General features: G+C 35.9%; 12 protein-coding genes and 1 long non-coding RNA gene across 15 annotated transcripts in view; 7 read left to right on the forward strand and 6 right to left on the reverse strand.

Moving 5' to 3' along the window:
- LOC115968388 (cyclase-associated protein 1) overlaps positions 1-53 on the reverse strand; it is a 5,140-nt gene extending 5,087 nt beyond the window's left edge. The window contains exon 1 of the mRNA XM_031087777.1: positions 1-53. This exon is cut by the window's left edge and continues 302 nt beyond it. The gene's annotated coding sequence lies outside the window, so the exon portion shown is untranslated.
- Positions 54-10,611: 10,558 nt separating this feature from the next.
- Positions 10,612-12,395, reverse strand: LOC115968965 (UPF0481 protein At3g47200-like). The gene has a single exon (XM_031088511.1). The coding sequence runs from the start codon at positions 12,284-12,286 to the stop codon at positions 10,634-10,636; it is 1,653 nt and encodes a 550-aa protein (XP_030944371.1). The 5' UTR covers positions 12,287-12,395; the 3' UTR covers positions 10,612-10,633.
- Positions 12,396-21,596: 9,201 nt separating this feature from the next.
- LOC115968649 (probable receptor-like serine/threonine-protein kinase At4g34500) lies at positions 21,597-26,504 on the reverse strand. Of its 3 annotated transcripts, none has more exons than XM_031088094.1 (8): positions 25,629-26,504; positions 24,385-24,489; positions 24,154-24,276; positions 23,698-23,868; positions 23,457-23,586; positions 23,158-23,367; positions 22,527-22,676; positions 21,597-21,868 (listed from the first exon to the last, which is right to left on the reverse strand). In XM_031088094.1, exons 1-7 carry the CDS (start codon positions 26,231-26,233, stop codon positions 22,566-22,568), a joined length of 1,455 nt encoding a protein of 484 aa, XP_030943954.1. In that variant the 5' UTR covers positions 26,234-26,504; the 3' UTR covers positions 21,597-21,868; positions 22,527-22,565. The 3 variants fall into 3 exon arrangements, with proteins under 3 accessions (XP_030943954.1, XP_030943955.1, XP_030943952.1); XM_031088095.1 differs by having other exon boundaries at positions 21,599-21,813; XM_031088092.1 differs by lacking the exon at positions 21,597-21,868 and having other exon boundaries at positions 22,339-22,676.
- A 30,087-nt stretch (positions 26,505-56,591) lies between these two features.
- Positions 56,592-57,374, forward strand: LOC115969427 (17.5 kDa class I heat shock protein-like). The gene has a single exon (XM_031089078.1). It carries the CDS (start codon positions 56,756-56,758, stop codon positions 57,209-57,211), a length of 456 nt encoding a protein of 151 aa, XP_030944938.1. The 5' UTR covers positions 56,592-56,755; the 3' UTR covers positions 57,212-57,374.
- A 7,354-nt stretch (positions 57,375-64,728) lies between these two features.
- Positions 64,729-65,620, forward strand: LOC115969426 (17.5 kDa class I heat shock protein-like). Its single transcript, XM_031089077.1, has one exon. It carries the CDS (start codon positions 64,996-64,998, stop codon positions 65,449-65,451), a length of 456 nt encoding a protein of 151 aa, XP_030944937.1. The 5' UTR covers positions 64,729-64,995; the 3' UTR covers positions 65,452-65,620.
- Positions 65,621-73,319: 7,699 nt separating this feature from the next.
- On the forward strand, positions 73,320-74,182 carry LOC115967783 (17.5 kDa class I heat shock protein-like). Its single transcript, XM_031086927.1, has one exon. It carries the CDS (start codon positions 73,557-73,559, stop codon positions 74,010-74,012), a length of 456 nt encoding a protein of 151 aa, XP_030942787.1. The 5' UTR covers positions 73,320-73,556; the 3' UTR covers positions 74,013-74,182.
- A 6,761-nt stretch (positions 74,183-80,943) lies between these two features.
- On the forward strand, positions 80,944-81,601 carry LOC115968920 (17.5 kDa class I heat shock protein-like). Its single transcript, XM_031088463.1, has one exon. The coding sequence runs from the start codon at positions 81,094-81,096 to the stop codon at positions 81,547-81,549; it is 456 nt and encodes a 151-aa protein (XP_030944323.1). The 5' UTR covers positions 80,944-81,093; the 3' UTR covers positions 81,550-81,601.
- A 3,086-nt stretch (positions 81,602-84,687) lies between these two features.
- Positions 84,688-85,365, forward strand: LOC115968818 (17.5 kDa class I heat shock protein-like). The gene has a single exon (XM_031088326.1). The coding sequence runs from the start codon at positions 84,792-84,794 to the stop codon at positions 85,245-85,247; it is 456 nt and encodes a 151-aa protein (XP_030944186.1). The 5' UTR covers positions 84,688-84,791; the 3' UTR covers positions 85,248-85,365.
- A 3,342-nt stretch (positions 85,366-88,707) lies between these two features.
- LOC115969018 (18.2 kDa class I heat shock protein-like) lies at positions 88,708-89,500 on the forward strand. The gene has a single exon (XM_031088578.1). It carries the CDS (start codon positions 88,924-88,926, stop codon positions 89,329-89,331), a length of 408 nt encoding a protein of 135 aa, XP_030944438.1. The 5' UTR covers positions 88,708-88,923; the 3' UTR covers positions 89,332-89,500.
- A 22,995-nt stretch (positions 89,501-112,495) lies between these two features.
- LOC115966935 lies at positions 112,496-113,953 on the reverse strand. Its single transcript, XM_031086061.1, has 2 exons — positions 113,481-113,953; positions 112,496-113,399 (listed from the first exon to the last, which is right to left on the reverse strand). Exons 1-2 carry the CDS (start codon positions 113,951-113,953, stop codon positions 112,496-112,498), a joined length of 1,377 nt encoding a protein of 458 aa, XP_030941921.1.
- A 27-nt stretch (positions 113,954-113,980) lies between these two features.
- LOC115966936 (17.6 kDa class I heat shock protein 2-like) lies at positions 113,981-115,795 on the forward strand. Its single transcript, XM_031086062.1, has 2 exons — positions 113,981-114,002; positions 115,380-115,795. Exons 1-2 carry the CDS (start codon positions 113,981-113,983, stop codon positions 115,793-115,795), a joined length of 438 nt encoding a protein of 145 aa, XP_030941922.1.
- Positions 115,796-121,452: 5,657 nt separating this feature from the next.
- On the reverse strand, positions 121,453-133,392 carry LOC115968977 (serine carboxypeptidase-like 7). The gene is made up of 14 exons (XM_031088530.1): positions 133,232-133,392; positions 126,772-126,908; positions 125,527-125,603; positions 125,306-125,428; positions 123,738-123,840; positions 123,586-123,623; positions 123,348-123,449; positions 123,116-123,196; positions 122,870-123,019; positions 122,581-122,652; positions 122,129-122,253; positions 121,834-121,947; positions 121,646-121,700; positions 121,453-121,536 (listed from the first exon to the last, which is right to left on the reverse strand). The coding sequence occupies exons 1-14, from the start codon at positions 133,363-133,365 to the stop codon at positions 121,453-121,455; spliced, it is 1,395 nt and encodes a 464-aa protein (XP_030944390.1). The 5' UTR covers positions 133,366-133,392.
- Positions 132,296-133,056, reverse strand: LOC115968978. Its single transcript, XR_004086833.1, has 3 exons — positions 132,915-133,056; positions 132,699-132,753; positions 132,296-132,603 (listed from the first exon to the last, which is right to left on the reverse strand). It is a non-coding gene; the product is annotated as an uncharacterized LOC115968978 (long non-coding RNA).
- Positions 133,393-144,179: the final 10,787 nt, after the last annotated feature.

Genomic DNA, 144,179 nt, shown 5'->3' on the forward strand with positions numbered 1-144,179 from the left:
TCTCTCTCTGAGATTTTCTCTATCTAAAAAAAAACACACGCAGTGAGACTGTGAGGTGGCTCTTAATTATATGCTTTCTTTTTTTTTTCTTTTTCTTTTTCTCTCTCTGCTTTTTAAGAAATAGTAATTTTTAATTTTTGTGACACCGAAAGGTGAAAAGAGGATTTTGATTTGGCGGTTCTAATCTTTGGCGCGGGTTTGGGATTAGAGAGAGAGAGAGAGAAAGAATGTGAGGGGACACGTGGCGGTTTAAGAGGGAATCAAGGGGGTTCGTGAGTTGTGGAACACCACTAGTGAGAAATGAGAACTGGTTTTAAGAGAGTGGACGGTGGATGCAGAAAAATGGGAGCGTGGGAGAGATTGATTGAATGGGTTAGGGCCCATAGCTTTTGGCGTGGAACCTAAGCAACACCCTATCCATTTTAAGCTTCAGCCACCCTAACATTTTTTTTGCAAACCAATAAGACCCAATTAATTGACTTACCAAAATTTATTCATTTTACTGAAAATTAAGTATCATATCTTTGAATTTTTGATATTTAATATGAACTATAAGAGAATTTGGTTTAAATGTTTCGTCCTCATTCTCTTAATGATTCATTTTGTGGAGTTCAATGTGTAATCAAAGAAGACAGCTCTAACACCAACCATCTTGTAAATGGGAGTGTGGGACTCAGGAATCTTGCCTGGTTACTTTAGAAGCAGCATGATGACTCATATAGAATATGAGCTAATCACGGTGCTCATTTGTTGGTAATCAAGAGATTAGTGTGGATGATTTTGTAGCATGGATAGATAAGACCCCTGCATTGATTGGATGTCAAGTGCTAATGGGAGTTATCTTTCTCATTATGGTCAATGTAAGATTAATAATATTTCTATCAAAAGACATAATTTCTTCTCCTAAAAAAACCATTATTTTAGTCCTAGTCCACTATCTTATTTTGGTCCTATTAGATATGAGTGAATTCAGTGTGTGCTGTGTAATTATTGATATATAAGAAAATGTCTTCTTCTTCTTCTTCTTTTTTCTTTTTCTTTTTCTTTTTCTTTTTCCTCATATATAGTAGCATATTATAGGAGTAGATGTGCTATTTGTAGAGTAAAATAGTCTTTGTTTTTCATGTTTGATAATTTGACAATTGGAGAAGGAGGATTTGAATCCTGAATGTTTCAAACTTTCAATTAGAAACATGTGAGGGTCACTTTTTGACAGTGTCCAGGCCCAAACTTAAAGCAAGGACCCTGGGCCCTCTTGTTGTAGTTTGAAGGAATTGGGCTTGGTTCACCACAGCTAAATGAGCTGTTTACGAACCAAGTGGTGCACAAAGCAAAGATCCTACAACATGTATACACTAGCAAGCAAAAATATATGTATTGAACAGCACAGCAAAAGGAAAGCAATATAATAAGGAAAATCACACAATAATTGTTAGGGATCCTCAAATCAATATGAAATATTTGATTATTTTCTTAATTATGGATTACAATGTGCTCACTAAGACATGTTACAAGGTCCAAATGAACTCAAAAATCACAGACTTAAATGGCTATTCAAGCCTCTAAGACTTGTAAAGTTTGAATCCCTTTGAATCCGAGTATGCTTTGTAGTGGCTGTATTGGGATACCGGGAAGTATTTCTCTTTCTTTTACTACTTTTTCTAAACTTTTTACAGATTTTTCTCAATGATTCTGTTATGGTTCACTCCTACCGAAAATTTTTGTGCCTTCATGTTGGCTGTCTTCCCCTTTTTATAGTGTCATTTTAGGGTTCGAGGTACCACTAGTCTCCCCTTTGTTAGCTCCCTGGATACCAGAGCCCTTGTTATGCCAGCCACTCTGACGGCTGCTTCTTTCTCCGTTTCTCATAATTTTCCTCTTTTAGTCCTATTTTTCTGAAAGACACTTGCTGACTTTTCATTCTGGGTTGCTCTTTGGAGAGCGAACCTTCAATCTCTCTTCCTTCAATTTTTCCAAGCCTTTACCTTTTCGAACCTAGCTTTTGGCTGCCCTTCCATTTTGTCATTTTTCCCAAGTGAGACAAATCATTCCCTGTCAAGTTGAAGGTTTTCCCTAGCTACTTCCCCTTATTGTTCATCTTTCTGGGTTCCCCGAAGTACTAGCCTTTTGTTTACGAGTTGTTGCTTTCCAAGCTCTCTGGTTTTTTTACTGCATCGCTGAGTGTTCGAGAATGACATATCTGTCCTTCGTTTCTTGTGCTTTTTGGTTCCCCTTTCGAGCTGTCTCAATCCCACTTTGGTTGTGTTGTGCGTCCCAGGGATCCTAGGCCCTTGGCGGTCTCTAGGATCCCAGCCCAGTTCTTTCTACTGGACTCTTTTTGGTCCTCTGATCTTGGCAGGCTGGACCGTTTTTTCTTTCTTCCCTTTGTTTCATGGGCTCTAGAACCTGCCCCTTCATGTATCTTGGGTTTCAAATCTTTTAGGCCTATCATCCTTTGCTTTTATGAGCTCAACCCCTTTTCAATTTTTTTGCTTTCCATGGAGTTGGCCCAAGGTGCTATTTCTTTGGGCTTTGTGTTATGATTTTTTGAACGTCAACAAAACACTAAGAGGTGTCTTAAGATATAGCAATCCATTATAAAAGATAACAAAAGTAACTACTTTGAAACATTGCACACGTGCAAATCAAAAAAATAGATACATAAACACCACAAATTACTATGTTCTCTATGATCACTTGTCAATTGTCTATTTAGCTAATGCGAGCATGTCGGAGATAGATTGTACTTTTGGTTTTAGGGTTGGAAAAGGAAAACAAACAAAAAAGACATTGGAGAGGGAAATCACACAAACCTAAAACAAGCAGGCACATGGACTAGTCCAACGGTTTTAGTCCAAATAAGTCAAATCTTGTTGTCCTAGCCCTAAGAGAGAAGTTTCAAATTGCAATTGTCGATTGACCAGTGGCCACTATGTCGATCTTGTTAGTATTTAGCCAAACAACACCCTAAGCTTGGCTCCATGGTCTAAATGGTCAAGGTTAGCCAAACCACACCACAAAATGATCAAGCCATCGATCTAGGTTAATTTGTATTATGCCCATATAAAGATCAACTTCTAATATCGTTACACAAAAATGAACTAAGGAACATTTTCTGTAACATCTCACATTTATTATGGCTTCCATATCGTAATTGCATTTAATAGCCCGTTTGGTTCCACTTTTTGAGCCCAAAAAGGGCGTTTTCAAAAAAGCCACACCAACTTGCGCGTTTGGTAAAGCTCAAAACGCAGCTTTTTTATAAAAGTTGCGTTTTGAACTTTTATAAAAACTGAAGGCAAAACGCGGAAGATTTATGGACCCTCAGGGGTCCATAAATCAAAACGTGCTATGCGCGTTTACAATATTACCGTTGCAATAATCAAAAAGACCGAAGTACCCAGCTATTTCTCTCACGCCCCTCATCTCTCATCTGTCTCTTTTTTCTTCGTCTTCCTTTTCTTCTTCCTCTTCGTCTTCCTCTGCTTCTTCACCGGTCTACCCCCACAATCAACAAAACCCATTTCAACCTTTGATATTCCGAACACAGAATCAACAAACCCAAAATCCCAACACAGAATTAACAAACCCGAACACAGAATCAACAAACCCAAACTCCGAACACAGAATCAACAAACACAAAACCCACTTAAATCCGGAAAACCCATCCCAAACCCAACTCAAAATCAACCCAAAATCCATAGAAAAAAAAAACCCAAAATCCCAAAATCCTTATGTTTCAATCATCTTCATCATCATCATCATCATCATCATCTTCTTCTCTGGAGTGTGAAAAAAAAAAGAATAAAGAAGGAAAGACAAAATAAGGAAATAAAGAAAAAGGACGAAAAAAGAGATGCAGAGACTTCATCATCATCATCATCATCATCTTCATCTTCTTCATCATCATCATTAGCTTTTGAAGTGTCAAAAAAAAAAGAAAAAAAAAGAGATGCAGACCTTGAGACGGCTTGAGGGATGAGAGGGGTTTGAAGTTTGTGGAAGATTCTGGAGTGGAGTGGAGTGTGAAGTGGAAGGGAGAAATAAGGAAATAAAGAAAAAAAAAGTAGGGGCACGTGTGTGGAGGAAGTGGCAGGGAAAGAGAGGAAATAAGGAAATAAAGAAAAAAAAATGGAGGGTACGTGTGTGGTTGAGAAAAAAAGAGAAAGAAATATGGATAAAAAAATAAAATAAAATAAAGGAAACATAAAATAAAGAATAAGAAATTAAAATTGGGAAATACTGTTACAATATTTTCACAATATTTTCACAATAAATTTTAAGTGGTATGTTATTATTAGTTAATATTGGTGAGAAAAAAATAATTTGTTTAGAAATTGAAAAAAAATAATTATAATAGCACGTTCAAATTAAAATCAGTATAAATTATCACAATACTTTTACAATAAATCTTAAGTGGTAAGTTATTATTAGCTAATATTGGTGAGAAAAAAATAATTTCACAATATTGATTTAAGTATGAAATAAACTCTCTTATATACATTGTCCTTTTTGGTAATTTATCTTTCAAACTGCCACTTTTATAAGTGTTAGCCAAACACTCAGCTTTTTTAAAAAGCACTTTTTAACAGCTTTTACCAAACACTCAGCTTTTTGAAAAAGCACTTTTTTATTATGCACTTTTTGAAAACTCCACTTTTTCATTATGCACTTTTTCAAAAAGCTGAACCAAACTCACCCTAAATCAATGTGATACAACTTTTTCCCTCACAATTGTGGGAAGGTTCCCACCACCCAAGTCCCTCAAGCATTATGAATTGATGGTGTGGTGTCAAGTTTCCTCTTTAGCAAGCTAGGGAAGAACCCACCACCTATGAACTCTATAAATAATACCACTCCACCATAAAGAACTACATGTACTCTATCTTCTCAATACTTTGTCACTTTGTTGAGTTTACTCTATAATCCTATTCACTAACTTGCTTGTCAAGGTGCCTTCAAGCAATCTTACTAATTGATCAATGGTTACAAGCTCCCCATGAATTATTGGACGTCTAATACTTGTGCTCATCAAAATTTTCTATTCCATCTATTTAATTTTTTGGTTAAATAAATATGGATGTATTAAGAACAAACAAAAAATAACTTAAGAAGGTAGAAAGGAGATGAAAATAGGTCCATCCCAATTACACTGAGTAGCTCAAAAAGCTAAATTGTGATACTAAAAATTTACATTCCTGTATTAAAAAGAGTATTGTGTTACTAAAAATTTACATTCCTATAATAAAATGAGAAAATCCAGCAAGGGAGCGAATTTAAGGTAGCCTTCAAAATCTAGGAAAGAAAGGATAAAGAAATGAAACTAATGTAGAGCTTCAATAAACCTTTTAAGAGTCTCCTTCGCACTTGACAAAGGAGAGCTTATGAAAATCAGCCAGCTTAATGGAATAGCTTAAGCTACTCACATATAAAGATAGTAGCCCACATATCTTCCATTCTCCAATGGAAGAAAAAGTAAAACAAATTTGGAAAAAGGCCATCATATCTAGATACCGCAGAGGACAAATTATGAATAGAACAATCAATGGCATCTTCTTTTTCTTGCCATAAATCACCGAAATAAATAATGATTGTCATGCATGCACTAGCCCCTACAGCAAGAATTGCAAATGGTCCTTATGGCCTCCATAGTAAAATGGAATTAAGGACAACATGGCTGATCGTGCGGTCATGTTGGTGCACAGTGTCATACAAATTAAAGATCTCAGATCAGATCTACTTAAATTGGCTTAAAAGAATAGCTACCAATACCATTGATTAATAATTTCATCTATCATTCTGGTCAGTCCGTAACCAAAGCATAGATATATGGGTTTTAAAATAAGCTGATTCGACACAATTCCTTTTCGCCAGTAATCAGTATGCGACTTTAGTGAGGCTTCCAAATCCAACTTCCAAGCAATAGAATGAATGCTTGAGCCGAGGGTTAGGTTAATCATAATTGAAATTGAATAGGACAATCTCTGTTCCTCTTAGCAATTAATTACAGGTGGGTAAGCAATTTGACTTCTTTTGATGCTGTACGTAACGTAATGGTCCACAGGTATGTGACATTTTAATTGTTTGATAGGTAAAGTACCGTATATGTTATGTTATCTGAATTCTGAAGACAAACCCCAGAATGAGAACACTATTATAAGTTATAACCGCCACCTTTTGATTGTTCACCCTTCGCACCTAGAGCTTGATTGATTTTGGTATCACCTCAACTCAGTTTCAGGTGGGATTGTCATGGCCCATGGGCCAGGCATGCCAGCCTGAACGTCTTTGGGCTGAAGCAGATGTTCTTTAGCGGGACTAAATTTCAGAGGTGGGATTGGGCTTGAACTTGACATTATGGCCCAGACTGATCCAGTTCGGCCCAATGATCGATTTTATTCTTGTAAAAAATTACATATTTCACAGGCTTGAACAACATACTATTAGCATTTAACCACATACTTCTCACTGGTCTGGCTAGAGGAATCACCCCATGCCATTGCTTTTCAAGTTCTGAGAGATATTGAACATGTTCCTGTCCAAGCATAATTTCTTGACCTCTGTTCTGGATTTTGATTGTGATTTTACATAAAATAAGATAAAGTCACCACTTATTTGCTGGCCTTTAACTTAATAAAAAAAGAAAGAAAAAGAGAGGCACAAATTTAGAGCCTTTTCTAGTGCTGAGTTATAAAAAGTATGGGCAAATTCCACAATCCACCAGAGGTTTGTGATAATATCAATTAAGTTCCAAATATTTTAAATTTACCAATTTCAACCTAAAAGACAATTTTGTCCCTGAACTTAAAAAAAAATGCCATCACTTTTTTTATTTTCTCTTCTTCCTCTGTCTTCTGTCTCTTTCCTCTCCCCTCTCTTCTCTGAGTTTCTCCATCTCAGAACTCTCCGATCTCAGAGCCGCCACCAACAACCTCAGCTCCGATTACATCGTCTCCGAGAGCGACGAGAAAGCCCCCAATGTCGTCTACAAAGGCCGCCTCCAAAACCACAACTAACGCCGCTGGATCGCCGTCAAGAAATTCACCAAGCAAGCTTGGCCTGACCCCAAGCAGTTCGCCGTAACTCTCTTCTTCAATTTTCACTCTCTAGGGTTTCCGATTTTGTTGATTTTTCGTGTTTTTTTTTTGGTAGGAGGAAGCTTGGGGAGTTGGGAAGCTGAGGCACAATAGGCTAGCGAATTTGATAGGGTATTGTTGCGACGGCGATGAGAGACTACTTGTGGCAGAGTATATGCCCAATGATACCCTAGCTAAACATCTATTTCACTGTATGTTTTCTATTTCTGCTTTTTGTTTTTTCTCAAATTACATTCTTTCAGCTAATATATATATATATATATATTTTTTTTTTTTTTCTGCTTGAATAGATATTGGTTATGGTAGTTCTGCCCTTTGCTGTACTAGACTAGCTAAAGCCCAAATATCTTTGTTCATTTGGTTACTGTGTTGTATTTGCCTTGTTTCTTTCAATGGAAATCTCTGAATTATACCCCAAAAAAAATATTTTGTTGAATTCTTTGCATATATGGTGTGTTGTAACTTTTGTTTGTTTTAATGGGCTTTACCATGGCTAGGGATGGCATGGATGGGTTGAGTCATAAATGAATTGGTTGTGTAAATACTTATTTATTTATTTATAATTCGTTTATATATAAATTAATTATCAATTACTAACTTAACCTATTTAATTAGTAACTTATCCATTTAACCTAATATTAGCTTCAGAGCACGCACTCATGTGCGTACTCATAGACTCTTCTATTTTTTAATTTAAGATTACTACATTTTTCAATCACCAAAAACAAAAAAAAATCTATATGGTGAAAAATTATTTCACGGCACATCATACCTATCACAAACCTAACGTGGGCTCTTGAATATCCAGGCTTGTCACAGTCACACCAATTCTTTTAAATAACAAATAGGCCCGCTGGTATAGAGTATAGACAACACAAAAGGAAGTGAGTTTTCTTTCCCCGGTTTTTGGGGGGAAAGAAGGCAGTTATAGTTTTTTGTTTTATTGTTAAAAAAAAAAAAAAAAACAATTTACAAAGAGCCCACGTTGTTGAGGCTCAATTTTTTCATCGGTGTAGTCAAGTGTTTGTTGAGGCCCAATGTTTTGTCCGATGATTTTCATCCAAGTAGTGTTTGTTGAGGTCCAATACTTATGCTACGTGGCAACTATTTATCTTTTAAAAGCCCACAGAAAATACGGCACAAATAGGGCCCAACTCAGTTACTCATGGGTTTTAAGGGCTCACATGCCAAAATTAATAAAAAATGATTGAATGGGCTCCATACGAATTATTACGGCAAGAATGGGTTAAAGGTAAAAATGGATTAGGGCAGAAATTTTGGACCACAATCAGCTAGAGTATAAAAGCTCTTTTGAGGTAGAAATTTCCAATACAAGACCTCCTCTGTGAGCTTGAGGTGCTTCTAGTGTCCCTTACCTACTTGGTAGCACGCTTGGTCTGGGTTCATGCAAAAGGTTTGAAAGAAACCGACTCATATCCTCCAAACCACACTTTTTCAATTTTTCCCATAAGTCACATGGATCTAGGTCATGCTTAAAATAATAAAATAAAATATAATACATGAATTGAGCCTACAAGGAAGTCGGGCTTAGTTAAATCGGGCTTGTAAAAAATATGTCACGAAAATAGGTATCAACACTATTAAAGATTTTAATCCCATTACATTTTGTTGGAGCATTTTAATAATAATTAATTAAAATGAATAAATATTACAACATAAATGTAAATATGTGGGAGTGAATATGAAAGATGAGGAGTTAGTGAAAATATTTAATCCCACATTGAAAATGAGAGAGAGTATTTTGTTCTTTTTAATTGTGGTGATTAATGGACTAATATGAATTAACTCAAATATTAGGTTAGATATATGTGCAAGGGGGAGGTGAAGGGTGGAGGTTCTTCGCAAGGAATGGTGTTCTTTTTGGTAGAGATTTGGGCTTGAATACTTTGTGCAGATGTTGTTCTAGCCATACGATACTTGTTTTTAACAAATTTCTACCTTGAAACAAATGAGTTTCTACAAAGCTAGTTTGATTTTTATAATATCCTTAGAACCATATAATTTTGTTAATAAGTTTGACCGATCTTCATATATTTTTCCAACAATCTAACACATTTGTTTGCAAGGAAATGCTTGAATACATAATGGCAACATAAGCTCTTCTTCATCTAATTAAAAAGGATGTTAGGTGGAGAATTGAATATTGCAACAATGTGGAGAAATCAATGCGTTAGGTTCTAAAGATTTAAGAATTAAATATTTAGAATCATTATTGTTTTGTGTTGGCAAACCGAGAACAAAACATGTCTAGTATAGGTGTTTAGACAATGCTTAAATAAGGGTGTTTCAAGTTTTTGAAGTCCAACTATTTGCAAAAAAGAAAAGTGAAGTTTTGCCTTTCTCGACCGATCAAGAATTAAGCTCGACCGATCGAAAATCGCAAGCTCAGTTTTTTTTTGCAAATTTTTAAACAAGCCCAAGCTCACGAAAATGTTAGGATTTCACTTAAACTTCTCCACATATAAAAGGAAAACCCTAGCCACGTTTTGGGTATGCTGAAGAAGACTTGTGTGTTACTCTTTGTGAGATTTGAGAGGTTCTATACCTTTTAACTATACAAGATTCTACTGGAGCTTAAACTACAATCAAGGATTGGTAGAACTAGTTGCTGCATCAAGATCAACAAGTGAAGGTGATCTAAAACTTTTGAGTGAAGTCTCAAAGTCACGAGTAAGGGTGTGCTTGTGTTGCTTAAAATCCAAGAAGAGAAGGAGACCATGATTCGGAGCTTGCACGTGATCGTGTCGGTAAGTTACTATTGGAGATAGCATTAGATTTATGGTTAAATCTTTTATAAAAACTTTAATTCTCTTATAGTGGATTTGGCTTACCTTGAGGATAATTAAGTCAAATCCTCCCTAGGTCTTTACCTTGAAACAATTAGTTTCATTAGTTTTCCTGGGTAATTATATCGTGGTGTTATTTACTTTTCCGCATCTTTGCAAGATATGATTTATTTGTGTTTAACCTAGATCTGAAAATTTATCTAAGTAATCACTTAGTTAATAATTAGGTTAAATAATCTGGTTTAAGGGGTCTAAACGAACTCTCACAGTGCTAAATTAAGTTCTTTGAAGCAACTGGTGAGTGGATTTTTCTATTTTTAAGGAACACAGTGGTAGGATTTGAGTTATCTAGTGTAGGAGTCTTCCTGGGTTTCCTCTATGCTGCTTGTTCTTAGTGTTGAATATGCAACTTATTTACACTTTTTTTTGTCCTCTTATTGTTTATTTGTTTTATACTGGTGTTCTTGTTTTCAATAAAGTATACCCATCCTTAAAAAGAAAGAAAAGCTTGGTGTTTTCCAATCCAAAACCTCAAGTGAGCCCATACTGTGGTCCCTTTCCCTTCACTCTCTCTTCTCTATAGAGATAATAATGTTACCACGTTTTAGTATTAGACTATAAAACTTGGTCTAGTTAATGGTATACAGAATTCGAAAGTATATGAAAAGGTTTTTTAAGTAAACACATGATATTATTCAGCCAAAAAAAGAAAGTAAATACATGATATTATTAATCATTTTTCGTCTCATCAATCCCTTTCAACAAATTTTTCAAATAAGTACACAAACATCCGCAACACTTGTCGCTTTGGTTAATCTCCCCTACAGTTGGACCATTTGGGGTGCTAGGCTTACCAGAAAATGGAAGTAAAATGGAATCTCTTATATATGAACAGAAGTTGTTGTCATGCAAGGGACCCAGAGCACTAGCAACTCCAGATGCTGTCTGAATAAGGGTCAGGTAAAGAGCAAAGATTGCACCTAAAGTTGAGATACCCACAAGCCAGCTGCTGAAGTAGTGGTGCACTAATATTGCTCTTTTTCTGGCATACCCAGTATTGAAGTAAGAATTGGTATTGTTCACAACCTTATATAAATAGGACTCATCATTATCCGGAACCACTTCCTTGCAAAGATTGTTGACAAGATTTGCCACCTCCCTGTTGCTCCCCAATGAATGGTAGATAATCCCTTTATAATGGAGAAGCCTTACATCTTTAGCTGAACTAATGAGTCCATCAAAGAAAAACAAGTATGATGTGACATCTGGATGGCAAAACTGGTGGCATTTCTCAAATGCCAACATGTTTCGAAACAAAGTGCCTCTATGATCATCAATGTATAAAGGAGGAATTGTCAGCTTCTTTCCCATATTCAACTTCCACTTCCCGAAGCTTATATCCAATGGACTCTGATGATTTTTAGCTGTGGTAATCTTAACACCAACCTCTTTTAGCTCTGACATGGAGCGCATCATGTGAGTTTGCTTACCTCGTGCATCTTTCTCCGGGAGGTTTGGGAGGATGCTAGAGCGGAAAAGATCAAGAAAATGCTTTCCTTCAAACCCTTTCACTGTAGATTCATCTAAGTTTGGTTGGTTTCCTTGATTTTCTTGTGTATCCGAGTGATTTCTTTGCAAGAGAGGGTTAAAGAAGCGAAGAGCAAGCTCTTGCAATGATGGGGTTGCTTTTGTAGAACTACTGCTATTTGTAATTAACTGGAACAGTTCACACAAAACAAACAGGGGGAGCTGATTTTCAAGCATGATTAGATCACGACGCAGAGTTGGTAGCATCCACCTTTTGATTAAGGAACACTCCTTGTCGATATCCAATTTCTGCAGTGTGAAATTTTGCTTCTGATTGAGCTCTTTGAAGAGTTCAATGATGAAGCAGCCATCTATAAGCATCATCTTAGCAAATTGGCCTTTGCTAAGTTTAACTTCATCACTGTAACAGCTTTGAGCTTTCTCTTCCAACTTTTCCATTGCTTCCATCACGGGCTCTAATTCTACTCCATGCTGCTGTTTTGGATTAAAGAGACGATGAAAGTATCGCCATTTGAGCTCTTCCATGGCTTGTAGCCGTGGTTCTCCATGGTGGTAAGGACCTATTGAGACAATACTGGGTTCATATGCCTTCTTCTTCACTAGACGCATGTTTGGAGGCACCTTGTAAATGCAGACACAGTTGCTCTCTCCAGGAATTTCATCATTTTTCAACTTCTCTTTCACTGAGGCACACCAATTTAACGTGTGGATAGCATGGGGAGCACCTGGCCTTATATCATCTGCATGAGCTATTCTTATGGCCACAGAATGAAGTTTCCTTCTGCTGCATAAGATCTTCTGCAAGAGTAGCCTAGTGAGATTGCCACTACCCATTTGAAAAATTGAAATTGAAGAAACAAATTAAAGAACAAACAAGCCAGTCTTCTTTGTGTAGAGTAGGTTGTTAGAGTGTTAGATCATCATGATATAAAGCACAAGGTCAATGCCATCTGTGTTAAGTCTTTTTGTATATTAGAGAAATTGTAAGGGGAGAAATGACAAGGAAAAATCCTCATACAGCCCTATGGGTTAGTCAATGTCTATTCCACGCTGCAAGTCCCGATTTAAGTTTAAAAAACTACTCCTTGCCATTATACATGTACAACTTTGTGTGCAACAGCTTATGTGCACTAGTAATTTCCTTTATGGGTTATGGGAGGCTCAATCGAGCACTATATCAAATGCTATGCGAGTGGAATGTAAATAATTCAGTGAATTTTTTCTGTCCATAGCAACACTGTTTGGTATTTGTTTGGTTGAGCGGTATGGTAAAATTGAACGGTATATTCAGCTTATTAACTTATGTATAACTCTTTTCAAAGTTTACAATTTTTTATTATGTACAAGTGTTTTTTTTTTTTTTTTTTTTGCTTAATTTATTATTTAAACCCAATAGACTAATGAAAACCCGCACTCCCAAACTAACACAATTTTTCTTTCCTTTTTTATTTTATTTTATTTTTTTTGTGTTCATAAGTGAGAATGAAGTTCAGTGGCCACGACCTTATTAGAGATTTGGGCAATGTTCTAATTTGCATTTAAATATATATATATATACCCATATAATTTTTGGGAACATAATGTTGTTCCATTAAATAGGTTTAGATTAATTTGTTACTTTTGTAATTAAAAGATTTAGTTAGTTACTTTTTAAAATCTCAGAGTTTACTTTCTTACTTTTAAAACTATAAAGTTTAATTTGTCACACCCTTAAACTATAGGATTTAGAATATAATATTTACCCTAATTTTTTTAGAATTTTATTTTATAAACCTTTTTCTTGAGTACCCCATTTGTTACCATGCTTTTTGATAGTTGCAACTTGTAATTTTATGTAGTTTGTTTTATAAACCTTTGACTTGAGTGCTCGATTTTTTGCTACAACTTGAGAAACTTGTCGTCTATGGACTAAAGCATGGGAAAGTGAAAAGGGCATTCTTTTCCACATTCACCTAACATAAATGTTGACCTTTGGCTTCGGACTGAATTTTGCGACGTTCATGTATCAAATGTCTCGTTCTATGTTCACATTGCCCTACCTAGATACTTTCACATTAGTAATTAATTTATCCCAACTATGTAAATACATTTAAGAATGAGAGAAGGGACCACCGCACATCCTTGATGCAATGACCACTTTACAAATATAAGTACTTGTAAGGTGTTGGGGGCAAGGATCAGGGTTAAAGTCTCCAGGAGAGAGTTTCACAATTCACACACACATACACTTAGATTATGCTAGAGTAGAATTTCTATCTTATAAAAAAAAAAAAAAAATGAGAGACGGGGAAAATTGGGGTTTACTAATTACTACTATAGTTCAGCTTCCAATCCAACCTCATTGGCAACCTAGACACCACATCCATGCACCCTTTTTGGTAAGGTGTAGGATTCACCAATGAGGCCAAAAGGTTGTTTTTTTTTTTTTTTTTTTTTTTTTTTTTTAAGCTAAAGTTAATTCTGGGGTTCTAAATAAACAGTATTACTCAATCCACCTATATAATATATACACACACATAGGTATGGAACATGAATTAATGAACAATACCTACTCAACTCTAATATTTTGTTGAAATTCTCACCCTTTTAACCTAACCAAACCAGTAATATCTATATCTATCTATATACAAAAAGAGCAAATCCTTATTGCTACAATGTTTATGGTTTATTCAACTTGCACGGTTTATTGGCCCCCTTTTTTTTTCTTGTAACATTGTCAATTGATTTTTTTTTTTTAGACAGATGAACTATTAGTTACCCTGTTTATATATAATAAGTTAGTAACACAACAAATTGTTACAATATTTTCACAATCATTGAGGTGTTAATTCCATATAGGTCAAAATAAAATATCATATTGGAACCAGTTACAACTAAAAATAAAGGTATTGTGAAAAAAAAAAAGTGATACATCAAAAACATTTTTCACAACACTTTCTATATATAAAAAGAGTGAAGGGAAAAAGGTATAGTAGCTTTGCTACAGTAGTTTTGGTTTGTTCAATTTTCACTATTTCGCTAGCGGTTTTTTTTTTTTTGGTGTGTGAATGGGTAAAGCTATAGTAGATTTGCTATATTATTTTTGGTTTGTCAAATTTGCACTATTTCACATTGTAATAAAATATTAACACAAAAAATTAGCACAATATTTTCCCAATTATTGAGGTGTTAATTCTTTATAGATCAAAATAAAGTAATGAAATATCATACTGGAACCAACTACAACTAAAAATAAAGGTATTGTAAAAAAAAAAAAAAAAAATTTACATCCACTATATTTTTCATAACACTTTCATAACAAATCAGATGTGGTAAATTTTTATTGGTTCTAATTTAACCTTACCAATGAAACTACTTTTTTGCCCACTAATAACAATATGTAACAACCTACTACTTATGATTTGTTATGAAAATGTCGTGGAAATAGCATTTCTTTTGTGAAAATGTTAAGACATCTTGTTGTCGTCACAATATTTTCAAAAGTGTTAAGCTATCAATTTTTTATAAGTCAAAATAAGATATAAAAAATTATAAAGGTATTAAGAAAATCTTGTGCCATTCTGTTGTGTTTTTAGAAATTTTGTGTTGGCTTAGTCAATTTTGTTAAGCTAAAATTCACTATTTCACATACAATTTTCTTGGATTGATTTTTTGTATTTTTTTTCTTATGCACCATTTTAACTAAAAACACATAGTTTCACACACAGACAAAAAAAAAAAAAAAAAAAACTTAGGATAAAAACACTTTTCATCCTTTATGTTTGGGGTAGTTTACAATTCCTTCTTTTAAATTTTAAAATCAAGCAATTTTTCCCTTAATATTTTGAAAAATAGCAAATATGTCATATTGTTATTTCTTAGTTAAACCCTAATAAAAACTTATGATTCTTAAAATAGAGAGAGAGAGAGAGAGAGAGAGAGAGAGAGAGAGAGCTCTTTTCTTGTCACTTTAACTTCAACTCACGCTTACGCTTTGCTTCTTCTAAATTTCAGAGAGAGAGAGAGAGGAGGATTCATTATTTAATGCCGTACTGTTGTCGCACATATTAGTCTCTACTACTTCACTAACTCTCTCCCATAGTACCAAATCTGCTATGGCTCTCCCGATTGGGAAGGTGGTCATTCTTCTTGGTGCAAGTTAGTCTCTGTTTTCTCTCTTTTTCTCCGATTGGGAAGGTGGGTTCTAATTTAGTTATTGTAATTTGAAGGAGTTAGGGTTTTTGATAAACTATTACTTATTGGTTGGTTTTGAATTTTGAGTGTATGTTTTTTGTGACTAGATTGGGAAAAAAAAAAGTGTGTTACTATGGTGGTGTTGCTTCGGTTCGGTTGATCCCTGATCATGGAGTTACTGTTCACTACAATTACTTTTTTTTTTTTCTTCTATATACCAAAAGTGGGAGATGGTGAAGTCTGTTGTGTGTTGCCAATTCAATAATGATTGAATTGGAATTTTATTATTGCCTGACAAAATTCAAGGCACCTATTGTGTTTGGCTTCTAGGTAGCTCAACTTCTTGTTGTTGAATAAGTGATTTGGGTGTTTGAACAAAAACCGATTGGGGTTTTAACCTGATAATAAAGAGCAATTCTCATGGAGGGGATGCCATAGGTTGCAAATCTATCTTATTTATCCAAAAAAAAAAAAGAAAAAAAAAAAGAGAGAGAGAGGCGGAGACACCCACATTCAAATTCACCCTCCCTCAACTATTGAGTGTCTGTTTGGCTTTAGCTTATAAGTTCAACTTTTAGCTTTTATGTGCAAATGGTCAAGGTTAGCCAAACCACACCATAAAACGATCAAGCCATCAATCTAGGTTAATTTGTATCATGCCCAATTGTGAGTGGGCTGTCCCTTATCCTACACATACTGGGTAATTATAGGGAGGAATTCCTTAGAGGTGGCCCTGATATATTGACAAGAGGTTTTGAATCTAAAATTTTATAATTATCATGAGGCCTTATAAACTACTAAACCAACACCTAGGGGTTGTTAGAGGGGACCTTATTCTTATCAACTTTCCTTGCAAAAACTCAAAGGTCTTATTCTTATCTTTTATCCTTACAGATTAACGGTCTTTCTAAAAAATTGTTTCAGTCTAGAAACTCTCTTTTGGAAAGCGTCAAAGGTTTTGAAAGTCTTTGTTCCCACACGCATTGTTAACCTCTCCAATTGATGCATAAATGCATTGCATTTTAAAACTTCTGTACCAACTACCAAGTACAGGACTTCTGTTAATTTTGTGGTACCTATTAAAAACTAGAATCATTTCTTTATGTAACACCCAACTATGACCAAGAACCTTAGTCTTAAATCCTTGTAGTTTAATGATTACGCAAAATTTCCACCTATTTAATTTTTTGGCTGAATAAATATTAATATATTAAGAAAAAGCAAAAAATGTTCTCAATCCATCTCTATGCCAGCCCTAGGCTTAGGCCAATTAGGCCACTGCCTAGGCCCCCTTACTAGGGATGGTCCCAAATTTGGGGGCAAATTATTTATTTATTTATTTATATATAAATATTTTTGGAAGATATTAAAACATTTTAGTTTACATTTTTTTCACTATTAAGAAGACTCAAAGAATTAAGTAATGCTAGAGATACAGATAAGACCAATTTAAATAAATAGGTCTTACAAATAGACGTGTTACTAAACACAAGTAATTCAAATAGGAAAATGTTAAAAATACTATAAATTTTACTACATAACTTTTATTTATTTAATTATTTTTATACAACTCTAACATAATCTAAGTGTATATGTATGCGAAACTCTCTTCTAAAAACTTAAATCTTGGCCATTGCCCCCACATTCCACAAAAACTTATACTTGTGGAGTGATCACTGCACCAAGGGTGCATGGTGGTCTCCATAACTTTTATAATTTGATGTGTCAATGAATATGATAGGTAGATTTCAACAAACTATTGAATGCATTTTTGAATGCATATTTGTGATTGGTAATATATCTTTGTAATTCTCATGTTGTAAAATTTATAATATTTCTAGTAAATTTGTAAGCCTCATATCATTGATCACATTCATTACAATACCAGTTTATAGTAAAATTTGTTATAACTTTAGCATTTTCTAAAAAAAAAAAAATCATATTAAAGAGTCAAAAGAATGGATTTTAAAAAATTATTATATAAAATGCTAATTAAATATTATTCAAGTGATAATATAAATGCCCTATTTCAAAATTTCGTCTTAAGCCTCAGAATCGCTTGGGCCGATCCTGTCTCTATTATATGGGGGAAATAACCTAAGAAGGTAGAGAGAAGATGGAAATAGGTCCATCCCAGTTACACTGAGTAGCCCAACGGGCCAAATTGTGGCACTAAAAATTTACATTCCTATAATAAAAATAGAAATTCCAAATTCCAGCAAGGGAGTGAATTTAAGGTAGCCTTCAAAATCTAGGGAAGAAAGGATAAAGGAATGAAACTAATGTAGAGCTTCAATAAACTTTTTAAGAGTCTCCTACGAACGTGACAAAGGAGAGCTTATGAAAAAAAATCAGCCGGATTAATAGAATAGCTTAAGCTACTCACATATATAAAGATAGTAACCCACATATCTTCTATTCTCCAATGGAAGAAAAAGTAAAACAAATTTGGAAAAGGCCATCATAATTCATATCTAGATACCTCAGAGGACTCAATGGCATCTTCTTTTTCTTGCCATAAATCACTGAAATAAATAATGACTGTCATGCATGCACAGGCACTAGCCCCTACAGCAAGAATTGCAAATGGTCCTTATCCTCCATAGTAAAATGGAATTAAGGACAACATGGTTGATCGTGCAGTCATGTTGGTGCACCGTGTCATACAAATTAAAGATCTCGGATCAGATCTACTTAAATTAGCTTAAAAGAATAGTTACCAATACCATTGATTAATAATTTCATCTATCATTCTGGTCAGTCCGTAACCAAAGCATAGATATATGGGTTTTAAAATAAGCTGATTCGACACAATTCCTTTTCGCCAGTAATCAGTATGCGACTTTATTGAGGCTTCCAAATCCAACTTACAAGCAATAGAATGAATGTTTGAGCCGAGGGTTAGGTTAATCATAATTGAAATTGAATAGAAGTTGGTGCAATCTCTGTTCCTCTTAGCAATTAATTACAGGTGGGTAAGCAATTTGACTTCTTTTGATGCCATATATGTAATGGTCCACAGGTATGTGACATTTTAATTGTTTGATCCAAATAAAGTACTGTATATATTTTATCTGAATTCTGAAGACAAACCCCAGAATGAAAACACTACACTATTATAATTTATAACCACCACCTTTTTGTTCTCACCCTTCGCACCTAGAGGCTAGAGCTTGATTGATTTTGGCATCACCTCAACTCAGTCTCAGGTGGGATGGTCATGGCCCATGGGCCAGGCATGCCAACCTGAAAGTCTTTGGGCTAAAGCAGATGTCCATCAGCAGGACTAAATTTCCAACGTTGGATTGGGCTTGGACTTGACATTATGGCCCAGACTGATCCAGTTCAGCCCAATGATTGATTTTATTTTTGTGAAAAAAGTATATATTTCACAGGCTTGAACAACTTACTAAACTTTTGGCATTTAAGTTTCGGCACTAATATATAAGTTATAAGAGAACATTTTATACACAAAAAAAATAAAAAATAAAAAAAAATTGTAAAAAATAAAATTACGTCTTCTGTGACTTTAACTATATTGGGAAAAATAAATTTATTATCCATTATAACAGGGTTTTAGGGTTTAGGTATAACCCTTCAAGTATATTCCCACGTGCTGGCTCCTCACATGACTGTCCTGGTATCGTCCTATTAAAGAGAAAAATCTCACCGCTGCCAATCTTCAACAAGAATTGTTATTTTGTATGGTTTCGTGAGTCATGTCATGAGCATTAATAATTCAGTTGTACTTGTAAGAGAATTGCACTCACTGTCGGAGACAACCACACATGCTGTAATGTACCTAAAACTTTTTGTGCATTATATGCGTGTACTGTGATGGTAGTTGCTTCACAACAGTAAATCCTATTTCATTTTATTTTACTATCTTAAAATTTTACTCTATCAATTATATAATACAATTTTATAATATACTTAACATTTTTATTTTTATTTTCTTATACAACACATTAAAATAATATATCTTCATAATAAATTTTTTTTTTCTCTCTCTAATTTTACAATACATCCAAAACTTTCCCATCCCTACCCACTAATCCACCACCACGGCATCATCGCGATCCGCCATTAACAACACAACTACTAGTCTACCATCCTGATGCCACATCAAATCCATGAGCTCCACCAACCCAAGAGACTCACGGAGTCTTGATTCAAAGGGAGAGAAAAAGATAGAAAAAAAGGTGAGAGAGACAGAAAATGAGCTCCACCAACCCATGAGACGCAAGCCGTTGCACCCCTAGACCCCACCATTGCACCACCAAACCCATGCCACTACACCCACTAACCATGTCGTTGCCCACCAAAATCATACCTGTTGAAATCAACCCACACCACAACACGACCCATAACCTCCACCACACAACCCCCATAGCCCATAACCTCCACAACCCACCGCCACACGACCCACACAGCCCATAACCTCTACCACATGACCCACCACATAGCCACCACCTAACCCACGGAATCCAAACCCACCATCTGACCCACACACGTCCCACACAACCATAGCAAACCCCAAAACCCCCCATTAAAAAATCCCATAGAACGAGAGAGAGAAGAAAGAATTTTTGCCAAGATAGTTTCGGCCACCAATCCACCATTGTCTAGCAGAGAGAGAAGTGAAGAGTTTCTGTTGAGAGAGAGAGAGAGAGAGAGAGAGAGAGAGAAGAACCAAACTGATTAAAAAACAATATTTTGTTTATACCATTGTGCTACAATGACGTCCTACCTTTAGGACAGTACTGTAATACTATGGCAAAAAAAATTGCATTTTTACATGTGGAAATGTTCGGCTGTTGAGCTATTTGGGCCTCACATGCTAAATTTTCCTTACATTTGCCATATCCTAGGCCCATTGTGAATTCTCTAAGGTGGGGGGAAATGGGCCTCTGTCCCTAATTTTAAAGCTATGCAATTAAATATCCTATTTTGAAACTATTTAGCAAAATGTTCCTATTTTTGAAACTTGATTTTAACAAAATCGAGTTTTGTGTAAAACTAGATATCTTTAAAATCGAGTGTTGTGTATATTTTTAAGTGTAACTCAACATTAGCAATGTCGAGTTTCACTTAAATTTTCAAAAAAAATTAAGTGGCAAAATATGCATAAAACTCGACATTACTAATGTTGAATTTCACCTATATCTTAATTTTGTTAAAATCAAGTTTCAAAAACAGTGACATTTTGCTAAATAATTTCAAAACAGTGATATTTTGCTACATAGTTTGTAAATTATGGACAAATGCCCATTTTCCCCTATTAGATGTATACACCACATATGATTTCAACTAATGTAATTATTTAATATATAGTAAATTTATATCAAAATAATTTATTTATTTTGACTCAAGACAAATATTTTCTTTCATGAATTAGTTTTTATTTAATAAAGCTTTGCCATTTGGACTTCCACGAAGGAAGGTTGAAGTTATGTTCTACGTTCATTTTATATATAAAATTCATTAGGTAAACCTTACAAAAATGGGTACACCTTACCAGAATAAAAAAAGATATTTGAATTTTTAGATGTTTTCATTAAAAATACCAAGAGATGTTACTTAAGTTGTAATATTATTGGCATAATCATTTATAATTGATACATACTAAATTTTCAAATAATCACTGTGAATTGTTATTATTGTTCCAATTTTCATCTTATTCTTAAATTTTGTTTTGATACTTTTAGTGTCTCAATCCAGGATTACCATAATAGGAGACAATATCTATTTTCTTTGAGTGTTTGAACCTTTCTAGAAGATTTAGAATCTACAATTTCAATATCTAAGGTCAATGATTGAATATGATCTTAAACACTTTTGCAATTATTGCAATTAAAATATGCGTCAATGGGTAATATAAAAAATCTTGAAATTTAAATATCCGTAATCTGCTTTTAAATTAATATCCCATTAATGTATGAGTAATTTACATTAAAAAAAAAAAAGTGAGTATAGTTTTTGTTAAAATCCTAAAGGGAGCCATTAAGTAATTATCTTATGTTTTCACACAAAAGAAAATAATCATCTTATGCATCGGATTATGTGTCCTTCCTCACACAGTAACCCATAAGCTGTGAGAGCGGAATACGCCTATAACCGATGCATGAAGTATACCTCTCCCCTCCACCACTGATTGCAGTCCTGCAATGTTGGTGACAGCGTAAAAGCTGCAACGCGTTGTGATCATATGTTAAGTGCTGAGTAACCAAGTTTTGGAGCATTCTGTATATGTTTAAAAAACAAAAATAATCAAATGTATGTTCAAGGCACTATGAATTATATTGTTAATATCATTACAGTTTATTAATCTGATAAGAGTATGTCTTAATCAGGCCCAAACAAAAGTTCTGCTTCAGTTTCAAAAAGGAATCTTCACTTGTCAATGAATGCTGTTCAAACCATTTTTCAACATACATAAGAGCTCCAGGAGAAGAATAAGCTTCAAACCACTTTTCAAAAAGAAAAAGATGGGGGCACGTGGAGCAGAAAATTAAGTGATCTTGTGCTTTGTTGCTTTTAAAATTAACTTTTAATTGGGATCTGAATACGCCAAAGGGTGCAAGAAATTTCTTAAAGTACAGTTTTTCACTGAAATTCCAAATCGATTTTGGCTGATATAGTGATATATCATTATATCATGCATATTAGAGATGCCCCACTATACTAATATTTATAATTAGAAAAAATGAAGGAAAAAAAAAATCTTGAAATTTACTTCACGTATTTAAGTAAATATTTACAAGGCTCGCTTCAATGTCATCCAGAATATATCAAGGTATCAGATTAAGTAAAAAAGGAAAAGGTAAAATTATGCACATCCGAGGCTTCGTAATTTCTTCTCTGAAAACTAGAGGAAAAATATAGTACAAAATAATCTGACCTCAGGGACTACACCATGTCTTCTATAGGCAATCAATGATCATCTCCATCTATCACCATCCCCACCATTCTTGGATGGATATGTAATTTTAGCGGACACATTATCTGCACGGGAGGGGTGGGGATCTTTCTCCCGGGCTGATCGGAGTTCCTGCAGATGATGAAGCAAATAACTAATTAGAGAGCACCTGAAAGGAAAAGCATTGGGTTGATGCAAAAGAATATGACACATCAATTTAAATGCGGTTATTTCCTTTAAATGCCATCTCATGTATAATTAAACTTTGATTTGATTTCATTGTGATGTGTTTATAGTGCCCAACAACAGCATGTTAACCACAAAGGAAGAAGATAAACAATTTGCAACTTGAAAACCAATAACACACATTTCTAAGAACAGAACCAACCCGAATGGCTACAATGTATAAGATGGTAATTTTTCCTATACTTAAGGATATTAAATATGCTTGCCTTGTCGACTAATATGTGACAATAATAACACTTGAGTGTGTATCTCAGCTTTACTTATGAAAGTAATAAAACAGTAGCTTAACAGTATGAAATGAACTATATTGCTGGACATAACATTTTAAAGTTATTTAATGATTATAGAGGTCTAGAACAAGGCTTACTGAACGAAAAGGGAAGTCATCTGCCTCAAGCATATGAACAATTTGCCCCATCTTTGGACGCTTATTGGCATCCAAGTCAATACAGCGAAGACAAATCAGCAATGCACGCTTTAAAGCTCTGGGAGAGGGCTGAACCTCAATCAGGGGGTCCACAAGCTCTTCTCCACGACGACTTGCTACCATCCCTTTAAACCAGTCCACCAAGTTCATCTGAAATGCATTTAGTGGAAACGTGGTTAAGAATTTTGACAGTAATGAAGTTTTAAGACATGGATTCTTTAAGGATAAATGTGGTTCACCTCCCCAGCTGGCCTGGAATAATCAATTGGACTTCTTCCTGTAATTATCTCCATGAGTAATATCCCAAAACTATACACATCACTCCCCTCATTAAGCATACCCGTGCTTGCATACTCGGGAGAGACATATCTGCAGTCATTGATGATCACTAAGTCAATAAAGCAATACACAGAGCAATATCATATCATCCAGCTAAAATGCATGTTGAAAATTGATTTGGGTAAATGATGGAGAACAAACCCAAAGGTCCCCATAACACGAGTAGTCACATAGCTTGCTTCAGATCCTAAGAGCTTGGCCAGTCCAAAGTCTGACACTTTTGGGATCCACTTTCTATCTAGGAGAATATTACTGGATTTTACATCACGGTGCACAACTTTGGGTTCTAATCCTTCATGCAAATAGGCTAGCCTGATACAGAAATAAGCACCATAGATAAGTTGATCTCATCATGAAAGAAACAAAATAAGTAAATAATATTGAACTAATTGAGAGAGGTGAGATTATGATGCAAAATATGACAGGAAATTCCATAGTTTTTGATACTTTTTTTTTTTTGGGGGGGGGGGGGGGGGGTGTGGTGGGGGAGGCTGTCATGAAAATTATTACTCCATAAGATGATGGAAAACCATACAAGTTTATCCTTGCTTGTTCACTAATCGTAATGACATTAAATAAGTGAATGGAATATCATACCCTTTTGCAGTTCCAATGGCAATCTTCATTCGAATATCCCAGGTCAGAGGACTAACTGGGCCTACATCACCATGCAACCATTGCTCCAAATTGCCATTGTCAACATACTCGTACACGAGCATCCTGAATGGTCATTCAAAGTTCACATAAACATATTAGAGGGTAATTACTAGGAATTTCCATCTCATTTTCATTTCAAAAAAAGATATCTTGTGGGCAGGTGGAAAGTACCTTTGAGCACCTTCTGCACAATAGCCGACTAGACCTACCAAGTTCTTATGCCTTACTTTCCCTATGGCTTCAACTTCCACCTTGAACTCCTTTTCCGCCTGACCCCTACATACAAAATGATTACAGCATATGAATGTTAACCCAGGAATTTTAAAAAATAAATTAATTTGAGTTAACATACCTCATAGAAGTGAGAGTTTTGTGCAATGGGTACGACCTTTTAATTTGAGTTAACAGAATGATAGTGCATGAAATTGACAATCAATCGATCAAAATCAAAATCAAAATCGTTATATTTACAAACTGCATCCTTAGCAAACGATAAAATTCAATGTTGACAAGTCGAAAGCAATGTACAGCTACATTCATTACAGAGACCAACTTGCACTTAGTGAAAATTCATTAGATTATATCTCAAACCTTCAAAAACATGGACAAAAAGGTTCTCTCGTTTAGCTATCAATCCAAGGATTCACATTCTCAATTTTCTTCATTGCAGAGATCAATTTAAAAGTCACTCAGACTCGTCATCCGCAGATCAAATTCAATTTTATATAAGATCTTAAAAAATTTATAAATCTAGGCAAAGTTCATTAATTATTAGAAAATGAAATCGGATTCTTCAATATTTTTGATAAGATTAATTCTCAGCAGAATCTTGACTAATTTCTAATACGTGTAAACTAAAGTCCTTTTTAAAAGCACAAATAACTTTAAACAAAGTAGCAATTATGAATATGAATAAAATATGGTAGATGAAAAGGAACAAAAGTGAGTAAAGAAATAAAAAAAGATACTCATCCCAAATAAAAAAGAGGAACAAAGCAATTAGCAACCATTTGCTTTTTCCTAGTACTCCGCTGCAAAGACAACCTATTTACCGACACAGAACAACATCACGGTCCAGATCGAATCATTGAAGCTGCCCTGGTCAAATTTTACTTCCACTTGTTCTTGTTACAAATAAATAAATACTAACATTTTTTTAAAGTCAAAAAATTTAATTAGAACAAAACAAAATCTACGTTATACATTACAACCTTTGGATCTACAAGAAATTAAAATAAAAACGAAAAATGAAAGTCAAAACCATATTTGATTAAAACATAAAATCTAAAAACAGAAACTTGATCTTACAATTTGGATCTAACAAACTTAATATATACTACTAATTCTCTGTTTGTTTCGACAGAAAATATTTTTTTTTAAAAATCATGGAAAAGTATATACTACGTTTTACGTACTTGTTGTTAAGAAGGTTTTTGACGGCGACAACCGACCCGTCGTTGACGACGCCTCTGTAAACGACGCCGTAACCACCTTCTCCGATGATGTTGTCTTCGGCGAATCCACGTGTCGCAACCTCGAGCTCCTTCAAGGTGTACCATCGGCCCCACCCGATATTCTCGGCCTCCACCGACACGTCACTCCGGCTACCGCCGGACGCGTCACTCCCTCCGCTCTTTTCACCTCCTCCTCCTCCTTTGCCTCCTTTAACAATTTCGTCAATTTCAATTTTAATCTCCTCTGGCTCTTTGAAATCCTTGTTTCCGATTTTGTCCTCGGCTTTCACCGAATTTACGTTTCGATCCAGCGCCTTGATCTCCACGATCTCCTTGGAGACCAGCGGGATTAGCCCCGAGCTGTGCTTCACGCGCATTTTGACTATGCGGTTTCGGGAATTCTTCTTCAAGCGAATGAAGAGAAAGATCGCTACGAAGACTGAGACTGCGCAGAGCAATAGGATCCCTATCACGATGTAGAGTTTCAAGCTGAGGAATGAGGTTTTGGAGGTGAGCTTATCGGGGATAGAGTTGTCGGAGGGTGCGTATTCGCCGGAGTCCGACATTTTCGCCGGCGATTGAAGAGCCTGAGACCGTAACGTGTGAACTTTTTTTTCTCGGGAGAGAGAGAGAGAGAGAGAGAGAGAGAAGGTGTGAGAGAATTAAGAAGGTTTAGACTTCATTCAGAGGTTTGGGAGATGAGACTTGAGAGTTCTGTGTTTGGTTGGAGAGAAAAACTATTTAAAAAAATGTACATTGGTTGGAGATATTAGTAGGGATTTGAAAGTCATTTGGACAGTGAGGGAGAGAAAAAGAGAGTGGGGTTTCAACGGATACAAAGTGAAAAGGAGGCAAAATAGTGAGGGACAAAAGTGAGAGCTGGTATTTTCAGGGTTCGGTGTAACTGATTATTACGGAACTGCCACTGTTGTAGTGTGAGTAACTTTAACGGCAATAAATTATTCAATTTCCACTCTGCTTTTTGCTTCTGAATTTTGCAACCGTAGGCTTTAATAAATTATATTTGGACAAAAATACATTACTATTCCCTAGTCCTTATCTACCAAGCTTTTTTGTGAGAGTTATTGTTTACATAGAAATTATTATGTAGTGTCATAAATTATTATGTAGTGTCATAAATACATACTCTTTCCTCTCATATGAACAGTGGGTCTTACTAATTAAATTTATGATAGGACTTACCATTTATATAAGATGAGAGAGTACGCATTTATGATATTCCGGAAGTACCTAATAATTTTTCAAGTTTATATAAGGGGTGTTATTGGTTCTTAAAGTTAAAAAAATGAACGTTAATGCTTTGTTAGATACATCAGTAAAGAAACTAACAGAAATTAGCGAAATAATTAATAATACTCATTTTTAAAACTTAAAGGACAAAAGTGGTCATTTGTTAAACTTCAAATACCGAAAGTGCTCAGTAACTAAAGTTTAGAAATCAACCACTATTTCATTTTATGTTCAAGAGATACCTCAGAAACCCTACCGGCTGTTAGTCTAATGAGTTCACCACCTGGATACCCTCATGGTGTTACCCCATGTATTTATGGTTGTGTATAATCCAGATGATTTGAGATATATGTTCAATATTGCATTCAGCGTGAGATCAACATGACCGAAATACTATGACAAATATGTTGCACATGTCAAATGTGGCGCATATCTTCTCGTCTCATAGAGACTAATATGGTCACTTTGAGATCAAAATGACCAAAATAACCTGGATTGATTAGGAAAAGGCCAAAACTCAGATTTGTAAACTTAAATAGCAAGTCAAGTTTAATGTCAGGAATTGGATTTGGGAAGTCAAGTTGTGCATGTCAAGCAAGTGATTAATGCTAATATAAGTTACTAAGTTAGAAAGATGAGCCTGGTCCTTTCATTAAGTAGGACGATGTGTGTCAAACAATTTTAGCAATTAGCATGTCGCTGTGGCACTTTGCATTTTAAGTCAAAATTAGATATTAACAAACAAATGCTAACACACAAAAAGGACATCTTCCTTTTTTTTCTCTTTTGAAGTATGCATGGTAAAAACTTAAACTTACATTATATGTCAAAGTATTGACAGAGAAATGATAATACATGGAAACAACTTAAACCAGTCAACATGGCTATTGATTATTGAAACGAGTCTTACAATCCCATCGTCATAAATAATTGTGACTTAACAATGAGCAATATTATAAGTTACCAATTATATAACGGAATTACTGATGCAACTATGCAAGTTGATGTGAAGGAGTATAATGTTATATCATAATCACAACAACCCCTTTTTATCTTTGTATTTTATCAATAATACGCTTCGTGCATCAGGCGTACAGTACAAGAGTATGACAACATGACAAATATTAGACTACATCTCAATTACTATATCAATGGATAATCATAGCACGTTTTTCACAAAATAAAATTTGAAGGGGTTGATTATGGGTTAGCACCATTTTTTTTTTTAAAGTACTAGTAAATTTTCAAAATGATTGATGCAATTTAATATGAAATTATAATGCACTACTGACCATGAGCATTGCAAACCAACCATTATTTAGTGTTTTATTCAATAGAGATATTTAGAGTTTAAATCATCCCTCACTATTATAACTATTGAATTATTAAAAAAAAACAACAAAAACAAAAAAGCACTACCATAATAGTCATTTATTTTGCTTTCAGTATTTTTTTGAATAATATGTTGCATGTATTAGAAATGTTAGGATTATATTAATGTTGGCAAAATTATGTATCAAAAGATTCAATTGTAATTGCAAAATTTTCGTGTATTTAATTTATTTCAATTGTAAGTGAGTTAAGTGTAAAACAAGGAGATGCTCTAAGTTTTTGTTTAAAGTGCTATATTAGAGAGTTTTGGTTGAGCGGTATACAATTTGGTTGAGCAAGTTTCAAATAGAATGAAACTTGCTCAACCAAACTGAATCAGTGTGGACTAAGTTTCAAAATTGTATACCTAAATCAAACGAGATCATCAATGTGGACTTCCAAAGGAGCTCACCTAGCACTAGCTAGGCGTTGACCTAAACTTTTTAATGGGATTTTTGTAGCCATTTAAAGTCTCAAATCCCAAACCCTACACATACATAAACTTGGTTTTAAAGCCCTAATTTATGAGGAAGACAATCACGTAGCAAAGAGAGACTAGATTTGAAAATTCCTAACCTCTTCCTACCCTCTCCCATTGAATACATTTGAGAGGAAAATCCATTCAAACACCGTGTTACCTTAAGCACTTTGGAGTGCTAAGAACCTCAGAGACTTATTAAAATCTTCAAGAGGCCTTGAAGTGTTCAAGAGATTGGACTTGCATAATTGGAGGTTATTTAAGCCATTATGTTAGATAACCATCTTCATAATGAATTTCGTTTACTAGAATATCTGAAGATTTTTGGTCCTTGACGAGTTTCTCTCTGTAATCGCATACCATGTGTGCATATGTTGTGATTTATTGCTTGCAATTTGAATTAGATTAAGCAATCACTTGGTTAAGAATAATGGTTCAAATAAGTAGCAAGTTGTTCTAGGGGTATAAACGGAACTTCAGGATATATAAGAATGAGATAACCACACACACATATAATGCAGCAGGTCAATCAGTATATCAGAATGAAATCATAGTGTTTGTTATCAGCTTTGTGAGTACAAGAACATGATGTATCAATGCCAAATTTTGTGGTGTGCTCTTTAGGTAACAAGAACATAGTCCAATATTCATTACTTATAGATCATGCCTAGCTAATAACCAAAAAACTTAAATGTATTTGCTACATACACAAACTAAGCTATTGATGATTTTGAAAGTACATCATCCCATTTGCATCAAGACAAAGTGGGGTTCACCGCCAAACAAGAGTCGGCAACAACAACAAATATTTCATTGTCACAAGTTTCCTAATCCGAAAGAAATATTCTTACCAATTGCGTATATAGAATTGAAATTTATTTACAAAGTTTCAAGTTTCAACAACCATTTTTACCCAATTTTTTTTTTCTTTTTGGGTTACACGCAGCCGATGAAATCCTTAAGTAGAGCATAAGCTATCCCAAGAAATTGCGTTAGCTTCGAATGAATCCTCTTGTTCATTTGTCTTGACCGGTTTGCATGTGATTATCAATGTAACTTTCCACCAAATGTGTCGTTAAATATGCTTCTCTCAGACACAGACTCTTGCTTAATTAATTGAACACCATTAATTTGACACCCACATGCTTTGGTTACTATATTTGAGAACAGTTCTATGTCGCATGTTGCCCTATAAGAAAGGAGGAAGAAGAATTACTATAAGATTAGATTACATATGGTATGTTTCATTGTTTTTAGCGTGTAAGAAACTCCGAAATAGAAATACCATATAAAACACAAAACTCACTCTTTCCCTTTAAGTTTCACTAGAATTCATTTCAATTTTTTAATTTTATTTTAATCCTTTAAATTTCAAGTTTATTAAATTATTAAGGTCTTTCCATTAACTTTTGTTAATTTTTTTTTTAAAATCCTGGAAAGTATTTTTAATAATTAATTGGATTTTTTTATTTAAAATTTTTGACAATTAACCACAACATTTAACAGAAGTTAATGGAAAGATTAAAATACAAAACTCACCATTTTTCTTTAAGTTTCACTAGAATTCATTTTAGTTTTTAATTTTATTTTAATTCATTTTAATCCTTTAAATTTCAAGTTTATTAAATTATTAAGGTCTTTCTATCAACTTTTGTTAATTTTTTTTTAAAAAAAAATCCTTGAAACTATTTTTAATAATTAATTGGATTTTTTAATTAAAAATTTTGACAATTAACCACAACATTTAGCAAAAGTTGATGGGAAGACTTTAATTGAATAAACTTGAAACTTAAAGGACTAGAATGAATTTTAGTGAAACATAGACAGTGAGTTTTGCATTTTAACCTAAATATAAAGCCCCTTCTTTGAAAAACTAAACTAACGGTTGGATGGAATTAATTAAGGTTATTGAATAGTTTTGTTAAATGAAAATAGCATTCCACCTTCTTTTTGTTTTTCTTTTTTTTGATATAATTGTCCTTTAATTTATCGTTTCAAACTATTCATCAGCAAACTTTAAATGCTGCTAACTAACAAGTAACAATCTCGAGCTATTTATTTTGATTGGAAATCCGAAATTTCATTTTGCTCTATGGTTGCAGTTCTTCTATCTAGCTTGATCGCTTTGTTGTGTAATTGGGCTTATCTATGCCCAATTTTCTCTCACTTAAGTTGACTTAGAAACACTTAATGAGTATGTGCTTTTAGACCGATAATTACTCAAAGAACACTATGTCCAATGACGACTGCTATGTAGATAAATTATGATGATGAAACCATACGAGTGCAGTAATTTATGCAATTTGACTGACCTAATCATAATTCATTTTGCAAAGTAAAAAATGTCACTCACAGTTTTCCTCCTCTCTTTGACATTTAACCTTTGTTGATTTTGAAATATTCCGGCAACTCCAATAATTAATGATGAAAATAGAAAGGAAAAATTCCCACAATAAGAAGAGAAGATATACCATGCACCCTATTTTTCACGAGAGGGTGAACTCAGCAATCTCAAACATGACGAAAATTTTGAAGTAATAAATTCAATCCACTATTCTATAATTTATAGAGTTTTTAGTTGTCTTATGAACAAAGCATGTAATAGTTTGAATTTTGAACTTTGCACTAAAACATTAGTTGATTTTGGTATAAAGTGAAAACAATATTTAAAGCACAAATCTCTTATTTGATACAAAACACCTTTGCTAGTTGAACAAATTAGAATTCACAGTTATTTGAGAGACGCTCTGTAAGACAAACTTATGTATGGCTAGAAAATAGAAAAGGGGCAATATATGTAATTAATATAGAGCAATTTGGACAAAATTACAAGTTCCCGATTGGCATTCAATGGGACAGTGTCTCTGTTTGTGTGGGGACTGAGGACCCGGCATATTTATGATTATTTGAAAATTTTCGTGACACGTAAAATGAATCTTATTAATGAAGGAGCTCTTTCTTTTTCTTTTTCTTTTTCTTTTTCTTTTTGAGGAAATAATGAAGGAGCTCTTAAAGTTTTTTTTTTTTTAATTGTTGTTGGCTTCAGAAATACTACTAACCAGAAACTATGATCGTGACAGAAAGTAAAGTTTGTCACCCAATCGCTTTTAAATTTAATTACATGCGTGCAACGGTGCAAACAACACTATCCTCATGTATTTGTCAGGAGCAAGAACTTAATGGGATCATATTATCATATAGACGATGCCAACAAATACTTTATTATAAGTGTATACTATAGCCTCTCAGCACGTGTAAATATACTTACTAGTGAGAGTATAAGTGTATATATATTTACTAGTCTTTGAGTACGTGTATTTACTAACCTTTGGACACGCACAAACACTAATGAGAGTTAAGTGTAGGAATATATATAATATAATAGCTTTTGAGAGTGCTTCGAGATTCTTCTCATTTTTTTTTTTTCTCTCTAAAGATTAATAATTTTCATTTATCATAATTTAAAATTACTGCATTTTTCAATCACAAACCATCTCATAATCTTAAAATGAATATAATAATTACCCAATTATAATTCTTGTGTCGTTGTCATATATATACTCTTGATATTATTATAGGACTTGATTCTACTTTTGTGACAAGGAAGCTAATTGGAGTGGGGGCACAAGCAATGTAGTACCGTAAAATCTTGTGAAGAACGTTTCAAATGCGCTTGAAAGTTTGGACAACCTTTGAGAATAAAAATCATAAATAAAGTAGTACTTGCACCAAAAAATTGAATAAATGAAAGTAGGGCTTGGTTTAATATGAGAGTGTAGATAGAACCAAAAAAAGAGTAAATTTTTCTTTTTTCTGAGTGAATATAACATGCTCTAAAGCACTCCTAATGATTTTTAGCTTAAAAAGTAATCTTTTATTTTAATTAATCCACTTTTCACATACGCTCACCAACAATTTTTTTTTTTTTTCTCTACTTCCATTTAAATAGTTTTTATTATCTTTTCTCTATGAGAAAACTCTCTTTTTCATCTCTTTCCAATTGTCTTTCTTCTCTCACTCAACTATCTCCACTTTTCTCCAATTCTATTTTTGTTATTATTGGGTTTTTGTGAGTTTTAATGATTAGTAAAGGTGTTCACATGTCTTAGATTAGGTTTGGTGTTAAACAGGCACTCGACCCGACTTTGTATTGGCTGTTTATTTAACCAATGATTCAAACTTAAACCCAAATTTATTCTTTATTATCAAATGAGCAAAGTTTAAACATAATCATATATTCATGAATAAGTTTGTGAGTATGAAAATCAATTCAAGTATAGATTGTGTGAATTTTGTAAAAAAAATCATAAAAATCAAATTAATGTTTGTAATTTGTTGAAAATATAAATAGTTCATTTTATAGTAAAAATTATATATAAATCATAACAAGACATGGTTGATTAATCTATTTTTTTTTTTTTTAAATTCATAAACTAAAAGCATTCTATCTAATTAACTTAAATAATATAATTTAGTTATTAATTATTAGTATAAATTTGTGAAAAAAAAAGGTAAAAAGTTTTGTTGTGATATTTACTATAAATGAGAAATAAATAAGTCTATCAAATTGCTTGTGAACAAGTTTGAGTTTAATCAACAATAAAATAAATCAAGTTTGAATATATAAACTATCTTAGTGACAAACTCAAATAGTAAAATGGACTCGGGTCTAAAAGAAAATTATGTAATTAATGTTAACTTTTAATACTCATCCAAATGAGCTGTTTGTTGAACATATACTATGCAAAGATGTGGCAATATTTTGACAAAAAGTTGATGAGAATCAGCCGTACCGGAATGCTTACAAGAGGAAGAGAGGCAAAAGATAATAATAATTATAACGGTTATTTTTTATAGATTCACAACCCTTTTTTAACGGCTATATTGGACTTCGGAACAAGATTCGAGGATTTGTCTGCCAAATTGGAAGTATATGTTAACTTGTAGGCGGCCTTAGGAGGGCCAGAAGCTGTGCATTGAAATGAAATGGCCCTGATATATAGTGATATGTGTATGACATTTTAACCCTGTCCTTTGCGGTATGTTTGATTGGACCCTTTGGCGTTGGTACCCAAAATGGTTGGTTTTTTGTGATCATCATCCATGCTCCCTTAATCATCACTTGTGGCCTGGTGGGTAGGAATGTACGATGCCTGGTATTATTGCATGTGATACTTGGTAAGAGTTTAGCGATTCTAATAATAACACTTTAATAAATGTGTTTATTAACCACGAAAGTTACATCAAAACTCTGGTAATCAACGTAGAATTACCCTTACTGTCATGTGGATCGGAACTTCCCCCTTTTTTTTTATTCAGGGAAGAAAAAAAAAATCATCCATATTTGTTTGTTTGTTGATTCGCCTTCTACGTGGGAAACACATTGATTCGCACTAGAGCTATGCGCTTTTTGGATGTATCTTTCTAAATTCAAGGTGTCTAGGTCCACATTGTCTTGTTTCACCACTGGTTTTCATCATTTCACGTTGATTTTCTTGTTTCACCATAACTATATTTTCTTTTTGTCTCAATGACTCTTGATAATTTCCCATAAGCATGTTTCAAAAATATTCGCATCTGAATGACTCAAGGACTTCATGTTCCCTAAATCATGCCATTGTTCTTGGATTTTCACATAAACAAAGGTTGCTTTTTGCCATTAAAAGATGAGATTAGAAATTCCTTTCGTTTCCACTTTCAATAACAAGGATTAGATAGGCCTTTTGTTTCCACCAGATCATGGAAAGATAATTTTCACCTTTACTATGTTATCATAGCGACTCGCCTTTATAATATATTCTTATATTCTTTAAAATATTCATTCGGATCACTTCCGTGTATGTTTATATATTGGATAACCAGTTTTAACAAATAGAAATAACTCTTTCGCGAATAATGCTATAAAATAAATATAAAATTGTTGCAAGTTTGAGGCACGGACTAAGTTATTGTTACAAATGTTATTAGCAGTTTCTCAAAAAAAAAAAAAAAAATGTTATTAGCAGATCATTTATGAGCTTTGGCAAACTCATAAGTGAGCTATTTATAGACTAACAATTAAAAAACTATATATAACTTAACCACCATTAATTCAAGTATTCATCACCATCATTCTCTTATTAATTTTGTGAGACAAGTTGTACTAGAAGAAATTTAATTACAAATGATCAAAATAAAATGTTTCTTTTTTCAATTTTTAATAAAATATTTCCTTTTCAATTTTTCCTTTTGCCAATAGCAAAGTAGGGTGCCTGCTTCTTACACAGGTGTTTACACTAATAAAAATTATCACAAGAGAATATGTACGGATGCTAATACTTTCCCACTTTTCATGAGAAAATGTGAGAGTTATTTTGGGTTATATTAGCACTTCTCGTATGTTTTTTATTTGTATTTATTTAAATAAAAAATAGTATGCAGTTTTAGACTTATATATAATGACTTTTCTTTTCTTTTTTAATAATAGGACCCGACCCACAAGGCTGTCAATGCTGAATTGGATGAAGTATATCCAGGTGTCTGTGAGCTGCTCCTAGACTATATCAAGGTTGTTGAAGGGTTTGTTAGAACAGTGTTGCTACCTCATGGTTGGAATAGTAATTTTTCTAAACTTAAAAAACATGATTGCTCTCAATTGCCCGTTGATGAAGTGTATTTTCAAAAGACTATACACATTTAACATTATACGTTAAAGGTAAGTTTCATGATCTACCTTAAAAGTGTTGATATGGCATCAAGAAGAAATGGATATAGATAAAAATAAATAGAAAAAAGGGTGCAAGACAATGATTTTCAATGTGACACATTTTAATGTAAATAATTGTTAGTTTCATCCAATATCTCAATGGTGGTTCTCGTTGAACATTTATTTATAAAAACATCAATTTGATATCTGTGTTTTTAAAAACTTTAACCTCAATTGAATTGATTTCTTTGAATTAATATAATGGTGATCATGCCAAAATCATGAAATATTAGCCATGTTATGGGCATGTTAAATGTTTTTCATGCAAAATAGGGCCACTATGAGAATTTTTCACATGCGTGGAGTATTTTAAAAATAAATTAATTTATATATAAAAAAAAAACTTGTAAATTCTATATAGTGTTGTTTCTAACATTCTATCTGTGGGGCCCAAATGATTTACGGGCCAGGCCCATCTACCTGGGGAAAATCCGAAGGCCCAAACCGAGGAGGGCTATGGCCCAAGCTCGACAAAATAGCCTGTGGATATCGCCGAGGACGGCTCAGTCCTCGGTAGACCCAAAGTCCCCCCCCTGAAGGAAGGGTAAAAACGGTATAGGACCGAAATCAGGGCGAAAGATCTAAAATATCCAGGGAAAGCTGCTCTCACTACCATTCAATGCTCTGAACCTGACAGATCCGCAGTCTTAGGCTTTTACAACCACCCCCAACGACTTTGAATATGGGCTGATGGGACAAGTATCAATTTTGGAAAGGTTGACCCCATACGTGGGCGAAGGACAGTGGACGCAGGCAAGTATAAAAGGAAAAATAAGTAACCTAAAGAAGGGGTTGGGAAAAATGGCCAAAAACCAGAGCCTCCCAGCCCACCTCCAGGAGAAAGACTTCAGGGGTGTAGGAAAACTTAAACTGGTACGAACACCGCGAAAAACCCACCGCCTATCGATCAAGGCCTAGCCTTCCAAACCCACGCTCTACAAATGATGTTGTTAGGGGCCTTTTCACGTGCGAACCCGACACTGTTACGGTCCGCCACGAATCGCGTCCTTACAATTGGCGCCGTCTGTGGGAAGGCTTGTGTGTTGGTATAGGAAGTGGGTCGATAGAGTTTCTTCGTTATATCTAACCGTTGGTTATAGAGTTCTAGTACAAAGTTCTGTTACGGACTACGTTTCTTGGTTAGGGGCTTGGTTGAGGAGCTAACTCCCTTAAAGCCAAGGTCCCCCGTAAAGAGCAAACTAGGCACTTGGTAACGTTAACCGTATGGATAAACTCTAGGGGCTTGGCTGCGGAGCTAACTCCCCTAAAGCCAAGATCCCACACAAAGAGAAAACTAGGTTTTGGACAGAACCAAGGCATTGCATGTCTACGGACTCAAGCCTCTGGGGAAACCAACTACCTGGATGTGGAAAACTAGGTTTTGGACAGAACCAAGGCATTGCATAGTCCTCGGACTCAAGCCTCTGGGGAAACCAACTACCTGGATGTGGAAAACTAGGTTTGGACAGAACCAAGGCATTGCATGGTCTACGGACTCAAGCCTCTGGGGAAACCAACTACCTGGATGTGGAAAACTAGGTTTTGGACAGAACCAAGGCATTGCATGGTCTACGGACTCAAGCCTCTGGGGAAACCAACTACCTGGATGTGGAAAACTAGGTTCTGGACAGAACCAAGGCATTGCATGGTCTACGGACTCAAGCCTCTGGGGAAACCAACTACCTGGATGTGGAAAACTAGGTTTTGGACAGAACCAAGGCATTGCATAGTCTCGGACTCAAGCCTCTGGGGAAACCAACTACCTGGATGTGGAAAACTAGGTTTTGGACAGAACCAAGGCATTGCATAGTCCTCGGACTCAAGCCTCTGGGGAAACCAACTACCTGGATGTGGAAAACTAGGTTCTGGACAGAACCAAGGCATTGCATAGTCCTCGGACTCAAGCCTCTGGGGAAACCAACTACCTGGATGTGGAAAACTAGGTTCTGGACAGAACCAAGGCATTGCATAGTCCTCGGACTCAAGCCTCTGGGGAAACCAACTACCTGGATGTGGAAAACTAGGTTTTGGACAGAACCAAGGCATTGCATGGTCTACGGACTCAAGCCTCTGGGGAAACCAACTACCTGGATGTGGAAAACTAGGTTTTGGACAGAACCAAGGCATTGTATAGTCCTCGGACTCAAGCCTCTGGGGAAACCAACTACTGGATGAGGAAAACTAGGTTTTGGACAGAACCAAGGCATTGCATAGTCCTCGGACTCAAGCCTCTGGGGAAACCAACTACCTGGATGGGGAACCAACTATTTAAAAAAAAAAACTATGGCACATAAACCTCAAAATTCATCCGAAGAGAGCTCCGCGTTAACAGATGGGTTAATACCTTGATTGCGCGGATTCCTCGGTCCACCCTCTGATCCCCCAATATCAAAGGGGTTGATGCGATACGGCGTAACATATTATCCAGAAGCACAACCAAAGCCCCTCGCTACTCGGCTACCCTCTCGGACGAATTACTTAGAGTTTGTTGTACTCGGACATCGCTCTTGTATGCATCGCGTAGCACTCAGCCGTTATCCCGGTTAGTTCCAAGAGTTTAATTTATTTGATGACTAACCTTGTTATGTTTGATAATATTTGTAAGTCTAAACTAGTAGGAATCTGTGTTAAGGCCTTTCTCTGCCTAGAATATCATTAAGGGCAAACTCATATTTAATATTCATGCATAAAGTAGTGGTTACAATGGAACAGTACAGTGTTCCATTGTATAGAGAAATAAACACATATTTTATTAAGACAAAGGAACAGTACAGTGTACAATGGAAAGCTGAAACAAAGCCTACATCGAAGCTAACTACATAAGTAACGAAGAATACAAGAGAGTAAAGATAAAGCCGAGGAGGTAGTTCAGAGGAGAGGTTGGCTACTGCCTCGAGACCTTATTCCCCCTCCATGCTTTTGCACGCCCATAACTCAGGCAGCAAAAGAACCCAACTTGGGGCCTGCACCGGTACAGAAAAGGTGCAGGAAACCTGACCTCAGACTAACACCATCTACAGAAAAGGTGTAAGGAGCCGGAAGTTGGGAAGCCCCCGCAAAAATTTGCCTGCTACAAGGCAGACGGCGCTGATGGCGGAAATTCCTTTTTCTGACATACCAAAAATCTGGCATGACCAGAACCTGTTTCGGATTTTGACTAAAAGAAGGAGGAATACCATCTTCCTCCTGTCAAGGCGGAGGACTGGCTTGAATCTGTGCCATCCTTGTCCATACCATATCACCTTGAGGATTCGGTGCCTCTGAAGCACGCGGAGACCTTTCATCCCTATCCAAGCCTCAAACATCTTGCTTTGGGGCAGTGGCACTAGAAAGAGAGATCGCGGATATGGAAGAAATACAGTTCTGAAGGGAACGGGAGAGTTCATGTGCAAGTAAAGTGATCCCCTATCCCATTTATACCCAGAAGTAAACCGATGGCATTTAATTCGCGCAGCGTCCCAAGGAACGCTACAGACAAAATGTCTCTGGCTCGATTTCCAACGTCGTCTGCAACCCTGAGGATAAAGGAGTCTCGAGAGGGTGCACCTCGAACACTGGGACGCCAAAAGGTACCGCGTGATCAAAGGTTATGGAAACACCTCTTAATTTGTGGGCCCAGTAAATTCGCGGCCCAGGCCCGTTCAGCATATGGGCCCAGGGACAGAACCAAGGCCTTGTATGGTCCTCGGACCCAAGCCAATGGGGAAACCAAGTACAAAAAATTATAAAAATTACAAGTTTTGGACAGAACCAAGGCCTTGTATGGTCCTCGACCCAAGCCTATGGGGAAACCAAGTACAAAAAATTATAAAAATTACAAGTTTTGGACAGAACCAAGGCCTTGTATGGTCCTCGGACCCAAGCCTATGGGGAAACCAAGTACAAAAAATTATAAAAATTACAAGTTTTGGACAGAACCAAGGCCTTGTATGGTCCTCGGACCCAAGCCTATGGGGAAACCAAGTACAAAAAATTATAAAAATTACAAGTTTTGGACAGAACCAAGGCCTTGTATGGTCCTCGGACCCAAGCCTATGGGGAAACCAAGTACAAAAAATTATAAAAATTACAAGTTTTGGACAGAACCAAGGCCTTGTATGGTCCTCGGACCCAAGCCAATGGGGAAACCAAATACTTGGATAAGAAAAGGTTTGAATCCCGTAAGATGGGTTACTTGGTAAAAATGTCAGGTCACTTCATCCACGGCTTAAACACCATAAAAGGTTAAGGCCAATAAAGGTGTAAGGAAGGGGGTGGAAAGCCCCAGCACTTAGTCATATAAAAAGGCCGCTCATTTGGTGGGTGCTATATCTTCAAATGGTTATTCCTTACATGACATCAAGCCTTCGTTTCTCTCCTCGGCTAGCATGGGGTAAGTATTACTCTTCACTGATCGGCCCTATTATGTCAAGCATTTCTATTAAAGTTATGGCGACGTCTTTTTATTATCAAATCTTTTGGTCTTAGCCGTCATTGATTTAGATGCTATATTAATATGCCGAGCAGCGTTTGTAGATCCAAAAGAAAAAAAAGCATAGAGACAAAACATGCGAAATAAAATAACAACGATTTTTATTAATACGAAAAATTATTACAATGTACAAAGAAGGGCTCGAACGAGCCTATACAAAATGCGAACTGCCTAAGCGATAGTTACATCCGTAGTACAGATAACTAAACTCCCAGGCGTCTTCTAAACTCGTTTTCAAAGTCTCTCCAATCTTTGCCTCGATACTGCTCATATAATGATAAGAACCTTCTTTGGGAAGAAATGGCGGAGAGGGAAATAGTAAGGAAGAAATCAATGAAGAAGATGGAAGAGATGAATGAAGAAGATGGAGGACATGAGTAAAGAAGGAGGAGAAGAAGAGAGAAGAGATGAAAAGAAAGAAAAAGGAGCAAAAGAGGGAGAAGTGAAAGCACCAGGATGGAACTGGTGCTGGGAAGACTAAGAAAGGGAGATGGAGAATAGCCCCAGTCAAGGAAGAGAGGAAGAAGTAGAGACGCTTAGTCCCGGCCTCGATCCTGACTCCCAACACACTGGAGCCATACTAGGTATGCTCATAGGAGAGCGGTGGGTACTGATGATGGGTGTTCTCGACTCAGTCATGCCGAAAGTTCGACGTGACGAGTCCCTGCTTCGGATTTTGATTGAAAGAAGGGTGAGGTTGATTTTGAGTCTTCGCCATCCCTGTCCCGATCGAGTCATAAGGAGCTTTATTGGAACATGGCGTCTATGGGAGGGGTTTGGCTCCTGCATCACTCGTTGTTATGATAAAGTGTATCACGATTTAGTTTGTGGACCAGTGGGTAAAATGAACCCTCGGGGAGGCCAAATATTTCAAATCTCAGAACGATGAGAAGGAATTCTTTACAAAAACAATAACCTCCGCTTTTCCTTCTTATACTGAGGGTGGAGCGGGAGACATTTAATAGGTTCAGATATCCAAAGGAATCTGCCAACACGAACATGCCGGTTCCGTTTCTCCACCCCATCAAAACAAACCGCCGAATTAAAGCAGTCTCGTAAATAGTGGTCATTAAAAGCACGTTTTGGCATACCCAAACGATAAGAGCGCATCAAGCGCGAAATCAAAAGGCTGCCTCATAGACCGGCGCGTTTCTTGGACAGATGAGGAGCCGCCAGCATTATTAAAAGGCCAAATTGATTGGGCCATAGGAAGAGGTTTGGCATCACCAAAACCCCCCTTTCCAACCAAGAGGTTGGACAGCCGGGTTTTGAGGGGCTATTGTGGGGCCCAAATGATTTACGGGCCAGGCCCATCTACCTGGGGAAAATCCGAAGGCCCAAGCCGAGGAGGGCTATGGCCCAAGCTCGACAAAATAGCCTGTGGATATCGCCGAGGACGGCTCAGTCCTCGGCAGACCCAAAGTCCCCCCCCCTGAAGGAAGGGTAAAAACGGTATAGGACCGAAATCAGGGCGAAAGATCTAAAATATCCAGGGAAAGCTGCTCTCACTGCCATTCAATGCTCTGAACCTGACAGATCCGCAGTCTTAGGCTTTTACAACCACCCCCAACGACTTTGAATATGGGCTGATGGGACAAGTATCAATTTTGGAAAGGTTGACCCCATACGTGGGCGAAGGACAGTGGACGCAGGCGAGTATAAAAGGAAAAATAAGTAACCTAAAGAAGGGGTTGGGAAAAATGGCCAAAAACCAGAGCCTCCCAGCCCACCTCCAGGAGAAAGACTCTAGGGGTGTAGGAAAACTTAAACTGGTACGAACACCGCGAAAAACCCACCGCCTATCGATCAAGGCCTAACCTTCCAAACCCACGCTCTACAAATGATGTTGTTAGGGGCCTTTTCACGTGCGAACCCGACACTGTTACGGTCCGCCACGAATCGCGTCCTTACACTATCAAATACTTCAATTCAATTCAATTCAAAATAGATTCATTTCAAACCTCAATTAAATTTGCAGTCTGCAATAATAGGGCCAAATCTAAGACAAGCACAACACATTTTGGAGTTTACAATAATGTTTAGTGGGGACTTCTCTTATTTTAAATATTAATTGTATAATACATATGTTTTGATTTTTTTTTTTTTAATTAAGAATTTTTTTTTCTTGCCTTTTGAGATACAAAATTGCTACTAATTGTGGTTTAGCGTTTAACTTTTGCAAAGATTGGATTTTCAATTGGTAACATCACTAATTCACTTAATATTTATTGTGTCATATTCTATCTTCAATAGGATTTTATCATTTTTAATTTTGGATAACTATACGCAAATATTATATGTATTGTTAGTTAATATTTTATAAGTGACACGTGCATTAGAAAATTTGTCTAGTCTTCTCACATATCTTAATATGTTAATTGAATTATTTTCATCTATATATAAAATTGTAAGGATGATAGGCCTAGTATTATATATTGGGTCAGGAGCTCAGTCTGAGGACACCTAGTAATTCGAGGATGGGTAAACGTGTTATAGAGGTCGACACTAATAAATAAAGGAAGGGATCTAGGCATGATGGTCCAGGAAGGTGGTCCGAGGAGGGATGCTTTCTCGAATAAGTAAGGCAGAGGTCAGAAGGTATGACCCGTCATCCAAAACAACGTTCTAGGAATTTCTATTGACAAGGATGCACGTCATAGAGGCATGGGAGCTATGAAATATCTAAGAGAAAACTGTTACCACCGCATTGAATACTCTGTAGCTAACTCTCTAACCGCATTAATGAGGAAGTGATACTTGAACAGTAACTTTCAGCCTTACAGCTACTCCCCAAAGACTTCAAGAAAGTGCTGATGGGACAAGGATCAAGACCAGCAATCAAATCTACACGTGGAGGGTAGAGATGAAAGAGGAGGATAGTATAAATAGAAAGAAGACCCTAAGGGAAGACCCTTACAATTGGTGCCGTCTGTGGGAATTTCTTGTGTTCTAGTGAGCTTGACGTTCAGTTATGATAAGTTCAGGTCCAAACCAGGCGGAATCCATAGGGTCCCAGCGTCAAGATTATTTCCTCAATTTTGAGCAAAGAAGGGACTGAGAAGTTAGTGTGCACACCACCCATACTAGTAGGAGCCACTCTCGAGGTGGGAGTCATATCTCTCATGAGGAAAAAACTAGAGCCATGCAGCTGGAGATTGATCATTTGAAGAGGAAGTTGCGCCACAAACGACGAAGGCAAACTCCCTCAAACTCTTATTTTTCTTCTGGTGATGAGGAGGGATGGTAGCTATAGACCCAGATCAAGAACTCCCCCTAGTAAATCCTTTGTGTGTGATGAGGATTACCACTGTAAGTGTAGGAATAGAAGCCCGTCTCGCAAAGGCCTGGGAAATGACATGATGAGTAAGGTGTTAAACCAAATTTCCAGGTCGCCTTTCACACACAGAATTGGAGGAAATCTTCCTCAACAGTTTACTCTGCCAATGTTCACCATGTATAATGGTCAAATAGACTCTGTGGAGCATGTAAATCACTTTAACCGAAGAATGGTTGTCCACTCCAGGAACGAGGCCTTGTTGTGCAAGGTATTCCCATCCAGCTTAGGGCCTGTGGCTATGAGGTGGTTTGATGACTTAGGAGCAAGTTCTATTGATTCTTTTAAAAAACTCACCCAGGCATTTGAATCTTGCTTTATTACATGCGACTTACTCGGCCTTTAGACTCCCTATTGTCTATGACCGTGCGAGGAGGGAAGACCCTGAAAATGTACTCAAATAGATACTAGGAGATGTTCAATGACATAGATGGTGACTTTGATGATATGGACATAAGAAATTTCAAGGTCGGCCTACTGGCGAGCATGGTTTGAAGAAGTCTTTGACTGGAAAACCTGCTAACAGTGTCCGTCAACTCATAGACCGGATTGACAAGTATAAGTGGGTCGAGGAGGACTAACAACAGGGAAAAGGGAAGGCTAAGGTTATCTCTCAGGAAAGGAGGGATTTCAAGTCGAATTGATACAACAATAACCAGCCAAAGAGAGATTTTGTTAGGTAATCGGGGTCAATCGCTACTTAAGTGGTTAGTACGATGTTCCAAGAACCAGTACACCAGGTCTTGGAGAAAATCAAGAACAAGTCATTCTTTAAATGGCCAAATAAAATGGGAGGTGACCCCATGAAGCGCAATCAAAGCTTTCATTGCCAATGCCACTGGACTGAGGGCACACCATAGAAGACTATGGACCTTTGAGGAGTCATCTGGAGCAACTAGTCAGAGAGGGGAGGCTGAAACAATTTTTTCATTAGCCCAATGGACTAGGAGGTCAGACAGGATCAAGATTTCAGGGGAATGCTTTTTCCAGAGCCCCTTTGGGCACCATTAATGTCATCTTCGCGACCCCGATGAGAATTGGTTCTCACCCCTCCAAGGTGATGTCTGTAGCTTGGCCACCTACTGAGGACTCTAGACCTAAGCCAAAAAGGGCTAGAGTGGAGAACTGGCTAGCAATGAGTTTCTTTGAAGAGGACAGGGCTGGAACCATACAGTTACATGATGTTGCCCTAGTAGTCACCCTCAAGATAGGGGGATATAATGTTAAGAGGGTGATGTTGGATCAAGGCAGTGGGGCAGAGATTATGTACTCTGATTTGTACAACAATCTGGGCTTGAAACTTGAGGACTTGATAGCTTATGATTCGCCTCCGGTAAACTTCGACGGGAAAGTTGTTATTTTAAGGGGCTAGATTTGACTACTCGTGCAAGCAAGGTCAGAGGTGGTAGAGGTGGATTTCATTGTAGTGGATGCTTATTCTCCCTACACGGCCATTGTAGCAAGACCCTAGCTTCATGCCTTGGGAGTCATTTCCTCCACTTTGCATTTAAAGGTGAAATATCCATCTGGGGACCGGATTGAGGAGTAGATTGGGAGCCAGTTTGTGGCTAGGCAGTGCTTGATCGCTGCAATAATGCATCAACCAAGAGTGAAGTCTTTGGCCTCTACTGAGGGGAGCTTATAGCAATCAAGGATTTTGGTCTTGTTTGCGGGTACGGTGTCAGAAGGGGCAATGTGTGAGGAATTGGAGAAAATTACTATTGATGATGATATGGAAAAGTTCTTTCAAGTTGGAGCTCAACTGCCTCCTCTAGAGAAGGAAGAGCTGATAGTGTTTCTCAGGAGGAATATTGATGTGTTCTCATGGAATACTTACGAAGCACCTGGGGTGGATCCAAACTTCATCTGCCATCACTTGAATGTCAGTCCGTCCGCCATCCCCAAAAAGCAGCCACCTTGACACTTATCTAAGGACCATTTTAATGCTGTCAAAGATGAAGTGACCAAGCTTAAGTGTTTTACCTTGAATGGCTAGCCAATACTGTAATGGTAAAAAAGAAGAGTGGAAAGTGGTGAGTATGTTTGGACTTCACAAATTTGAGCAAGGCCTGTCCAAAAGACCCTTTCCCCATGCTTCGGATAGACCAGATAGTAAATGCCACTGTAGGCCATCCTCGGATGAGCTTTTTGGATACCTTCAAAGAATACTACCAAATACCATTGGCTCTGGGTGACCAGGAGAAGACAGCTTTTTTCACTCCTACTGGAAATTACCACTACAAGGTGACGCCTTTTTGGTTAAAGAATGTAGGATCTACCTATCAGAGGATGATAACTAGGATGTTTGAGGCACAATTGGGCAAGAATATTGAGATTTATATAGATGATATGGTGGTGAAGAGTAAGGTGATTTCCGAGCATGTGGGAGACCTCAGGGATATTTTTGAAATACTAAGGAAACACAAACTGCGCCTTAATACTTCCAAGTGCTCATTTAGCGTGGGATAAGGCAAATTTCTGGGCTATATGGACATCCATCGTAGAATTGAGGTCAACTCTGATCAGGCTAAGATAATTAACAGTCTACAACTACCTCGGAATCCTAAAGAAATCCAAAAGCTAACTGGAATGACTGCTGCCCTGAACCGATTTATCTCTCGGTCAATGAACAGGTGCAAACCCTTCTTCTAGTTGTTGAATAAATGGAAGAGATTTGAATGGACCCTAGAATGTGCTCGGCCTTCCAGCAACTCAAGGAATACCTTTCTCGGCCACCTATTATGTTCAAGCCTGAGGTAGATGAGGTCTTGTTTGCATATATTGCTGTGGCTTCTCACGCTGTGAGCTTGGTACTGATACGGGTTAACAATGGCATGCAAAGGCCAGTCTATTGTGCGAGCAAGTCTTTACATGAAACAGAAGTTCGTTACTTACCACTGAAGAAGGCCATTTTAGCAGTAGTACCAAGGTTTTAAAAACCGGTACAGAGAAAGAACCGAAAAAGTAGCTAATTACCGGTTTTTTGGTCCGACCAATGGTCGAACCGGTGATGTCATAAATAATTTAATTAAAATATTAAAATAATTTTTATTTAAAATTTTAATTTTAATAACTTATATTAAGAAAAAAAAAATTTTAAGGTGCTTTTTTCCCTATCACCTTTTCCTTCTTATCAGTAATAGTTGACAAAGAATAAACTATTTAACATTTAAGCTTTTATTTTTTAGTTTGTATAAACAATAGTATAACAATAACTATTTATTTATTCAAGAAAATTTAAATTAAAAAAAAAAGTTCCAAAGTCAGATGTCTAGACAAGTCACTGACTTATTAACTCTTTTACCAATACACTTTTCCACTCCACCACTCCTAGCCACACGTTTACTCTCTTTAATCTTTTTTTTTTTTTCCTAATACACAGTCACCTCATAAATTACTAGCACTCCACTGAGTACACTCCATAGAATCCATCTCTCTCTCTCTCAGGAAGTTAGATCTATTGTTTTATTTGTTTATCTCTACAATGCCATCATCGATCCCTCTCTTCCTCATTGAAGATCTGTAGTGTAGATACCACTCCAAGATGCTAATTTCAACGCCAAGCATGAACATTCAATCATTTTCTCTCTCTCAAGCATAGCCAATCTTAAGAAAAAAGACTTTATTGCAAAAATCTGTCCTCACCATCAGTAGATCTGAGAAAAAAGAAGATTTTTACTGCAAAAAAAGCTCCATTGCAGATCTGTTTCAGCAATTTTGAAAAACCGGTTCAACCATACCAGTTTCCGGTTTTCTGGTTAAATCGGGCGATTTTTTACTATTTCCAGTTTTTAGCTCTTTTTCGATTATTTGTCATAACCAGACCAGATTAACGACTGGTTCCCAGTTAAAACCATGAGTAGTACATGCTACACGCAAACACCCTCACTACTTCCAATCCTACACAGTTGCTGTTTTAACCCAACTTTCACTTCGGTCACTATTTTGGAGTGCTGATTACATTGGAAGGATTGCCAAATGTGGTACGATCCTAGGGGCTTTCAATATTAAGTATATGCCTCATACCTCTATCAAGGGCCAGGTCCTCGTAGATTTGGTGGTTGAATTTGCTGAATCCCCATTAGAAGAGGAGATAGAGAAGTAAGACATTGATGGAAAATCAGTTGGCATGGTCACCTTGCAAGAACCTTTATCCTGGAAGGTATACGTTGATAGTGCAGTGAATCAAAGAGGATTCAGAGTGGGGCTGGTTTTAATATCTTTTGAGAGGATCATTATTGAGAAATTCTTAAGATTAGGCTTCTCGGCCACAAACAATGAGGCTGAATATGAGGCTCTATTAGTAAGGATGACCATAGTTCAGAAAATGGGAGGAAAAGCAGTGGAGATATTGTTGGATTCAAGTTTGGTGGTAGGCCAAGTAAAAGGAGAGTTAGAGGCCAGGGATGTGAGAATGCAAGGATATTTAAGTCAGGTTAGGCACTTGTGATTAGGGTTTGAGTCTTTCAACTTGCTACAAATCCCGAGAAGTGGAAACACACATGCTGATTCCCTGGCCACTCTTGCAACTTCCTCGACACAGGGCTTGCCTCGGGTTATATTTGTTGAAGACTTGTGCAAGCCTACTGAGAAGAAGAAAAAGATGGCTCAAATTCATTAAATTAGGGTGGGAATGCAAGGATATTTAAGTCAGGTTAGGCACTTGTGATTAGGGTTTGAGTCTTTCAACTTGCTACAAATCCCGAGAAGTGGAAACACATATGCTGATTCCCTGGCCACTCTTGCAACTTCCTCGACACAGGGCTTGCCTCGGGTTATACTTGTTGAAGACTTGTGCAAGCCTACTGAGAAGAAGAAAAAGATGGCTCAAATTCATTAAATTAGGGTGGGACCTAGCTAGATAGACCCTATAGTGCTATTCCTTAAAGAGGATATCTTGCCCAAGGAGAAGTCAGAGGCTAACAAGGTGCGAAGAAAGGCTCCTCGGTTTTGGTTGTCCAAGGACCAAAAGTTGTATAAGCACTCTTTTTATGGGCCATACTTGCTATGCATACACCCTGAGGCATCAGAGCTACTCCTTGAGGAGTTACATGAAGGGATTTGTAAAAGCCATATAAAAGGAAAGTCTATGTCTCACAGATTTCTTACCTAGGGATATTGGTGGCCGAACATGCAAAAAGAAGCGCAAGAATATGTGAAGAAGTGTAACTAATGCCAAAAATTTGCACCAAACATTCACCAACCAGGGGGAGTCCTTAATCCTCTGTCTAGCCCTTTGTCATTTGCTTAATGGGTTTGGATATTATAGGACCTTTCCCTAAGGCAATAAGGAATAAGAGATGGTTGCTGGTCGACACGAATTACTTCACAAAATGGGTTGAAACTGAACCATTGGCAAATATCAAGGACGTGGATGCCAAGAGATTTGTTTGGAAAGATATTGTCACTCGATTTGGGATCCTTTATATCCTTATCTCTAACAATAGTCTTTAGTTTGATAGCAAAACCTTCAGGAGGTACTGTTGTGATTTGGGAATTGCAAATAGGTATTCCACCCCGGCTTATCCACAGGGGAATGGACAGGCTGAGGCTGTCAATAAGGTCATAGTGAATGGACTCAAGAAGAGATTAGATGATGCGAAGGGAAAGTGGGTCGAAGAGTTGTCACACGTCCTTTGGACATTTTGGATCACACCTCGTAGGTCAACAGGGAAGACACCCTTTTCAATGACTTATGGGGCCGAGGCTGTTATTCCTCTAGAGACTGGATTCTTAACACTGAGAATGAGTTCTTTCACTTCGAGCAATAATGACAGGCTATTAGGGAAGAGCTTGACTTAATTGAAAAGCGAAGAGAGAACGCCATGGTCCAACTAGTGTATTATCAACACAAGCTCAAGTAAGGGTATGATGCCAACGTGAAGTTAAGGCCATTGGTGCTTGGAAACTTGGTATTAAGAAAGGTTTTAGGTACTGCAAAGAACTGAGCATAGGGAAAGTTAAGGCCTAACTGTGAAGGGCTATATTGCATCACCTTAGTGGTTGGAATAGGTGCATATTATCTTGAAGATCTAGATGAAAATGTTGTACTACGCCCTTGGAATGTAAACAACCTAAGAATGTATTATTATTAATGAAAGTCTTTTCTGCCATATTTTTGTTTATTGAATTATGTGTCATACATCGTATTTGCTTAAGTATCAAAAAGAACATTGGTTATGTCTGACTTCTCGGACCACATACCTTGAGTAAATTGATATTGTCAAGCGTTTCTCTAAGTGTTAAAAAGAACCTTAGTTATGCATTGTTTCTCAGACCACATACTTTGAGTAAATTAATATTTCATGACTTTTTTTTAAGTGCCAAACAGAACCTTAGTTATGCCTGATTTCTCGAACCACATACTTTGGGTAAATTAATGTTCTCTGTTATTTTTCTAGGAGTTAAACAAAACCTTAGTTATGCCTGGCTCCTTGGACCACATACTTTGGGTAAATTGATACTTCATGACTTTTTTTTAAGTGTTAAACAGAACCTTAGTTATGTTTGGCTCCTCGGACCACATACTTTGGTTAAATTAATATTTCCTGTCATTTTTCTAAGTGTAAAACAGAACCTTAGTTATGCCTAGCTCCTCAGACTATGTACTTTGGGTAAATTAATACTTCATGACTTTTTTCTAAGTATTAAACAGAACCTTAATTATGCCTGACTCCTCGGACCACATACTTTGGGTAAATTAATGCTCTCTGTTATTTTTCTAAGTGTTAAACAGAACCTTAGTTATGTCTGGCTCCTTGGACCACATACTTTGGGTAAATTGATACTTCATGATTTTTTTTAAAGTGTTAAACAGAATCTTAGTTATGTCTGGCTCCTCAGACCACATACTTTGGGTAAATTAATGTTGTCATTTTTCTAAGTGTATAACAGAACCTTAGTTATACTTGACTTCTCAATCCACATATTTTGGGTAAATTAATACTTCATGACTTTTTTCTTAGTATTAAACAGAACCTTAGTTATGCCTGACTTTTCGGACCACATACTTTGGGTAAATTAATACTCCCTGTTATTTTTTTAAGTGTTAAACAGAATTTTAGTTATGCCTGACTCCTCAAACCACATACTTTGGGTAAATTAATGTTTCCTGTTATTTTTTTAAGTGTAAAACAGAATTTTAGTTATGTCTGACTCTTCAGATCACATACTTTGGGTAAATTAATACTTCATGACTTTTTTCTAAGTATTAAACAGAACCTTAGTTATGCCTAACTCCTCGGACCACATACTTTGGGTAAATTAATACTCCCTGTTATTTTTTTAAGTGTTAAATAGAACCTTAATTATGCCTGACTCCTCAGACCACATATTTTGAGTAAATTAATATTTCATGACTTTTTTTTAAGTGTTAAACAAAATCTTAGTTATGCTTAACTCCTCGGACCACATACTTTGGATAAATTAATATTTCTTGTCATTTCTCTGAGTGTTAAACAGAACCTTAATTATGTCTGACTTCTCGGACCATATACTTTGGGTAAATTAATATCTCATGACTTTTTTTTAAGTGTTAAACAGAACATTAGTTATGCCTGACTCCTCAAACTACATACTTAGGGTAAATTAATGCTTCCTGTTATTTTTTTAAGTATTAAACAAAACCTTAGTTATGCCTGACTCCTTGGACCACATATTTTGGGTAAATTAATACTTCATGACTTTTTTCTAAGTGTTAAACAGAACCTTAGTTATGTCTGGCTCCTCAGACCACATACTTTGGGTAAATTAATGCTCCTTTTTATTTTTCTAAGTGTTAAACAGAACCTTAGTTATGCTTGACTCCTCGGACCACATACTTTAGGTAAAGTAATGCTTCCTGTCATTTTTCTAAGTGTTAAACAGATCCTTAGTTATGCCTAGCTCCTCGGATTACATACTTTGGATAAATTAATACTTCATGACTTTTTTCTAAGTGTTAAACAGAACTTTCGTTATGCTTGGCTCCTCGGACCGCAAACTTTGGATAAATTAATGCTTCCTGTCATTTTCTTAAGTGTTAAACAAAGTCTCCTCAGCCACATGCTTTGGGCAGGTTAATACTCTCTATTGTTTGTTTAAGTATCAAATAGAACCAACCATGCATAATGACATAGGTTTTCATAGTAATAGCTTAAGCAAATGGACATTCATGAGCATCACTTAAAGCATTTGTAAGTATATCAAGTATATTTATCACCTATTTAAGAATTGATTGTTCCTTTAGTCCTTCAAACTTACAGATAAATGGGGGGGTTAAGTGGAGTCAAACATGCATGGATGCTTCACCATTGTATATTTCTAAGGTTAAAATTATACTTTGTTGAGATTGTGGACTTAATAGGTTTAAACTATCCTGTTGCTGATCATGTAAGGTGTGGTAATTATGCTACCGCTTATGCAAATAGCTAAGGGGAACAATCTCTCATTGTTGCTTTGGTTAAGTGTTAAAAGAAACAGACACTATGTGTGGATCCATACAAATATCACAAGTATAAAAGAAAAAAACTTGCAATTATCATTAAACTAGGCCTTGGAAAAAGGCAAATAAGTTACAAAAGATCAAACTAATTACAAATGTTGAACACAAAAGTGAAAAATAAATAAAAAATAAAAAAGCTACATTGGAAATTACTACTTTTTTATTACAATCTTTTCTTTGGTTGGGGCCTTGGTGGGCTGAGTGAGTGCTGCTTCAGGAGCCTCTAGACCCTTACTTGTGAGATCACCCTTAACAGGCACGAGATGAGTAGTTAGGACTATCTCCTTCCTTGTATGGGCTTCTTTCTCTATTGGGAGGTCCTAGGGAGCAGTTGGGGGCTTTGTGGCATCAGGGGGCCACTCCCTTGGTTGGGTTTGCTTCCTTTTCAACAACTTCAGGCTGCTCGACCACCTTGGAAGGGCTGTCAGGAGAAGGGAGGACCTTGGCTGGGCTGGCCTTACCCATATTTGCCATCTTGAAGGAGGTATCAATCCTAGAGCTAGCAAGGCCAAATGCTTGGATGACAGGAGGATAGTATACACTCTCTGCTCTCTTTAGTGCAAAAGAGGCCTTAACCCTAGCCTAGTTGCGGGCCTCATTCCACACCTGGAGGCAGTAGTTCCTACACACCTCTGAGACCTCAGCCCTGAGGGCTTCCTCGGTCTCCGCCACTCTTACATCGTATTCGTCCTGCTTGGCCTGATCCCTAGCCTTCTCTGCCTGGTCTTTGGTTCCTGGCCTTCTCGGCCTCCTCCAATTTCTTCTTTAAAGCTACAATTTGCTCCTTGACAGCAATCAGTTGGTCCTCGATCTGGCGAAGCTGCCTCCATTAACCCTCAACCTACCTTTCAACCCTTTCCAAGGTGGCTTCAGCGCTCTTCTTGTCCCGGTCCGCCTCAGCCAGCTTATTCTTCAAGTCTTGGACCCTCTTCTCGACCATATTGAAGGCATTAATGGCTGCAGTGTGCCTCCTCTCTTCCTCCTTCATCATCCAGTGGGAGGTATTCACTATCTCCTTGGCCCTGAACGTGGCTTGGATGGCTTAAGAGAGGAAGAAAATATAGTTTAAAAAAAAAAAAAAAAAACCAGAAAAGAGAGAAATTAAAGACTAAGACTAGGGTACTTACCATGGCGAGGTCTCTCTTCAAGCTGAGGAACACCTCATACTTCCTCATAAACCTGAAGTCAGACATGTCATTGGGCAGCAATAAGGACTGTTTCACGGCATTAGCCACGTAACCAGCTTTACCCTGTTGGAAGTCTTGAATGGAGGCATCATTGGGGAGGGGGGCTCCATCCATCACCAAAGGTGGGGCGTAGGCTAAGACTATAGCTTGCTGGCCACCCCTCCTCTCACCCTTACCAAATGACCTCGTCTGCATACCTCTGGCCTATTTGGCCCTCCTCTGGGGCTCAACCTCTTGAGAGGGGTGGGTTTTTCCTACTTCTATCTCCTCCTTACCCTTCTGCTCCCTCTTCCTCTTGTGGTTGGCAGGATCAGATCAGAGGGGCTGGATGGGTGGAGGGGTAGGAAGCCTAGTCTGGGTTGCCTTCCCAGGCATGTTTCCCTTAGGTTAGGACTTCAGTAGCTCTTGGAGAGTTGACATCGATTTGCGCTGTATCCCCATAGCGTCTAATATGTTAGTAACTTCTTGGTGGTGACTGACTTGGGCTGGGAGAGGCTGGTTGAGGTCAACAATTGGGATCTCTAGGGACAGAGGCTGATTAAAGACCTTGTGGTCGTCTTCTGAGTCCGAGACGTCTACTATCTCTTCTTCTTCTTTTTCTTCTTCTTCTTCTTCTTTGATGATAGGATGGAAAGGGGCGGCCTCTCCACTTGTATATTGAAGCGGCAGAGTTACTTGAAGTACGCCTTTTAAAATAGGGTCGGTGGTGAGGAAACTAGGAGCAATGACACTTATCTGGTGCAAGCACGGATCCATTGCCTTTATCTGGCACTTCGATGCCTAGAAATTGGACAACAAAGGCTTGTAGCCGAGGATTAGGTGGGCCGCTCTCAGTTGACCATCTTTATGGACAAACACCTCGGCTTGGAGTATTCTGTCTTAGCTTGGCTGGTTGACAAGGCTGAAATTCAGAATGGCGGCATGATGATCTGCAAAACCATTAAGAGAAACAATCAGCGAAGGGTACGGCGCAAATCAAAGGAAATTTCAAATATCGACACAAAAGGAAGAAAATAGGAACAGAATGTGTCAAAGTGAAGAAAGGGTAACTTAGAAGAAATAAACTTAGACCTAAAACCCCACCTAGTAGCCCCTCTCTCATCGGGTAGGGGAGGTCATCGTGCCACTCCCCTAAAACGATCAGGAAGTCCTTGTTCATGCCTTTGTTGGAATCAGGAAGGCATAAGATAAGTTTGACCTCGGGGTGCCTAGTTTTTAAGTAATACCCCTGCCCCTTTATGTGGTGAAGGTTGTAAACCCAGTTAACGTCGTGGTAGGTAAGGTTTAAGCTCATTTTCTCATTAAAGGCGTCTACACTACCTAAAATCCTAAACATGTTGGGGGCACACTGGGTGGGAACTAACCTATGAGCCCTTAGATAATCTTTGGTGACTATACCCATATGGATTCTCATCCCTCCCTCTATGAAGACAATCATTGGGTTTACCACTTCTCTCTCTTGCTTATTAGTGTGCCAATCCCCCTCCTTATAATACCTAATGGAGACTCTCGGCAGGATTCTGTATTAAGTTTTAAAGTTCTCAATACTTTCTGCGGAGTCTACCAAATAAGCGAATCTACCCATTTAGTTGGAGATAGGTGAAAGTGAGAAGAAGGGAAAGGGAAATTAAGAGGACCGAGGAGAAAAGAACTATGTGAAAAGAAAAATAGAGGGGAAAGTAAACAGAAAAGGTTAAAATGACTTACGTGAAGTAGGAAACTCTCCTCGGACTAGCTCTTGGTATTTATAAGTGCAAAGGTTCAATTTATGAGTGCAAAGATTCAGTGTATGAATGCTAAAGTGAGGTGAATGAGGTGTTGGGGCAATATTTGTATCAGTGAGAGAGCGACAAGCGGGAAAGTTCCCGCTCGAGTTCCAATAAAATCTCCAGCTGTTGGATCCGCATCGCATTGTAGAACGTGGAAAACATGGAGCCGCAAAAATTTAATGAAGGCATGTCACGGATAACGAAGCGTCAGGAGTGTGCGTTAGACAGTTAAAAAGGCACCTGTGCAAACAGAGGTGATATATGATAAATGCAGAGTGGTTGTGGCGATATTGAAATCCTCCTTTTTGCCCGATGAGCAAAAGAGGAGAATTTCTAGGGGCTATTGTAAGGATGAAAGGGGCAATAGTATATATTGGGTCGGGAGCCTGATCCGAGGACACCTAGTAGTTCGAGGACGGGTAAACGTGTTATAAAGGTCGGCACTAATAAATAAAGGAAGGGATCTAGGCATGATGGTCTAGGAAGGTGGTCCGAGGAGGGATGCTTCCTTGGATAAGCAAGGCAGAGGTCAGAAGGTGCAGCCCGTCATCCAATGTAATGTTCTAGGAGTTTCTATTGACAAGGATGCACGTCATGGAGGCATGGGAGCTATGAAATATTTATGAGAAAAATGCTACTACCGTATTGAATGCTTTGCAGCTAACTCTCTTGCCACATTAATGAGGAAGTGATACTTGAACAGTAACTTTTAGCCTTACAGCTACTCCCCAAAGATTTCAAGAAGGTGCTGATGGGACTAGGATCAAGACCAGCAATCTAATCTACACGTGGAGGGTAGAGATGAGAGAGGAGGATATAATAAAGTAGAAAGAAGACCCTACGGGAAGGGGATTGGAGAATTGAGAGAGAAATATTGTAGCAACAAGAACTGTACTTGTAACCAACTTTAAGGATTATATACAAGAACCGATCTCCTCGGACTGTGCTGATGACGATTTTCTAAGATAAAACCAGTCTATTTTTACTTTATTATCATTTGGATCCTCTATAATCATGACCCAACTCATAAGAGCCAAGTTTTCCAACCCACTCTCTACAAATTCATTGTATTAGATTCTTTGAGCAGAGATCCTTTTAACTTTTGGGCTTAGGACTCAAATTGCATCCTTACAAAAATGTATTTTAAAATTTTTAATTCTAAAAATAAATTTGAATAATTAGTATAAGAATAAACATCATGGATGAGATGGTCATTATCTCTCTTGGTAATATTAATTCTAATTTTAACTTTGATAGAGAGAGAATGAAAGAGTAAAATTTTTAAGAGATTTAAAATTGTTAACTTATTTTCACAGGCTCAATTCTAATATCTATTTTTTAATTTGAATTTTAAAGTAACAAAATAATGTTAAAACATATCGATTTAAACTAATTAGATCATTCTTTTTCAATAAAGCAACCCAAGTTCATAATACTAAACAAATTTTCATTAAATTAGATGTTATCTTTTCTGAATTAATTATAATAATTTAAATAATTCATTTTAAAAAAATTCTCTAATTAATTTTTAATTAATAAAATATATCGGATTTTTTGTTCGCATATTACAGGCTAGCTACTAGTTCTAAAATATAATCATATATTGCTGGGCCAAAAAGGCCAGATATTCAAAAGGGACTTGCTAAACCATGGGCCATGAGTCTCTTCAAGCTTCAATTTGGTCCTATAAACGTGCCCACAAAGTAGTTCCTACATAGTTCTCAATGGTTGCTAAACCATGGGCCATGATTCTTTTCAAGCTTCAATTTGGTCCTATAAACGTGCCCACAAAGTAGCTCCTACATAGTTCTCAATAGTCCTAGAAAGTTCCAAAGAACCAAAAATCTCAAAACAAAAAACAGGGCCTAGACTAAACTAGAATGCTCCTAGTCATCTTTATAAATTCCCAACCCATCAAATCCTTCAACCATCGAAAAATTTCCTGCAAAAATCTGAGTCTCTGTGTCTGAAGTTATTCACAACAACATCAAAGTTCAAAAATGTCGATAATTCCAAGCTTCTTCGGTGGCCAACGCAGCAATATCTTCGACCCATTTTCTCTAAACGTATGGGACCCATTCAAGGATTTCCCAACACAAATTTCCAGAGAGACTTCTGCTTTTGTCAATACTCGTATTGATTGGAAAGAGACCCCAGAAGCTCACGTGTTGAAGGCCGATCTTCCTGGGCTCAACAAGGAGGAAGTGAAAGTCGAGGTCGAAGATGACAGAGTGGTTCGGATCAGTGGAGAGAGAAAGATAGAGAAGGAAGACAAGAATGACACGTGGCATCGTGTCGAGCGGAGCAGTGGCAAGTTTGTGAGGAGTTTCAGGTTGCCGGAGAATGTGAAGATGGATCAGATCAAGGCTGCTATGGAGAATGGGGTTCTCACTGTTACTGTTCCTAAAGTGGAGGTGAAGAAACCTGATATCAAGGCCATTGAAATCTCTGGTTGATTTTGTTTTTTGTGTGTACGCGCGCGCGCTTTTGGGAAACATTATTAATCTCAGCTGTGAATGTTCCGTGTGCGAAGTGTTTGCTTAAAATATCGATGCAAATAATACTCTTTGGCTAATTTTTTATGACGCTCAAGTATTTATGATCGTTATTTACTTCTTTTGTGAAATATCAGTCTTCAGTGCATTCCTCTTGAGTAAATTGCCCCCTCTGTTTTTTTATTTTTCAAAAAATACTTTTATTCAATTGATGGGATTTTTAAGCAGTGAATAGACATTAACAGGAGGATTTAAAGATTGAATAAAATTTGAAACAATTTTATTATTGTTTGGTTATTGTTTCCAACTATCCCTCTTTTCTCTATTCCCCCCCCCCCCCCTAAAATGGGGGAGATAGAATTTTGGTGTGCTTAGGAAAAACCGCCCGAGCTCATTATTTTTTTTTTCAATCAAACACTAATAAAATTAGTGTTTTCTTAACTTTTTTATCCTCAATTTTCTATCCCTTTTGTTTCACCCAACCAATCAGACCCTTACACCCACCAAAAGCATATAAAGTAGATAGAAAGGTTTTAAAGTATATAAAGTAGATAGAAAGGTTTTATTGAATAGGGGATGTAAGAGTGGAAGTATGATATCTTAATTTAATTGATTATGTGATGTGAATAGGTGTGGTATAGGTGTATGATGCGTAGAGGAATGTAGGAGTGGAAGTATGATATCTTAATTTGATTAATTATGTGATGTGTGTATGATATCTCAATTTAATTGATTATGTGATGTGTGTAGGTGTGTGATGAATTTCACATCAAATATTTATTGGGTAGATCTAGGTTATATTAATAACTATAAAAAGTTACAATTGTGACTAATTTTTTTGAGTTATAGCGTAAAAGTGGCTAAAGGTTTTTTTTGGGTCGTTATAGGAAGTGAGCTTCAGAATAGCTTTTAAGTGATGGCTTAAGAGTACTCATAATAAGTGGGCTATTTTTAAAGCTAAAGTGGAATACTTGATTGGGGATACGACTTTGTGGTGGAAACTATCCAAAAAAAAATTAGGCTTGTTGGAAAGCAAATAGATAGGAAGGAAGGAAGAAGATCACTAGGCCCAAATAGAAAGAAAGGAGTTTTGGACCTTCACACGACTTAAGCTTATTTTAGGCTTCGGCAAGTTAAATTATGTTCGATTCAGGAGGACCAATTCTTTGTAGTTTCAATTGACTCTTCTTGCCTAACCCTTTTCTTTTTTTCTCATCTTACAACTTTAGAGTAACACATCCTTGGTAAATGAAGTACACCTATCAATCACTGTATTGGAATGTAGCCCTCTAAATCTAATCATGTGATGATTATCCTAGTAAGCACTAGCACATATCCAAGTTAATCTTATCCGTTTCATTATGTGAAAGTAATAATTAAGGGTTTGAAACTTTGAAGAGGCATACTAGGGTTGTACATGATGCGATGTGGCCGATTTTGGAGGGCTTTTTTGCACCGCACCTACAAGGGTGGTTTCCCTTATCCTTTACCGCACCTTATTTGTGAAGGGGTGAGAATCAGTTTGCACAAGGTGTGATGCACCATGTCGGTTTAGTGCAATATGTTTGGGGAAAAAAAATATATAACCTAAATATTAAATAAATAAAAAATTAAACCACATCAAACAACCCATACTGAATCATCAAACAATGTAAAAATTCATTAAAAAAAAAAACAAACATATTCACTGTATTTCTTTAAAACCCACACAAAATATCTCAATGGAATTCACAGTCTTTCTAAAAAATATAGCAAGACAAAGCATAATTTGTAACCTAAATACTAAGAATCAAATAAAATTAGATACCTAGTAAAAGAAGGAGAAGCATAGTAGTTCTAAGTATTGACCATCAAACATTCTGTACAAACTTCCAGAGAATAGCTAGGACAAAGAGAAGAGTGGAGAGGAAGACACTTGGAGAATGGTGGCAGTGAGCGGCACAGGATGGTGGCAGTGAATGACGAAGGCTAAGGAAGAAAGGGGCTGTGATGAGAGAGAGGGAGAGCAAGAGGCTATGGGCGGTGGGCTTGTGGAGAGAGAGAAGACGAGAGAGAGAGAGAGAGAGAGAGAGAGAGAGAGAGAGAGAGAGTGATATAAATGAGAAACTAGAAATTTAACCTAGGATAAAACGACATCATTCCTTAATTTGTTTGTTTGTTTGTTTTTTTTTTTTTTTAAGACCAAAACTATGTCGTTTTAGTATTAGAACTTAAAAAATATATATACAAAACGGCTTCATTTTATATTGTATTACCTAAACCTATTTAACATGTTCTTCTTCCTCCAGATTCAATAGTGCAGCTTTATCTCTCTCTCTCTCTCTCAGCCTCCTCTCATTCTATTGTCCTCTTAAGCTTTCTCTATCCTACCTAATGACACACACACACACACACACACACACACACACACACACACACACACACACACACACACACATGCAGTGTGTGATTCTCATCGGTGAGCAAAACTCACCATCATTCACCACACATGTTGGCTTTGGTTCTTAGATAACACTGCCGACCATTGCGTCAAACACCTGCAGTGGAGCTTTACGTTAGGCGGCTCAGTGTGGTAAGGGGAGGTTCCATCGGTGGTGGGCGATGGATGAACAAGCCAATCCCTATTCACTTATCATGTGAAGTTGTGAACGCACTTCAATTGGTCCGGCTATACCAAATTTGGGCACACATCAAAATAAGCATGGGCATTTTGCCCATTTTTAACCTCTTAACTCCCAAACTTCAATGTCATTACTATATTTATTTTTATCTGAGATAGAATTCTACTTTAACCTTATCTAAATTTTTATATATTTGAAGAAAGAAAATCATTTTTTTTTAATTAAGAAAAATTGATATTTTAATGAAATATGGTGTAAAATAAATAATCTAACGTGGGATGTTTTGAAAAGCGAGTATATAAAATAAAAAAAGGTAGGTTATTATGTTAAAATAGACACAAATTTTTGCATGAACAAATGTGAATGCTCTTAATCGTTAGTGTTGTGGATTTATTAGATTCATGTTCATTGTTTTTCATAGGAACCAAATACTTGAATTTATTTGTAAGTATCCTCTAGAATGCTAACAATAAAATTTTTTTAAAAAAAATCAATTGAACAAATTCAAAAATAAAAAAACACCACCTAGGCTTTTATGGCTTAAACACTTTTAATCTACAATTACAAATTAGTCCAATATAAGTGTTTAGCCAAATTTCATATTGCAAACATATTCAATAATGAACTAAAGCATGTAAAAAGCAATATGAAAATGCTGGAAAAAAAAAAAAATCCACCCTTTCGAAAAGGAAAACCTGATCACTCAGGCAAAAAAACCTCTCCGCCAACACCACCGTCGAAAAATTCACTATCATGAATAGTTGTAATACATGAATGACTATAACTTCTCCAAGCGTATATTTCCTGGTATATTTGAACCCTCCAAGTTCCAGCTAGCAACCCATTGCTCCAAGTATTTTTTGCACCCAGCTTACCAAAGTTACCACCGTTGAGCCGCCAACAAAAAAGCACCAAAGGATTTGGATTTGAGATAGCTATAATGGTTTCCAAGCCAATCAAAATTCTAACACTTATAAATTTTGTAAGAAGTGATGGTAGAAATCTCCTCTCAATGATATAAAAGATTGGAGAGGGAAGGGACAAATGGCTACTATGGGTTTCTCATTAAGGGATTGGGTAGCTCTCTTTCATACAAAAGGTTAGGATGTGTATGTGGTATCTCCAGTTTTATAAGCTCAACTTATTAATTTATCACATTTAGAAATGTATAGGGTTTGAGTCTTACTTATATATATAATGTGGGTAGAAAAGAATATTGAAATAAGAACATATCAAATTGCCAACTAGATAAAGATACATTAAAATGAGAAACTAATTACTTGTAAATCTGGCATGACATTAAGTTATCAAAAACATAGATTTTACAGCCGTCAAAATGAAAAAATTTTAGGAGATTTGTTGGGTAGAATTTTTAGGGACTCCGAAAGTTTTCCAGTTAGCTGATTGGAATGCAAGTTTAGATATTCTAATTTCTCTAAATTGAAAATGCTAGGTGGTATATTGCCTTTCAAAGAATTGTTCATCAAGTAAAGCCCTAAGAGGCTTGTACTGAGATTAGAGGACCAATTAGGTATCTCATGATTGAAATGATTTTCAGAAAGATCAAGGACTCGAAGAGACGTGAAATTGACAAATCCAAGAGATGGATTCAGGCTATCAAGCTGACAATTATACAAGTATAGCTCCAAAAGAGATGGGAACTTACTCGTTATTTGAAGCCAATCAACTTCTTTGTGAAGGTCAGCTGAGCTCAGGTCAAGAAATTGAATGGCAGAGAGACTAGACATCCAACGAAGGTTATGTACATAGAGGTCATAATTATATCTGAAAGACAAATAGCGAAGGCTTGAAAGGTTCCCAAGCTGATGAGGAATGAGTCCACTGAAGTTAGCATATGAGAGGTCAAGATGTGTTAAGACTGTACATTGAACCAAAGAAAGTTGGGATCGAAGTAAAATTAAAGTCATTGTGACTCAAATCCAAGTAATTCAAATGTTCTAATTGGAGCAACGAACCACCAACCTCATCGCCTAACCTCGAATAATTGAGGTGGAGCTCAGTGACTCGGCCAATTTTCTTGTCGCAGAAAACTCCGTCCCAAACACAGCAATCTTTATGGTTAGACTAGGATGAGAGGACGTGTCCATGATCAGTGAGACCACGCTTGAGGGTTAGAAGGGCTTGATTGTCTTTTTCATTGCAAGAGACATTTGAGATTGACTTTGCTTTGAAGAAGAAAAAGCTTAAACTGAAGGTAGTGGGAAGGAACCATACTAAGAAAAGCACGTGAAGAGTTGCAAAAGAGGTGGCCATAGTAGCGAAGGAAGGGAAGTTTGAATGAAAAGAAGCTGAAGTGTGAATGTGTTGTAATTAACTCGTCATCTATATATATATATAAAACCGAAACATTTGAAACTCTCACAATTTTTCACCTCAGTATTACTTAAATAAAAAAAAATAATAAAAAAATTCTAATATTACTATAAAACCAGGAAAAAAATTCTCTGCCACTTAAAGCAAAACCCGATAATAACACTATCGCAATAGCAATTTAAGCATCATGACTGCATGACTTTATTTTGTTTGACACACGCAGGCGCTTTGAACTCCTGGCTTTTCCACACTAGTGGTGTAGCCCCAATTGGCATCATCACACCATCAGCTAAAGATTCCATTGAAAATAAGGGCTTACTACTAGCAGTAGGGTCATCCACGTTCTTTTCAGTCAATGGGGAACTCACATTCATCTTGCCATTGGGGTTTGCCCGATCCCTAAAGTTAAATATGCTTAGAGCACCCACAGCAGATGTGGGATATGTGCCAAATGCTAAATATTTGGCACATATCCCACACTAAACACCATTTGACCCCATTTATTAGATGTGCTAAATGCCATATTTTTTGCAACATGCTACAGTACAATCACAAATTTCCCACGGTACGGTAAGCTGTGGCATATGGATTTATTAATTTTTTATTCCTCTTTCTCTCTCATATCTCTTTCATCTTCTCCTTCAGCAATTCAGTATTCACCGCCTCCATTTTCACTCTCCCATACTCTTTCTTCTTCCCTCTTCCCTTTTGCTCTATTCTCTTCCCATTCATGAATATGAGCCACCACCGATTTCCTCTCTACCATCACTTATCTCCTTCACCGGTTTTTTTTTTTCCCCTTTTGTTCGCTCTCTCCTCTCTGTTCTATCTCAGGGTCGCCTATTGGCGTGGGTCTGGTTGTGGATTTGTGATTTTTGATTGTGATCGGTGTGGGCATAGGTCTCTGGGTTGTGGGTTTGTGAATTCGGATTGTGATCGGCGTGGGTCTCTGGGTTGTGGGTCTCTGTTCTATCTTGATTTGCCGATTCGCTGTTCGTTGTTCTCAGAGTCGCCGATTCGCTGTTCTATCTCTGAAGGTTTCATTGATTCACCGTTTCTCTGAAGGTTTCATCAATTCGTTCTACATATACTGCGTACAGGTAAGTTCTCCGTCTTCTCTGTGATTCTCTGAGATTGTCATATAGTCATATAGTCATTGATTCTCCGTCTTCTCTGTGATTCTCTAAGTTCTCTATGATTCTCTGTTTTTTGGTTTTTTTTAAAAAAAAGGGTTTCAACCGTTTGATGTCTGTTTCTTCGTAAGAAACAAAAATGAGCTCTGGGTATTTCTGATTTTGAGAAATTGTCTTCTAGGTCAGTGTCTTTTGAAAGTGAGAGTGAGAAGGAGTTTTTGAATATACTTCTTTTGTTTGATTGCTGTACTTGGAAGCATTGCTTGGTTGTCAATTTATTAGAGAGAGAAGAGAGAGAGATTTGAAGATCAAGTTATAGTCGGTTGCTGATTCTTATATGCATTTCTAAGTTATAGCTTTGAAAGAAAGAGAGAGAGACAGAGAGAGAAAGAGGTTTGAAGAAGAAGCCATAGTGGGTTGTTTTCTAGGTATAAAGGGACAAGGTTCTGAGTTTCTGAGACTTAAAGGTTGGTTCTTCAGGTCATTTTTGCTTGCTTTCATTGATGCCTACTTCAGGAAGAAAAAAAAAAGTGATTTTGTTTTCTTTTTTCCCTTTTCCTTTGTTTAATTTGCTTTCTGATCACTATAGATTGCGAATCATTGTTCTTTTTTTTTCCTTACTTGTTCTTACAGTAGTGAGGCACTGTTTGGTGGCTGTTAGTTCATATGTGTTGTGTGCTCTGTTATTTTATTTTATTTTTTTAAGGTTACAGGTTCTGAGTTTTTTTTTTTTTTTTTTTTTTTTTAAATACTTAAGAAAATATTAATTTTTAAAAATATGACAGTTGAATTAAGAGGATTGTTTGAAAATGTTACCATTAGAATTGATGAGATTTGAAAATATGACTGTTGTAGGAACAAATATTACCGTTATGAAGAAAGAATTAAGAAATAATATTTAAATGAAGTGGTAAAAATATAGAACATCTAATAAATGAAATTTTGTAAAATAATGTGGTAAAATAATAAAGTATGCTTTTAGTATGACAAAATGACATAATTTTTGTAACGGCTGCTACGGATGCTCTGAAGGGCAACTTTTTTAGCTTCACTCTTCCCCTCTTTTTACCAGTGGCACACGCATCTTCTAAAGTTTTATCCCTTGGCTGACTTGATTCTGCTTCCCCGTTATTTTTTATTTTTTTTATTTTGTATGGATGAGAGAACAGGTACTAATTGAATTGATCAGGTACTTAATTATTAAAGATTTAAAAGCACATACGCACAAACAAACCCTATGGAAATGCTCTTAATCGTTTAGTGTTGTGGATTTATTTTTGACGTATTGCAGGCTAGCCTCTAGTTCTAAAATATAATAATATTTTTGGGCTATAAAGGCCTGATATTCAAGGGACTTGTTAAACTATGGGCCATGAGTCTCTTCAAGCTTCAATTAGGTCCTTAAACGTGCCCACAAAGTAGCTCCTACATAGTTCTCAATAGTCCTAGAAAGTTCCAAAAAACCCAAAAATCTCAAAACAAAAAACAGAGCCTAGACTACACTAGAAGCCTCTTCTTTTTTTTGTTTGCTGAATACACTAGAATCCTCTTAGTCATCTTTATAAATACCCAACCCATCAAATCCTTCAACCATCGAAAAAAATTCATTAAAAACCTGTGTCTCAGAAGTTATTACCAACAACATCAAAGTTCAAATATGTCGATGATTCCAAGCTTCTTCGGTGGCCAACGCAGCAATATTTTCGACCCATTTTCTCTAAACGTATGGGACCCATTCAAGGATTTCTCAACCCAAATTTCCAAAGAGAATTCTGCTTTCGTTAACACTCGTATTGATTGGAAAGAGACCCCAGAAGCACACGTGTTGAAAGCCGATCTTCCTGGGCTAAACAAGGAGGAAGTGAAAGTCGAGGTCGAAGATGACAGAGTGGTTCGGATAAGTGGAGAGAGGAAGATAGAGAAGGAAGACAAGAATGACACGTGGCATCGTGTCGAGCGGAGCAGTGGCAAGTTCGTGAGAAGTTTCAGGTTGCCGGAGAACGTGAAGATGGATCAGATTAAGGCCGCTATGGAGAATGGGGTTCTCACTGTTACTGTTCCCAAAGTGGAGGTGAAGAAACCTGATGTCAAGGCCATTGAAATCTCTGGTTGATTTTGTGTGTGTGTGTGTGTGTGTGTGAATTGTGTATGTGCTTTTGGGAAACATGATTAATCTCAGCTGTGAATGTTGTGTGTGCGAAGTGTTTGCTTAAAATATCTATGCAAATAATACTTTTTGTCTAATTTTTTTATGATGCTCAAGTATTTATGATCGTTCTTTACTTCTTCTTTTGTGAATTTTCAGTCTTCAGGGCATTCCTCTTGAGTAAATTGGCCCCTCTATTTTTTAATTTTTCAAAAAATACTTTTTATTCAATTGATGGGATTTTTAAGCACGGAATAGACATTAACAGGAGGATTAAAGATTGAATAAATTTGAAATTTGAAATTTAAGTACTGAATTGAGTTTTGGGTAAAGCTAAATGGAACAATTTGTAATTTGGGCCTAACATTTAAGAACGGTTGGTTGCATTCTAAGTTCATATATTTTTGTTGAGCTTCTCAACTATAAGTGTTATGGGCTTATGGCTGACAAATCCTATTACCAAATACTGGAATACACGTTGGAAGCCCACAAATATGCACTTAACAAAATATGACACTTAATGATGCAAAAAATTAGTAGTTGTGCTCCTTGTCATAGCGGATGGATGAATCGTCATAGCGGATGGATGAATCTCTGATGGGGTCGTCTCATTTAGAGGAAAACCTGCAAAATGAACTGCGTGGTAGTGTAACACGCTGGTAAGGTGTTAGCAAAATCACTTCTGATGTTTAAGTTAGTAAGGGAGAAATATTTTAGAGAGAAACAAATTGGAAAGTGATTTTCGTAGAGTACTAGTATGTGCTTTTAATTTTTGTTGCCCTCTCTTTTATAGTTGTGTGTGTAATTATTGGGCAATGAATTGTTGTATTTATGCATAATGGTTAGTACGTTATAAAATTTTTGTCTAAAGTTTACGGCTTATTTTGTGATCGTTGTTTCATCCGTTACGTTTTGTCATCAATAAGCGTAATAAATGTGTAACATCTTTTCTTGATTAATGACAATTTTTGCTTAATGATGATCATAAATTTTTGATTCATCAGTTGCCCTTTTGTTCAAATTTTTGTCTGTTGGATGAGATGAGAACATATTCATCTGACGCTTTGTATTCTGTGTATTGTGTATTTATGACGAGTTGAAGTTTGACCAATTGAGTGTTATGTGTACAATCAGGATGCGTTCAACGTAGACACTTCTTGGTTTTTTTGCGCATGTTTTGGTCACTTATTTCGCATTTTTCCCTCCTGTTTCCTTTTCTTTGTAATTTTTTCTTGTTTAGTTTTCATTTTAGGGTTTGTTTCTCCTTCAAGCTTCCTTTCTCAGTCTTGTGTTTCCTGGTAAGTTCTTCGTGCTCTTGGTTCTTTTTCTGTTCTTTCATGGTAGATTACTCTTCTGTTAGGGTTGATTTTTCTTTAATAGCTTTTCTTTTTGCTTGCTTAGGTTGTTTGCTTGAGGTTGTAGAGGGAGAGTGTCTCAAGTGGGTCAGTCTCTTCGTGGGGGAGGACTGTCCACATAATTTTGTCCTTTCTTCTTTATTCCCTTTAGTTTCCCATTTTGCTAGGGTAGTTAGGTCACTAAAGATGTCTGGGGAGGTTAGGTCTAGTGAGTTGAAGACGGGGTTGTCCTCGTCTGATGACAGTGTAATTCCCGAGGTTACCTCCCCTTCCACTCCTTATAAAGCTTGGAATATCTCTTGTGCCCTCTCTGGAAAAGATGAGAAGCTGATTAGGGATAGGTTTTAGTTCCTTGATTTTGTTAAGATTAGGATCCCAAGTGGCGAGGATAGGACCTGTCACTCTTACGTTGATAAAGTCTGTTTCTATGAGGCGGACTTTACTAGTGGTCTTCTTTTTCCCATCCATCCCTTTGTTAGGGAGCTTTTTGCATATTTACATCTTGCTCTAGCACAGTTAGTGCCCAATTCTTAGCTGATCGTCGTTTCTTGTATGGTAGTGTGGATGTCTACCAATAACGGGAACGTCATTAAAAAAGACGAATTCCTTCATTTTTATCGTCTGAGAAAGTCCAAAGACCCTAGCTATTATGAATTTAAGCCGTGGGGTAGGGCTTCTAGATTAATATTTGATTACCCATCATCTCTTCGCTATTGGAAACCAAACTTCTTTTTTGCTTCTAGCAATGGTTAGGAGTTCGTCCCTGGTGAGGACCTAGATGAAGCCCCCAAATTTTTTCGTAGTTAGGGAACCCTTATGTCTGGTGCATCTTTCTGTTCGTTTTTCATTCTTTGCTAGTGACGGTGGTATGTAACATACTTGTTTTTTTGCAGTTTCTCAACGTTCTCATTTGAAGAAGAGATATCATTGTCGCGCTGAAAAGATGAAGGAATATTTGGAGACTGTCAAGGATTTTAACGAGCTTGTCTCTACTCAAATCGCTATTCCTTCATTTCCTAGGTTCGAAACCATCAAGTAAGGTCCGGAGAAATCTTGAAGTTGTGAAAAAGAGTGAGTGTTCCATCTTTTTTTTTTTTTTTTCTCTCTCTCCTTCTTTTCAAGAATGACGACCAGATTTAGCAAGCAAAAGTTGGCCGAGGCTCAAGATAAGAAAGCCAAAGGTGGCCTCGTCCAGTGGTCTCTTTTCAAAGAAGCGTTCAAAGGTAAGGGACGTTTCCAAGGATGATCCCGTGGTGACTCCTCCTTCAGCCCATTCTCTTGCTAAGCGTTCAGCCTTTCCCACCTCGTTTCTGGAGGTAATTTCCTTTACTTGGGAGGAGACTAAGAAGAAGAAGAAGAAGAAGGTTGGTGGCAAGCCTTTTCTTCCTCCTTCTAGGACAATGCTAATGTTGTTGCTTTAAAGGCTCATGAGGCGCTTTCTGTGGACAACCTAAACCCTTTGATGGTGAAGTCGTTCGACGAAGTGATGTCGTCTCACATTCAGAAACTCGTGTAGGTATGTGTTGATAACGCAAATTACTTTTTCTTTTTTGTTTTGCTTTTTGTTAAGAGAGATTTTATGTGGAGGCTTTAGGGAAGTCCTTGTTCGTTTATAGGAAACTTCTGGACTTGGAGAAAAGGGTGGCCATGTCTGAGCTTATGATCAAATCTCTTTCTGCTGAGAATGAGACCCTCAAGAACAAGGTTGCCATTCTTACCGTCGAAACTGAAAATGAAAAAAAAACGTGTGGCAGCCTTGGAGAAGAGCCTACAAGTGAAATAGGACTTTTACAATCTAAAGGACAAGCAGGTTGGTGATCTGGAGTTAAAGTTGCAGAAAGCTTGGGCTACGGTGGTATAAGAATTCAAGGACTCTGATGAGAACTCAGACGAGTTGTGTGGGTACTACGTAGAAGGTTTTGATATTCTCAAGAAATGGATGGCGAAGCATCACCCTGACTTGGACCTTTCTGGTCTTGTTATTAGTGATGTTGAGAAGGAGCTCTTGTCTCCTCCTTCTGAAGTTACAACAATGAATGTAGTGACTATAGCCGAGGTAACGGAAGAGGCCGTGACCATAACCCTTGCAGATCCAGTCCCTGATGAACAGTAACTTATATGTTTTTTCTTTCCAGTTTTTCCTCTTTTTTTCTTTTTTTGTGTAAGACGAAAACAATGTCTTTATGGGCTCGCTATTTTGAGCAATTCTTCTAAACAATTTCCTTGGGCCTGTGTGTTTTAGGCATGCATTTTCTTTTTGACAATGACAACTTCTTTCATGAACTGCTGACATGAAAAAAAAAAATTATAAGTAAATCTTTGCTGTGTTCAGATGACGAAGGTTTTTTGGCTACCTTTATGCTTTAGTTGTTTTAAACAACTTTTCATACTTGATTGTGTTTGGATAATCTTTCAATGAGTCATGATGGTAATGATTTAGCTATGTTTGAACAGTTGAATTATGACGATATTAGTTGTGTTTAAACAACTTTTTATGTTTAGCTTGTGTTTAAACATCTTTTCTTATTGAGTCATGTTTGAATGACTGTGTTCGCTGTGTTTGAATAAATTATTATTTTGAGTTGTGTTTGAACAGTTTTTTGTTGAGTCATGTTTTAATGATGATTCTAGTTGTGTTTGAACAACTTATTATTTTTAGCTGTGTTTGAACAGTTTTTTTATTGAGTCATATTTTAATGACGATGTTAGTTGTATTTGAACAACTTATTATTTTTAGCTCTGTTTGAACAGTTTTTTATTGAGTCATGTTTTAATGACGATGTTAGTTGTGTTTGACCAACTTATTATTTTTAACTGTGTTTGAACAGCTTTTTTATTGAGTCATGTTTGAATGACGATGTTGCACTATATGCGTGACTTAGAGTCATGCTATTGGAGCGTCTTTAGGTTAACCATTTTTTTTTTTGCTCGTTCATGTTTAAATGACGATCATAATAGTTGTGTTTAATCAACTTTTGATTTAGTTGACTTTGGAAGTTTTGTATTCACAACTTTGATGGCTATGAAGATGTCGGTTATGTATGAACAGCTTTCAATTTGAAATTTAATGATGGAGATTCTTGGGACATCTCCCAAGAATAACTCCTGAGTGTTGCACATGCTTTTGTTGATAAATAACTCATGGATAATCATTGATAAATGCACATGAATAATGCTTTCATGTATTATTGATCTATGAATGACGAAAATAATAACTGTCGGACATATTGATATGAAGATTGGGCAACTTGAAATGTAAAAGATTCCTTACTGGTAGTACTTCTTCAGATGTTCTATGTTCCATGGTCAAGGCAGTTCCTGACCGTCTAAAGACTTTAGGTAGTAGGAGCCTTCTCTAGAGTGACGGATTACTTCATAGGGGCCTTCCCAGGCTGGTCCCAATTTTCCTTGGGATGGGTCTTTTGTTGCCTATGACATCTTTCTGAGGATGAGGTCTCCTGTGCTGAACCTTCTTACCTTGACCTTTTTGTTGTAGTATCTTGTCATTGCTTCATTGTGTTTGGTCATTCGCTTCATGGCTTCCTCTTTGACTTTATCAATTAGATCCAAGTTATTGTTAAGCTCCTACTGGTTCTTCTGGTCTTCGTAAGTTTTGACCCGGAGGCTCATCAGTCCCACTTCCACTAGTATGACGGCTTCAATGCCAAATGTCAATCTAAATAGTGTTTCTCCTGTTGGAACTCTTATGGTCGTCCTATATGCCCAAAGGACATTTGGTAGTTTTTCAGGTCATGCCCCCTTTGTCCCTTCAAGCCAAGTTTTAATAATTTTGAGAAAGCTTTTGTTTGTCAATTTTGTTTTATTTTTGGCCTGAGGGTGTCTTAGAGAAGAGTAGTGGTTTTTGACTCCTAAGTCTTGACAAAATTTTTGAAACTTGGGATTGTCGAACTGCTTTCCATTGCCTAATATTATGACATGTGGGACTCCAAATCTGCAGATGATATTTTTCCATACGAAGCTTATGACTTTTGCCTCTGTTATCGTTGTCGACGGTTCTGCTTCTACCCATTTTGTGAAGTAATCAATTGCAACGATAAAAAATCTATGTTGCTTCTTCCCTAAAGGGAATGGGCCCATAATGTCAATCCCTCATTAGGCGAAGCGCCATGGCGAGGATATTGGCGTCATCGTCTCTCTTGGTCTCGTCTGGACATTTGCGAAGTGTTGACACTTATCGCATGCTTTGACAAGATTGTGTGCATCCTTCTATAAAGTTGGCCAATAATATCCTATTCTGAGTGCCTTTCCTGCTTAAGACCTTGCTCCTACATGATTTCCACAAATTCCCTCGTGGAGCACGTAATCTACTTCTTCCAAGTTGGCACACCTTAAGTAGGGTAGTGAATAACCTCATCTGTATAGTATATCGTCAATAATGACGAAACGGGCTGCTCTGATCTGTATCTTTCTTACATTCATTTTATCTTCTAGGAGCCATCCTTCTTTCAAGTAACAGATGATGGGAGTCATCCACTTGTCTTGCTCTTTTATCTTCAGAACCTGCTCACCTTTTGTGCTTGGTTGCCCTCTTATCTCTATACATAGTTCGGAGGTTGCATTGTAGTCGTCTGACAAGGCTATTCTTGCTAGGAAGTTAACTTCTGCGTTTTTCACCCGAAGGATTTGTACAAAGTCTAGGCTGTTGAAATGTTGTGAGATTCATTGGATGATCTTTAGGTGCTTCTTCATCCTCTCTTCTTTGGCTTCATAATCCCCCTTCACTTGTCCAATTATTAGTTGAGAATTAGCTTGGATGATGAGATTCTTTGCTTCAAAAGCTTTTGCTAGACTTAGTCTTGTTAGCAATGTTTTGTACTCTGTCTCGTTATTTATTGCTGAGAATTGTAGTCTAACTGCATACTTCAGTATTTCTCCTTATGGGGATATGAGCACTACTCTTGGCCCTCTTACTTTCTTCGTGGCAGACCCATCTATTTGGACCGTCCATGTTTCCAAGGGGAGTTCTTCTTCCTTGTAGGGGTAAGTGAATTCTACAATGAAGTTTGATAGTACTTGGGCTTTGATTGCTACTCGAGGCCGATATTCGATGTCGAATTGGCCCAATTCAATTGTCTATTGAATTAGTCATCCTGTTGCATCTATCTTGTTCATCGTCCTTGTTATTGGCTGGTCTGTCATGACGACGATGGAGTGTGCTTGGAATAAGGATGGAGTTTCCTAGAAGCGACCAGCAATGCGAAAGTTATCTTTTCCATCCTTGGGTAATTTGCCTCTGCTCCTTGGAATGCCTGGCTGGTATAGTAGACTGGCTTCTGGATATTTTCTTCTTCTCTAATCAATGAAGAACTCACTGTGGTGTTAGACACTACTAAGTAGAGGTACAACTTCTTTCCCATCATCGAGAGACTTAGCAATGGTGGCTTCGTCAAGTACTCTTTTAATTTTGCAAGGGCTTCTTCATAGTCGTTAGTCCACTGAAAGGCCTTTTTTAATACCTTGAAGAATGGCATGCACTTGTCTGTTGCCCTAGAGATGAATCTGTTTAGAGCTACGATCTTTCCTGTAAAGCTCTGAACCTCCTTCACTGTTTTTGGTGATTTGACCTCAAGTATCACCCTAGAGACGAATCAAAACATTTTGGAGTTTGTGATAATTTTTAGTAGGGATTTCTCTTATTTTAAATATTAATTGTATAATATTTATGTTTTGATTTTTTTAAAATCTATTTTTATTGCCTTTTGAGATACAAAATTACTGCTAACATCTCTAATTTACCTTATATTTCTTGCGAGCTTGTGACATTTTCTATCTTAAATAGGATTTTATCATTTTTAATTTTGGATAATTATAAACAAATGTAATATTTATTGTTAGTTAATATTCTATAAGTGACACATGCATTAGAAAATTTGTCTTGCCTTTTTGAATAACTATTTTCATCTATATATAAAATGTATTTTAAAAATTTTTAATTCCAAAAATAAATTTGAATAATAAGAATAAATATCATGTATGAGATGGTCATTGTCGCTCTTGGTACTATTAGTTCTGATTTTAATTTTGATAGAGAGAAAAAGAAATTGTAAAATTTTTAAGAGATTTTTTGATAACCTTTAAAATTGTTAACTTATTGTCAAAGCTCAAATCTAATATCTATTTTTTAATTTGAATTTTAGAGTTACAAAATAATGTTAAAACGGATCAATTTAAACTAATCAGACTATTCTTTTTCAATAAAGCAACCCAAGTTCACAACACTAAATAAATTTTCATTAAATTAGATGTTATGTTTTCTTAATTAGTTATAATAAATTAAATAAGTCATTCATTTGCAAATAATCAATTAAATATATCATATAAAATTTTATTTTATTTTTTTACTTTTATTTTTGGCGTATTACAGGCTAGCCTCTAGTTCTAAAATATAATAATATTTTTGGGCTATAAAGGCCTGATATTCAAGGGACTTGTAAAACTATGGGCCATGAGTCTCTTCAAGCTTCAATTAGGTCCTATAAACGTGCCCACAAAGTAGCTCCTACATAGTTCTCAATAGTCCTAGGAAGTTCCAAAGAACCAAAAATTTCAAAACAAAAAACAGGGCCTAGACTACACTAGAATCCTCTTAGTCATCTTTATAAATACCCAACCCATCAAATCCTTCAACCATCGAAAAAAATTCAGCAAAAATCTGTGAGTCTCTGAAGTTATTCACAACAACATCAAAGTTCAAAAATGTCGATGATTCCAAGCTTCTTCGGGGGCCAGCGCAGCAATATCTTCGACCCATTCTCTCTAAGCGTATGGGACCCATTCAAGGATTTCCCAACCCAATTTTCCGAAGAGAATTCTGCTCTTGTTAATACTCGTATTGATTGGAAAGAGACCCCAGAAGCTCACGTGTTGAAGGCGGATCTTCCTGGGCTCAACAAGGAGGAAGTGAAAGTCGAGGTCGAAGATGACAGAGTGGTTCGGATTAGTGGAGAGAGGAAGATAGAGAAGGAAGACAAGAATGACACGTGGCATCGTGTCGAGCGGAGCAGTGGCAAGTTTGTGAGGAGTTTCAGGTTGCCGGAGAATGTGAAGATGGATCAGATCAAGGCTGCTATGGAGAATGGGGTTCTCACTGTTACTGTTCCTAAAGTGGAGGTGAAGAAACCTGATATCAAGGCCATTGAAATCTCTGGTTGATTTTTTTTTTTGTGTGTACGCGCGCGCGCTTTTGGGAAACATTATTAATCTCAGCTGTGAATGTTCCGTGTGCGAAGTGTTTGCTTAAAATATCGATGCAAATAATACTCTTTGGCTAATTTTTTATGACGCTCAAGTATTTATGATCGTTATTTACTTCTTTTGTGAAATTTCAGTCTTCAGTGCATTCCTTGAGTAAATTGCCCCCTTTATTTTTTAATTTTTCAAAAAATACTTTTATTCAATTGATAGGATTTTTAGATTTGTTTGTTACATGTATTTAAATAATAATTTTTAATTTTTTTAAAAATATGTGGTGGTAAAAAAATTATAAAAATATGTATAATATTATTTAAAATTTAAAAATATGTATTTAAAATTACACACAGACAGACCCTTAAAGATTGAATAAAATTTGAAATTTACGCACTGAATTGAGTTTTTGGTTAAGCTAAATGGTACAATTTGTTTGAGTTTTTGGTTAAGCTAAATGGTACAATTTGTAATTTGAGCCTAACATTTAAGAACGGTGAGTTGCATTCTGAGTTCATATATTTCTGTTGAGCTTCTCAACTATAGGTGTTATGGGCTTATTGCTTACAAATCCTATTACCAAATACTGGAATACAAGTTGAAAGCCCACAAATATGCACTTAACAAAATATGACACTGACCAAGATAGAAGAAACTTTATGCAGTACAATGTGGTTAAGGAAGAAACTTTATGTAGTACAGTATAAGTGAGAGGATAGAAAATGAAAAAAAGAAGATAAAAGAGGATAGAAAATGAAAAAAAGAAGATAAAGGTGGATGATAGAAAAGATTTTAATTTTTTTATTTGTATTTAGTTGAGAGTGAAAAAGTGAAAGAATAAAAAAAATGAATGGGTACAAATTTACTTATAAGCTCTTGATGTCCAATTAAAATAAAAAAATAGCAAAAAACTAACAAAAAAAATTACCCAAATTTATTGAAAAAGAAAAATCATGCCAAGGAAAAAAGTAAAAAGTAAAAAAAAAAAAAAAAATTCACATACAATTAAACCTGGAAAATAATCTCAAGAATATATTGCAAAAAAATCTAACAGGTGCTTAGCAGGTAAAGAAGAAAAGGGATAGTTTTGTCACTGATTGCAACTATTTATCTTTTCTTTATTTTCTTCCCAAATTGGGGAGGTAGGATTTTAGTGGTTAAGGAAAAAACATATGAGCCTATTAATTTTTTATCCTTTCTATTTTTCCAATCAAACACTTATAAAATTAGTTTTTTCTCAACTTTTTTATCCTCAATTTTTTATCATTCTTGTTTCACCCAACCAATCAGACCCTTACACCCACCAAAAACATAGAAAGGTTGTATTGAATAGAGGAATGTAAGAGTGGAAGAATGATATCTCAATTTGATTGATTATGTGATGTTTGTAGGTGTGCGATGTGTAGATGAATGTAAGAGTGGAAGCATGATATCTCAATTTGGTTGATTATGTGATGTGTGTAGGTATGCGATGAGTTTCACATCGGATATTTACTGTATAGTTCTAGATTTTATTAACAATTATAAGGAGTTTTAATTGTGACTAATCATTTTGACTTATAGCGGAGAAGTGGCTAAAGCTTTTCCTTAGGTCGTTATAGGAAGTGAGCTTCAGAATAGCTTTTGAGTGATGGTTTAAGAGTACTCATAATAAGTGGGCTATTTTTAAAGTTAAAGAAGAATACTTGAATGGAGATACGATTTTGTGGTGGAAACTATCCAAAACAAAATTGGGCTTTTTGGAAAGCAAATAGATAGGAAGGAAGGAAGGAAGAAGATAACCATGCCCAAATAGGAAGAAAGGAGTTTTGGACCTTCACACGACTTAAGCTTATTTTAGGCTTCGGCAAGTTAAATTATGTTCGATTCAAGAGGACCAATTCTTTGTAGTTCTAATTGACTCTTCTTGCCTAACCCTTTTCTTTTTTTCTCATCTTACAACTTTAGAGTAACACTTATCCTTGGTAGATGAAGCACACCTATCAGTCACTACATTGGAATTTAGTCCTCTAAATCTAATCATGTGAAGATTATCCTAGTAAGCACTAGCACTTATCCAAGTTAATCTTATCCATTTCATTATGTGGGTTTTAAACTTTGAAGAGGCATTCTAGGGCTGTACACGAAGTGATGTGGCTGATTTTGGAGGGCTTTTTTTCACCGCACCTACAGGGGTGATTTTCCCTTATCCTTGATCGCACCTTACTTAAGGAGGGGGTGGGAACCAGTTTGCACAAGGTGCGGTGCACCATGCCAGTTTGGTGCAATAAGTTCGATAAAAAAAAAAAAAAAAAAATCAAACCACATCAAACAACCCATACTGAATCTTCAAAAATGCAAACATTCATTTAAAACACACACACACACACACACACACACACACTCACTATATTTCTTTAAAACCCACACAAAATATCTCAAGGAAATTTACAATCTTCTAAAAAGTATAGCGAGACAAAGCATAGTTAACAACCATGATATTGAGAATCAAATAAATTCACATACCTAGTAAGGGAAGGAGAAGCATAGTAGTCCTAAGTATTGACCATCAAAACATTCTCTTCAAACTTCCAGAGAATAGTTAAGACAAAGAGAAGAGTGGAGAGGAAGACACTTGGAGAATGATGGCATCGAGCAGCAGAGGACGGTGGCAGTGAGTGGCAAAGGCTAAGGAAAGCGAGGAGCTGTAATGAGAGAGAGGGAGAGCGAGAGGCTGTGGGTGGTGGGCTTGTGGAGAGAGAGAAGATGAGAGAGAGGGAGAGTGATATAAATGAGAAACTTGAAATTTAACATAGGATAAAACGACATTATTCCCTAATTTGGATTTTTTTTTAGAGACCAAAACTACGTCGTTTTAGTACCAGAACTTAAAAAATATATATATATATATATATATATATTTATATATATATAATGGCTTTTTTTTTATATTGTATTACCTAAAATTGTCCTTTTCTTCTCTAAACTCTCTCTATCCCAATGACACACACACTCACATATATGCGATGTGCGATTCTCATCAATGAGCAAAACTCACCACTGTTCACCACTCCTGTTGACTTCAATTCTTAGAAAACACCGTCGACCACTGTGTCAAATACCTGCAGTGGAGCTCTGAGTCGGGCAGCTCTGTGCGGTAAGGGGCGGTTCCATCGGTGGTGGGCGATGGATGAGCAAGCCTATCCCTATTCACTTATCATGTGAAGTTGTGAGCGCACTTCAATTGGTTCAGCTTAACCAAATTTGGGCATGCATCAAAACAATCATGGGCATTTTGCCCATTTTTAACCTCTTAATGCTACTGTGGTTGGTTCCTAAACTTTGATATTTGTTGCATGCTAAACTTAGACTCTTTATTAAGTCTCTTTGAGTTATGCACAACAAAAAAAAAAAAAAAAAAAAAAAAAAGTGTTTGCACAACCTTGCAAAAAGTTGTAGGCAATCTTCTTGTATGTCAAGCTTGTATACGACTTATTGTTAGTTTTAAAAATATACAAAAGGTTGTGGTCAATCTTCTTTTATGTCAAGCTTGTATATGATTTATTGTTAGTTTTAAAAGTAAGCATAATCTCTTAACAAAGTTTAACTCTAAGTTGGTTTGAAGAAAAAAAAGGTTTCACCCACTGTGTGATTATTATAATGATTATTCATGTATATTTTTAGTCAAGTAGCGAGTTATTTTAAGTGATCTATGAATAAGTTATGTGATTTATCCTTTTAAAATCTTGTTTTTATACTTTAATGACCTACGTAAATGTTTAAGTGATAGCTCATTAATAATGACATCCTTTATATTGCCTTGCGTCTATGGTTTAAGACCCACCTCCTCTTCCCAAACTTCAATGTCGTTACTATATTTATTTTTATCTGAAATAGAATTCTACTCTAGCCTAATCTAAGTTTTTATGTGTTTGAAGAAAGAAAATCATTTTAAAAAAAAATTAAGAAAAATTGATATTTTAATGAAATGTGGTGTAAAATAAATAATCTGACGTGGGGTGTTTTGAAAAGTGAGTGTGTAAAATAAAAATGGTAGGTTATTATGTTAAAATAGACACAAATTTTTGTACGAACATTAATGTGAATACTCTTAATCGTTAGTGTTTTGGATTTATTAGATTCATGTTCATTGTTTTTCATAGGAACCAAATACTTGAATTTATTTTTAAGTATCCTCTAGAATGCTAACAATAAATTTAAAAAAAAATTCAATTGAACAAATTCAAAAATTAAACAAACACCACCTTGGTTTTTATGGCTTAAACACTTTTAATCTACAATTACAAATTAGTCCAATATAAGTGTTTAGCCAAATTTCATATTGCAAACATGTTCAATAATGATCTAAAGCATGTAAAAAGCAATATGAAAATGCAAGGAAAAAAATCCACCCTTTTGAAGAGGAAAACTTGATCACTCAGGCGAAAAAACCTCTCCGCCAACATTACCATCGAAAAATTCACTATTATGAATAGTTGTAGTGCATGAATGACAGTAAACTCTCCGAGCCTATATCTCCTTGTATACTTGAACTTCCAAGTTCCAACTAGCAACCAATTGCTCTAAGTATTTTCTCCACCTAGCTTACCAAAGTTACCATCGTTGTGTCATCAACGAAAAACCACCAAAGGATTTTGATTTGAGATAGCTATAATGGTTTCCAAACCAATCAACTTTCTAACACTCATAAATTGTGTAAGAAGTGATGGTAGAAATCTCCTCTCAATGATATAAAAGATTGGAGAGAGAAGGGACAAAAGGCTTCTATGGGTTTCTCATTAAGGGAGTGGGTAGCTCTCTCTCATACAAAAGGCTAGGATATGTATGTGGTATCTCTAGTTTTATAAGCTCAACTCATTAATTTCTCACGTTTAGAAATGCACAGGGTTTGAGTCTGTCTTATATATATAATTTGGGTAGAAAAGAATGTTGAAATAAGAACATATCAATGTGCCAACAGATAAAGATACCTTAAAATGAGAAACTAATTGTTTGTAAATCTAGCATGACATTAAGCTAACAAAAACATAGATTTTATAGCCTTCAAAATGAAAATTTTATAAGAGATTTGTTGGGTAGAATTTAAATTGGGAAGGATATCAAAGTTTCATTTACTTGTTCAAAAATGAAGGCTTACAACACCAGATGATCTTTTTTACTTCATGGTTTTCAAACTGATCTCCTACATTTCCTATTTATGATCGTCAAAGACGTCATGAAATCGCTCAAGTCTAATTATGTTCAAGAACTTTTTGAAACCTCCAAACTGTTATTTTCACAATTCTTTCTCCAACAACATGATTTTTATGCACTTCAGTATATCCATCCCATTTTTTTCAATCTAAATGAGTGTTTCAGTTTCACTGACATAATGTTAGATTATATTGATAAAAAAGTGAGTTTTATTTATTTATTAGGTCAGTTTATGAGTTCAAAATTTTCATTTTGCAAACGGTAAAGTTGGGTGACTGCTTCTTGCATGAGCGTTTCATGATCTACCTTAAAGCTAGTCAATGCAAGGTCGGCTAACTTTTCATGATCTTTATTTTAATGAACAATTATTAGTTTCTCCCAATATCTCAACCATAGTTCTCGTTGAACACATATTTGTAAAACAAACAATTTGATATTTGTGTGTTTTTAAAAAAATTGGTCTCAATTGAATTAATTTCTTTGTAATAATAAGATGGTGATCATGACAAAATCATGAAATATTAACTATGTTATTGGCATGTTAAATGTATTTCATGCAAAATGGGGCCATTGTGTGGATTTTTTCAATGCATAGAGCATTTTAAATATAAAATATAGATAAAAAACTTGCAAATTCTAAATAGTGTCATTTCTATCAAATACTTCAATTTAATTTGAAATAGATTCAATTAAAATGTAGCTTAAATTCACAGTGTGCAGTAATAAGGCCTAATCTCGGACAAGCACAACACATTTTGGAGTTTTCGATAATTTTTAGTAGGGATTTCTCTTATTTTAAGTATTAATTGTATAATATTTATGTTTTGATTTTTTTTAATCTATTTTTATTTCCTTTTGAGATACAAAATTACTACTAACATCTCTAATTCACTTAATATTTCTTGCGAGTTTGTGACATATTCTATCTTAAATAGGATTTTATCATTTTTAATATTGGATAATTATAAGCTAATGTAATATTTATTGTTAGTTAATATTTTATAAGTGACACACGCATTAGAAAATTTGTCCTGCCTTTTTGCATTACTATTTTCATCTATATATAAAATCTATTTTAAAAATTTTAATTCCAAAAATAAATTTGAATAATAAGTATAAGAATAAATATCATGTATGAGATGGTCATTGTCTCTCTTGGTACTATTGTTTCTAATTTTAATTTTGATAGAGAGCAAAAAGAATGTAAAATTTTTAAGGGATTTAAAACTGTTAGCTTTTTGATAACCTTTGAAAATGTTAATTTATTGTCAGAAGCTCAAATCTAATATCTATTTTTTAATTTGAATTTTAGAGATATAAAATAATGTTAAAACGTTTCAATTTAAACTAGTCCGATAATTCTTTTTCAATAAAGCTACCCAAGTTCTTGATGCTAAACAAATTTTCATTAAATTAGATGTTATGTTTTCTTAATTAGTTATAATAAATTAAATAAGTCATTCATTTAAAAATAATCAAATAAATATATCATATAAAATTTTATTTTATTTTTTTATATTTATTTTTGGCGTATTGCAGGCTAGCTACCATTTCTAAAATAAAATAATATAAAAGCCTGATATTCAAGGAACTTGTTAAACTATGGGCCATAAGTCTCTTCAAGCTTCAGTTAGGTCCTTAAACGTGCCCACAAAGTAGCTCCTACATAGTTCTCAACAGTACTAGAAAGTTCCGAAGAACCCAAAAATCTCAAAACAAAAAACAGGGCCTAGACTACACTAGAATCCTCTTAGTCATCTTTATAAATACCCAACCCATCAAATCCTTCAATCAGCCAAAAAATTCAGCAAAAATCTGTCTCTGAAGTTTTTCACAACAACATCAAAGTTCAAAAATGTCGATGATTCCAAGCTTCTTCGGTGGCCAACGCAGCAATATCTTCGACCCATTCTCTCTAAACGTGTGGGATCCGTTCAAGGATTTGCCAACCCAAATTTCCAAAGAGAATTCTGCTTTTGTCAACACTCGTATTGATTGGAAAGAGACCCCAGAAGCTCACGTGTTGAAGGCGGATCTTCCTGGGCTAAACAAGGAGGAAGTGAAAGTCGAGGTCGAAGATGACAGAGTGGTTCGGATTAGTGGAGAGAGGAAGATAGAGAAGGAAGATAAGAATGACACGTGGCATCGTGTCGAGCGGAGCAGTGGCAAGTTTGTGAGGAGTTTCAGGTTGCCGGAGAATGTTAAGATGGATCAGATTAAGGCTGTGATGGAGAATGGGGTTCTCACTGTTACTGTTCCCAAAGTGGAGGTGAAGAAACCTGATGTCAAGGCCATTGAAATCTCTGGTTGATTTTGTGTGTGTGTGTGTGTGTGTGTGTGTGTGTGTGTGTGTGTGTGTGTGCGCGCGCGCGCTTTTGGGGAACATGATTAATCTCAGCTGTGAATGTTGTGCGTGCGAAGTGGTTTTTTTTTTTTTTTTTTTTTTTGAAACAAACTCACACAAGGGAGACAAGGGAGAGAGAAAGGTCACAAAAAGTTTTTTTTTTTTTTTTTTTTTTTTTGCGTGCACAGTGCTTGCTTAAAATATCAATGCAAATCATACTTTATGATTAATTTTTTATGATGCTCAAGTATTTATGATCCTCAAGTATTTATGATCGTTATTTACTTTTTTTTTTTTGGGTGTTAAATTTCAGTCTTCAGTGTATTCCTTTAGAGTAAATTGCCCCCTCTATTTTTTAATTTTTCAAAAAACACTTTTTATTCAATTGATGGGATTTTTTTTTTTTTTTTTTTTTTTTTTTTTGAGAATCGAATTGATGTGATTTTTAAGACTACATTTTTGGGCACCTAATAGACATTAACTGGAGGATTAAATATTGAATAAAATTTGAAATTTAAGCACTGAATTGAGTTTTTGGTAAAGCTAAATGGAACAATTTGTAATTTGGGCCAAACACATAAGAACGGTCTGGTGCATTCTGAGTTCATATATTTTTGTTGAGCTCAACTATATTTGTTATGGGCTTAGAGCATTAGCAAGCCCCAAAATAGTATTTTACAATCCACAAACATTAAAAGCACGCATTATCCAAAGTTGTAATTGTAAAAAAATATACCATTGTTCTTCAATAGCCTCTTACAACTATTATAAGAGGTATGTTATTGTGTCTCTAATTTTTCATTAATAGAAAGAGGATAGATGGTATTGTGTTGTATATTTTATTGTGTATATATATATATATTTATATATATATATTATTTCAATGAGTTGTATAGAAAAATAAAAGTTGAAATGTTAGGTGTGTTGTAAAATGGTATGGTATAATAGATAAAGTAGTTTTTGAGATGATAAAATGGAATTTTTTGAAAAAATTGGATATGAATGTTCTAAAAATTGTATACATTAGAAGATTTTAGCATCAAAGTTATAAAAGTGTGCAAAAGTGTACATTATTCGGTATTGTAATGGTAAAAAAAATTACATTTGTATTACAGTAGCATCTTATTTATATGATACTATGGTATTAAAAAGTTTTTTTTTAATTGTCTTTCTCCTACTTATTAATGATTCCAACAAAATTTCTTTCTCCTATTTTTTGGGTTATATATTTTATTGTGTAGATATATTCTTTTAATGTGTTATATAGGAAAATAGAAGTTAAAATGTTATGTGTGTTATAATATAATATAATATAATTAATAAAGCAGGTTTTGAGATGGTAAAATAGAATTTTTTGAAGAAATCAAATGTGAATACTTTTATGGCTAACAAGTTCCATTACCAAATACTGGAATACAGGTCGGAAGCCCACGAATATGCACTTAACAAAATACGACACTTTAACTAAGAAAGAAGAAACTTTATGCAATACAATATGGTTAAAGAAGAATCTTTATGGACTACAATATTAAAGCGAGAAGATAGACAATGAATAAAAAATGAAAAAGTGAAATGATGAAAAAAAATCAATTTGTACAAATATACTTCTAAGCTTTTATTAAAAAATGATGCCCAATTAAAACAAAAAAGTGGCAAAAAATCAGCAAAAAAAATAATCACCCAAATTTATTGAAAAAGAAAAATCATGCCAAGGAAAAAAGTTAAAAGTTAAAAAAAAAAAAAATACAGTTAAACCCAAAAAAAAAAAAAACCTCAAGAAAATATTGTAAAAAAATCTAGCAGGTGCCTAGTATGTAAGAGGAAAAGGGATAGTTTTGTCATTGTTCTTTTCTCTTCTATTTTCTACTCGAATTGGGGAGATAGAATTTTGGTGGGCCAAGAGAAAAACACGTGAGTCCATTAATTTTTCATCCTCTCTTTTTCTCCAATCAAACATCATTTTTGGTGGGCTAAGGGAAAAACACCTTAGTCCACTAATTTTTCATCCTTCCTTTTTCACTAATCAAACACCCATAAAATTTGTTCTCTCTCCACTTTTCTATCCTCAATTTTTTATTCTTCTTATTTCACCTAACCAACACAAACCCATACACCCACCTAAAACATAGAAAGTAGATAGAAATGTTTTATTGAATAGTGGAATGTGAGAGTGGAAATATGATGCTCCAATTTGATTGATTATGTGATGTGTGTAGGTGTGTGATAAGTTCCATATTGGATAAGTTCCAAGTTAACCTTATTCATTTCATTACGTGAAAGTAATAATTAAGGGTTTGAAACTTTGATGAGGCATCCCTATTTACTTATCATGTGAAGTAGTGAACGCACTTCAATTGGTCATTTTGTATAAAAATAAATTTGAATAGTAAGTATAAAAATAAATATCATGTATGAGATGGTTATTGTCTTTATTTGTACTATTGAACTTCAGGTATTGAACAATGAATTTCAGTAATGATTTTGTTTGAAAAATTATTAATTCTAATTTAATTTTAACAGAGAGAGAAAGAGTAAATTTTTTTGAAAGATTTGAAATTGTTAATTTATTGTCACAAGCTCAACTCTAATATCTATTTTTTAATTTTAATTTTAGAGTTAAAAAATAATGTTAAAACATAACAATTTAAACTAATCATATCTTTTTTTTTTCAATAAAGCAACTCAAGTTCATAACACTAAACAAATTTTCATTATATTTGATGTTATCTTTTATTAGTTAATTAAATAAGTCATTTTTCACAAAATTATCTAATTAATTAAATATATATCTCCTATAAAAAAAAATTTAAGTATATTATTTTATTTATAATTTTTTCCTTGTATTTCAAGGTAGCTACTAGTTCTACAATAAAATCATATTGTTGGGCTATAAAGGCCAGATATTAAACCATGGGCCATGAGTCTCTTCAAGCTTGAATTAGGTCCATAAACGCGCCCGCACAAAGTAGCTCCTACATATAGTTCTCAATAGTTCTAGAAAGTTCCAAAGAACCAAAAATCACAAAACCAAAACCGGGTCTAGACTACACTAGAATCCTCTCATTTTTTTTTTTTTACTAAAAAAGGTAGACTAGAATCCTCTTATTCATCTTTATAAATACCCAAGCCATCAATTTCCTCAACCATCGAAAAAAATCAGCAGAAATCGGAGTCTCTGGAGTTATTCAGAACAACATCAAAGTTCAAAAATGTCGATGATTCCAAGCTTCTTCGGTGGCCAACGCAGCAATATCTTCGACCCATTTTCTCTAACCGTATGGGACCCATTCAAGGATTTCCCAACCCAATTTTCCAAAGAGAATTCTGCTTTCGTTAACACTCGTATTGATTGGAAAGAGACCCCAGAAGCACATGTGTTGAAAGCCGATCTTCCTGGGCTCAACAAGGAGGAAGTGAAAGTCGAGGTCGAAGATGACAGAGTGGTTCGGATTAGTGGAGAGAGGAAGATAGAGAAGGAAGACAAGAATGACACGTGGCATCGTGTCGAGCGGAGCAGTGGCAAGTTCGTGAGGAGTTTCAGGTTGCCAGAGAATGTGAAGATGGATCAGATTAAGGCTGCGATGGAGAATGGGGTTCTCACTGTTACTGTGCCCCAAGTGGAGGTGAAGAAACCTGATGTTAAGGCCATTGAGATCTCTGGTTGATTTTGTTTGTGCGTGTGTATGTGTATTGACAGTATTGTGTATGTGCTTTTGGGAAACATGATTAATCTCAGCTGTGAATGTTGTGTGTGCGAAGTGTTTGCTTAAAATATATATGCAAAAAAATACTTTTTGGCTAATTTTTTTTTTATGATCGTTATTTACTTCTTCTTTTGTGAAATTTCAGTCCTTAGTGCATTCCTCTTGAGTAAATTGCACCCTTTATTTTTTAATTTTTCAAAAAATACTTTTATTCAATTGATGGAATTTTTTTTTTTAAATTGATGGGATTTTTAGGACTACATTTTTGGGCACTTAATAGACATTAACAGGAGGAGTAAAGATTGAATAAAATTTGAAATTTAAGCACTGAATTGAGTTTTTGGTAAAGCTAAATGGAACAATTTGTAATTTGGGCCTAACATTTAAAAACGGTTGGTTGCATTCTGAGTTCATATATTTTTGTTGAGCTTTTCAACTATATAGTGTTATGGGCTTATGGCTGACAAATCCTATTACAAAACACATGAATAAAGTTGGAAGCTCACAAATATGAACTTAACAAAATATGACACTTTAACCAAGAAAGAAGAAACTTTATGTGTAGTGTGCGTTTAGTTTCATATTAAAAAGTTAGTTTATTTTATTATTTAATTTATTTTTGTTATTATTTATGGTCTTTAATATATTTTTTGGTATTATTTATGGATTTTAAACAGGTCTGCAGTACAATGTGGTTAAAGAAGAAATTTTATGTGGTACAATATTAAAGTGTGTGAGAGGATAGAAAATGAAAAAGAGATGAAAAAGTTGGATGATAGAAAAGATTTTAGTTTTCTTTGTTTGTGTTTAGTTGACAGTGAAAAATATTCATTTGTATTTGATTAGGAGTGAAAAAGTAGAAGGATGGAAAAAATAAATTTGTATAAATTTATTTATGAGTTTTTATTAAAAAATGATGCTTAATTAAAACAAAAAAGTGGCAAAAAACTAACAAAAAAATCACTCAAATTTATTGAAAAAGAAAAATCATGCCAAGGAAAAAAAGTAAAAAGTAAAAATAAATATTCACATATAGCTAAACCTGAGGAAAAAAAAAAAAAACTTCAGGAAAAATATTGCAAAAAAATCTAATAGGTGCTAGCATGTAAGAGGAAAAGAGATAGTTCAGTCATTTCTTGCAACTATTTCTCTTCCCTCTATTTTCTCCTCAAATTTGGGAGATAGAATTTTGGTGGGTCAAGGGAAAAATACTAAAGCCCACTAATTTTTCATCCTCCCTTTTTTCCAATCAAACATCTATAAAATTAGTTTTTTCTCCACTTTTCTATCTTCAATTTTCTATCCTTATTGTTTCACCCAACCAAATAGACCTTTACACCCACCAAAAACATAGAAAGTAGATAGAAATATGTAAGAGTGGAAGTATGATGTCCCAATTTAATTGATTGTGTGATGTATGTGAATATGTGATGAGTCTCATATCTGGTATTTACTAGGTAGATCTGGACTTTATTAACCACTACAAAGAGTCTCAATTGTAACTAGTCATTTTGAGGTATAGCGCATATGTGATTAGTGCTTTTCTTGAGTCGTTATAGGAAGTGAGCTTCAAAATAGTTTCTGAATGACAGTTTTAGAGTACTCAAAATAAGTTGACCATTTTTAAAGCTAAAGAGGAATACTTGAATGGGTATACAATTTTGTGGTGGAAATTATCCAAAAAAAATTGGGTTGGTTGGAAAGCAATGTTACTATCCCTTAGTGGCATGGAAGAAGATCAACAGGCCCAAATAGGAAGGAAGGAGTTTTGGACCTTCACACGACTTGAGCTTAGTTTAGGCTTCGGCAAGTTAAATTACGTTGATTTAGGAGGACAATTCTTTGTAGTTCCAATTGACTCTTCTTGCCTAACCCTTTTCTTTTTTTCTCATCTTACAACTTTAGAGTAATACTTATCCTTGGTAAATGGAGCGCACCTATCGGTCACTGCATTGGAATATAGCCCTCTAAATCTTAATCATGTGAAGATTATCCTAGTAAGCACTAGCACTTATCCAAGTTAACCTTATCCATTTCATTATGTGAAAGTAATAATTAAGGGTTTGAAACTTTGTCAAGGCATCCCTATTCACTTATCTTGTGAAGTTGTGAACGCTCTTCAATTGGTCATTTTGTATAAAAATAAATTTGAATAATAAGTATAAAAATAAATATCTTGTATGAGATGGTTCTTGTCTTTCTTTGTACTATTAAACTTCAGGTATTGAACAATGAATTTCTGCAATGATTTTGTTTGGAAAATTATTAATTCTAATTTGAATTTTAATAGAGAGAGAAAGTTAGAGTAAATTTTTTTGAGAGATTTAAAATTGTTAACTTATTATCACAAGTTCAACTCTAAAATCTATTTTTTAATTTGAGTTTTAGAGTTACAAAATAATGTTAAAACTGTTGTATATATAGGTATATACATGAATAGGTTGTAATAATGATATTTGAGTTTGGAGAGTATTCTTTCATAAAATTGATAAAGTGAAAATTCAAGTTCTGGAATTTTCTAAATGAAAATTCGAAATTTAGTATTTTCGATTGGTTGAAACTTTTGCTCAGTTGATTGAAATGGTAAGGAAATCTATCTTGGAGTCTCTGCCTGTTTCAATCAATGCTCGATTCCTGTTTGATCGATTGAAAAGAGCATTTGATCAATCGAAACGAACTCTCGACCGATCGAGAGTTGTAAAAACTAAGTTTTCTGCAAAATATTTTGGTAATTGTTCTGATTTTTTGAAGAGGTTTCAAGCACTATGAACAATTTTATGAAATATTTTAACTCTCCGTACGTGCTTTTTGATGAAATATAACCCTATGAGTATAAATAGAGGCGTACGTTCAATTGAAAAATAGTAAGTTCTCGAGAAACACAAGAAATCCTGTGTTTATTCTCTAAAATTGATATCTATAGAATCCAACAACTTTGTTGTATCTTAGGGACAAATTTGTAACAATCATTTAGCAATAAAAGTGTGGAGGCAAATATTGTCTAAGGATAATAATTTTGTGCTTCCAAGTTATCTATTTCTGTTTTTTTTTTGTGTTATCCTTGTTTTTTATTTATTACTTTGTGAATTATTCCCAATAATAACATATCAATTTAAACTAATCAGATCATTTTTTTTTTCAATAAAGCAACCCAAGTTCATAACACTAAACAAATTTTCATTATATTAGATGTTATCTTTTATTAATTAATTAAATAAATCATTTTTCACAAATTATATAATTAATTAAATATATATCATATTTTATTTTATTTATTTGTTTTACAATTTTTTTCCGCGTATTTCAAGGTAGCTACTAGTTCTACAATATAATCATATTGTCGGGCTATAAAGTATAAAGGCTAGATATTCAAGGGACTTGTTAAACCATGGGCCCTGAGTCTCTTCAAGCTTTAGGTCCATAAACGTGCCCACAAAGTAGCTCCCACATAGTACTCAATAGTCCTAGAAAGTTCCAAAGAACCAAAAATCTCAAAACAAAAAACAGGGCCTAGGCTATACTAGAATCCTCTTAGTCATCTTCATAAATACCCCAATCCATCAAATCCTTCAGCCTTCGAAAAAAATTCAGCAAAAATCTGAGTCTCTGAAGTTATTCACAACATCAAAGTTCAAAAATGTCGATGACTCCAAGCTTCTACGGTGGCCAACGCAGCAATATCTTCGACCCATTTTCTCTAAACGTATGGGACCCATTCAAGGATTTCCCAACACAAATTTCCAGAGAGACTTCTGCTTTTGTTAATACTCGTATTGATTGGAAAGAGACCCCAGAAGCTCACGTGTTGAAAGCCGATCTTCCTGGGCTAAACAAGGAGGAAGTGAAAGTCGAGGTCGAAGATGACAGAGTGGTTCAGATTAGTGGAGAGAGGAAGATAGAGAAGGAAGACAAGAATGACACGTGGCATCGTGTAGAGCGGAGCAGTGGCAAGTTTGTGAGGAGTTTCAGGTTGCCGGAGAATGTGAAGATGGATCAGATCAAGGCTGCTATGGAGAATGGGGGTTCTCACTGTAACTGTTCCTAAAGTGGAGGTGAAGAAACCTGATGTCAAGGCCATTGAAATCTCTGGTTGATTTTGTTTGTTTGTGTATATGTATTGACAGTATTGTGTATGTGCTTTTGGGAAACATGATTAATCTCAGCTGTGAATGTTGTGTGTGCAAAGGGTTTGCTTAAAATATCCACGCAAATAATACTTTTCGGCTAATTTTTATTTATGATCGTTATTTACTTCTTCTTTTGTGAAATTTCAGTCTTTAGTGCATTCCTCTTGAGTAAATTGCCCCCTTTATTTTTTAATTTTTCAAAAAAACTTTTTTTCACATTGATGGGATTTTTTTTAAAAATTTTAATTAATGGGATGATTAGGACTACATTTTTGGGCACTTAATAGACATTAACAGGAGAAGTAAAGAATGAATAAAATTTGAAATTTAAGCACTGAATTGGGTCTTTGGTAAAGCTAAATGGAACAATTTGTAATTTGGGCCTGACATTTAAGAACGGGTGGCTGCATTCTGAGTTCATATATTTTTGTTGAGCACCATCGTGTACCTTTTGTTCACTCTTTAAGTATAAGTGTTTGTGAGATGTGAGTATAAAAGTCGGGTTTAAGTCTTTAAGAGGGAGTTTTACATATTTATATACTTAGATTAAGTTAGAATAGAAATACTATCTTGTATTAAAAAAAAATATATTTTTGTTGAGCTTCTCAACTATAAGTGTTATGGGCTTATGGATGACTAATACCATTACAAAATACAGGAATACAAGTTGGAAGCCCACAAATATGAACTTAACAAAATAGGACCCTTTAACTAAGAAAGGAGAAACTTTAGAGCATTTTTATCAAGGGTTTCAAATGTTAAATATGTTATTTTTTAACATTTGAATCTAAAAAAGTACACTACATTACGAGTGCTATATTTAAAAGTTTTAACATCTTAGTTATAGTAGAATGTCATCTTTGACATCTTATTGTAGCTAAAATATTTTTTAAAAAATAATATTTTATTATCATTTCAATTAATAAAGAGAGAGAGATAGAGGGAAAGAGAGAGAGAGAGAGGGAGAGAGAGACAAGTAGAATAAAAATAATTTAAAAAGTATATTTAAATGAAGTAGTAAAAAAAATAGAAGTTTTGATATTGGATGTATTGTAAAGTGATGTGTTAAATGTTATAAAGTGACTTCTTTAATTGTTAAATGCTAAAATTTTTAAAATTCTTGATGGGAATGCTCTTAGAGCATTCTTATCAAGGGTGCTATAAGTGCTAAAATGCTACTATTTTTAGCGTTTATAACCACAAAAACCTATTCTATCAAAGATGCCAAATGCTAAAAAATTTGACATCTTGTTACAGTGAACTCTCATTTTTGAAAGCGCACTGTAGCAAGATATTATAATTTTTTAATATTTTTAATTCTCTCCCTCCTCAAACTCAAATTCACTCTGTCCTCTTTCTCACTCTCACTCTGTCTATCTTTTCTCTCTTTCTCTATGCTTCTCACTAAGCTAGGATCTAAGACTCCGGTCTCTCTTCGTCTCCCTCTTTCTCACTGAGCTACAGTTTGACTGTGGCAACCAGTGTGAATAGTGGTAGGGCAAAACCGGTGAAAAAGATGAGGTCGAGTTTGTGGTTCGTGGGTCTCTGTTGTTGATCGAGGTGGCTAGGTTGCGGTGGTTTGGCAAGCGTGGTTGTGTTTCAATAGGTGTGGTGGATTTGGGTGGGTTTTGTGATTTGATTTTGGGTGAGAAATTTCTTCAAATATGCTCTTTCTGATTTTAGGTATGTGATTTCTAACATGGGTTTGTGGTTTGTGGTTCATGATTCATGGGTCTCTGTTATGGGTTGAGTTCGTCGCTTTTCATCGAGGATGGGTTGTTTTGATTTTGTGATTTTGGTTGTTTTGTGGGTTTTGTGCTTTGATTTTGGTGGGTGTGATTTGATTTGTGATTTGGTGGGCTTCTGGGTCTTTGTTGTGATTTGATTTTGGCTGAGTTTTGACAATGGTGGTGGTTGTTGTGATTTGATGTTGGCTGGGTTTGGTCGTGGTGGTGGTTATGATTTGATTTTTGATGGGTTTCGGCCGTTGTGGTGGTTGTTTGGATTTGATTTTGGCTGGGTTTCGGCAGTGGTGCGTGGTTGGAGGTGATGAGCTTGAAAAGCTCCAACCATGGAGGTTGGTGGTTAGCCATGGAGCACAGGTTTGAGAGCAGAAGATCAGAGAGAGGGAGAAGGTTCTGGATCTGTTGGGTTGAGAAAGAAAGAGAGATAGAAGGAGAGAGAGGAAGAATAAAAAATGAATATAAAAATGAATAAATAAAGAATATTTAAATGAAGTGGTAAAAAAAAATAGAAGTTTTGATGTAGGTTGTATTGTAAAGTGATATGTTAAATGTTATAAAGTTGGTCTTTTAGATGCTAAATGCTAAAATTTTTACAACCTTTGATGAGAATGCTCTTATGTAGTACAATGTGGTTAAAGAAGAAACTTTATGCAGTACAATATTAAAGTATGTGAGAGAATAAAAAATGAAGAAGAGATGAAAAAATTGGATGACAGAAAAGATTTTAATTTTTCTTATTTGTGTTTGGTCAACAGTGAAAAAGACTCATTTGTATTTGGTTAGGAGTGAAAAAGTGGAAGGATGGAAAAAATGAATTTGTATAAATTTATTCATAAGCTCTTATTAAAAAATGATGCCCAATTAAAACAAAAAAGTGGCAAAAAACTAACAAAAAAAAATCACCCAAATTTATTGAAAAAGAAAAATCATGCCAAGGAAAAAGTAAAAAGTTAAAAACAAAATATTCACATACAATTGAACCCGAGAACAAAAAAAAAAAAAAAAACGCCTCAGGAAAATATTGCAAAAAAATCTAACAAGTGCTAGCATGTAAGAGGAAAATGGATAGTTCAGTCATTGTGGGCAACTATTCTTCTTCTCTCTATTTTCTCATTAAATTGGAGAGATAGAATTTTGATGGGCCAAGGGAAAAACACCTAAACCCACTAATTTTCCATCCTCCCTTTTTCTCCAATCAAACACCCATAAAATTAGTTTTTTCTCTGCTTTTCTATCCTCAATTTTCTATCCTTCTTGTTTCACCCAACCAAACAGACCCTTACACCCACCAAAAACATAGAAAGTAGATAGAAAGGTTTTATTGAATAGAGGAATGAAAGAGTGGAAGTATGATGCCTTAATTTAATTGATTGTGTGATGTGTGTGGGTGTGTGATGAGTCCACATCTGGTATTTACTGGATAGATCTAGGCTTTATTAACAACTACAAGGAACCTTAATTGTAACTAGTCCTTTTGAGGTATAACACCGATGTGGTTAGTGTTTTCCTTGGGTCTTTATAGGAAGTCAATTTGAATATAGCTTTTGAGTGATGGTTTAAGAGTACTCATAATAAGTGGGCTATTTTTAAAGCTAAAGAGGAATACTTGAATGGGAATACAATTTTGTGGTGGAAACTATCCAAACAAAATTGGGCTGGTTGGAAAGCAATGTTACTATCCCGTAGTGGCACGGAAGAAGATCACTAGGCCCAAATAGGAAGGAAGGAGTTTTGGACCTTCCCACGACTTGAGCTTAATTTAGGTTTCGGCAAGTTAAATTACGTTTGATTCAAGAGGATAATTCTTTGTAGTTCCAATTGACTCTTCTTGCCTGGTCCTTTTCTTTTTTTCTCATCTTACAATTTTAGAGTAACACTTATCCTTGGTAGATGGAGCGCACCTGTCAGTCATTGCATTGGAATGTAGCCCTCTAAATCTAATCATGTGAAGATTATCCTAGTAAGCACTAGCACTTATCCAAGTTAACCTTATCCATTTCATTATGTGAAAGTAATAATAACTTGTTTGAATGGAGGGAGAATAGAGGGGAGTAGAGTAGAAGGAGGGAGAGTAATTTAAATTATCATGTTTGGATTTTTTTTAAGGGAGGAGGGGTAGGGATTTGGAGTGGTTTGGAAGGGTTCTAACTACTTCTAACTCATCATTTTTAATTCCCCTAAATTGGTGAGATTTAGAGAGAGAGTAAAGCATGGAAATGCTTGACCAAATGAATTACCAAATGAATTATCTTGTTTGGATTTTTTCAATAAAGCAACCCAAGTTCATAACACTAAACAAATTTTCTTTATATTAGATTTTATCTTTTATTAATTAATTAAATAATTCATTTTTCACAACTTATTTTATTTTTTTACAATTTTTTTCCGTGTATTTTAGGGTAGCTACTAGTTCTACAATATAATCATATTGTTGTGCTATAAAGGCCAGATATTCAAGGACTTGTTAAACCATGGGCCATAAGTCTCTTCAAGCTTTAATTAGGTCCATAAACGTGCCCACAAAGTAGCTCCTACATAGGGCAAAAATGGCCCATTAGCATTAATTTTTGAAATATTTAGCAACAGAGCACTGTTTCGGAAATAATTAGGGAAATACCACTTTTTCCGAAAACGCCGCTATAGGGCCCGAAAACGTTACTATAGGGCTTAAAAAAACGCCACTATAGGGCCCCTTGAACCTGTTATGGGGACTTATAAAAAAATTTTTGCAGGAAAACGCCGCTATAGGGCCCAAAAACGTCACTATAGGGCTTAAAAACGCCACTATAGGGCCCCTTGAAACTGTATGGGACTTACAAAAAAATTTTGCAGGAAAACGCCGCTATAGGGCCCAAAAATGTCACTATAGGGCTTAAAAACGCCACTATAGGACCCCTTGAACCTGTTATGGGACTTATAAAAATTTTTTTCAGGAAAACGCCGCTATAGGCCCGAAAAAGTGGTAGATTGCTATATAGTTCGGAAACAGTGTTTCTGAGCAAATTTTTTCCAAAATTGATGGTAATGGGCCATTTTTGCCCCTACATAGTTCTCAATAGTCCTAGAAAGTTCCGAAGAACCAAAAATCTCAAAACAAAAAACTGGGCCTAGACTACACTAGAATCCTCTTAGTCATCTTTATAAATACCCAACCCACCAAATCCTTCAACCATCGAAAAAAATTCAGCAAAAATCTAAGTCTGTGAAGTTATTCACAACAACAACAGAGTTCAAAAATGTTGATGATTCCAAGCTTCTTCGGTGGCCAACGCAGCAATATCTTCGACCCATTCTCCCTAGACGTATGGGACCCGCTCAAGGATTTTCCAACCCAAATTTCCAAAGAGAATTCTGCTTTTGTCAACATTTGTATTGATTGCAAAGAGACCCCAGAAGCACACGTGTTGAAGGCTGATCTTCCTGGCTCAACAAGGAGGAAGTGAAAGTCGAGGTCGAAGATAACAGAGTGGTTCGGATCAGTGGAGAGAGGAAGATAGAGAAGGAAGACAAGAATGACATGTGGCATCGTGTCGAGCGAAGCAATGGCAAGTTTGTGAGGAGTTTCGAATGCCGTCTTCACATCTAACTGCTCAAGATGTAAATTTTTTGCAGCCACCATTCCCAGTACCGGTTTAATTGTTGACATCTTCACAACTGGAGAAAATATCTTTGTGTAGTCAATGCCCTCCTTCTGCTGGAACCCTTAAACAACTAATCTGGCCTTGTAACGTTTGCTACTGTCATGCTCATTCTTTATTCTGTATACCCACTTGTTGTGTAAAGTCTTCTTTCCTACTAGCAATTCAGTCAGTTCCCATGTCTGATTTCCCAACAAGGAATCCATATCATCCTTCATGGCAAACTCCCACTTGCTTGAATCCTTATCTTGTAAGGCTTCATCATAACATTCTGGCTCACCACCATCAGTCAACAGGAGATAATTTAGAGCGGGTGAATAATGCTATGGAGATCTAATGTTTCTGAAAGATCTGCGGACTTCAGCTATAGGTGTACTCTGATCTACCTATGAATTTACATTTTTCTTATATTCTTCACCCCTTTTCTGGACAGTACTTTCAATCAATTCATCTAAGTTGACAAACTCAGATTTATTTTGATCTATCTCTGTAACATCTGGCACTACAGTTGCCCTGTCCTTATACATATCCTGTTCATTAAATATCACATTTCTACTTTTGATGATTTTCCTATTTTGTTCATCCCAAAACCTATAGCCAAATTTCTCATCATCATAGCCAATGAAAAAACATATTTTAGACTTTGCATCAAGTTTACTATGAGCATCATAATCAATATGAACATAAAAAACACAACCAAAAACGTTTAAATGTGAAAACTTTACTTGTTTACCGCTCCAAACCCCCTCAGATCTAAACTCCATGGGAACTGATGATCATCAATTTATTAGGTAATCTGCAGTACTAACAATATCAGTCCGGAAAGTTTTTGATAGTTCAGCATGCAACCTTATATTCCTAGCACGCTCATTGAGAGTTCTGTTCATGCGTTCAGCCACACCATTCTGCTGTGGTGTCCCAGGAATGGTCTTCTCCATCTAATTCCCTGTGCAGCACAATACTCACTGAACCCTCCATTTATGTACTCTCATCCATTATCTGACCTCAAACATTTTACTTTCAAACCTATTTCTATCTTAACCATGGCCTTCCACTTCTTAAAAGTTTCAATTACATTAGATTTATTTTTCAGAAAATAAACTCATACCTTTCTGCTTGAGTCATCAATGAAAGTGATGTAGTACCTTGAACCTCCAAGGGATGCAACCGGTGTGTACTAACTCCAATTTTACAGCCTTCGGTGTCTTGCCAGTTTTCAAGAAGCTCACCTTTTTCTACTTTCCTAAGATGCAGCTTTCACACATCTCAAAATCAATGGACTTCAATTTTGGTAGTTTTCCTTTTGATAGTAGCATCTTCATCCCTTTCTCACTCATGTGACCAAGTCTACGGTGCCACAGGCTTGTATCAATACTTGCATCAGCAACTGCAATTGTGCCTCTTGGACTTGAGGTCATATATAGAGTACCAGTCTTCTTTCCACGAGCCAATAACCTAGCTCCCTTTGTAACTTTCCAAGTACCACCAACAAATAGTATTGCATGTCCTTTATCATCAAGTTGTCCAACAAAAATCAGATTCTTCCTCAGGTCAGGAATATGTCGAACCTTCTCCAGTAACCAAACAGACCCATTAGGTAACAATATCCGAACATCTCCCATACCCACAACATCCAAGGTTGAATTATCAGCCAAATACACCTTACCAAAATCACCTGCAACATAATTCTGTATGATTACTCGGTCTGGAGTGGTATGAAACAAAGCTCTTGAGTCCAAAACCCAATCATCAAGTGGACTGTCTACTGCAAGAAGTAATACATCATGTACCTCTTCTGTTACAGCATTAGCAGAGTCATTTTCATTCTTCTTCTTAGGACTTTTGCATTGCCTTCTAAAGTGACCTGTTCTCCCACAGTTCCAGTATTGTACTTGTTGGCCTGATCTAGATTTACTTCTGTTTCTATTAGAATTTCTGGATTTTGATCTGTCCTAATTTGAATTTCTATCATTACCTCTGCCTCTTGTCTCAAGGTTTAGGGCAAAACCAGATCCTGAGGTTTCGCCTGCATCTCTTTTGCGAATCTCCTCAGCCAGAATTAAATATCGTATTTCATTGGACTTTAGCCTTTCTTTTCCTGTAGAATTGCTTACTACCATTCTCATTGCCTCCAACTGTTTGGCAAAGAATCCAAGACGATCAAAGCATGAATCTCATCATCAAAATCAATTTCTACAGACGACAATTGATTTGTGACAGTGTTAAATTCGTTTAGATGTTGTGCTACTGATGCATTCTTTGCCATCTTTAAATTGAATAGTTTCTTCATCAGATGCACCTTGTTGTTTGCTGACGGCTTTTCATACATACCAGACAAAGCCTTAATCAGATCTGCTGTGGTCTTCTCCTTTACAACATTGTGCGCAACAGACCTAGATAAAGTTAACCTAATAACTCCCAGTACCTGTTTATCAAGTAGAGCCCATTCCTCAGCCTTCATAATCTCAGGTTTTGTCCTCAAAAGAGGCAGATGCAATTTCCTCCCATAGAGATAATTTTCAATCTGCATCCTCCAATACGTGAAGTCTATGCCATCAAACTTTTTTATTCTAGATGCCTTTCCTGCTTCCTCTGCCATTGCTCCCACTCAAACCTAACCAGGCTCTGATACCAGTTGTACAGAATTAACCTGAAATTCTCAACCCGTGAGAGACAAAAAAAAAAAAGAAAAAAAAAAGAAGAGAAAACACATGCCAAAGAAAAAACAATCACACGCACAAGGCAATATTTACGTGGTTCGGCAATTTGCCTACATGTATAGAATTGCAGAGATTTCATTATTATTAGGGAAAAAATACATAGTACGGTTACAGTATTTCACACTCTCTTAAGACGACAACAAAGACCAAAACACTAATCACCAAACTCGGTTTCTATATCCTGCGCATAGGATTTACAATGGGCTACAAAACGTGCTAAAAATGCACCAAAGATTGAAATTTCAGAAAAGAAGTAAATAACGCTCATATATAAAAATTAGCCATAAAGTATCATTTGCATAGATATTTTAAGCCAACACTTTGCACACACAACATTCATAGCTGAGATTAATCATGTTGCCCAAAAGCACACACAAACAAAATCATCCAGAGATTTCAATGGCCTTGACATTAGCTTTCTTCACCTCCACTTTAGTCTGCAAACTGAGAAAAAGCTTGTATGGCCTAAAACAAGCTCCTAGATAGTGGTACAAGAAATTTTACAGTTTTATGCACAGAATTGGGTTCAAGAGATGTGAAGCTGATCACTGTTGCTATGTTAAGTTCTTTGACAATTCTTATATCATTTTACTGTTGGATGTGGCTGATATGCTCATTGCAGGGTCTAGCATTGAAGAGATTAATGATCTAAAGAAGCAATTGTCAAAATAGTTTGCAATGAAAGATTTGGGAGCTGCAAAGCAAATCCTTAGTATGAGAATCATTAGAGACAAGGCTAATGGTACATTGAAGCTTTCACAGTTAGAGTATGTGAAGAAAGTTCTCAGCAGGTTCACCAATAAAGTTCTCACCCTGAACCCGCTGAACTCCCTGCCCTTATGAAGCCTTAACTTGCCATAGAGGAGATTACGTCCTCGGATGAAGGAGAGGATGTGGAATCAAAAGACATCACCTTGGAAGAAGATACTGAAAATCCTGTCCAAGATGAGGATTTTGAAGTCTTCTACCAAACCTCCACATCCAAGGAAGAAACATTTAGTCCCTAGCTAACTACAGCTCTTGTCAGTGAAGACCGAGGGCATAGTGAAGTTCCTGAAGGCATGGTGATAGAAAAGAAACTTCCAGACCTTATTTCCCTATTGGAATCCCACGCTAGAACCACGGTTCCAGTTATTCCAAGACCTCCAACTCCTATCATTCTAGCCCAGTCCAGAAAAAACTAGTCGATAAAAAGCAAAAAAGGGACAGGAAAGGGGGCAAAGGAGTTACCGAGGAGGGTGAAGTTCAGGAAAAAACTTCCCCAGAGATTACCAAGGTGGTCAAAGTGACTCGCACTCAACAAAGAAAGGGTGTAGAGAGCTCTAGCACTGCCTCCAAACGTAGATCTAAGGTTCCCGTTTGGAACCCTTCTTTTGTCTTGGATGATTCACCTCTCCGAGAGGATGCCTCCATCTGGAATTTTGATGGTGGACGAGCCGGCTACATAGAAAATACTGTTGAGCAAGCCCTTTTGCTCCTAAAGGACATGGACGAGCTGCAAAATTTAAAGAAGCATGAGCTCTTCCTGTCCGTGAAGAGGGACTTAGCCTTGGTAAGACCTTTAACCTACATTATTATTTAGTAACCTTTTTGCACTGGCTCCCCCACTAATTTTTATATAAATTGTTTGCACTCAGGCTACCCAAGCAACACATGTAGCGGAGGAATGGGTTAACCAGGCCTTCCATGACATGAAGGAGGACGAGTCTAAACACATCTTGGTGTAGAAGGCCCAAGCAGCAATCGACAAGAAGCTAAAGGAGACCTTCCTCAAATTAGCCGAGTGTGACAAGGCCTGAAAAAGCGCTAAAGCTTCCATAGAAAGCTAAAAAAGGCAAGCATGGGAGCAGTTGGTGCAGTTGAGGGAAGCTAAGAATCAACTTGCCCTTGCTCGGACAACCATACGAAGTTGAGGAAGGAGCTTGTCCTGAAGGATAAAGAGATGGAAAAGGTCAAGCAGGCGGCTTATGATTAGGGGTAGAAGGAAACAGAGACTCACCTGAAGTCCCAACTCCCTATGTTACGTCGCAGCTTCTGCCTACAGTCATGGATCGAGGCCTTGAACGCTATTGGGGAGGACTGCAACTTAGAATTGAGGAATCCTCATTGAGGGGAGTCCTTGACTGAGGTTTGTAACTTTCTTCGTTGTTTGACAAAACATTTGTGCTTGATGATGACCTTCTTCTTTGTTTTCAACGCAACTTCCTACATAAATGATCTATTTCTTTTTGCATGTTTTTGGTTTCGTGCCTATGAGACACATGACTCCCACTCCTAGAATGACTCCCCCTAGTTTGGGTTGTATGAACACTAACCTTACAATCTCTCCCACGCTCAAGATTCACAAAATGATCTTGACGTTGCGACCCCATCGACTCATCCGAATTCACCATAATTAAATTAACTCAAGTATGCTCAATATTCCCACAAACGGCGCCAATTGTAAGGGCACAAATGGACCTACGACCCAAGAGCGACCTACTAATGGCCCAATGAGCCCACTACAATAAATTTGTTAGAGAATGGGCAAGATATTGATTACTTGATGAGCTAAAGCTAATCACAATGAGAAGAAATGCTAAAGATGTGACTATGGTCAAACAACTATAAAGAAAAAGGGGACCTCGGTCAAGCTCAAGGAATACCTTATATATATATATATGGGATTTACTTTCTCTTTTTTACAAGTCTCTCTCTCCCTCTCCTTATTTTTTCCTTTTTTTTTTTGATCCTATTCTAAGGATCTTCATTTCCTTTTTATATTTACACATAAATTATCTTATTCCTACACTTGGAGGGCTGAGATTGCATCCCCAAGACTCCCATCTCATCCAGAATATACTAGTACGCTTCTAACCTGCAGTATGAGCTGTGTCACCACCGTTCACAGTCATTTCCTCATTAATGTGGCCAGAGGAGTGGTGGTTGTCTTGCATTTAATGCGAAGAGCTATTGCTTCCACACCCTTCTTCTTTCACCCTCCTCGTATTCTGTGCCAAGTCCACCTTCTTCCTTCTGCAATATTTTAACTTCATGCATTTGGGCTGGTTACTGCTTATCCCCAGGGTCAACTGGTCCTCGTCCCGTGGTTGTACAATGCTCGTCCTCGAGGTCTGAAGTGTGCCCTCTAAAATCCCTCTGGCAACCTGTTTAAATGGAATCTGGGGTCCTCAGCCACACACTGTGTTTTTAAAAAATTTGGTCTCAATTGAATTCATTTATTTTTAATAATATGATGGTGATCATGCCAAAATCATGAAATATTAACTATGTTATTGGCATGTTAAATGTGTTTCATGCAAAATAGGGCCACTGTGAGGATTTTTCAATGCGTGGAGTATTTTAAATATAAAATATAATTAAAAAACTTGCAAATTCTAAATAGTGTCATTTTTGTCAAATGCTTCAATTTAATTTGAAGTAGATTCAATTCAAACCTAGCTTAAATTCATAGTTTGCAATAATAAGACCTAATCTTGGACAAGCACAACACATTTTGGAGTTTGTGATAATTTTTAGTAGGGATTTCTCTTATTTTAAATATTAATTGTATAATATTTATGTTTTAATTTTTTAAATCTATTTTTATTGTCTTTTGAGATACAAAATTACTACTAATTATGTTTTTGTGTTCAACTTCCACTAAGATTTCCTTTTCAATTGGTAACATCTCTAATTCACTTAATATTTCTTGTGAGTTTGTGACATATTCTATATTAAATAGGATTTTATCATTTTTTTTTTGGATAATTATAAGCAAATGTAATATTTATTGTTAGTTAATATTTTATAAGTGACACACGCATTAGAAAATTTGTCTTGCCTTTTTGCATAACTATTTTCATCTATATATAAAATGTATTTTAAAAATTTTTAATTCCAAAAATAAATTTGAATAATAAGTATAAGAATAAATATCATGTATGAGATGGTCATTATCTCTCTTGGTACTATTAATTCTAATTTTAATTTTGATAGAGAGAAAAAGAAATTGTAAAATTTTTAAGAGATTTAAAATTGTTAACTTTTTGATAACCTTTAAAATTGGGTTGTGGACAAGAAAGAGTGAAAGAGATTTTTCTTGATGGTTTCAAGAAATTATACTCCTCGAAGCAGTTGCTTGTGATAGAACTTGGGACCTTTCCCTTCCTTTTGATAACACTCTCTCTGGATTAGAAGTACTTAATCTCTCTTTACCCTTTTCAGATGCTGAAATTCTCTTTGCCCTCAATTCCGTGAAAGCTTGCAAAGCCCCTGGACCTGATGGGATCCATGCTAGATTTTTTCAAAGATTCTGGATGGTGGTGGGTGACTTGGTGAAATTTGAGGTGAAAAGAATTTTTCAAAACAGGAAAATCCCCCCTTAGCTGAACAAAACTCTTAGTGCTTTGATTCCCAAGCAATTGGGGCCTGAAACAATTAGTCGTTTTAAACCCATTAGTTTGTGTAACACCATCTATAAGGTTGTGTCCAAAATTCTAGTCCTAAGGATGAAGCACCTTATACCTAACCTTGTCTCCCCCTCCCAAATAGCCTTTGTTGCCAGTAGAAGAGGATCAGATAATGTTATAGTGGCTCAAGAACTGCCCATACCTTACAAAAGAAGAAAGGGAAAACATGGTATATGATCTTAAAGATTGATTTAGAGAAAGCGTATGATCACATGAAATGGAGCTTTGTGAGAGATGTTTTGTTTAGTCTTGGCTTTCATAATGACACTGTGGAACTAATCCTAAGTTGTATTTCCTCCACTTCTGTCTCCCTTCTGTTTAATGGAGAACAACTTGAGGAATTCCAACCTTCAAGAAGGCTTAGGCAGGGTGACCCAATTTCCCCGTATATTTTTATTCTTTGTTTGGAACTCCTTAGCTCTCTTATCAACAAGAAGTGTGAGGATGGAGACTGGGATAAGGTGAAAGCCTCTAGGAATGGACCTAGTTTTTCCCACATGTTTTTTTACCGATGATCTCTTGTTGTTTGCAGAAGCAAATCAAGAAATCTGTGAGGCCATTTCGAATGTCTTGGAGGAATTCTGCTCTTTATCAAGTTAGAAAATTAGCAAAGAGAAGTCCAAAATCTTCTTCTCGCCCAATGTTTCAGAGGAAGCTAGTGTAGTCATGGTTCATCAATCGGGAATTAATAAAACCAACAATCTGGGCAAATACCTTGGCTTCCCCTTCAAGCATAAAGGGAGAAATTGAAATGAGTTCCAATCTGTGGTTGATAAAGTTTAAGCTAAGTTGGCTGGAAAGAAGATCAAATGCCTTTCACCTGCTGGTAGGCTTGTTCTCATCAAGGCCTCTGTAACTCCCATTATTGAATACACAATGCAGTGTTGTAAGCTGCCCTCCAGAATTTGTGACAGAATTGATAAACTCATTAGAGATTTTCTCTAGGGCTCCACTGAGGAAAAAAGGAAGCTCCACTTAGTAGGTTAGGATAAATTACTACCCCTACCAAACTAGGAGGTCTTGGCATTTTTCAAATGAAAGCTTGGAACTCTGCCATCCTTGCTAAGTTATGTTGGAGGATTGCTTTGAACCCTGAGGCAGATTGGGCAAAAATGCTTACTAATAAATACCTTACCCCTGCCAAACTAAGTGAAAGGGGAAGAAGATTGCTTGCTTCCCGTACCTGGACAACTTGTAAAGATGGTGGTGCTATCTTTAATAAAGGTTTAAAGTGGTCTGTCTCCAATGGGGAGGCGATAAGCGCCTGAGATGATTATTGGCTGGCCTCAGGCCCTCTTAGGAAGCAAATTCTAGGACCTCTATTAGAAGAGGAAGGGAAGAAATCAGTTAAAGATTTCCTTGCTAATGTTCTAGATTCATCCTTTGTCTTCCCAGAGACAATCATGAAGGAAATTAAAGGGGTGCCACTTGCTTCCAACCCTATCCAAAAAGATATTCTTATTTGGGCTTTCTCTAAGGATGGAAGTTTCACTCTTTTTTCGATTTATATCCTTGCAATGGGTTTAAAACCCTTGAACCTAACAACTCACAAACCTTGGGTTTGGAAGGCAAAAACCTCACCTAGAATTAAGTTCTTTCTTTGGCTATGCTTTCACTCTAGTATCCCTACAAAGGAAGTGTTGGGTTCAAGGGGTTTTAATCTTGACACTAACTGTGATCTCTGTGGAGTTGGTATGGAGTCTATTATTCATGTATTGCATGATTGTAGTGTGGCTAGGGGGTTTTGGAGGAATTTAGGAATTGCTGATGCTAGACAGGATTTCTTTGGCACCTCTTTGATGGAATGGCTAAAGAACAACTGTGAATCTCAAGATTCACTCTTGCAACCTCGTATACCTTGGAAATTTGTGTTTCCCTAAGTTGTTTGGCTGATTTGGCTCCATAGGAATAGATTCATCTTTCAGACAAGGCGAAAAGAGCCCAACATCCACACTCAAAGTATTAAGAAAGGAGCTGAGTTTTTGCTCTTGTGCCGAACTGTTCAAATAAGCCACCTAGAGTTCAAATCCAGGTTAATTGGAAGAAACCCATGCCAGGTTGGGTGAAGCTCAACACTGATGGTGTTGTTTTTGGAAATCCTAAGAAGGCTGGGGGAGGTGGTGTGTTAGGTGATAGCAATGAAGACTGGGTGGCTAGATTCATGAGAAAGCTTGGGAGTATGTCCAGCACTATGGTAGAACTTTGGGCCCTCAAAGATGGCCTCTCACTAGCTCGACAATTAGACATTCTCAATATTAATATAGAACTTGATGCTGACGTTCTTGTACATTTACTTACTAACCCCTCATCTCTCAATCTCATGTTAGAACCCCTTTTGAATGATTGGAGGAATCTGATCAAAGCCTTCCCTAACTACACAATGACCCACATATTTAGGGAAGCTAATAAATGTGCTGACAAGCTTGCTAACATGGGAGCAACCTTGTCTTCTGACTTCCTTTTGTTGTATGAACCACCGCCTGTGATGGCCAATATGCTAGCTTTTGATAAAGCTGAGCTTTTTTGTAATAGACTGGTTGTTGTTTAGTTTTATGCTACTAGCTTGGTTAACCAAAAAAAAAGAGAAGCTCAAATCTAATAACTATTTTTAATTTGAATTTTAGAGTTACAAAATAATGTTAAAACATATCAACTTAAACTAATCAAAAGATTCTTTTTTCAATAAAGCAACCCAAGTTGACGGCACTAAACAAGTTTTGATTAAATTAGATGTTATGATTTCTGAATTAGTTATAATAGATTAAATAAGTCATTCATTTGCAAATAATCAATCAAATATATCATATAAAAAATTTATTTTATTTTTTTACATTTATTTTTGGCGTATTGCAGGCTACCTACTAGTTCTAAAATAGAATAATATTTTTGGGCTATAAAGGCCTGGTGTTCAGGGTTTTTGTTAAACTACGGGCCATGAGTCTCTTCAAGCTTTAATTTGGTCCTATAAACGTGCCCACAAAGTAACTCCTACACGGTTCTTAATAGTCCTAGAAAGTTCCAAAGAACTAAAAATCTCATAACAAAAAACATGGCCTAGACTACACTAGAATTCTCTTTGTCATCTTTATAAATACTCAACCCGATGATGCCAAAAATACCACCAGTAAGTCACACGGTCCTTGCGCGCTCCAAATAGCACCTGCACAACAAAAAGAAAGGACTTAGCAGAGAGTATCGGTGTGGTACCGGCCAAATACCCTCCGAAGGTCAAGTCAAAACTATTCTCACTGCTCTAGAGTGCTAGAGAGGGTAAATTATGTGTACCTTGGTTCGTGAGGGTGCTTGGGTTTTATAGTAGTAGGGGTTGACCCCTTTTCCTTGGAGTAGAAGTCTTTTCCTTATAGGAGTCTCCTTGGGCATATTTTACGGGATCCTTTCCATATAGGAATTTCTCTTAGGTTTCACAAAACGTGGAGGGCAAGTCATTTACTTATACACGCAAACGTGGTTAGCAAGCATTCTTTGATTAGTGCTGTCAGCTTATATTATGCCTTCGGTCTTCATCCCGTCAGCTTCAGGATCACCCTTCAGCTTTATTATCCCGTCAGCCTATGGGTGTCTCTCCTTACAACTTTATCTCGCCGTCAGTCATTAAACAGGGGCTGATGGCCCAGTAGATACCGTCACAAATAAACCGTCGGCTTATCTTGATCAATCTCTTTTTATCCTTATCAGTTGCCCCCTACTCCATATCTCCGTCACTTTTCATACTGACGGTTATGGAGTTAACGTTTCTGTTGATTGTCATATTCTTTAAGGAGGCGGGAAAATTATTTACATGGGACTCCTCGAGCCGCCGTGCATTTAATGCTTTGGACACGTGGTGAGTTCCCATTGGTTTTGTTTCTGACGAGGGCGTCGTTTCTTCTTCTGCGCCCTTCCATTCTATATATAAGGGGGTCCTCCTCCTCATTTCCCCTATTTCACTTTTGCTGATCTTTGAGAGAGAGACCGTCGCCCTGAATTCCGTCACCTTGTTCATTAACTCCGTCACCTCGTGCATTACTGCCCTTGAAGCCGTTCCTCCAAGAAAGTTAGCTCACTAGTAAGTTCTATTTCCTCTCCTCTTTTCATTTTTACTTATGCCTGTATAATTCATTAGTAAGGACGTCAGTTTAGGTACTTAGATTGGATCCGTTACTTGTAGGTAGTCAGATGTCAAGTGACGCGTCGTGTGGGGAGTCGTCAGTCCGCGAAGGAGCGGGCTACAACGAGGCCTTTGGTTTTGGTGATGAGTCAGAGGACTTCTCACCTTCGTCAGAGAGAGCGACGTCGGCCTGATCTCTTGACGGTGATGAGAGTTATATTGAGGGGGGTGAGGATGAAGTAGAAGAGGGAAGAGGAGAGGATGAAGGTGACGGGGAAAATGTTGACGGAGATGATAGTGACGGAGATGAGGGACCCAATGAAGGAACTTCAGAGGGTCCAGGAGATAACCGTCCTTTCATTCTCCCTGAGGATTGGGCCGTCAACAAATTTTTACCTAGGATGAGTGATAAGGTTTTTAGGGAGTTACACACTCGTTACCAAATCCCAGACCATATCCCGATCCGTCTCCTTGAAGAGAATGAGAGTTGTTACTCAGGGAGAACCGCTGACGTGGGCATGTATGATGCCATGTTTGCTACGGGCCTGAGATTACTGTTGACGACCCTACACCATCAGCTGGCTGACTTCTTGGGCCTATCCGTCACTCAAATTGTCCCAAATGCCTGGAGGACTTTCATAGGAGCTGAAATCTTGTGGGGCCGTCTAAGTGGAGGAAACCGTCAGCTTACCTTAGACGAATTCTTTTACTACTACATGCCCCATCATATCGCATCGTCTAAGGGGATATACCATTTTAATGCCTGGGAGAAAAATTTGAGGCTAGTATCAGATATGCCAGATTCCAATAGGAACTGGAAAAGTAGATATTTTTTTTGTTGAAGAGACGGATTGGGTTTGCTGTCAGGAGGAATGGGCGACGATGCCTCATGGTTATTTTGACAACACTTGGGCTTTTGTCAGGGATTCAGGTTAATCCCGTCAACCATGTTCCTTTCGTTTTTGAAGTGACGCTACTAACATTCTTTCTCTTTTTTCTTTTCAGCTCATACCCGTCCCCACATAACCGACGAACAGGAGGAGTTTATCCGTCGGGTTCTGGAAATCCCTTTGGAGGAGCGTAAGTGTAGGGATTTGATCACCCTTGACACTATTCATTTGTACTGCGGGGGTCCAGAACCGTCAGCTGAAGCCTGAAAATTGGAAAATTTTTCCCGCCGACGTAAGTTCTCCTTATCACCTCCGTCAGTCTACTCCTCCGTCTCTTGTTCTAACTGTTAGTTTTTTTTTTTTTTTTTTTTTTTTTTTTTTTTTTTGTATTGTAGAGATGGAATCTACTAAACAGAGGGTAAGGGTTGCCGCAGCCCGTCAGAAGGAGGAGAAGAGGGCAAAGGAGGCAGGGGGGGAGACGTCGTCAACCCCTAAGACCGTCACTAAGCAGGCAAAGAGGAAGCCCGATGGGAGTGATGGTCATCCGGCTAAAAAGGTCGCCGTCACTCCTGGGGATGGTGCTGCAAAAGAAAAATCACCTCTCAAGCCAAGCCACGGTGCGGGCAAAGGGGTAATGACCTCCTTAGGTCCCGTCAACGAGGGCTCCTGCTACCTCTTGACCCACAAGGACTATGCCGTCGGGGAGGTTAAGTCCTTCATAAAGCAGACGGACATAGAGCCTTGCGATTTGTTGGGGACGGAGGATTTAGGGGCGTCAGCCCTTTTTGATCTTACCAGGGTATGCTTGCTACCTTTTGGTCGAACTAATTTTATTTTGCTTTGATGAATTTTGACTGATGGCTGTGTTCTTTTCTTAGGCCTTGGTGCGTGTTAAGGCCCTTCAAGACCGTTGCATCACGAAGAAGGGAGTCATCACTCGGGTCCGGAAGCATAATACAAATCTGATGAATGAACAAGGGCAGTATAAGGATGCCGTCCGTACGCTGAACCAAGAGTTGAAGGAAGTTAGGGAGAAGCTGGTAGAGGCTGACTGTCAGAATGATAAGCTTAAGGAGGAGGTGACGGATCTAGGCCAAAGAGTGTAGACGGCTGGGGCTGACGCGGTTAGAGACTTTAAAGCGACGCAATCGTTGATTGACTCTTGTGCCGAGTATTATGGCACCGGTTTTGACGATTGCCTTAAGCAGGTTGCGTCAGCATTCCCAGAGCTGGACCTGTCCGGAATCACAATGGATGGTGGAGATGATGGCTCCTCTCAGCCTAACCCTATTTCGGAGTTTGACGATGTTGTTGTCCTAGCCCAACCTGCTGCAAACCCTCTTACTCCTGCTTCCAATACTCCAGCTGCAATTGTAAACGTTGAAGATCAGCAAGCTGACGGGAATCCTGCTGACACTCCCGTTCCTTAGTTCTCTTTATTTGTATTTTATCCTTGCATTTCAATCATTTTGCAAACAATCGCTGTACTTTAATATTTTTTGCAAACAACTATTCAAGTGCCCGTTTGGTTTTCTCAGGGTTTTGTTTGTATACAGATGTATTTATTCATGGTATATTATTCCCGTCACTTTCGTTATTATTTTTTCTAATCAGTGATTACGAAGTCTTGGCAAACATTCTCGTCTGTTTGGGAACCCCGTCAGTTTTTTTGAACTGGTTGGGAGACTCTGTCGGTATAGCCTTTTTGTGACTTATGAGATATCCTTCTTATCTTGTCAGTTTCACGGGTTTCCCCCTTGGATTTTCGACCTTGTTCGTCATTTTTCTAGGACCGTCAGCTTGGTTACACTATCCAAGTAATTTTTCTGTTGCTTTTGGTCCGTCGGCTTTGAAGATTCTCCCGTCAATTGTCACCATTTTTGTTATTTTACTGACCTTATTGTGGTCGTCAATTTTCTAATTTTCAATCATTTTATGGGTTTAATGTAAGCCCGTTGGTTCTATAATGGCTCCATTCGTTTGGTGAGACCGTCAGCTTTTTAGCTTTAGTCTGACGGGCTTGATGAGCTTGTCATCTTTTATAGGCCCGTTGGTTTTAGGACTTTGTCCATATGATGATAGCCTCATCTATTAGGTGGGGCCGTCAGCTTTTTAGCTTTAGCCTTGATGACCTTGTCATCTTTTGTAGGCCTGTTGGTTTTTGGAACCTTGTCCATATGATGGTAGTCTCGTCTGTTTAGTGAGACCGTCAGTCGTTTAGTCCGTGTGTTATGGACTTAGTCGTTTTTGTTGTTCACTTTTGTGAACTTAGTTGTCCACTTCTGTAGACTTTAAACCGTAGATTTCTAAAATAGATACTTCAACAATTTTGAATAAACTCCTCTTATTGCCATGCATTTGTAAATAAAAGTAATTTTAAAACCAAATCCTGCCTTTTGGGCTTAAAACAAAAAAGAGGTATTGTTGCAAAAAACTAAAGTAAATGATAAAGCTGAGGAGTAAGACTAAAATTTGCTGAAATGTAAATAAAAAAGGTTGGTCTTCATGTTGCCGCTCCTACTGGTAATACTTTCGTAGGTGCTCGGTGTTCCATGGGTGTGGCAGTTTCTGTCCTTCTAACGTCTCCAGGTGGTAAATGCCTTTCCTCTGTCACGATGTAACTCGGTAAGGTCCTTCCCAATTGGGGCCGAGTTTCCCTTGGGTAGGGTCCCTAGCAGTGCCCATGACCTTTTTAAGAACAAGGTCTCTAACTTGGAAGTCTCTGTGTCGGACTCGAGAGTTGTAGTGTTTGGCCATGCGGTCCTGGTACCTAACGAGCCTTTGTTCTGCCGCCTTTGTTCTCATCATGGTTGTGCACCCTGTAGCTCGTGAGCCCAACTTCGTCCGGGATGACTGCTTTGCTTCTGTACGTCAGTCGGAATGGTGTCTCTCCTGTGGGTGCCCTTGTCGTCGTCCTGTATGCCCATAGTATGCTTGGTAATTCTTCAAGCCATATACCCTTTGCCCCCTCGAGCCGAGTCTTGATAATCTTGAGTAAGGATCGGTTCGTGACTTCGACCTGGCCATTAGCCTAAAGGTGGGCGGGGGAGGAGTAGTGGTTCTTTATTCCTAACTGTGAGCAAAAATCCCGGAAGGAGTCGTTGTCGACTTGCCTCCCGTTGTCTGAGACAAAGACTCTAGGAATGCCAAACCTGCATATGATGCATCTCCAGACAAAGCTTCGTACGTTCTTCTTCGTAATTATGGCCAAAGCTTCAGCTTCCACCCATTTTGTAAAGTAGTCAATGCCCACCACCAGGAACTTCAGCTGTCGTACTGCTGTAGAGAATGGTCCCATAATATCTAATCCCCATTGTGCAAACGGCCATGGGGCCGTTATCGGGGTCAGCTCTTCGGTTGGTTGTCTAATAATATTACTGAACCTTTGGCATTTGTCACAGGTCCTGACATAAGCTTCGGCGTCCTTCTGCATGGTAGGCCAATAGTACCCCGCTCGCACAAGCTTGTGTACTAATGATCTAGACCCTGAATGGTTTCCGCAGATTCCTTCGTGTACCTCTCTCATGACGTAGTCTGCTTCTTCCATACCCAAGCATCTCAGATATAGTCAGGAGAAGCCTCTTTTATACAGGACGTCTTTTATTAGGACGAACCTTGCCGCTTGGACCTTCAGTTTCCTTGCAGCCTCCTTTCCGTCTGGTAAGACCCCGTCTTTTAAGTATGAAACTAACGGCGCGGTCCAGCTACTGTTAGAGCCTATTTCCTGCACGTTGCTGGGGTCTATTAGTGGAGAAATCTAAACAAAAGAGAGTACATTACCAGGGATGACCATATGTTCTGCTGAAGCGGCCTTTGTGAGGCGATCGGCTTGCTCGTTTTCTCCTCTGGGAATTTGGAAGATTTTGGCTTCTAGGTCATCCACTCTCGCCCTTACTTGATCAAGGTACCTTTCCATCCTTTCGCCTTTGCACTCGTAGTCTCCATTTATTTGGTTAGTAATGACCTGAGAGTCGCAGTAGATGACTACCCTCGCGGCTCCTGCTGCTTTGGCGAGGTCGAGTCCTGCTATCAATGCTTCATACTCTGATTCATTGTTAGTAGCGGGGAAGTCAAGACGGACCATACATTCAATTGTATCTCCTTCGGGCGATAGTAGCATGATGCCAGCCCCTCCGGCTTGTCTGTTGGACGACCCGTCCGTATATATGCTCCAATGAGGGGACTCTTCTGCCCCTTTGTCTTCGTCATGAGTGAATTCTGCTATGAAATCTGCGTCGATCTATCCCTTGATGGCGGTCCGTGGGCGGTACTGGATATCAAATTCGCTCAACTCTATAGCCTATAATGCCAATCGACCCACAACCTCAGGATTGCTCATCGCCCGTCGCAAGGGCTTGTCAGTCAGGACGTTCACCATATGGGCTTGAAAGTACGGTTTGAGCTTGCGGGCCGCCGTAACTAATGCAAAGACAAGTTTTTCCATAGGCGAGTATCTTTCTTCAGCACCGCGAAGCGCTCGGCTCGCGTAGTATACGGGCTTTTGTACTTTTTCTTCTTCTCTGACTAAGGCAGCACTAAGGGTTACGGGGGAGACGGCTAAATAGAGAAAAAGCTCTTCTCCTGGCTGTGACGGGCTCAGCAGTGGTGGGGAGGAGAGATAAGCCTTCAACTCCTCGAATGCTTGCTGGCATTCGGCAGTCCACTCGAATGATCTCTTCAACGTGCGGAAGAAGGGCAAACATTTTTCCGTCACCCTTGACACGAACCTATTCAGTGCCGCTATTTTTCCGTTGAGGCTTTGCACCTCCTTCACATTTCTTGGTGGCGCCATCTCCATAATGGCCTGGATCTTGTCCGGGTTTGCCTCGATTCCCCTTTGGGACACCATAAATCCTAGGAATTTTCCCGCCGTCACTCCAAAGGCACATTTTCCTAGATTGAGCTTCATGTTGTAAGAGCGAAGGGTGTTGAATGTTTCTTTGAGATCTTCCAGATGATCTTCCTCCCTTCAGCTTTTTACTAGCATGTCGTCAACGTAGACCTGGACATTCCTCCCAATCTGTTGCGCAAACATTTTGTTCATAAGTCTTTGGTATGTTGCACCTGCATTCTTCAGGCTGAAGGGCATCACTTTGTAACAGAAGAGGCCTTGGTTGGTCACGAACGAAGTTTTTTCCTGATCAGCTTCGTGCATTCGGATTTGATTGTACCCCGAGAAAGCGTCCATGAAGCTCAGCAACTGGTGTCGGGTCGTTGAGTCTACTAGGACGTCGACCCTTGGGAGGGGATAGCTATCTTTGGGGCAAGCTTTGTTAAGGTCGGTAAAGTCCACACACATCCGCCATTTCCTACTAGCTTTTTTAACCATAACTACGTTCGCTAGCCAATCGGGATAGTATACTTCCCTAATGAAGCTTGCTTCCTGTAGCTTTCGGACTTCTTCTACTATGGCCCGATCTCGTTCGGGGGCGAACACTCTCTTCTTCTGTAGGATAGGTGGAAAGGCGGGCGATACATTCAACCTGTGCACCATGATTGAAGGATCTATTCCTGACATATCTTTATGACTCTAGGCAAAGACGTCCCGATTGCCTCTGAGGAAGGTTATGAGCTCTTGACGGATTGCGGGGTTAGCGAGTGTTCCAATTTTGGTCGTTCGGCCAGGGTTGGAACTGCCAAGGGGTATCTCTTCTAGCTTCTCTACTGGCTCCATTACCGTCCGGTGCTCTTCTATACTCAAAGCCTGAACCTGATCTTCCATTTCCATCATGGCTACGTAGCATTCACGCGCAGCCATCTGACTTCTGCGCAGCTCCCTTACTCCGTAGTCAGTAGGAAACTTAATCATTAGATGGTAGGTTGAAGTTACTGCCTTCCATGAATTGAGCGTGGGTCTTCCGAGGATAGCATTGTAGGCAGACGAGTAATCGACCACCAAGAATGTTATGTTCTTGGTTATCTGCTGAGGGTAATCGCCTACCATTTCGGACAATGTGACCGCGCCCAGGGGGAATACCCGGCTCCCTCTGAAGCCCACGAGCGGGGCATTTGTCAGAATCAATCGCTCCCTGTCGATCCTCATTTGCTGGAATGCCGAGTAGTATAAAATATCTGCTGAACTGCCGTTGTCGACCAACACTCGGTGCATGTTGTAGTCTTCTACCCGTAAGCTGACGACGAGCGCATCGTCATGTGGATGGTGAAGGCGTCGTGCATCCTTTTCTGAGAACCCGATTATGGGGCCTTCTCTTCGTGCTATTTTCGGCATAACTCCCGTCAGTTGAACATTTTGTACCATTCGAAGGTAGGTTTTGCGAGTTTTTTTGGATGACCCGGCGACAGCCGTTCCTCCTACGATCATCCTTATGTCCCCTATCGGGGGCCTCGGTTGCTCATTATCCTGTCGGGGGTGTTGGTCTTGTGGGGGTGGATCCGTTTTCTTGTTGCTAACGAACTTCTGCAGTTTTTCTTGTCTGATAAGGGCCTCAATCTGCTGTTTTAGGTCATAGCAATCAGCCGTATCGTGACCATGGTCGTGGTGGAAACGGCAATACTTATCCCTAGAACGTTTGTTGGGATCGCTCTTCAGCTTTCCCGGGAACGTCAGAGCCTCCTCGTCCTTGATTTGCATAAGGACTTGATCTATTGGTGCTGTCAACGGAGTGAAGTTCGTGAATCTTCCCCCTAGGGGCTTAGGGCGCCTCTCATCCCTTTGGTCTCCCGTCCTTGCTTTCTTTCGGCCTTGGTCCTGCCGAGTGTCTTCCTGCCTCTCTCTTTTCTTTGGCCTCTCATCTCGCGCCAACATCGCGTCTTCGGCGTTCATATACTTTGTGGCCCGGTAAAGTACTTCCGACATGGTCTTTGGGTCGTTTTTATACAGGGAGATCAAAAACTTACCCTTCTTCAGCCCATTCGTGAACGCTGCGACAAGTATCTTATTGTCGGCTTTGTCGATCGAGAGTGCCTCCTTATTGAAGCGGGATATGTAGGCTCTTAAAGTTTCATCCTTTTGCTGCTTGATACTCATCAAACAAGCCGTAGACTTCTTGTACCGATGGCCTCCGATGAAGTGTGCGGTAAATTAAGCGCTAAGTTATTTGAAGGTGCTGATGGAGTTCGGTGTCAGTTGGCTGAACCAAATTCTCGCCGCGCCCTTCACCATTGTAGGGAAGGCCCTACACATGATCGTGTCTGCTACTCCTTGAAGGTGCATCAGGGTCTTAAATGTCTCTAGGTGGTCCAGAGGGTCCCTGACCCCGTCATAACTGTCTATCTGTGGCATGCGGAACTTACTTGGCAAGGGGAAGGAGTTGACAGGGGTGGTGAACCGCGAGTTAGTTCGGTTGACAAGGTCGTCAAGATCACTAGACACTCGCCCCTTGAAAGCGTTCATCATAACCTCCATTTGTTCCTTCATCGCCTGCATCTCTGCGATAATAGGTGGCGGAACCGTATTCGCGAGGGAAGGGAGGCTCACGTTCGGTCGCTCCGGTTTGCTCGGGGCGTTACTGGCCTGGGGTCCCTCTTGGTTTCTTTTGTCAGCGCTGGTTCCTTCTTGATCAGCTCCTTAGTTGTCCGGTACTTCATTTTTTTGGCACAGCTGCTCTTCCAGGTCGCAATTTTGTCTGGTGAGGCATTCCACGGCCGCGGCGAAAGTCTTAACTTGCTTCTCGAGGGCGGTCGTGGGTGGTTCCTCTCCTTGAATGTCGTTAGTGGTTGCCATTGAGCGGGTGAGCACCATGCAACTTTTGTTAGGGAAGCGGTAATATGACTTTACACTACACGAGTTCCCACAAACGGCGCCAACTGATGATGCCGAAAATACCACTAGTAAGTCACACGGTCCTCGCGCGCTCCAAATAGCACCTGCACAGCAAAAAGAAAGGACCTAGCAAAGAGCACCGGTGTGGTACCAGCCAAATACCCTCCGAAGGTCAAGTCATAACTATTCTCACTGCTCTAGAGTGCTAGAGAGGGTAAATTATGCGTACCTTGGTTTGTGAGGGTGCTTGGGTTCCATAGTAGTAGGGGTTGACCCCTTTTCCTTGGAGTAGAAGTCTTTTCCTTATAGGAGTCTCCTTGAGCATATTTTGCGGGATCCTTTCCATATAGGAATTCCTCTTAGGTTTCACAAAACGTGGAGGGCAAGTCATTTACTTATACACACAAACGTGGTTAGCAAGCATTCTTTGATTAGTGCCGTTAGCTTATATTATGCCTTTGGTCTTCATCCCGTCAGCTTCAGGATCACCCTTCAGCTTTATTATCCCGTCAGCCTATGGGTGCCTCTCCTTACAACTTTATCCCGCCGTCAGTCATTAAATAGGGGTTGACGGCCCAGTAGATACCATCACAAATAAACCGTCGGCTTATCTTGATCAATCTCTTTTTATCCTTATCACAACCCATCCAATCCTTTAACCATCGAAAAAAATTTAGCAAAAATCTGACAGTCTCTGAAGTTATTCACAACAACATCAAAGTCCAACGCAGCAATATCTTCGACCCATTTTCTCTAAACGTATGGGACCCACTCAAGGATTTCTCAACCCAAATTTCCAAAGAGAATTCTGCTTTTGTTAACACTCGTATTGATTGGAAAGAGACCCCAGAAGCTCACGTGTTGAAGGCGGATATTCTCGGGCTAAACAAGGAGGAAGTGAAAGTCGAGGTCGAAGATGACAATGTGGTTCGGATTAGTGGAGAGAGGAAGATAGAGAAGGAAGACAAGAATGACACGTGGCATCGTGTCAAGCGCAGCAGTGGCAAGTTTGTGAGGAGTTTCAGGTTGTCGGAGAATGTGAAGATGGATCAGATTAAGGCTGCTATGGAGAATGGGGTTCTCACCGTTACTGTATTTGAACCATAGATTTTTTTTGGGGGGGGGGAGGTAAATTATATTTTAAACCCTTTATTTAAAAAGATAGTTTCAAATTAAAGTAAACCTTATATCTTTAGATGTTTTAAATTAAACCTTATAATTTCTCTACTTTCAAATTTGAACACTAAACTTTCAGAATCTTATTAATTTAAATCTTGGACGTTTTGGATTTGATTGGGGGTTTAAATTGATGATTTAAAAATTTTTGAGGGACATTATATATACTTAGATAAATTAGTCTCATCACAAGCACTTTTCATGTGTGATGAGGGTTTTTTTTTAAAAAAAATAAATTTTGGATAAGTTTGTTTTGTTTTGAAGATATGGATTAGTGGGAGAGTTTTTTTATTTTATAGGTATTTTAAGTGAAATTGGAGATATATTTTTATTGGATTGTTCTCAATTTAGGAGTATTTTCAGATAACAAAAAAGTCCAGTTTAAAGAGAGGGTCCCCTCCCTTCTATGGCCCCGGATGTGAAAGTGAGTTCTTTGATTGGTCCAGATAGAGTAGCTTGGAGAACAGAGGTTGTGCAGCAACTATTTCTACCCCATGAAGCTGACATTATCTTGGGTATTCCATTGAGCACTCGACGCCTCTATGATCGCATTATTTGGGCACACACACCATCTGGTATGTTTACATCTTGTAGTGCTTATAAAATGTTGGTTTCCTGTGATATCTCTACTAGTGCAGGTGGATTAAATCCAGACAGCTAGAAAAAATTCTGGAAAGGCATCTGGCAACTTCGAGTACCCAACAAAATAAGGCATTTTGTGTGGAGAATGTGTAACAATGCACTGCCTACACTGGTCAATCTTCACCGACGTAACATTGTGCCTAGTCCAATCTGTGCTCAGTGCCAAAATTATCCTGAATACGCTCGCCATGCGGTATGGTGTTGTGAAGCCATCACAGGAGCTTGGTCGACTTTGGAATGGCTTCGTCATACTGCACCGCCATAACCTGCCTCCTTCAACGAGTTACTAGTTGGATTCTTGTCCTACAGAGAAGAATTTAGAGCTGAGATTTTTGTGACCATTGCGTGATTTCTCTGGAACAGACGAAATGCTGTTCATTTTGGTCGCCCCCAATTGCTCGTGGTTAGCATATGCAGCAAAGCAGGAAGTTATTTGCAAGAATTTTTGCAAGCCCAGACAGAGGAGCCTGTTCCAAGTCGTCCTCCTTCCATGCAACAGTGGTGTCCTCCGGATCATCATTGCTTAAAGATAAATTTCGATGCCGCGGTGTTTCGTTGATCAAGTATGGCGGGCATTGGTGTCGTTGTCCGTAACAATGCAGGTGAAGTTGAAGGTGCTCTGTCCTCTTCCATTCCCATGGCCTAATCAGTGGCGGATCTTGAAGCCTTAGCATGTTTGAAGGCTGTCCAGTTTGCTTTGGAACTGGGTATTACTCGAGTGGTGTTTGAAGGTGATTTAGCAGTTGTCATTAATGCCCTTCTACACGGTGCGGGTGCATTTGCTAGTTTCGGCAACATTTTGGATGATATACGCATGCTCTCTGCAGTATTTCAATTTGTAGAATTTGTTTTTGTTAATCGACGGTGTAATTCAATAGTTGATGCTCTAGCAAAAAAAGCTGAGCTTATTGTTGGGGCGCAGGTTTGGCTGCATGAAGTGCTAGTAGACATTGCCCCTTTAGTTCTTATTGACGTTCATTGACTTTGTCAGTTTATTTCAATAAAAGGCCCAGGTCCTTGATCTGGTTCGTCAAAAAAAAAAAAAAAAAAAATTTGAATCAAGGGATTTACTATTGAACTGAAATTAATTAATTAACATAGAGCAACATAAAGAATGAATTTTGTAAGAATCAAAAACAAAAAATATATTTTTCTTTCATTATTGTTTAGTCTTGAATTACATATTTAAATGTTGGAGACCAAGACTGCAACATGGATTAACATCATTGGAATGAGTCGCAATATGTACTCGGATTGAAATTATTTAAGGCACACTTGGTACATTAAATGAAGATTACGAAAGGAATGATAATCCTTATTGTAGAGTCTATATTTTTAGACTAACAACCATGAATAAATATAACATTTTATAACATAGTTTGTCTAGTTGATTAGTGTTGAATTAAACCTTGGAACAAGACAAATCAAGTTTAGAACAGCTGAAGACTCAAGAATGCAAAAAATAGAGTGCTAAAATACTACATTTCAACTACAGGCTTGAAAGGTTGAAAGTCACTTACTTCAATTAGTTGAACTGCATGTTGTTGAGGACAAATTTTTCACACCACATGGTTTCATTTCATTGGCAACTTGTACCACATCAACATTATCATGAATTTTGGGAAAATCTCTTCTAAAGTCCAAAAGAGCCCATATTTACACAAAAATGCATCAAAGTCCATGGTTCAAGCTCATAGCACATCATCTCATTTTTTGGCCCATGATCTAAACTCATGAGTCTCATCGGGGGAATTTTGGGAGTCGTGGTTTGGAGGGCCAAGAAGTATGTTCAGTAAAGCTCTAGTGGTTCAAAGTTGATAAAGGAAAGCGTGTTGCTTGGCATGTCTTCCCCAACTCCTTGAACTTTGACGGGTCAGTGTGCATGTAATAGGTAATATTTGGTGAGCCTCTCATATCATATAACAATTAAAATGATAAAACTTGACATGCTCTTTACATAAAAATTAATGTTCATCATATAATATAAGTTTAAAAATGTAATTATAGTACTTCATATAAATTATATTATTATCATCTAAATCAATTCCAAGCACATGGCTAAATATATATTAATATCTCATATCTAGCATTAAATGCTCTTCTTACTCTCCAAGATTTGGTTAAAATACAAAAAGACTATAATTACATCTCTAAAACTTCATCAAATATCAACCAACTAGTCTATTACTTACTAAAATTATATACGGACTAAACATATAATTTTTCAAAAAAGGAAACTTAGCCAAAAATACCAATAGCAACTCAAGCAAAAACTGTAAACAGCTCTAGCAGAAGCTGCAGTAGCTCTAGCAGGTTGACAAATGCCCTAAAATGACATCACTTGCCCATTAATGCCCAATCCCAATAGCTTGCTGTCATAACCAAAGAAACAGAAGGATCCCATAAAGATTATCTTGTCATTTTTAGCCAAACCATGAATTTAATGCCAAATATTTTTCCTCCAAGCAAAAGATGTCATTCGGATGACATCATCTAGCTGTAATAGCTGTGATTGACAGCTGTAACAACAGCATTAAGCCTTTAACTTTCTTCTTTTGGCTAAAAAACAAAATCCCACTAATGAAACCACTTACTTTGTCAAAAACTTTTCCTTATTTGCTAAATTTCCCTTCAACTAATTCTAATCTAGCTACATACTTGGCTTTATATAAAGAGGACCAAGCTACACACTAAGGAGAGGGATCCATCCCTCTCTCATCCTCAATATTCTGAAACTTCATTCACCTTGCTGCACATATCTCTAAACTTCTCCATACTTCTCCATCTCCCTTACAAAGATATCTCTTCCTAGATAACACCATTACATTACACCTATTACACCACACCATTACACACTATCTACCTCTCCCACACTTTAATATGCTGAAACTTCATCATTTTGCTGTCTAAAAACACATCTCCATCTCATTCTTTATTTCTCATACAAAATCTCCCTTCTTAGAAAGCAACATAACCCATGACATAACACAAAAAACCACTCCAACAGTAGCTATAATCTCATGTATTTACTATATTTAACATTCATATTATCTATCTCACACTTTCATATATTTTATAAACACATTCCTCACAAAATACCCATACATACTTCTCATATATCTTTAAACTCCATGTCTCACAAAGCATACATATACAAGATCCACATCCAACAAAGTATTTACATATAATTCCTATACATATTACAAATACCATATCTCACAAAATATATATATTTCTTACCATCTCCATATATCTTAAAACATATCAAACACTCTTCCAAGAACTTATTACTAAAAACCTTTTCTCATGGAAGACATATATTTATAATGCTAAAAGCCCTTCTCATGAAAGGCAAAAACTTATAATACTAAAAACCCTTCTTATGGAAGGCAACATTACTCATATTTGACTAAAAATTAAAAGAGCATTACATGGGAAAAGTCATTTAAGTGCATGATGAAAGGGGATAAACTCAACCAACCTATGCACACGGCTCTACATATTCTCTCTTCTTCTAGTTGCACCCATTTTTCCCCTTTAATCATGAAGTCACCATTGAAGGACTCATAATATCATATTGTACCGCTGAACTCATTTTATCACGCTGTTGAAATGGCATAAGTCCATTGTTGTTCTACGGCTGGAGCTACAAACTATGAAAATAAGTCAATCTTTCTCTATTTTCAAGATTACATTATTAAGTACATGTTAACTTGTTATCATTTTATCTCACTAATACTTCATTAATGAACATACATATTAATAAATTGATAGATAAGTCAATACTTTCTCCATCTTTGAAATTACATTATTAAATATATGTTAACTCATTATTATTTTACCGCTGGATGCAAGTTACTTTAATATCATCTCACTATTTAATAAACATGATTTCACTAATACTTCATTAATGAACATACATATTAATAAATTGATCTACCACCATTGCACATATATTATTTGGACATGAATCACCACTGGATACATATTTTTTTGGAAATGAACTATCATTGAACATATATTATTTGGACATGGACCACTGCTGGACATATCTTATTATGTTGAACATGAATTATGAACCGCAGCTAGACATGGACTATTGGACTCATCCCATTGTTGGACATTTGACACCTAATTAATTATTTTCTAATATTGGACATCACTTAATATACATAATAATAACGTATCAACTCACCATCTAATCAAAGCTATCATGCTAAGCATATCATTTAAATATTTCAACCATTATCATGATTCTAAGACTTTAGGCTTCATCTATTTTGTAGACTTAAAAATACACCGGAAGCCATTGATCTATGCGACCTGATGTTGAGTCTGGGTTGAACTCCCTAAAACAAATCCGAGCTTAGCAGAGTCACACTTCCAGCAGGAGACATGTGGCTACGCGTAAAAAACCGCCGCCGACAAATATCTCGACTGATCAAGACTTGGGCAGAATGAAATTTTGACTTCTTTTTTTAGCCGTTTCATCTATGATTTTGGTGAATCTTATGTACATATGAATACAAACCCTAGAGTACGTTCTTTAAGACACAGGAGGGTAGTGTTATGTACACAAGTTTGGAGTTTTTCCAAACCCTTTTAAAGCTACAACTAGAGACTACATGCAAACATTGGATCCAATTATTTAGTAAAGTTGTTGCAGTCAGTTAACCATAGTTGCTGATCAAATATTTTAGTAGAAATCTCGAAGTCACGAACATGGGAGTTCGTGTGCAACAACCCATAATAAAAGAGTCCGTGGATTCAAAACTTCGTGTAGTCACACCAATAAATACAACATGAGGTAGCAGTAGATTTAGAGTTGAGTTCATGGTTGAAAGTTGATTAACCTTGTGACATCAGGGACCTAAAACCCTAACACTTATTACTAGGAATAAAATATGCTTTAACATTCCTCCAAAAGCAATAATAGGAGGAAAGAACTAGAGAGGATAGTAGTGAATCCATCTATGGAACATGTCATAACATTCCTTGCGTTTGTACTCTGTTGGAGAGTGTCCAGCTCCCTACACAAGTTTAAAAGAATTAATGTTATTTTATTTTATTTTAAAAATTGATTGCATAAATAAATGAAAATCTTTTAATGAAGTAAAAAATTAAGGTTCTTTTTCTTGCCTTTATAGTTGCATATGTCAAACGATATCCTCTATTTGTATATTTCCTTGTGTACCTAGAGAATAATATACACATTATTAACAATAAGAATTCAACAACAACAACAGTAAAGCCTTAGTTTTAAGTGGGAAAAAGAAAATGGAAGGAAACAAAATGCTTATGTCCGATATCATATCTTATAAACTCACCCTGCAACCTGGCCATCAACAAACCATGGTCTCCATTCAGTATCAATTGTCAAATCTAGAGCATTTATCCATCGTTCAACAGCAATATGTGTGATAGACATGTCATGATCGCCACTGCAAGAGTAAAATTGTAGATATAAATAAAATTATTAATTATCTGACACATACAATTTAAATTACTGTAATTTAATTATGTAACTAATTCTTATATTTCAGTTTGGTTTTATATTTGTAATAGCATAAGTAATAATTAATACAAATAAATACTTAGTGTAGTGATCTTGTAGATTGGAACCTGAAAACCAGGATTTGCAAGCCTGAATTTGTCAGATTTTTATGATAGGGAATTGCATCTGCGACATTGTAGGAGTACACCGAGGTCAAGGTGATGTTGCATCTAAAGACTTCTTTGACTGTTCCCTGTAGAGATAACTCACAATACAAGTAGCTTAGCGCCCATCAGTTTTTCATTGATAGTACTTGAAATATTCACAATTTCTTTTTTAATTGTTGATGGGAATGTTATTTTGTAAAAAAAAAAATTGTCCTTAAAATTGTTGTTTGTTATTGTATTGAACTATCAAGAATTACTTATTTAGCACTTATTTGCTTTTCGTTGATAGTATACTTAAAATATTCACAATTTCTTTTTTAATTGTTGATGTGAATGTTTATATCGTAAAAGAAAAGATTTGTGTCCTCAAACTTCTTGTTTGTCATTGTACTGTACTATCAAGACTTACTTACCGGTCGAACATGAAGAGCATCTTGGACACTTCTATAATTTATCCATACGTCAAAGAGAATATAATCAAAATTCTGCAGAAATAAAGTGACAAATAAATAAATGAATAAAATTAGTTCCACTATTGTACAGTCTTACATTTATAACACGTGGATGAATGAGCATTTATAAGTTATAACAAGCGCAAGAATGTTGCTTTATCCACAGAAAAAAAAAAGTTATCACAAGTGCAAGAATATACACACCAAAAAAAAAAAAAAAGGTGCAAGAATGTGAGAGAGAGAATTTTACTTTGCACCAAAAGTCTCCATTCCTAGACCATGGTAGGATGAAATTTCTTGAGTTTGCTTTGAGAAATCCTTGAGCGCCTTCTTTTGGTTTTGGTGATATGAACGCACAATTGGGACCCAAGATATCTGCTTCATTTACTTGCTCTATGCACTAAATATTCAGATTAACGATCACTCATTCCTGGTGCCCATATAATCGACCAAAATATATGATGTTATAATAAACATAAGTGATACTCTATCCAACCTGGGATATTAGTGCAACTGCCACGGTGCAGTTTGCATTTGTCGAATCGGTGTAATTCCCATTGCAACTAGTTTTGGCTGACTGAAATAGCAGTTAACAAGAACAACTATGAAGATGATAGCCAAAATGTGAAACGCAAATGAAACCCAATTTGCTAGTTTTAGTTACTTATCAAAACTTGTCTTAACTTGTTATCAAAAAAAAAAAAAAAAAAAAACCTTGTCTTAACTACCTTATACATTGCATCAGATATTAGAGCCATTCGGTGCGCAAATATTATTCTTGTGTTAACTTGGAGATCTGAATTTGTATGTGGGCATCCAAGCAAGAGTCCCTTGCATTATTTTGAAGAACATTATATTCTAATATTCATCGAAATACCAAATGAAAAGGATTTATATTAAAAAGAAAAAAAAAAAAAAAAAAAAAAAAAGAGAGAGAAATTCAAGTCCAATAATTTGATTGTGTACTTTGATATTCACTTGAGGCTCAATTCCTGCTTCATTGCCTGCAACTCAATAAAAAAGAATCAAGTTTGAAGATTGGGATTAATATTGAGTATACCAAAGATTTGATTCAATGAGGTAAGCTCTATTAGATGCTTGTGATCAATATAAGTTACCATTTATAATATCTTGGGCTAGAATTGGGGTGACAATTCCTTGATATGAGTCGCTCCCAAGATAGACTGGATTGTTCACAAAATCTAAGTGTTCGATCAACCACTGTGTCACGAATAAACATATCATGAGTTAATAAAAATATGTTGTTCTTCCATGCAACTAATTTTAGCAATTTGGTTTTAAAAAATTACACTTGGTCTCCTCTTAAATCTAAAGGCCATAAAAAAAAAATTTATAAATCTAAAATTTTAAATAAAATTAACAAGTCTAAAAAAATTAGCTTAATAACAAAAATTACCAATAGTAAAGCTAAAAAGATTAAACTCAATCAACAAATTTTATCCAAAACAAACAACCTAACCTTTTAAAAAAATTTAAATAAAATAATTTTGCTCTTATCCAGTAGCAAACACAAGCATCAAAGACACACACTGAGTTTCCTTTTTCATAAATGATTTCATTGTAATGTATTAAGGAACATTAATTTGCTTTCTTACTCTTTTTTTTTTTTTTTGTTTACACTTCTGCCCTCCTAACTTGAAGTCCTGCCTCCATCTTTGCTCCTATGAGCATTAGCATAGACTCAATATTAAAAAACTATAGAACACTTTGTTTTTCGAATCAAATTCTTGCTAAATTCATCTCAAATCCCTTGCATCAAACTTAATAGGTCTACTAAATAGCAGATTATACTCCTAAACTTTGTAATAATTTCAATTTCACCCCTTGAATTTTCAAAATTTTGATCCACTCTCCTAAAGTTAGGTATTGTTTGGATTTGCTCCCTTCCATCAATACACTATGTCTGGCCTTTCATGCCAAATTGGCATCCCAATGACACCTTCAATGTTTGTAATTGATTTGGTTTTGCACCCTTCATGTTTGGGGCTATTTTGATTAATTTTGAACTCTAATGGACAGTTAGGCACGGTGCATTGACAGAAGCAAATAAATCCAAACAATACCTAATGTTATGGGAGTAGATCAAAATTTTGAAAGTCAAACACTATTTAGATTTTTTTTTTTTTTTTTTTTTTTTGAGAATCCACCCTGATGTTAGTAAGAATCACATTGGAAAATCAGCAATTACAAGGGAAGAAAATTCTTGAGGAATAGACTCCATCCAAACAATTAAAGGGAAAGAAAACCTAACTTTCACAACTAAAGCATGAACTACAGAATTACTCTACCTTCTTACATGAGAGGAGTGAACTCTAAAAGAGTTCGAGATAGACTAAACTTTGTTCAAGGCATTATCGATGGCTACACCCCATCCCTCTCTCCATGATCATTTAACAATGGTGCTAACAAAGCCATTATATCTAGAGAAATAATATGTCCACAACATTTTTACAATAAATCCTAAGTGGTAGATTATTATTGATTGTTATTGTTGGGGCAAAAAAGTAATTTAGTGTTAAGTTCAAATTTGAACTAATAATAACTAATCACCTATAATTTGTTGTGAAAATGTTGTAAAAATATTGTAGACGTAGCACCTCTCTTATATCTAATTAAATGTAACAATTAGGCATTTTAATTGGCCCTCACCATCAATTACACTCACATTTCTTAGAAACTCATAGGCTTGTGCAGCTACTTTTGTGTCAGATGCGCTCCAAGCTTCCGAGATTGTTGCATAGGAGAAGCCAGCACCCACAGGCAAATCTAAAAATAACACATTGGCTGTCTGCAAAAGCATTATGATTATCACTTTAAGCAAAATTCGAAGGAAAATTGTGTCTAGAATAATGGAAATTAATGAGAAATAAGTACTAAACAATGTACCTTTGTCCATGTGTTTGGTTCATATATCAGTGTTGGTAAGCCCCCAGTGTAATCAGTGATATTGAATTTTAATGGGCCTACGAGTGAACATGGAAGTTTAAATGAAAAATTTCTAAAATATCATTGAAAATAAACAATGAAATTAGGGGAAAAAATAGAAAAATTACATTTAGAAATGAGTCTCGTGCATTGTTCATGAGACTCACAAATTTCACTTTTTAGCAATTTTTTCATTAAAAATGGATTCCACGATACTATTCATACATTTAAAAATTATTTTGCTACAGTATTTTCAATTTTCAATTTTCAGTTTTCAGCAAAAATAAGTAGTATCCAAACAGAGCCTAAAAGTCTTGATCTATTTTGGTTCAGAATGATTTTTCCGGCCAAAATATGATATTTCGTTTAGTATAGTTGGAAGAACCCAGTATGACCGGTATTTGAACCAGAATGAAATTCATGTGTTTCTGTACCGTTTTAAGCTCGAGTAGGGAAAAATACTGGCCATATTGGCCAGTACGGTACTGTATTAACTTCCTTGCTCTAAATATATTCATAGTTGCCATCTTTTCTGTTATTAAAAAAAAAAAAAAAAACAATTGCCATAGTTGCTATAAGAGGAATTCTATTGCCAAATCCCAAGAATTTCTAAAAAGGTTTCATTAAATATATTTTTATAATTTCAATAATCTACAATTAATTTTTTTTAATAATAAATTAATTTTGGGTCTTATAAGTTGGTTGCATTACACGTCTTAAAGTATGTATTTTAAGCTATTTTATCACGTGACTCATTATAAGTATATTAAAATTATTAATATAATTTACTCCAAGAAACTAAATTATCAAAAATTTCAAGAAATTCAAAGATAATTTCACTAATTTATTTCACATTATTTTATAATCTTTAATAATATGTATGTTTCTTCATAAGAACTCGATATTTCTTGATATGCAATTCTTATCAACTTTAAAGAAATTTGTGTTCGTATAAATTAAATTAAAAAAAAGTAATTTTTTTATTATAAAAAAAGTCTTTTTTTGTTCTTTTTATTTTAGCTATTTATTTATTCTATTTATTATGCATCCCTTATCACGTGTGATTTCTTCAAGAATCTTTCTCGATTCTTGGCACATGTAATTTACTGAAAATTCACTCATTAGTCAGTGTAGTCACTACAATAAAGTATGAAATTAGTGTAGGGTTATTTAGATGCAAAGAGAAAAGGAAGAAGAAAGTCATACCAATCTGGTACAAAAATCCATTCAAAGCAGAACAACCAGGGCCTCCGTTGATGTAGAGCAAGAGAGGATCAGCTCCCGGGTTCCCTTCCGACTCGACGAAATAGTAGAAGAATTCCACTTCACCAACACTAGTGTATCTATATACAAATTCCCATCAAACCATCACTAATCAATTAACCTGTTCTCTATAAAATCTTTAGAAAATAAATTAAGATATATAGTCTTAACTGCAGAAACTAATAGCGCATACCCAGTTTCAAGTTTAAAGGGCAATTCACCAGGGAAGCCAGGAAGAGTCTTGACAATCCAGTGTGAGACTGCAGTTCTAGTGCCTGATACAAGCAGTAGAAGCAGCAAATACAAGCATACCGAACTTGATTTGGAAGACATTAATGTAAAGGTGATTATGGTTTGGTTATCAATTAGCCCCTAAAATATTTACTAATATTAGTATTACTAGGCTTCAAACTTACTAGTTAAGCTATGCTCATGCAGTTAGTTGTTTGATACTATCATACTAAAATGTAGGTATAGAAGGTTAGCTGAATAATCAAGAAAATAAAGCTCAAGAACGTTGGATGGAATGTTGTTGAGTTGAGTTTAGTAGTAATAAAATATGTACATTTGTTTAATTGAGCACTGAGGATGTCTTATGCTGGTAGAGTCAATTTTTTACCTAAAAAAAGAGAGAATTTTGTACTTTGCAACATTGCACATTTGGACCATAATTTTTTTTTTTTTTGGGTGGTGGGGACCCGTGTTAAATTATATTTTAAATCCTATACTTAAATATGGTTTCAAACTAAACCTTATAATTTCTCTAGTTTTAAATTTGAACCCTACACTTATAAAATCATATGAATTTAAACCTTCTACTTTTTTTTAACTCCATAATTCAATTTGAACTAACAAAAACTACAGGGCTTAATTTGTAATAATCTTAAACATCTTTAATTTGAAACTTTTGACACTATAAAGTTTACTTTGAAACCAACCCTAAATTATATGATTTTAAATGTAATTTGACGTGGTTTTTGTTTTCAGAGGGTGTAAGTTTCAAACCGTACTGGCTATGAAGGGGGTGTTTGGTAGAGGGGTTTGAGTAATGTTGTTTAAATATTTTTAATATATGTGTGGGTGAAAATGTTTGTGAAAATATGTGTAAATGTGTTTAAAATGCTCAAAAATATGTTTGAAATGGCCTACCAAACAGGCCCAAATTTCTCTAACCGGTGACTAAACTAGTACAAATAACCCTCCATTGCAAATCACTTTTTCGCTGGACTATTTTGGATGATTTCAGCAATTTCAGAATGTTTCGGTCATTCTAGTTGAAATATTGATTTCTGTCCAAAATCTTTTTAGAAAAAAATCATCCAATTTTTGCCATTAGAAACCCGTAGATTCACAAAGGTAAGACATAACGAAGTTCAAACGAAGCCCACCAAAGTCAGTTCAAAATCTTTGAGTGATATTGAGCGTCTTATCTTATCTTAATAACAGGATTTTTTGTTTCAGTTTTAACATTTTATGTACTAAAATACCCTCATACAAATTCTTAAACTCTCTAAAATTCCCCAATCTTTTAGTTAAATAATTTTAAATTAAAAAATACAAATTGGTTAAAAGAGTAATTTACTATTCCTAAATTTTAGGCTTTTTCTTTTATCTTCTCTATTCAGCCTAAAACTTATGACACTATCTATATCTCATTTTTAAACATTATTCCATGTTACCTTACCTCTTTCTTAAAAAAAAATTACAAATGGTTATTTATATATCACTTTTAAACATTATAACACTAAACTTAAAAAAAAAATAAATAAAAAAGAGCATTATTGCATGTGCAAAGTATGGGTTATGAGTCTAATACTACTAATAACAAGATTCCCGGTTTGGGTTTCATCATTTTGCATACTAAAATTCTCATACAAACTCTTAAACTATCTAAAATATCCCTATCTTTTAGTTAAATAATTTTAAATTAAAAAAAATGGTTAAAAGAGTATTTTTTGTTCCTAAATTTTAGGCATTTTCCTTCTTCTTTTTTCTCCATTCTGCCTAAAAATTAGCACACGGTCTCTATGTCACTTTTAAATATTATTCTACATTACCTTATTTCTTTTTTTTAAAAAATACACACTGTAGGGGTAAAGTCCCCAGATCAAACAATGGGCCTTGAGCCCCATACAGAGTCCAGCCACGTCTGAGGAGAAAGTGGAGCGCCAAAAGGGCTCTCAGCCCAACTCTTATGGGCCCGAACTTATTTAAAAGGTGGTCCGAGGAGGAATGTCTCATCGGACGTGCCAAATATGGCTCAAACATGCATCCTACCAGCAATAAAGAATCACTCCAACGAGTATTGGTAGCAGGGATGAGCCCCACAAGCCCGAGAGAGGGAAGAGAGTATAGGATGTCAAGGGAGAGATTACAACTGCCGCATTAAATGCAGGGAAGCTACTTTTCTGACAGTATTAATGTGGAGAAGACAGGCAAACAGTGTTACCTTGGCCACTACAACTCACAGAAAGATAGGGAAGATGTCCGATGGGACGGGCACTCAAGTGAAGGTCCAGATGATCAACAAGTGTAAGGTTCTGATGACTTCAAGGAGGCTATATAAGAGAAGGGAATCCCCATGAAGAGGGGATCGGGAAAAAGGAGGAAGGAAGAACAGAAGAGAGAGAGAAAGACCATAGCCTTTGATCAAGAACAGAAGTGCACCCACACGTCTCCTCGGACCGAATATCCAGTGGACATAAAGGAGATATTCTTATGTTCAATTGTTGTATGGCTCAAAGTTATCCAACATTCACTTCGTTGGGGCCCAGTTCTGTAACCCGCTCTCTACAAATTCATTGTCTAGGGCTCCTTGGGCCATAATCACCTACCTGTTGGGCTTGGACCCCAATACGAGCCCATACACACACTATTTTATATATATATATATATACATATATATATATATATATACATATACACACACACTTTAAAAAGATTACTTCCCCTATTTGACTTCTAATGCCTTTACATGAGAGTTGGAAAAAAAATGAAAAGTTTCAATTTCAAATAGTTTCGTCCATTCATATAGTCACCAACTCATGTATAAATAACTAATTAGAAAAAAAAAAAAAAAAAATCACATAGAGAAAGATTCTAAGAATTAAGACAATATCTCAATCTTACTTCTAAATATTATGACACAAAGCCCCCCAAACCCCCCCCCCAAAAAAAAAAATCATTGCACACGCAAAGTGCGTGTGATTAGGCTAGTCTTATATAAAGGGCATATGCAAGACCTCAACTTTGTAATCCACGACTACGAGTATGATTCATATATATATATATGAGAGAACATAATATATACTTATATAATTTTGATCCAAGGGATTTACTATTGAAATGAAATTAATTAATTAATTAATATAGAGCAACATAAAGAATGACTTTTGTACTAACTGAAAATTATTAAAAAGTTTGTCTTTCATTATTTTTTAGTCTTGAATTACATATTTGAATGTAGAAAACCAAGACTGCAACATGGATTAACATCATTGAAATGAAAGGAGCTTTGATCTTGGGGATTGGGTGAGAAGAGATGTGGCTATGAAGAAGGAGTTCATGTTCATTGTGGGTTAGAGTTCAAAATTTCATTCTGGGGATTAAGAATTCAATCTGGTTTAAGTTGTTGCCTAGTGAGGATGGTGTTAAGTGAGTCATGTGAGAATCATGTGGGATTTTTAATTGTAATGGGAGCTAACGTGGAAGGGCTAACATAGAAGGACTATTTATATTTAAATTTAATTTATGCCATGTATGCATTCCGTTTACTACTTGAGCAAATTCCGTTAGTCATCTAACGGTAAGAACCAAATTGATTGTGACTTGAAAATAGCAAGGACCAAATTGACTGCCCACAAAATGTAGGAACCAAATTGACCGTAACCTCAAAATATATGGACCGAAATGGTATTTTCGCCTATTTTTGCCACACGAGGTAGAAGAAATAAAATTGATTTTGGGAAACTTTGGGGTGAGAGCTCGTACGGAGACTTGAAAATAGTAACTTTTGCTTGTTGCCTGTAGACATACTCCCAACTAATTTTGGGTACAGACCTAGAGCTATGTTCATGAATTTGTGCAGAACACAGGCCATTGCGTAAAATACAAGAAAGACAAGGCAATAGCTGCTGTTGGAGAGCTGTCCTGCGATAAGAATATCAGAGTCCATGAAGATAATGCAAGCCTTAATGTTAAAGCAGCCAGGTCTCTCCATGAAGATAATGCAAGTGAGGAATGCTGAAGTTTTTCAGATACTGAAGAGGGTCCCAGGTTGGAAGAACCCGAAACAATTTGGTTCATTATCTTGCTGAAGTTTCGAAAATGCTTGTGCTTGGAAAGAAGAAACTCCAAACTTTATAGAAAAAAATGCATCTTTGATGTAACTTCAAATCAAATCAACGATATCAATATATATATATATATATATATAAAAGCAGAGATCTCAGATGGAAAAGCATGAGGTTCTGCCAAGTAGCATATTGTATGACATTTTTTTCATTTAGGCTTTCCATCTCATCTAAATTTAGCATTTATGTCAAATTATTAAGTAATGACAAATGCATTTATTTCAATATATTAATAAAATTCAAAGAATTTGTATACATTTATAACTTAACATACTTTAAATTGATACGGATAGATCTAAAAAATCATGAGAAATGTAGAAATCAAAAAAACTTTTCAATTTTCTGCGTAAGACTAACTTCAATGTAGAATTGTAAGAGTCAAATTCAATAAATTAGGTAAATACTATGTCTCCACATTTGTCCAACATAAATCTCTATTTCTATTGGACTAAAAAATTAAACTTCCATAATTTTCTCACAATATCTTTGCTTTTTTGTTTGAGAGGTATGTTAATTTTCAAAACTTCCATAATTTTCTCACAATATTTTGTTAAAATATTATGTAAACGTTTTTAAATATTTTGTTAAAATATTATGTAAACGTTTTTATTTACGTAGCATTGTAATTTATTTAGTCTTATTTTTTCATATTATGTGCCAATTTATATTTTTGATTTTCTGTATTATGCGTGTACTTGGTAAAGATCTATTTTTTGCTACTTTTAGTTCAATTAAAATTTGGAGGTTAAATTGTGATATTATTGCATCACTATGATATTATTTTTTCTATTGTTGTATCATGATATTCTAGAAGATTTTATAACTAATTGATATATAAAACATAAATAATACAAGAAAGACACCTAAGAACCAATAGGTTTGTGGGTGACAATATGAACTATGATTTGGTAATATTTCTTGGTTGCATAAATTAAAAGAATTTTCCCCCAATGTATTTAGTTTGAATTTAGTTTTAGTAGAAATCCTCATAAATTAAGTGTGACTAACAATAATAGCATCTATGAAATTAGTGGATTATAAATAATTTCTTACAAAATTTATCAAAATGCCAAAAATAATAACAATAACAATACATAAATACATAAAAGCGTTCCTCACTTTAAAGTGCAGCCTTCAACTTTACTAAATATACTAAATAAAAACAAGATCTGACAAATAATTAAAAGGGAACTTGAAATGAATCTAATCTTGCCCCGATGCCAAACAAATGCCAGACAGAATTTGTGCTGAAAATAAGCGCTTTACCATTAATTAGCTAAAAATACTGAACCCAATGAATTTAGAGAAAGCAAGGGAACATAAAGAGAAGGAAAACTTTTGCAACAATGATCAATATATCCCGTCAATTTAATCAAGGTCCTAAACGACATATAGGGTTTGTCTTGATGAGACCAAGATCCACCTGCACAAAACAAGAGACAAATGAATGAACTAAATCCATTATGAAAACAATATGACCCTCATAACCAGAAGACAGAAAGGGCATATAGTAATTACCTTGTGCCCAAACAGATCCCGGATGTTATTATAGCCGTACAAGATCATAGTCGGCCTGGGTTTGAAAGAAAAATAAAGAAGGAAAGAAGAGGTCAATAATGTGTCAAAAATACTTTCCCTATTGCATTTGCATGCTAATGCACATAGAAAACATATAATCAGCGTATTCTATTCAATTTTTCTTCTCTCTCTTGAACTAAAAACAAATTTTCTTACCTCTCAAGGGAAAGGCCCCATGCAATAACACGAACATCTTCTGGTAATCCCATAGGAAGCAACATTTCAGGTCTAAACATGCCAGAATTTCCAACCTCTACCCATTTACCAAAGCCTTCATGGTAACTGATAACATAAAGAATAATATATGAAATTCCTCCTAGGCAAAGATGAAACAGCCTTATAGAGAAACTCACAAAATAATATATACAAATTCCCATTAACACCATCACCAATCAATTGACCTGTTCTCTATAAAATCTTTAGAAAATAAATTAAGATACATAGTCTTAACTGCAGAAACTAGTAGCGCATACCCAATTTCAAGTTTAAAGGGCAATTCACCAGGGAAGCCAGGAAGAGTCTTGACAATCCAGTGTGAGACTGCAGTGCCAGATACAAGCAGTAGAAACAGCAAATGAAAGCATACTGAACTTGCTTCCGAAGACATTGTCAAGGTGCATGCATGTGGTTTGGTTATTAGGCTATTAGCCTCCAAATTAATATTATGTACAATAACTAGGCTTCAAACACACTATTAGTGAAGTTATGGTGTGTGTTGGTTGAAACTTAATATCAGGTGAATGACCAAGGAGTCTAGCTCATGAGCGTTGGTTGAAATGTTGTTGAAACAATGAAATGCATGGGCGGCGCCTAGAAAATTTCTTTGCATAATTGAACCCATGGGCGGCCCTACACATTCTCAGGGGGTTCAAATGAACCCGTGACTTCCCCAAAAAAAAAAAAAAAAAAAAATTATATATATATATATATAAATTTGCTAGTTTAATACTATAATTTTTTTTCTTAAAAATATATTCACACACCCTTATTACAAGTTTTTCCAATTCTAAGAATAAAGAGTAAGTGTTTGTGAATTGTAAGTGTCATTATTTTTTATAAATTTATATTATGTGTGTGAGTATGTCTAATATTGATTGTGTGCATTATTTTTTGTTATAATATTATTTGTGTGAATTATGATGTGTGTAGATGTTTGTGTGTACATTATAATATAAATATATATAATTTAATAATTAGGAAATAGATATGATTTGTTACATGTGTGTATATTATTATCATGTTATAATAACTTTTTGTTATAAAGTTAGTAAAATTCAAAAAAAAAAAAAAACGTAAAGTTAGTGATTGTCCAAGTATTTGATTGGTTAAGTGGACACTAGTGTATAATTTTATTTATGAATGAGTGTGGTTGTGTACGTCAATTATTAATACAAAGCCAATGAGTTTAGTTTAGTCATTTAGTTTAAAATATTTTTATAAAAAAATAACAAATAGATAATAATAACTGCATAAAAATAAAAATGTTAGATAAACTTAACAAAATAAAATGATTATAGGCTCATAACTCCCCACATTGGCAATAGATACTTACTAATCGCTAACCCGTGCGATGCATGGGATAATTAGTTAAATAACTATTAGAAATAGTTAAAAAAAAAAAAAAAAAAACTATGTTCTTTGATTACAAATGTAGGATATTCCACATAATACATAAAGGCCACACCTTGATTGCTTTATGGCAATGAAAACATTATTACCAACATTCCAATAGCTCATAAGTCATAGCTTCAAACACAGATTTGGGCACAAGATGAGAGTAGGACCTGTAAAATAAGTATTATTAAGTTATTAATATGTAAAGGGAATAATTTATAACAATAATAGTTTTATACTGAATTTTTTTTTTTTTTTTTTGGTTTAGCAGTTATTAGTAGAACATAACTAGTTTACATTTCTTTATTAGTTCTATCATTTCAGTTAAAAAAAAATATTTATTAGTTGATTTAAATTTCTTTATTAGATAAGAAAAGAAAAGCGAGAGTTATATATTAATCTAAACTCTGTAATTGGTTTTATATAGAATAGTGATTTTAAATTTCATTATTAGATAAGAAAAGAGAGAGTTATGTATTAATCCAAACTTTGTGTTCGGGTTAAACTTATCTAACACAGTGTTCTTTAAAATTGGATAGATTGGATTGTTATAAAAAATTTAAAGTTATTTTGTTAAATTTATGTTGGTAATAGGTGGGATAAGAATAAGATGATCCAAAAAAAAGGTGGAGTAACATTGAAAGCAAATTTTTACATTGCAAATACTTTGAAGGGATAAGCATAAGTTTAAACATGATAATTGATAAGCTTAAATAGAACAAATTTTAAAATAAGAACAATAGTAAAAGCCTTAATATTGTTCACATTTATTTCTTTTCCAGTACAATTCCAGCAACAAATGAAGCATCAAATTAATAACCTTTCCACACATTTTTTACTATTTAGTTTGATCCTAAAAAAAAGGTGGAGTAACATTGAAAGCAAATTTTTACATTGCAAATACTTTGAAGGGATAAGCATAAGTTTAAACATGATAACTGATAAGCTTACCAAGCATAAAATTTAAAATAAGAACAATAGTAAAAGCCTTAATATTGTTCACATTTATTTCTTTTCCAGTACAATTCCAGCAACAAATGAAGCATCAAATTAATAAGGTTAACAGTTTTATTGATCAGTATAGGGCTAAACATGTTGCAAAGTAGTTTGATCAAGTTAGTGACCTTGTTCACGATAAGAATGGCTACTATCCGAAGCCAAAATAAAATAAACTCATCATTGCATCATCACATCAAGTTCACAATAAAAATTACTACTACCCTAAGCTAAAATAAAGATACTTATCACCTATCATGACATTATCATAAAGATGAGGGGCGATGTCATGCATTTTGAAATGAAAGGGGAAAGACTTTCCAAGCACAACAGATAAGTGAATAGAAGGGAAAAAAAGAATAATTGTTTATAATATTTTGTTTTCTGCATCAAATAGGGAAATAAACACCAAACATCAAATTTATTTTAGAAAATAACAAAAGTAATGTGAAAAATGTGAAGGAAATTTATATATGTTATTAAAAAAAAAAAAAAAAAAAACAAACAAACAAAGAGGGAAAGGCTTACCTAACACCAATATGTAGGATTTGTTACAGAAAGAAGACTCTCATTGGAGTTCTCTTCGAGAAATCTTCTCTTAAGGTATTCTTTACTTGATCTTCAAGATGCAAAACTTACATGAGGTTTGTTTGAAGCAGCAACAGTAATAGCAAAATTTCAAAATTGTCTAAATGCTTATATAACTTAATAAGGATAACAATATGTTTAAATGCTTATGTGCCAATTTAGAATCTAATTGGATTTGTGCTCTTTGATTTTTACACTCAATAATTTACTTAGTACTAAATTAAAAATTAAATGAGACATGTGGCAAAAAATTGAGAATTGTGAATCATGCTTTGCCAACCTTCCATTTGCATTGAGCCATCAAATCTTGACAAAACATGTAAATATATAATTTTAAGAATTTTCTTTTATCTCAACGTATGATGCAATAGATAACATAACATAATTTTCATTCATTCTAATTATCTTGTGCCTTTAGTGCAAGAAAACTTTCATTTGCTCTAAAGAAGTTGTTTTGTTTCTAGGGTTCACTAGCACACTAATGGCCTCTTAATAAAAATCCGGTAATAATAAGATAGTAATTGGGTGATCATAGATTAATGCTAATTGTGGCATATTTTTAATAGATAAAAGTCATATTATATTATTTACATAATCATTTTTTGTCACTTAAAAGAGATATGACCTAATTAATTTACTTTAGTTTAAGTATATTTTAAGTTATTATGAGTTAATTTAACTTGTTTCTTTCAGAAAACTATAGTTTCGTTTAACACTTTTGCTTCATTATATTTTAAGTTATTATTTACATTTATTTTAAGTTATTATTTACATAATCATGCTTTGTCACTATAGGTTTTATTGGAAGTAGTATTTGAGTGATCATAGATTAATGCTAATTGTGGCATATTTTTAATAGATAAAAGTAATAATATATTATTTACATAATCATTCTTTGTCACTTAAAAGAGATATGACCTAATTAAATTACTTTAGTTTGAGTATATTTTAAGTTATTATTAGTTAATTTAACTTGTTTCTTTTAGAAAACTGTAGTTCTGTTTAACACTTTTGCTTCAATATATTTTAAGTTGTTATTTACATTTATTTTAAGTTATTATTTACGTAATCATGCTTTGTCACCGTAGGTTTTACCTTCATTATTATGATGCTCTTTCAAGAAATTAGAATACCACAATTATTCATTTATTTAAAAACACTAAAAGAAGAAAGGCAAAAGGGAAAAGAAGAAGAAGAAGGAATATATGATCTATAAGAAATCTTACAATATTTCTTCAATTCTTAATATTCTTTTATAACAATCAAGAAAATAAGAAACAACATCAATACAAAGATACTTTGAAGAAGTGGACTTCTTTTTCTTTACATAAAATCGACTCAATCAAATTTAAAAAATTATGTGTACTTTGTTTTTTTGAAGAAGTATGTTCTTCTGTAAAGGGATTTGCATAATTCAAATGCCAAGCAAAGCATAAAGAGATTCGATTTCCTTATTTGTATATTGTTCTTAAAGGATTGAAAAGGACACTTCTTTTTCTTTATGTAGAATCGACTCAATCAAATTTAAAAATTATATGTATACTTTGTTTGTTTGAAGAAGTATATTGCTCTTTCTTTTGTAAAGGGGTTTACATAATTCAAATGCCAAGCAAAGCATAAAGAGATTCAACATCCTTATTTGTAAGAATAATTTTTTTTTTTTAAAGTATATTGTTTTTAAAGGATCGAGAAGAAGGGAAATTAGGTCTTTTCATGTTGTGCTATATTTTTTATCCAAGTTAGCGGCAAACTTGATGTTGGGGTGCAAAGCGTAACAAGGATCATAGTTTTGAGTGCAAAATGTGCATTTGAAAAGTTTTGAGTGCAAAGTGTCATAAAAATATATAGCTTAGGGTGGTAAAATGTAATTTCTCCTTAAAAGAACGTTGTTTAATGTCCATTGAATTGGCATACTCAACCTAAGAATTAATTGAAGTTAAGTGCATGTAACTACTCAATCAATTTTTATTATTATTATACTTTGCTTGTTTGAAGAAGTTTATTGGTCTTTTCTTTTGTAAGAGGGTTTGCATAATTCTAATGCCAAGCAAAGCATAAAGATTTTTAATGTCCTTTTCTCAAAGGGGGAAAAAGCAATGAGAAGTGTATACATAGTTCAAGAAAACGCTCATTCTTCAACTACAGAGAGACTTTTGAGAATTTTGATTTAGTGTGAATGCTTCATGAAGGAGGAAATGATACCAAAAGGAAAATTTCCATGTAATTCAACCATCTTAGTGAAACAAGTTGATACCAAGGATAAAGTTGAGGCTATAGACCATTATTGATATTGATTGAATTACTTAAGCGGTTAAACATTGAGAATTGAGAAGAATCATACACATATTAAAGAAAGAGTTACATACTTACATTAGTTGCACAAGGCATGCTTTCATGTCTTTTAGTCAAAATATTAAAGAGCAACTATGCTCAACTTTACTCAGCTAAACCCTACCAATTAAAATGGGGTGGCACTAAACATCTTAATCAACTAACCGAGGTTATATAACCAAATTCATTTATTTTAGATGAGGTAAGTCAAGAAACACGAATCATCATAAGCTAATCAAATGCGCACATTGATTGAATATCTACCAAGTATGCTAAGTAGGCAACACCACTTAGAAGTTCAATCAATTCTTAAATCACCAACTAGCTAAAAATCAAACCATCCAATTACATTGAGAGATTATCAGACCAAACCCAGAAGATTAAGAAATATATGAGTGGTTAGAAAATAAAAATGGCTCTCCCTTCCCATCTTGATCTGAGTTATAGAAAATAAACCTCTTATTTGGAGCATATCCTTTTTATCTATCATGTGTCTACACAAACTCAACCAAAACCCCATATATGTTTCTAGATTGCGCATGCATTTTGCCCCCAACAACAAAGCTTTGGATTTTCTTTTCGATCTCAATCCAACTCATACCTGTTTCTTTTGCCACCCCCTTCTCCCTCGTGCTCTTAATAGTCCCTTCTCTCTCGGCTTTCTTTGAGCAATGTTAGAACCACAAACAATCACACAACTTTTGCTACAACTTGTCACGTGGCGAGTTATGAGTGGTGGAGGTGTGGACCCACATGGACCCCCCACTTTTTCTTCACTACTTATAATTTGCCACGTGATGAGTTGTGATAAAAGTTGTATAATTGTTTGCGGTCTTAGCATTTTTCACTTCCAGGTGCTGCCAAAATCAACTGATCTATAGAATATTTTCCGATTTTGAATCACCATTAATGCTACAAGCACCGAGCAATGCTTGCCAAACAACCATACTAGGGATTTCTGGTGATCCATCAATAAAACTAAAACTGCTGTTTTAAAAGCAAAGTCCAACAAGCCAATGATTCAAAATGGTTGTGTACTGGTTTAAGAAAATCCTGCTCATGGAAGTAGCACCTATATATTTTTTTTGATAAACAAGTAGCACCTATATATTGAGTCTCCTATGACAGCACCTTTTTTTTTTTTTTTTTTTTTTTTTTTTTTTTTTATTTTGGTTATTTCCCTTTGTTAATTTGATTAAATAATCTTTTCTCTCTATATGGTTTTGGGTGACGGTGCTATTATTTGAGAGTCCCTGTCCCAGTGCAAAGATTTAAACAAGCATTGTTCACCACCATTGTTATACACAAATAAAAAATAATAGAATATTCTTTTTCAAGAAAAAAATCAATAAAGAGACATTACATATACACAGGCCAATGGAACTTTCAGCTTTTCATTGACTTCCTGATTGACTTAATGGATGAGTTAATGAAACTGTTCCCAGCAGCAAGATCTCTATCGAAATCATCAACACCATTTACCGAATGGCATGTGTTCATTCTGTAATTTCTATCTCATATCTCTCGATTAAATATGCAATTAACATAATTTGTTAGGCTACAGTCTCATGACCAATATCCAATAGATCTCAGATAAAAAATAAATAAATAAAAGGGGACTACAAGAATTATTTGCAGTGGCACTCTCAAATAATTCTTGAAGTTCAAAATATGTCTTACGATCCTATTATATTGGAATTATTCAATTAAAATTTAATATTTATTTGCTATATGGCTAGAAATTTTTGGTGTACGGTGCACTGATCAATTACTTGTTTGCCGAAATGGGAGGTTTGGCTATGGTAGGTGTTCTTTAGTAAATGAGTACAGTTTGCAAGTTATTGAAAATGGCAGTGCCCTTTATTTTCCTAAAAAAAATTGGAAAGTAATAAATAAAGAAAGAGATGATACTTATATTAATTAGGTAATAAAGTAGAAAGTAATAACATTTAATGATATTTTTTAATTGTTATATCTCTTATAATTTGTGGTGTAAAAGATATGTAACTTAATATATATATATATGCCTATTCTTGTAAAAGAGATTTGTTCCCCCAATTATACTATCTTTTTATTTTTAGAAACAAACACACACGAGAGAGGGAAATAAATTCTAACCCAAAGGCACACAATAAACTTAAATTATACAACCTAGTGATTATTGGTTTTTCATGTTAGTATTTATATCCAAAATAAAATAAAATAAATAATTTATCTATATGTTATTAATGTGACATTTGTCAAACTTTTTTTTTTTTTTTTTTTTTTTGAGAAAGATGACATCTGTCAAACTTATATAGTAAAATGGACAATAAATTTAACATTTTCATTTTGAAAAATAACGTTTTAAAAGAACATTACTGTCTTTCAAATAAAAACATCCAAATTTTTTAAAATTAAGCTCTTTTATTTAAACTATATTGAAAGAAAAATATTGACTTTTTATATAAAAACTAGTGTGGGCTGCACATGCAAGGCACGTGCTTGCCTATACATTGGGTATTTGTAAATACATCCTGAGCTTTAAAATTTAAAGTTTTTTTTTTTTGAGAAATAATTACAACATACTGCTAACCCTACAGCTCGAACTCTTTCTCCCTTAGATCCCAAACACTTTGTGCATGGAGAGGTGCCAATTTAGCTATAAGGCCTTTGGTAAAAATTTAAAGTTGACGCCTTATTTTAGTGATAAATTTTCAATTTCCATCTCATTGTCTATATTAGAATAAAAATTTAAAAGTGTAACGGACAACTAACCAATCCTTAAAATCCCATATTAATCTATGCTGTAAACCCAAAAGTAGCAATACATTTAGTAAAAATAAGCCCTTAAAATCCCATAATAATCTATGTTGTAAATCCAGAAGACCCCATAAAAGAAGAAGAAAACAAGATTCTAGCTGATCATTGATGAAATTTAAAACACCTTGACAAAGTATCACTACCAAATATATATATATATATATATATTTATAAGTATAATATGAAATAAAAATGTAACCAGGAGTATTGTCTAACTACCAAATATAGTTAGACACATCCACTACCAAGCATTATGTCTACCTTGTCATCATATTTGACTTTAGCCAATGGTTCTTTACAAAATCAAAAAACAAGGCATGTTTTTCTACCTAAATTCAACCACTGTAGAAACTAAGCTTTTAGATATAGCTCTATGCTAGAAGGTGATAGTATGTAGTACACATTCACATTCTAATGAGTTTGTTTACATCTCTAACCTTCAATAGCACAACACTATGATTTTCTATCATTGTGAACCACTTGATTTTATTGCACTTCATCTTCCACTCTTGTAGAATACCAAACCTTAGTATCAAGCCAAGGAAGGGTGCTTCCACATTTAATGTGAGAGGAATCTCCTTGATCCTGCACAACCTCTTTGGTATGCTTCATACATCAACCTCTTTTCTACCTGTTCTAGCTCCTAGATTGGTTTTAACCAAAGCGACAACCTAGAAAGGGGGAAAGAATTAGAGAGTTGAAGCTTTAAAGGTTAAGAGTAATAGCATGTTTGACTAATTCAAAAGTCAAGCAAACACTTGACACCCATTCAAAAATTGATAAAAATAAGAAATAACATTTTTTTCCCTGTAAATGATAAAAATGCTAGATTAATCTCCATTGTGTTAGTAATGACTGAAATGAACAGTTTTTTGAATCAAGACACAATAACCACTTTTGGCCTTTCGCAATACACAAGGATCTCAATAAGACTGGAAAACTTAAAAACAACAACAACAACAATAATAATTACAGAATCAGAAAGCATGACAAACCTCATATGTGACAACATCCCACAATTCATCATTAGCAAGAATAAGATAAAAACCTCAAGGGAAGCATCAATCTTTTCCTCCTGCAAGTTTTATAAGGATGTCAATAGCTAATTATTCACAAAAAAAAAAAAAAAATTGAAAATGAGAAGCATGAAAGGGGCACTCTTAACCAGACTAAATGTATCAACCAAAGCTCTCTTAAAGAGGGACTTGTACTACTATTGACAGGTGTCAATAAACAATATTCCTCTAGCAGAAAGCTAATTCACATATGTAGGTACATTGAGGAAGGCTAGTATAAATTTTGTACATTTTCAAATTAAAAAAGATTATTAGTACCTATAATTATTCTAGTACACACGAAGATAATTACAATGTAGGCGTAACAATATCAGCAACTTCATTTGTTTTTCTTCTTAATAATAATATTTAAATAAAGGTGATCTTAAGTTTTCATTTGAATCACCATTTACCATAGTAACAAAGTAAAACTTCCTTTACATAGTAAGCATCAAAAGTCAATGTTAGGAATCACCCGCACCTAAAATTTTGGATCAGCAGCAACATATTACATCGAGAGTCTATCTCTAAATGCACAAGAAAGAAAGAACTCCTCCAACTCTCCTAGTTGGTGTGGTATAATTTTAATCACCAAGACACATGCAACTTACTAAATCACCAAAAATCTTGAAAATTAATGTATGATGAGCCTACCAGCCCACATAACAAATTCACCAGCATTTCTCAATCCATTATGGCTCATTAGTTTGGTCTAGCTTGTGATCTAAAGAAACAAAAATAGTTGAAGAAAATCACAAGATGATAAACAAATGAGATAACAAGTTAGCAGAATAGGAAACACATAATCCTCTCACATTAAAAAGATTTTATATATTATATATTGTTTGCAACTCTCCATTATTAAATGGTCAATACATCATCTATAGTGGCGCACTTATCAAAGGAACTCATGCAATTAAATCAATTAAGTGCCCATTTGTTTCGACTTTTTCAGCCCAAAAAGCCCGTTTTGAAAATAGCCAGCCCAAAAAGTCCGTTTGGTTAGTATAAAACGCAACTTTTTGGAAAAAATTGCGTTTTATACTTGTGAAGAGAACGCGCAAGGAATGAAAGGAGCTCTTCAGGTCCATTTTGCCAAAAGTCTGTGCGCGTTGTCATATATCCATTGGACGATCTTGGGCAATTACCAAATTACCCTTCAATAAATCATGCTCATGTCCTCAGTTCTCACGCCTGTTCCTCATTCCTTTCATCTCATCTCTCTGCTCTGCCCTTTGCCCTGAAGCTCACTCACGCCTCTCATCTCTTCTCTCAGCTTTGCCCTCTCTATGCTACTACAAGCCTCTCCGTGGTAAAAGTCTCTCTTTTCTTTTGTCATCCGTTGAATCTTCTTCCTCTTCTTCTTCTTTCTTTGCCTTCTTCAACGTGCATTCCTCTGTATTTTTTTTTTTTAATTTTATTTGTCTAATCTGATCTGAGAAATACATTTTGAAGGTAGAGTTTTGATCAATAAAACACCAAGCAACATTGATCTGCTACCAAAAACCACCAAGTACCAACACTGATCTGAATTTTTTTTTTTTTTACCTATCAAAATTTTTTTTTTCAAATCTTGCATGCTTTGTTCTTGCTAAAAATCTATTTGTTCTCTTGTCGGGTACTGAAAAAAAATTGTGGGTACATGCTTTGTATTTTTTTTTTTTTTTTTTTTTGTGGATGCTCTGTCTTTCTAAGTTATGCAATATTTGACAAAAAATCGGAATTGGGTATTTTAGTTCCAACCCCCCTTTCTCTGTTCAAGTCACTTTGGATTAAGATCTGATTTTTTAAGTTTAGCATGATTTGGGTCTTCTTTGGAATTGGGTATTTTAGTTTTCGTTTCAGGTTTCACATCTTTGGAATTGGAATTGGGTATTTTAGTTCCTGTAGGGCAGTACAGATGTTGGGTATTTCAGTTGGGTTTAAATACAATAGAGTAGTTTTTCATTTTGGGGATGTATGACTTGTACATATGCTCTACCTGTTTAAATACAATAGAGTACTTGTGAATATTTTGCTGACATCTACTTCCAAA

The sequence above is a fragment of the Quercus lobata genome, chromosome 11, assembly GCF_001633185.2.
Source record: "Quercus lobata isolate SW786 chromosome 11, ValleyOak3.0 Primary Assembly, whole genome shotgun sequence".
Classification (NCBI taxonomy): Eukaryota; Viridiplantae; Streptophyta; class Magnoliopsida; order Fagales; family Fagaceae; genus Quercus; species Quercus lobata.

Coding starts and splice junctions, on each gene's coding strand:
- LOC115968965 (XM_031088511.1), bottom strand. CDS start 12,286: ATGGGTAGTGGCAATCTCACTAGGCTACTCTTGCAGAAGATCTTATGC.
- LOC115968649 (XM_031088094.1), bottom strand. CDS start 26,233: ATGTCGGACTCCGGCGAATACGCACCCTCCGACAACTCTATCCCCGAT. Junction 24,277..24,384: donor TGTGCAGAAGGTGCTCAAAG/GTACTTTCCACC, acceptor ATGACCATTCAG/GATGCTCGTGTACGAGTATG. Junction 23,587..23,697: donor CGTGTTATGGGGACCTTTGG/GTTTGTTCTCCA, acceptor CAATGACTGCAG/ATATGTCTCTCCCGAGTATG.
- LOC115969427 (XM_031089078.1), top strand. CDS start 56,756: ATGTCGATAATTCCAAGCTTCTTCGGTGGCCAACGCAGCAATATCTTC.
- LOC115969426 (XM_031089077.1), top strand. CDS start 64,996: ATGTCGATGATTCCAAGCTTCTTCGGTGGCCAACGCAGCAATATTTTC.
- LOC115967783 (XM_031086927.1), top strand. CDS start 73,557: ATGTCGATGATTCCAAGCTTCTTCGGGGGCCAGCGCAGCAATATCTTC.
- LOC115968920 (XM_031088463.1), top strand. CDS start 81,094: ATGTCGATGATTCCAAGCTTCTTCGGTGGCCAACGCAGCAATATCTTC.
- LOC115968818 (XM_031088326.1), top strand. CDS start 84,792: ATGTCGATGATTCCAAGCTTCTTCGGTGGCCAACGCAGCAATATCTTC.
- LOC115969018 (XM_031088578.1), top strand. CDS start 88,924: ATGTCGATGACTCCAAGCTTCTACGGTGGCCAACGCAGCAATATCTTC.
- LOC115966935 (XM_031086061.1), bottom strand. CDS start 113,953: ATGAGTATCAAGCAGCAAAAGGATGAAACTTTAAGAGCCTACATATCC. Junction 113,400..113,480: donor AACAAACGTTCTAGGGATAA/GTATTGCCGTTT, acceptor GGCCCTTATCAG/ACAAGAAAAACTGCAGAAGT.
- LOC115966936 (XM_031086062.1), top strand. CDS start 113,981: ATGGCCTCCGATGAAGTGTGCG. Junction 114,003..115,379: donor GGCCTCCGATGAAGTGTGCG/GTAAATTAAGCG, acceptor AAAATCTGACAG/TCTCTGAAGTTATTCACAAC.
- LOC115968977 (XM_031088530.1), bottom strand. CDS start 133,365: ATGTCTTCGGAAGCAAGTTCAGTATGCTTTCATTTGCTGTTTCTACTG. Junction 125,604..126,771: donor TGGATTTTTGTACCAGATTG/GTATGACTTTCT, acceptor GTTCACTCGTAG/GCCCATTAAAATTCAATATC. Junction 125,429..125,526: donor AACCAAACACATGGACAAAG/GTACATTGTTTA, acceptor ATGCTTTTGCAG/ACAGCCAATGTGTTATTTTT.